General features: G+C 57.2%; 1 protein-coding gene across 1 annotated transcript; it reads left to right on the top strand.

The window, feature by feature from the left end:
* Window positions 1–39,284: 39,284 nt before the first annotated feature.
* Window positions 39,285–111,333, top strand: LOC126159424 (nascent polypeptide-associated complex subunit alpha, muscle-specific form-like). Its single transcript, XM_049916525.1, has 5 exons — window positions 39,285–40,048; window positions 40,748–41,157; window positions 77,718–77,893; window positions 92,829–93,300; window positions 111,260–111,333. The coding sequence occupies exons 1-5, from the start codon at window positions 39,285–39,287 to the stop codon at window positions 111,331–111,333; spliced, it is 1,896 nt and encodes a 631-aa protein (XP_049772482.1).
* The last annotated feature ends 32,846 nt before the right edge of the window (window positions 111,334–144,179 follow it).

Here is a 144,179-nt window from a genome sequence, read left to right as displayed (position 1 = left end):
GCGCCCTTCCACGTTGCCATCAAGCTACACACAAGACACAAGGGACCAACAACAGCAAGCCTGCCCGCCCGCCCGCCCCACTCTCACGCCGCAAAAAAGCACACCGAAACCGCCAAACGCACATTCCCATCGCACCGACACCGACCGGCTCGCTACCACCACACCTCTCGGCAGCCGTTTCGCAAACATGACACGGCGCGACATGACATCACGACCAACTCAACTCTCCTCTCCCGACGCCTTCGGCCGGAGCACAACGCCGCCAATTCGCCACACACACACAGTCACACAGTCGACAGGCGCCCGCCCGCCCTCCCTCCCTGCACGACGCCGCGCAGCAAAGGCGCCCGCAAACACATACCTCTCCTCTCTCTCGGCCGCCCGACGCGCCAACCGCCACACCGCCAGCCACTCGCAATTGTGCACTGCCGCCAGCCACACGTCCAACACGCCGCGCCGCCTCCGGCCACCCGCCAGGGGGCGCTCACGTCCGCGACAACAGCGCGGCCCGCCGGGCCAAACCGAACCGAGCCGCCCGCCGCTGCTCTGCACATCTTCCTGCGCGCATCAACAAAACGAGGCAAGCGAGCACACCCCGTCACAACGCCACATCACGCAAATGCCGTGCCGACCTCTTGTGTCTACCGCCTAAATTGCACTCACTCACCAGCCGCCCCTTCTTCTTCCTACCTATCTATCTATCTATCTATCTATCTATCTATCTATCTGTGCGTCTGTGTCGGTCCGCGCGTGACGCCTCTCAACATCCGCCGTCGCCGTCCCCGTCCCCGTTTCCGCCCCAATGCCATCGTCGCGCCGCCTCCTCCTCCGCCCCTGTCCGGCCCGCACCACACCATACACCGCTGCTTGTCCCGGCCGTTGCCACCAAAGGCGCCTACCGCAAACGCGCCACGCCGCAGCCCCCGTGCGTGCATCTCCGTGCCGACGCTGCCTCTCTGCCCTCCCGCACGCACTCGACCGACCGACCGACATGCACTGCGTCGACGGCCTCGACAACACAGTCTCTGGCTCCGCACTGCGTCTTCCGGTACGCGCGCTGAAACACGTATGTACTCATTACCAGCGATGGCGAGGCACGACACAATCTCTGACCAGAGCGTTTCTTATCGTCGCTAGTCTGCGCCACACGACACTAGTAGCACGTAGCGGGTCGGCAGGAACAGTTGTCATCTATATGTGGCGGGTCGGGAGAGGTAGTAGTCAGTCGACAGTATCAGCGAGTGGACGGTTGTACTGAGCGGGCGGCGGCGTGCTCTTCTCGCGACTCTGGTCTCCGTTCGGGACGATGCATATTGTTATTACAGGTAAGGTAATGAAGCTGCATTGCGCAAATCTAATACTGTATGTCAATTGTAACTATTTTCTTCACAACAAAATGCCCCAATAATACTTTGTTTCCAAACAAACTTTTTTAAAGTACAACCATTCATTTCCATTTAAAGAATATTTCCTACGCATTTCCTCCAACAATCAAAATTAAATGTGAGCCGGCATTCATTGCACGACGCTGTGTACAGGTATCGACAGTTAAGAGCACATATAGATGCAGTTTGTTTTTTTTCTCTTTTGTCTCTTTTTTGTTTTTGTTTTGTTTTTTTTTTTTGACGTAACGATCTTTTGCTCTTCTTATTCTAATTTGTACGTACGCTGTTTGTTTAGATTTTTATATTGGTCATGCCACGTAGCGCTCCGCGTGAAAATCACTGCCTGTGCTGTGTGCAGTCTGTGGCTAGTTTGCATTGTTGTCATGAACTGCTATAGCTGGATGTGAACAGCGCGTAGCGTTGCGCAGTTAGGGGTGAGCCGCCAGCACTGGTGCATGTGCGGACAGAGATGGCGGACTTTTCAAATTACATATATTATGACTGGTGATGATATTAAGGGTAAATACATTGTTTGTTGTTCTCTATTAAACATCTTTACTTTGCTAACTATCCCTATCGGTAGTTAGTGCCCTCCGTGGTTTGGAATCTCTTATTTTAGCTGGCAGCAGTGGTGCTCGCTGTATTGCAGTAGTTCGAGTAATGAAGATTTTTGTGAGGTAAGTGATTTCCGACAGGTGTACTTTAATGTTACTCAGGGCCATTCTTTTGCAGGGATCTTTGATAGTCAGATTGCGTTGCGCTCAAAATATTGTGTGTCAGTTTAAGCACAGTTTTGTATACATTGTTGTTCAAAGGGAGACGTTTCAGAATACACAGGGCCGAAGGTCAGCCAGCGCTGCCCTTACAACGTTTAGCGGGTTTTCAATTATGTCTGTTGAGATGTTCATGGTTCATTATTTCCATTCATCATATTATCGCGAGTTTCTCATCAATCTTCGTTCGTTCATTTTCTAGGGACGTTAACAACATTCTGGCACACTTTTATCATCATTCACTCACTCACTCACTCACTTACTTACGACTATTTGTGCGGGGAGGTTACACTTGGGTCCATTTCCATTTCCATTTCCATTTCCATTCAATGTTGATAGACCTTTCTTTTTTTTGTTTTTTTTTTTTTTTGTTGTTGTTGTTTTGTTGCTGGCAGGTTACAAAAGGCCTCACTTTATGTTGGTTGCAGCAGCGTTTTTCTCCTTCTTCTAGTGTTTTCCCCGCCCCTCCCGCATCCGTCGGTCTCACCACGTTCACTGACAGCCGCGTCTGCGGCTACACCACAACGGCCCCCTCCCGGCAACCCATTCGTTTTCTCTTCTTTTGCACAAAAACAACGCCGCACGCGCCAGCCGAGCGCAGCGCAAGCCACCCACACCGCGCCCCTCCCCGTCTTTATAGCCTCCGCGTCTTGTTTTCTTCGTTTGCCCCCTCCCATCTCCCGAATGCCATGCCATGCCAGCAGCGTTACGCGTGCCCCTCCCCTGTCCACACACTACCGCGAAACGAACAGCCTTTCCGGGCCACATGCAGGGCACGCCCACCGCCATTCCCGGACGCAATTCTCAAAACAACACACACACACACACACACACACACAATGGCTTTGCACACGAACATAGACGGCACGGGCACTGTCGTACATTCTTCCTCAGAACCATCTCAACGAACGTTACGTTACGTTACACACACATCCGGGAAAGCAAAGCAACGCAACGCACAATTCAGCCGTCAAAGGTAACGTTCACCACGGCAGACACTTGCCGCCGCGCCGTTACACGCATTTCAGTGCGGCTACAATACACCTCCGACACGGCAACGTTCCGTTGCTCTACACTGCGTTTCTCCGTTTTGTTTGGTTTTTTTTCCGTTTTCTCTCTCTCTCTCTCTCTCTCTCTATATTTTTGTTTTTTTTTTTTTTTCCCCTCTGTCCTTTCCTCCACCATTCTCTCCTCACGTTCTGCCCAGACATTCGACCGATCAGAGGTTCGTTCACCTTTCGGTAACCGTTCTCAGCGCGACGGTGTACCAACGGTATGACGGTATGACGGGTGTTCAAGACGTCCGGTGTACCGCGCCGATCGACAGTTTCCCAGAGGCGACGGATCGGACCACATCACCGACATACACACAAACACGTGTACGCACATTCGCCAAAGCGACCGTCGTCTTCTAGCGTCGCGCTTACTCTACTGTACTGCACTGGACACGCGAGCATGCATCTTCAATGACGACGTCGGTGTGCGTGCGTCGTACGCACACAAGCAGACACAGTCAGTCAGACACGACTATCGAAATCAGAGTCGGGGGAAAGGTACATATCATCGTGCGTGTCGCCCGTACAATGCAATACACAGTGGTGTCTCAATGCGCGTTCACATTCAAACGTCACTCACACGCCTCCACGCTCCATTTACAGACACATTTCACCCTCGCCATATATGGCGTGCAAACCGACCCGCAAACGGCCGTCGTTACACACTGACATTCCCAACAATCGCGTTTCGTTTCCACCCGTCACGTAACTAACCGGCACCTCCATCCAAAGGGCACATCACCGATCGCACTTCCCCACCCCCCTCGCAGACAACGAGTTGTGCGCACGTGCCTCCATTCCACGTCACACCGTGGCCGTACCCCGCAACACGCGACGCGCCCCCTAAACAATCAAATTATTCATCGCATCGGCCACCCCACCCCGTCGCGTCGCAACCAAAGCGGTAGCTATTGCCGCCGTCCACCCACTCACACACAAAACAAAACAAAAACAACAACAATTCCGCCCTTCCCGCAAAGGCCATTTGGTGGCCCTGAAAAGGGCCGTTTTGCCGCTCTCGCAACGGAGGATCTCCTTCCATTCCAGAGCCACCTCCTTACTTGGAGCTCGTGTACTTGGTCACCGCCTTCGTGCCCTCGCTCACGGCGTGCTTGGCCAGCTCGCCAGGCAGCAACAGCCGCACAGCGGTCTGGATCTCGCGGGACGTGATGGTCGAGCGCTTGTTGTAGTGCGCCAGGCGAGACGCCTCGGCCGCGATGCGCTCGAAAATGTCGTTCACGAAGCTGTTCATGATGCTCATCGCCTTCGACGAGATGCCCGTGTCAGGGTGCACCTGCTTCAGCACCTTGTAGATGTAGATGGCATAGCTCTCCTTCCTCTTGCGCTTCTTCTTCTTGTCGCCCTTCGAAATGTTCTTCTGCGCCTTGCCAGCCTTCTTGGCGGCCTTCCCGCTAGTCTTGGGCGGCATCGCAAACAAACAAGAACGTACGGCAGCAACACCAGCAGCAAGCGCTCCGCTCTAGTCAGCGTCTCCCCACACAGTGGCACCCAGCGCGCCCCGCCGCCGCACCTTTACCAGCTCGCCCCGTTGCGGCCGCCGACCAATGGGCCGCGAGCGCAACCGGCCGCCGCACCCGAGAGCATAAAGGACCCCCACCCCTGGCGGCGCCGCCCCCCGCCGAACACTCATCGGCAGCAAAGCAGGCGCCGTCATCGGCGATGACATCAGGAAACCCCACCCCCCGACATGGATAGACGACCTAACATACAAGGTCTAAAAATGTGCGTCTTCAACGCAAACGGTCTATTCCAGCAAGCCCTCGAATTCAGGGAATTTATAAAAGAGGAAGACATCGACATATGCTTAGTGGCCGAAACACACCTGAAGCCAGGTGTAAGAGCATCTGTAGCTAACTACAACTGCTACAGACGCGATCGGCCTACCGCTGGAGGCGGGGTTGCAGTATATGTCAAACGAGGTATTAGACACCATCAAGTGTACCCACCTGCAACTCGCCAAATTGAAACAGTCGCAATAGAAATTGCCACTGTAACAGGGCCCCTCACAGTCGTTGCAGCCTACCGCCCCCCTTCCCAAACGTTAGAAGAAGAGGACATAGCTGCACTAGGGAGAATAAGAGGCAAGCTCCTAATAGGAGGAGACCTCAATGCCAAGCACGCAGACTGGCACTCACGAGCAAGCAACAGAGCTGGTCGACAACTGCAACGACTTGCGCGCACCCACCAGTTTCAGGTATGGGGCCCCGAGGAGCCCACCCACTTCCCAAACAACGGAAACAGGGCGGACGTCCTCGACATCGCACTCACGAAACACGTCACGGGTTTTGTGTCTGCCAGTTCGATAAACAGGATGTCTTCAGACCACAATCCAGTTATCCTAGAGGTCGACATGGGAGAATGGCTCTCGCTCCCACAGCGCACCACAAATTACAAACGAACAAACTGGGAACAATTCAGCAACGGAATAGCTGCTGAACTTGCCCAAGCCCCGCCTCCAACAGCAGAGACTGCTGAACAAGCGCTGGACGACTTCACTAAAGCGATCCTGCAAGCAGCTGAGGAAGCAACGCCTGCGCCAGCGGGAGCCCCCCGCTCCAGGCAACTCCCCCAGCACCTGCTTGCCCAAATAAGACACAAAAATAGGATCGCCAAAGAATGGAAACTTACTAGGAACAAAAACACAAGGAGGCTGCTCAACAGACTACAAAGAGAGTTGAAAGTTGCACTCACTGAGTATCGCAACCAGCAATGGTCAGAACGACTATCAACTCTCAAACTAGATGACCACAGCCTGTGGCAAGCCACAAAGCAGTTCACGAGAAGACGCGCAAAAATGCCTCCTCTGCATGGTGAACGTGGACTGCAATTCAGCACCGAAGACAAAGCAAATGCGCTAGCAGACGTGTTCGAAAAACAATTTACGCCAGCAGAGGTACAAGACAGAGAACACGTCGCAATCGTCCGCAGACAACTGGCCACCTTTTTAGAGGCAGACGACGACGAGGAATACACGCCGATCTTCAGTTCCGAAGACGTGGCGAGTGTCATCAAATCGCTGCCAACAAAAAAGGCACCAGGCCACGACCAGCTCACCAACGAACTATTAAAACATATCCCGCCCATGGCAATAACACACTTAACAGATATACTTAACGAAATTACGCGATCGCTAAAATTCCCGACACAGTGGAAACACGCTGAAGTAGTCTCGATCGCAAAACCTGGAAAAGACCCGGTGTTCCCGCAACACTACAGACCAATTAGTCTACTGCCTACCCTCAGTAAACTATATGAGCGCCTCCTCTTAGTACCGATACAGGATCACATCACAAGAGAGCAAATCCTGCCCAAATTCCAGTTTGGGTTTCGCCCACATCATTCGGCCCCACAACAAATAATGAGGGTGGTTGAGGCAGCCACAGAAAGCTTCAACCGCAAAGGCTACTGCGGGATAGTCTTACTAGACGTGGCAAAAGCCTTTGATTCTGTTTGGCACACCGGGCTACTCCACAAAATGTACACCCAGGGCTTCCCCGGAAAGATTGTGAAACTTATAAAAAGCTATCTCTCCGGTAGGACATTCTCCGTAAAAGTAGAAACATCACTGTCAAGCAGGAGAAGAATACAGGCAGGGGTACCACAGGGTTCGGTTCTTGGACCAACCCTGTACAGTCTCTACACCGCAGACATACCCACCACACAACACGTACAAACAGCACAGTATGCTGATGACACCGCATTCTTCTCCTGCTCAACAAACAGGAACCTGGTCACGAGACGTCTTCAAACCGCCCTAAATAAGACAGACGAATGGGCCAAACAATGGCGAATCTCACTGAACTCCGAGAAGACCCAAGCCATGCTAATGACAAGACGTTATGGCAAACGCCGCCCCCCCAGAAGACCCTACCAAATGCTGCACCTGCAGGGCCAAAACCTCCCCTGGAGAAATTCTGCGAGATACCTCGGTGTGACACTAGACAAGCGTCTGACTTGGAAGTGCCACATCGAGGAAGTTCGCAAAAAGGCCCTAGGTAGGATGCAGATCCTCTACCCAATACTAAACAGTACAAGTTCCCTTGACCCGAGCACAGGAGTAGCCGTCTATCGAAGTCTAATTAGACCGATACTGGAGTATGCGTGCCCAGTATGGGGTTACGCTGCTAGATCGACGGTAGAACGGCTACAAAAAATTCAAAACAGAGCGCTCAGAAGAGCCCTACACACACCGCCGCGCTTCCCGACGGAAGACCTCCACATAGCGGCAGACATTGTAAAACTAAACACGCGATTCCGTACCCTGGCGGAGCAGTTTTACGCCAACGCGGAAAGGTCGCCAAATGAGCTAATAAACTCACTTGGTCGGTACAACAACGTACCAGACCGATACAAAAGACCAAAAGCATTACTCTTCGCTTAAAATAAAATTAAAAAAAAAAAAAAAAAAACCGTCACTACCACAGTGACAGAAAAGAAACACACGATACTCTAAAGAACAGAATTAACAAAAGACAGGCACATCCAAAAAACTCACCAAAAATTGAAGGAAATGTCCGAATAGGACAAAAACCTTCGCAGAAAACCACCTCTATCTAAAGACAGAGGAAGAAATTAGAGTGTGCTGGCTGGCGGCGCCGCCACTCCGCTGCTCGACTCGCTGCGGCTCGCACCGTCGTTCGTCTCGTCTCGTTTTTACACCACAGCGCATCGCCATGTCCGGACGCGGAAAGGGAGGCAAAGTCAAGGGCAAGTCAAAGTCCCGCTCAAGCAGGGCCGGGCTCCAGTTCCCGGTCGGCAGAATCCACCGCCTCCTGCGCAAGGGAAACTACGCCGAGCGCGTCGGCGCCGGGGCGCCCGTCTACCTCGCCGCCGTCATGGAGTACCTCGCGGCTGAGGTGCTCGAGCTGGCCGGAAACGCGGCCCGCGACAACAAGAAGACGCGCATCATCCCGCGCCACCTGCAGCTTGCCATCCGCAACGACGAGGAGCTCAACAAGCTCCTGTCGGGCGTCACCATCGCACAGGGTGGTGTCCTGCCCAACATCCAGGCCGTCCTGCTGCCAAAGAAGACCGAGAAGAAGGCCTAAACAGAGAGGCCAGGCACTCGGCACGCCGCGCTTTGCCGGCTCGCCTCGGCTCACAACAATCGGCCCTTTTCAGGGCCACCACACAAACCTACGTCCAAAGCAAAATTTCAGTCGTCCTCGCCGCGCTTTACTTTACTTTAACTTCACTTCCACAGCCGCCGCCGGCAAGAAGACCGTACCAACTGCTACGATTGCAGGGGGAGATATTCTGCGAGGTACCTCGGTGTCACGCCTGACATCCAAGTGTCACATAGGGGAACTTGGCACAAACGCTCACGCCAGGATGCAGATCCTGTACCCCTGTTCCCTCGACCCCGCAACAGGGGTAGCGATACTGGAAATATGCGCGCCCTGTATGGGGCTATGCAGCCAGATCGACGATGCATCGCCTACAGAAGGGTCCAAAGCAGAGCGCTCTACGACGGGCCTTACACGTCCCCGCGGCAGACCTGCCTAGAACCACCCACAACACGATTCCGCGCCCTGGCAGAAGCGTTCTACGCCACCGCGCGGAATTCAGAAAATGACTATTACGTCTTGACCCTTGGGCAATATGAACAGATGTGCAAGACCCGACCCGAGTCGCTACTCCAGCAGTAGCACAAACAGAACACATAATCACTCTCAACAAACAGCAACGTCCGAAAAAGCACACTACCAAAGATAAGAACAACACACAGAAAAGAGGAGCAAATGTCCACAGGCGACAATAACCTCCACCAACTCCCCCTCTAACGGTAGAGGACTAAAACAGAGAAGAACAAGAAGAGCCGCCGCCATCTTGTCGTCCACAGCCCGTGTGGCCCAACAAACAAACACACATACACACACACACACACACACACACACACATTTCTCTTGTTTTGTTTCGTTTGCCTCAAGCACCTCCACGCACGCACAGTCGCCTTCCAAACGACAACGACAGCAATAATCACCACTGTTAAACGAGCGTGTCGACACACCGCCCTCCACTCCCGCGCGCCCCATACAAACGAAACAGCTGATGCGGCCGCCTATGGGCACGCCTTGCCTCGGCAACTCCAACGCCGCCGCAAACACACAGCCAAAACCACGCAAATATTCACCGCCTCTCGCACAACAACAACAACACACAGCCCGGCGTCTCCATCGATCGATAAACAAAACAAACACACAACGCCCTCTCTCGCGCGCACACACACACACAGCCACAAGACCCGCTTCCTTTCCTTTCTCCCAGTCACGTCACGTCAGTCAAACGCAAACGAAATGAAATGAAGAATGAAAGAAAGAAGGCAGGCAGGCAGGCAGGCAGGCAGGCAACACACGCAGCAACAACACAGACTCTTTCGCACTTTTCAATTTCCGAACAGTGTGGTGGCCCTGAAAAGGGCCGTTTTCGTCTCTCCCACGGCCGCGGGAAGGCCATCGCGGCACAGCACACCGGCTGCGACGCGCCTAACCGCCGAAACCGTACAGGGTGCGCCCCTGCCTCTTCAGGGCGTACACCACGTCCATCGCCGTCACAGTCTTGCGCTTGGCGTGCTCAGTGTACGTCACCGCGTCGCGGATCACGTTCTCCAGGAACACCTTCAGCACTCCGCGGGTCTCCTCGTAGATCAGACCAGAGATGCGCTTCACGCCGCCCCTGCGAGCCAGGCGGCGGATCGCGGGCTTCGTGATGCCCTGGATGTTGTCGCGCAACACCTTGCGGTGCCGCTTGGCGCCACCCTTGCCGAGCCCCTTTCCTCCCTTGCCGCGGCCAGTCATCTCTTCTAAATCCTCAAAAAAGCTCAAGGCAAGCAAAACGTCTGCTGCAGCGGCTGGCTCCTCACCCGGCGCTAGCGAGTCGGCTACGGTCTGCGCCCGGCGCACGCGCCAGCCCCCCTATATAGACTCTGGCCCGCCCTCCCCCCCACCACGCGCAACCGAGGGCATATAAGCGCACCACGGTGGCTGGCGCGCGCCCGTGTCGTCAAGGCAGCACCCGACGCAGCACCTCGCCTCCACGCCGCTCCGCTACCGCTACCGCTATGGCCCGCACAAAGCAAACGGCCCGCAAGTCCACCGGCGGAAAGGCGCCGCGCAAACAGCTCGCCACCAAGGCGGCGAGGAAGAGCGCGCCCGCCACCGGCGGCGTCAAGAAGCCCCACCGCTACAGGCCGGGCACCGTCGCCCTGCGAGAAATCAGGCGCTACCAGAAGAGCACAGAGCTGCTCATCCGCAAGCTGCCATTCCAGCGCCTAGTGCGCGAGATCGCCCAGGACTTCAAGACCGACCTGCGCTTCCAGAGCTCCGCGGTCATGGCCCTGCAGGAGGCCAGCGAGGCCTACCTCGTCGGCCTCTTCGAAGACACCAACCTGTGCGCAATCCACGCCAAGCGCGTCACCATCATGCCCAAGGACATCCAGCTCGCGCGCCGCATCCGCGGCGAGCGCGCCTAAACACCGCGCCAGCCGCTGGGCACCGCCCACGCACGCAACAAACAAAACGGCCCTTTTCAGGGCCACTAACATCACTCCGTCGCGAGCAAACTTTGTCGGTCGCCTCTCGCCCCACAACCACAGAACGAAAGACAAAACACCACTTCCACTTCCCGTCCGTCCGCCACAGCCGCTCTCCTCTGCCAGCTTGCTGGCGCGCGCAACAATCAACATCATCCCTCCCCGGCGCGGCGCTCAAAGCGCACAATACCCATCGGCCGACGCCGTCAACCACACGGCCGGCCGACGCTTCGTTTCGAAAAGAAAAAAAAAAAAAAACAAAAACAAACAAAAAGCCAGGCACGTCCAACGCCACCGACCCTTTCCACATCTCAACGTCCCCCGCCCCCGTTGCAAGAACAAACACACACACACAAAAGACAAGACACATCCGAGAAGACGGCAGGCAGGCAAACCAAAGTATTCAAACAACATGACACAAAACCAACCGTCGGCCGGCCGCGACCAAAAAAAAAAACGGCGACAATCAACCGCAACGACAAAACCGCTACCGCCGCCCGCACCCGCCACCGACCCCCCCGCAATCCAACCACCACGGCACGCAAACAGTGTCCACACACGGGCATACAGGAAACGCCAGACGACACAACCACACCGCAACACAAACACGACAATCAAAACCTTCCCGACGTGCTTTGATGGCCCTGAGAAGGGCCGTTTTGGGCCGCGCGTCTGTTGCGCGCCACTAGACGACGGGGACGGGGGGTGCGGACGACGGAGTCAACCGCCAACCCTTCCTTTCCCATTCCTCTCTTCTTCTCCTCTACTTCTTCTTCTTGGGCGAAGCCTTCGCCTTAGACGGCGTCGTCGCCTTCTTCGGGCGCGGCGCCTTCGGCTTCTTCGTCGGAACCTTGGCGGCCTTCTTCGCCTTCGACGGCGACTTGGCCTTGGCCGGCTTGGCAGCAGCCGCCTTCTTCGCACCGGCGGGAGCGGCCGACGCCGCAGACGCCTTCTTGGCGGCGCCCGCCTTCCGACCAGTCGCCGCCTTCACGCCACCAGCCTTCTTTGCGCCGGCCGCACGGGCGCCCTTCTTCTCCTTGCTGGCCGGAGCGGCGCGCTTCTTCTTGGCACCGCCGGCCCGAGCCTTGCCGCCCTCAGCCGCCCCGCCGCCGGCGCCGGCAAGCTTGAAAGAGCCGGACGCGCCCTTCCCCTTCGTCTGCACCAGCTCGCCCGCCACCACGGCCGACTTGAGGTACTTCTTGATAAACGGCGCCAGCTTCTCCGCGTCCAGCTTGTAGTGCGCGGCAATGTACTTCTTGATCGCCTGCAGCGACGATCCGCCGCGCTCCTTCAGACTCTTGATGGCGGCCGTCACCATCTCAGAGGTGCGCGGGTGCGCAGGCTTGGCGCGCGGCTTCTTCGCAGACGACGCAGACTTTGCCTTCTTCGTAGTGCCGGTGGCGGCGGGTGCCGCAGCAGTCTCGTTCGTAGCCGCCTGATCTGCCATTTCGACGACGCGCGTTAACACACAACACAGCGAGCAGCGAGAGCGAGAGGAGACACGCAGCGAGCGGAGCGCACAGCAGAGGAATAGCCGCCTCGCGCCTTTTTTTTTTTTTTTTTTTTTTTTTTTTTTTTTTTTTTGTGTGTGTAACGTGGTGTTTTACAGTTCCTTCGGCTTTGCCGAATCTACGTGTATTTGTATGGTTTGGTTTGTTGTTCTCTGTGATTAAATTTTTATTTACAAAAACAAAATCGTAGGCTTTGGAGGGCATGGTCGGTAACAATAAGGCCTTGCGGCCCCCGACCATCCTCGATTTTTGAGGCGTGGGTTCTGTGCAGTGGGTGCAGCGGGTGCTGCTTCCCACTGCTTTCCTTTTGTGAGGTTGTGCCAGTCGGCCGCTCGGCGAGATGAGGTCGTCGTTCCGCGGCGGCCGCTGTGCCCGATGTTTCCGCCGCTTGCCCGCTTGGTACGGCGTCGTACATTTAAGGATCTGCAGCAGATCTGCGTCTTACTTTAACATTAATTTTTACAACATTTTGTCTAGTGGTTAACTCTAGTTTATTCTATGTAGCTAAGGGTGGTCGTACAGCCGACAGAGAGTGGGGGAGGGGCTTGGTGATTACATCTTACACTTAGTTCTGGTCCTACGCTAATAATCAGCAGAAAATTTAAACTAACAATCAATGCAAAAATAAATAGACCTATTCCTATTCCCTATTGGTTCCCACCAAGGGAGACAGATTTTTACGGACAATAACAGTGTATTAAGTTAAACTAGAACGACATCTTATTAACTATTGTGTTTTTACTATTTCTTACTAATTTCTTGCTAGTCTATAGGGGCTTGGATGATTCGGCGTGGCACTCTCTGCCTGTGCCACGTACGGGGTATCACAGTACCTGTGTCCCTGAGTTGTCTGCAGTTTTCTCTGGTTTGTTCAAGTTTGTCGAACAATGTTGTAACCAGTCGTTGCACTGTGTCTTGTATCCTCTCGATTTCCACTGTTTCGTGGAGTTCTTGTACGGGTGTCCACGGTGGGGCGTCCAGAATCCACCTTAGTACCTTGTTTTGCACCCTTTGCAATTTTTTGTGGTTAGTCTGGCACGTGATTCCCCACGCAGAACACCCGTACGTTAGTGCTGGGAGGACTGTTGTTTTGTACAGTGTTCGCTTTGTTTCCATCCACATCTCCCTGCTGAGGAAGAAGGGCAGGAGGGCTTTTGCGAGGTTTATACCTCTCTCACGCTTTTCCCCGATGTGAAGATGAAACAACATCTTTTTGTCTAATGTTACGCCCAGGTATTTCACGGAGTCTCTCCACGGTAATTCCTGGGCGTTTAGGGACAGCTGGTTTCTGAGTACCGGCCGCTTCCTTGTGAAATAGACAGCTGTGGTTTTGTCTGCGTTCAATGTCATTTTGTTTCCCCTACACCAGTCTTCTACCATGTCTAGCTGCCTTTGGAGGCGTGCTATGTTTGAGTGATGCTGCCTGCCACTCGTGTAGAAGGCTGTGTCATCCGCGAATTGGGCTATCCTGGCATGCGGTGACAGGGGGATGTCGTTTGCGTAAATGTTGAATAGTGTAGGTGATAGCACCGACCCCTGGGGTATGCCGGCCCTCAGGGTCTTTCTTGAGGAGCGTTTTCCGTCTACCTCAACAAGGAACGTCCGGTCTGTCAGAAAGCTGTCTATTAGTTTTGTGTACACATCGGGGATCGTCGTGTTGTGGTGTATCTTATATGTTAGGTTATCGTGCCAGACCTTGTCGTAAGCCTTTTCCCAATCGAGGAATACTGCTGCTGTTGAGTTTGTGTAGTTGAAATTGTGTGTGATATGTTCTGTAAGTCGAAGGACTTGTAGCTCTGCAGAGACCTTTTTCTGGAACCCAAATTGTTCCGGTCTGATGGTTTCGTCGTCTATGAGACATTTGTTGATCCTGTCCAATACTACCCTTTCAAGTGTTTTCCCCATTGTGGAGAGTAAACTGATTGGGCGGTGGTTCGCCGGTAGTTTTGGGTCTTTCCCTGCCTTTGGGATTGTAATGACTTTTGCTGCCTTCCAGGCCGCAGGGAATTTTTGTAGCAGCATGCAGCTATTTATTATGCGTGTTAGCAGGACTAGTGGTTTCCTAGAGAGGTTCTTTAGATGCAAATTTGAAATTTTGTCTAGTCCTGGTGCGGATCTGCCCTTTCTGCAGGCTATTATTTTCTTTATGTGTGTCGGTGTTGTGAGTTCTGGTGCTGTTTGTGTCGGTGTGTCTCGGAGATTTTGAACTGTTTGTGTGACATTCTCTTCCTCAAGTTGTTCTGCAGCTGTGAGGTCGATCTGTGGTGTTGTGTTTTGCTCCTCGTACGTGTCCGCAAACAGTTCGGCTTTCGACAAGGCATCAAACACGGTTCCCTGGGGTCCTAGCATAGCCCTTTTAGCTGGTCGCTGCTGTCGAATGTGTTTGACTAGTTGCCACTCGTCCTGGGTTTGGAGACAGAGTGTCTCCATCCTGTCTTCCCAGGTTTCAGCGCGCCATTCTTTCAGCCGCTTTTCCAGTTCACGAGACAGTCTGTTCATTTCTCTCCGCTCCCGCGGGTCCCTGCTTCTTTGCCACAGCTTTCTGTGTCTGTTTTTCTGGCATCGAAGTTCCCGCAGTAGCGGAGGGAGTTCTGTTTCGTGTCTGTCTGGTAGTGTTGTAGTTATCTTGGTCTGATTTATAGCTTTTTGTATCTTGGTTGTCAGGTATTCGACAGCGTCGTTCAGCTTTTCCTCTGACGACAGGTCCAGTGTTGGGTCTATTGTGTCTGTGAGGACCCTGCGATACTGTTCCCAGTTCATGTTTATAACTCTTCTCGGAATGTCCGGGATAGAGTTTAGCCTGCGGAGTTTCACTATTACCGGGTTGTGGTCCGACGTTAGGTCCTGGATCGTATCTAGCGTGACGTCGTCTCCGATGTTTTTCGTCAGCAGTACGTCCAGGACGTCCGGTCTTTGTCCGGCTATGAGTGGGACGTGTGTCGCGTCGTCTGGGCCGCGGACGATGTAGTGGTACGCGTCCTCCAGTTGCAGGAGTTTTGTTCCTTTCGGGTTCGTTGTGCGGGAATTCCACGCTGGATTTTTAGCGTTTAGGTCCCCGCCCAACGCCACCCTTTGGTGTCTGTCGAAGATCACTCTGAGGTCTTCTTCCAGTAGCTGGCGGTTTGGGGCTAGGTATGCTGCCCCCACCGTCAGTTTCCCTCTTTCTGTGTTTATTGTGACCAGAGTGACCTCGATGTCTTGCACTGGCGGCGCGTCCACCACATCGTGTGGGATTTTCCGTTTTAGGAACACGGCCGTACCGCCTCCTCGTTGGTTTTGTCTGTCTGTGCGGTATCCCGTCATGTTCCGTAGTTTGAAAGTATCGCAGGGCCGGAGGTGTGTTTCGGAGACTAGCAGGACGTCCACATTGTGTTCCGAAATGAACGTCTGTAGCTCCGTCTTTTTGTTTTTGATACCGTTTGCATTCCATATGCAGAGTGTTGTGTCCGTGTTTTGTCTGCCTCGTTGCGCCATCTTTACATGAACGCACTAAGCAGACCCTGTATTATTATTTGTGTCTTTTCCGTCCTGTCCGATGCTTGACGGAGCGCGTTAGCCGTGTTTAGTATTGTTGTGACAATGTTTGTGTCCTGCTCGAGGGAACGGATTGTGTTTATGATCACCCATAGGGCGTCCACGAGCAGTCCTTTCTCATTTGTGTGTGGTGTGTCAGTGGTTTCCTGTTTGTTTTGTGTTGTCTCTTTTTGTATTTGTGTTGGTTTTCTCGTGTTTGTTTGGGTGTGTTTTGGTGTAGTGTCAGTCGGTGGTGTTGTTAGTGCCTCTCTGAAGGAGCGGCGGCGAGGTGTTGGCGTGTTTTTGTCTGTGTTTGCCGCCTCCGCGTGTGCGGCTGCGGCAATGTCCGGATGGACCTGTCGTCGCGCAGGGAGAGGTGGAAACTGTGGTCTTGTTTGTTGTGTTTGTTGTGAGCGTGGGGGGCGTGGGGAGCGTGCGCCCTCTGCTGTGTGTGTGTCTGGTCTGTCTGCTCTGTGTGTCGCTTTTCCTGTTTCGTCATTTGTCTGTTGTGTTGTTTCCCCTGTAGTGGGGACTCTTTCTGGGAGGGTTTCCCTGTTTGTTTGGACGTCTTGTTTCGTCTGTGGTGTGTCTCTTAACACCTGTTTGGGGTCTGTCCTCGTTTGTCTTCCGCCCTGTCTTTTGTTTTGTCGGGGTTGTCTGTTTTTCGAGGGCGCACGCTGATTCTGCTGTCCCTCTGTCGGCTGTCTGGGGCGGTGTATGTACTTTTGGTGTTCCGGGCAGCCTTTCCAAGACGCTGGGTGGTCTCCAGAGCACAGTACACATTTTGGCGGCTCGCTCTCTGGCTTCCGGCAGTCTTTTGTGGCGTGAAGGCCCGCGCACTTAACGCACCTCGCCGGCATATTGCAATAATTTGCCGTGTGCGTTAGGCGTTGGCAGCGGTGGCACTGCGCGCGACCTTCCTTGGGACGGTAGGTTTCTACCGTCACCTTTGTGTGGAGGATGTACCGCACTTCGTATATCCTCTCACCGCCCGAGCCACTGGGAAGGGAGACTTTATACGTTGGCTCGCGGATGAGCCTTCGTGAGTTGCGTGCTCGTTTTTTAAATTGGTGCACGTAAGTAGGTCTGAAACCTATCTCTACAAGAGCCTCTCGTAGTTCCTCCTCCAGTACTTGGGCTGGCAGGCCGTGGACGACCACGTGCAAATCCCTTTTCTCGGGCGGTTGGTGATTGTAGTGCGGTACCTCCCTTTCTCTTAGAAAGGCTGCCGCGGCATAATAGTCACTTAGGGACTCGAAATTGTACTTTACTGAGTCACCCCGGAAAATGGCCTTTAGCAGGCCCAGCCAGTGTCGCGGGCGGGCGCGGACGGCCGAGAGAGCGGCCGCCACTCTGCGCGCCGCCGCGCCGCGCCTCCCGCGCTTGCTACCGCCCAACGTCCGACAGCCTGTGCGGAGCAGCCCCACACCTGCGCCACAACCACCCGCGCCTTTCAAACCACCGAGGATGGGGCTACACACAGCCACACCACAGCCGCCAACCAGTCGCCACGGCAGCGCCGCAAACCACGGCCAAACTGCAGCCACCGCGCGCTACAGCCTGGGTCGGCCCGCCGAGAATCGCCGCCCACGCCCAAATGCCGCCCCCACAGCCCCAGCCGGCGACCGGCCACAATGGCCAAACCTTCGGCAAAAGCCCCACACCGTCGCCGCGGCAGCCCGGCCAGCGCGGCCGGCGCCACAGCCACACAAGCGGAGGCGTGCGGCGATGACGGCCGTGCAAACGCACCTCCGCCGCCCCATCGCCCTCCCACCGTTTCCCGATCGGCCCGCAGCCGTCGGGCCACGTCCTCCTCCTCTCGCCCGCCAACATTCACAGCCCTTTCGTTCGTTTCCCAACAATTTCAATTGTGCCCGCCGCAAAAAACGGGCGCCGCCTGCAAAGCAACATGCTCCGCCGGAGCGCCCCTCGCCGCTTACGAGCCAACCCCTCGCCCGAGGCAAACCCGAAATCCGCAACTACAGACCAACCCAATCTGCCGTCAGCACACACGACAGCCAACATCACGCGTTACGAGTTAGACATTAGGTTCACACGTCTCGGTTAGGTTCGGTGGACGTGGGTTAGGTTAAGGGCACTTGGGTTAGGTTACGCATTCAAAACACACGTCAGGCGTCAGAGGTTACGTTAGGTTAGGTTAGGTTAAGGCCACTTGGGTTAGGTTAAGCGTCAAACTTAGGTTAAGCATTCAAACACACGTCGGGCGTCAGAGGTTAGGTTAGGTTAGGTTAGGTTAAGGCCACTTGGGTTAGGTTAAGCCTCAAAACTTAGGTTAAGCATTCAAACACACGTCGGGCGTCAGGTGGCCGCAGCAGCCGCACCTACCTACCCACCCACCTCACGGCCGGACAGCTTGGCTTACTTGGCGCTGAGGCTGACCTCACCGCACCTCACCTCACCTCGCGCTACGCAACGCTACAGGTTCGGTTCGGTTCGCTCAGCTTAGGCTTAGAGCTTAAGCGCCGAGGTCGGATTACGACGTTGGTTCACCTTCGGGCGCCACACTTTGGGTGTAAAGGTCGCGTCGGGTCGTCGGCACGCCGCAAAAACAAAAGCGAAGCCACAGACAACGCCGACAAACGGGCAGCACGGCCACGACCAGATACCGAGCGCGAACGAGACACACGGACCACCCACCGGCCAAAGGGCACCAAACAACAAACCAGAGAGCACCACGTGTCGACCAGAGCAACCCGCCGCTCACGCGACGTGGCTGGCTGGCACCGAAGGGCCGCCGCAACTGCGCTTTCCGCGCCGGGCCGGATGCACGTGCGGCAACACCACCACCGCACACAGCCGCTGTTCAACGTCAACCAACAACACGCCGCGGTCGCAGCCTCAACGCCAGCACACGTTTGCACCACCATTCACACGCACCGCACAAACAGCTGTCGCCGACAACACAAACACACCGCAACGACGCCGCCGCCTCTACTTGTGCCGGCCACCCACCCCACCGACGGCGCACCTGTCGCCGGCCGGCAGTCGACACGGGAAACGCACACCGCCACTTCGCTCGCGCGCACGCCACCAACCAGTCGTCGTCTCCAAAACAACAAACAAACATAGGGCAGGCAACAAATCGCCTCGCACGAACCGTCCACAAAACTATCAAAGCACAGCCTCTGGCTAACGGCCACGACGCAGCGGCACGCTGCTCCTTTCCCCGCCCCACTCGATTCACGAAGGCACGCGACACCGCCAACGACGGCCTCGCTTCCCGCAACCGACACCTTTCCGCCACTACGCACAGCCGCACCCGACGCCCGTGGCAACGACACAACTACTGCACTATCCACCGCCGCCTCCCCCTTCCCGTCGTACACACACACACACAGCCAGCCAGCCAGCCAAAACCACACCAACGACCCAAACATGCACGTGCAACGGCACACCCCAACCAGTCAACGTCGACAACCACACGCACGGCTCGAAACCGGCGCCCTTCCACGTTGCCATCAAGCTACACACAAGACACAAGGGACCAACAACAGCAAGCCTGCCCGCCCGCCCGCCCCACTCTCACGCCGCAAAAAAGCACACCGAAACCGCCAAACGCACATTCCCATCGCACCGACACCGACCGGCTCGCTACCACCACACCTCTCGGCAGCCGTTTCGCAAACATGACACGGCGCGACATGACATCACGACCAACTCAACTCTCCTCTCCCGACGCCTTCGGCCGGAGCACAACGCCGCCAATTCGCCACACACACACAGTCACACAGTCGACAGGCGCCCGCCCGCCCTCCCTCCCTGCACGACGCCGCGCAGCAAAGGCGCCCGCAAACACATACCTCTCCTCTCTCTCGGCCGCCCGACGCGCCAACCGCCACACCGCCAGCCACTCGCAATTGTGCACTGCCGCCAGCCACACGTCCAACACGCCGCGCCGCCTCCGGCCACCCGCCAGGGGGCGCTCACGTCCGCGACAACAGCGCGGCCCGCCGGGCCAAACCGAACCGAGCCGCCCGCCGCTGCTCTGCACATCTTCCTGCGCGCATCAACAAAACGAGGCAAGCGAGCACACCCCGTCACAACGCCACATCACGCAAATGCCGTGCCGACCTCTTGTGTCTACCGCCTAAATTGCACTCACTCACCAGCCGCCCCTTCTTCTTCCTACCTATCTATCTATCTATCTATCTATCTATCTATCTATCTGTGCGTCTGTGTCGGTCCGCGCGTGACGCCTCTCAACATCCGCCGTCGCCGTCCCCGTCCCCGTTTCCGCCCCAATGCCATCGTCGCGCCGCCTCCTCCTCCGCCCCTGTCCGGCCCGCACCACACCATACACCGCTGCTTGTCCCGGCCGTTGCCACCAAAGGCGCCTACCGCAAACGCGCCACGCCGCAGCCCCCGTGCGTGCATCTCCGTGCCGACGCTGCCTCTCTGCCCTCCCGCACGCACTCGACCGACCGACCGACATGCACTGCGTCGACGGCCTCGACAACACAGTCTCTGGCTCCGCACTGCGTCTTCCGGTACGCGCGCTGAAACACGTATGTACTCATTACCAGCGATGGCGAGGCACGACACAATCTCTGACCAGAGCGTTTCTTATCGTCGCTAGTCTGCGCCACACGACACTAGTAGCACGTAGCGGGTCGGCAGGAACAGTTGTCATCTATATGTGGCGGGTCGGGAGAGGTAGTAGTCAGTCGACAGTATCAGCGAGTGGACGGTTGTACTGAGCGGGCGGCGGCGTGCTCTTCTCGCGACTCTGGTCTCCGTTCGGGACGATGCATATTGTTATTACAGGTAAGGTAATGAAGCTGCATTGCGCAAATCTAATACTGTATGTCAATTGTAACTATTTTCTTCACAACAAAATGCCCCAATAATACTTTGTTTCCAAACAAACTTTTTTAAAGTACAACCATTCATTTCCATTTAAAGAATATTTCCTACGCATTTCCTCCAACAATCAAAATTAAATGTGAGCCGGCATTCATTGCACGACGCTGTGTACAGGTATCGACAGTTAAGAGCACATATAGATGCAGTTTGTTTTTTTTCTCTTTTGTCTCTTTTTTGTTTTTGTTTTGTTTTTTTTTTTGACGTAACGATCTTTTGCTCTTCTTATTCTAATTTGTACGTACGCTGTTTGTTTAGATTTTTATATTGGTCATGCCACGTAGCGCTCCGCGTGAAAATCACTGCCTGTGCTGTGTGCAGTCTGTGGCTAGTTTGCATTGTTGTCATGAACTGCTATAGCTGGATGTGAACAGCGCGTAGCGTTGCGCAGTTAGGGGTGAGCCGCCAGCACTGGTGCATGTGCGGACAGAGATGGCGGACTTTTCAAATTACATATATTATGACTGGTGATGATATTAAGGGTAAATACATTGTTTGTTGTTCTCTATTAAACATCTTTACTTTGCTAACTATCCCTATCGGTAGTTAGTGCCCTCCGTGGTTTGGAATCTCTTATTTTAGCTGGCAGCAGTGGTGCTCGCTGTATTGCAGTAGTTCGAGTAATGAAGATTTTTGTGAGGTAAGTGATTTCCGACAGGTGTACTTTAATGTTACTCAGGGCCATTCTTTTGCAGGGATCTTTGATAGTCAGATTGCGTTGCGCTCAAAATATTGTGTGTCAGTTTAAGCACAGTTTTGTATACATTGTTGTTCAAAGGGAGACGTTTCAGAATACACAGGGCCGAAGGTCAGCCAGCGCTGCCCTTACAACGTTTAGCGGGTTTTCAATTATGTCTGTTGAGATGTTCATGGTTCATTATTTCCATTCATCATATTATCGCGAGTTTCTCATCAATCTTCGTTCGTTCATTTTCTAGGGACGTTAACAACATTCTGGCACACTTTTATCATCATTCACTCACTCACTCACTCACTTACTTACGACTATTTGTGCGGGGAGGTTACACTTGGGTCCATTTCCATTTCCATTTCCATTTCCATTCAATGTTGATAGACCTTTCTTTTTTTTGTTTTTTTTTTTTTTTGTTGTTGTTGTTTTGTTGCTGGCAGGTTACAAAAGGCCTCACTTTATGTTGGTTGCAGCAGCGTTTTTCTCCTTCTTCTAGTGTTTTCCCCGCCCCTCCCGCATCCGTCGGTCTCACCACGTTCACTGACAGCCGCGTCTGCGGCTACACCACAACGGCCCCCTCCCGGCAACCCATTCGTTTTCTCTTCTTTTGCACAAAAACAACGCCGCACGCGCCAGCCGAGCGCAGCGCAAGCCACCCACACCGCGCCCCTCCCCGTCTTTATAGCCTCCGCGTCTTGTTTTCTTCGTTTGCCCCCTCCCATCTCCCGAATGCCATGCCATGCCAGCAGCGTTACGCGTGCCCCTCCCCTGTCCACACACTACCGCGAAACGAACAGCCTTTCCGGGCCACATGCAGGGCACGCCCACCGCCATTCCCGGACGCAATTCTCAAAACAACACACACACACACACACACACACACAATGGCTTTGCACACGAACATAGACGGCACGGGCACTGTCGTACATTCTTCCTCAGAACCATCTCAACGAACGTTACGTTACGTTACACACACATCCGGGAAAGCAAAGCAACGCAACGCACAATTCAGCCGTCAAAGGTAACGTTCACCACGGCAGACACTTGCCGCCGCGCCGTTACACGCATTTCAGTGCGGCTACAATACACCTCCGACACGGCAACGTTCCGTTGCTCTACACTGCGTTTCTCCGTTTTGTTTGGTTTTTTTTCCGTTTTCTCTCTCTCTCTCTCTCTCTCTCTCTCTCTCTCTCTATATTTTTGTTTTTTTTTTTTTTTCCCCTCTGTCCTTTCCTCCACCATTCTCTCCTCACGTTCTGCCCAGACATTCGACCGATCAGAGGTTCGTTCACCTTTCGGTAACCGTTCTCAGCGCGACGGTGTACCAACGGTATGACGGTATGACGGGTGTTCAAGACGTCCGGTGTACCGCGCCGATCGACAGTTTCCCAGAGGCGACGGATCGGACCACATCACCGACATACACACAAACACGTGTACGCACATTCGCCAAAGCGACCGTCGTCTTCTAGCGTCGCGCTTACTCTACTGTACTGCACTGGACACGCGAACATGCATCTTCAATGACGACGTCGGTGTGCGTGCGTCGTACGCACACAAGCAGACACAGTCAGTCAGACACGACTATCGAAATCAGAGTCGGGGGAAAGGTACATATCATCGTGCGTGTCGCCCGTACAATGCAATACACAGTGGTGTCTCAATGCGCGTTCACATTCAAACGTCACTCACACGCCTCCACGCTCCATTTACAGACACATTTCACCCTCGCCATATATGGCGTGCAAACCGACCCGCAAACGGCCGTCGTTACACACTGACATTCCCAACAATCGCGTTTCGTTTCCACCCGTCACGTAACTAACCGGCACCTCCATCCAAAGGGCACATCACCGATCGCACTTCCCCACCCCCCTCGCAGACAACGAGTTGTGCGCACGTGCCTCCATTCCACGTCACACCGTGGCCGTACCCCGCAACACGCGACGCGCCCCCTAAACAATCAAATTATTCATCGCATCGGCCACCCCACCCCGTCGCGTCGCAACCAAAGCGGTAGCTATTGCCGCCGTCCACCCACTCACACACAAAACAAAACAAAAACAACAACAATTCCGCCCTTCCCGCAAAGGCCATTTGGTGGCCCTGAAAAGGGCCGTTTTGCCGCTCTCGCAACGGAGGATCTCCTTCCATTCCAGAGCCACCTCCTTACTTGGAGCTCGTGTACTTGGTCACCGCCTTCGTGCCCTCGCTCACGGCGTGCTTGGCCAGCTCGCCAGGCAGCAACAGCCGCACAGCGGTCTGGATCTCGCGGGACGTGATGGTCGAGCGCTTGTTGTAGTGCGCCAGGCGAGACGCCTCGGCCGCGATGCGCTCGAAAATGTCGTTCACGAAGCTGTTCATGATGCTCATCGCCTTCGACGAGATGCCCGTGTCAGGGTGCACCTGCTTCAGCACCTTGTAGATGTAGATGGCATAGCTCTCCTTCCTCTTGCGCTTCTTCTTCTTGTCGCCCTTCGAAATTTTCTTCTGCGCCTTGCCAGCCTTCTTGGCGGCCTTCCCGCTAGTCTTGGGCGGCATCGCAAACAAACAAGAACACCAGCAGCAAGCGCTCCGCTCTAGTCAGCGTCTCCCCACACAGTGGCACCCAGCGCGCCCCGCCGCCGCACCTTTACCAGCTCGCCCCGTTGCGGCCGCCGACCAATGGGCCGCGAGCGCAACCGGCCGCCGCACCCGAGAGCATAAAGGACCCCCACCCCTGGCGGCGCCGCCACTCCGCTGCTCGACTCGCTGCGGCTCGCACCGTCGTTCGTCTCGTCTCGTTTTTACACCACAGCGCATCGCCATGTCCGGACGCGGAAAGGGAGGCAAAGTCAAGGGCAAGTCAAAGTCCCGCTCAAGCAGGGCCGGGCTCCAGTTCCCGGTCGGCAGAATCCACCGCCTCCTGCGCAAGGGAAACTACGCCGAGCGCGTCGGCGCCGGGGCGCCCGTCTACCTCGCCGCCGTCATGGAGTACCTCGCGGCTGAGGTGCTCGAGCTGGCCGGAAACGCGGCCCGCGACAACAAGAAGACGCGCATCATCCCGCGCCACCTGCAGCTTGCCATCCGCAACGACGAGGAGCTCAACAAGCTCCTGTCGGGCGTCACCATCGCACAGGGTGGTGTCCTGCCCAACATCCAGGCCGTCCTGCTGCCAAAGAAGACCGAGAAGAAGGCCTAAACAGAGAGGCCAGGCACTCGGCACGCCGCGCTTTGCCGGCTCGCCTCGGCTCACAACAATCGGCCCTTTTCAGGGCCACCACACAAACCTACGTCCAAAGCAAAATTTCAGTCGTCCTCGCCGCGCTTTACTTTACTTTAACTTCACTTCCACAGCCGCCGCCGGCAAGAAGACCGTACCAACTGCTACGATTGCAGGGGGAGATATTCTGCGAGGTACCTCGGTGTCACGCCTGACATCCAAGTGTCACATAGGGGAACTTGGCACAAACGCTCACGCCAGGATGCAGATCCTGTACCCCTGTTCCCTCGACCCCGCAACAGGGGTAGCGATACTGGAAATATGCGCGCCCTGTATGGGGCTATGCAGCCAGATCGACGATGCATCGCCTACAGAAGGGTCCAAAGCAGAGCGCTCTACGACGGGCCTTACACGTCCCCGCGGCAGACCTGCCTAGAACCACCCACAACACGATTCCGCGCCCTGGCAGAAGCGTTCTACGCCACCGCGCGGAATTCAGAAAATGACTATTACGTCTTGACCCTTGGGCAATATGAACAGATGTGCAAGACCCGACCCGAGTCGCTACTCCAGCAGTAGCACAAACAGAACACATAATCACTCTCAACAAACAGCAACGTCCGAAAAAGCACACTACCAAAGATAAGAACAACACACAGAAAAGAGGAGCAAATGTCCACAGGCGACAATAACCTCCACCAACTCCCCCTCTAACGGTAGAGGACTAAAACAGAGAAGAACAAGAAGAGCCGCCGCCATCTTGTCGTCCACAGCCCGTGTGGCCCAACAAACAAACACACACACACACACACACACACACACACACACATTTCTCTTGTTTTGTTTCGTTTGCCTCAAGCACCTCCACGCACGCACAGTCGCCTTCCAAACGACAACGACAGCAATAATCACCACTGTTAAACGAGCGTGTCGACACACCGCCCTCCACTCCCGCGCGCCCCATACAAACGAAACAGCTGATGCGGCCGCCTATGGGCACGCCTTGCCTCGGCAACTCCAACGCCGCCGCAAACACACAGCCAAAACCACGCAAATATTCACCGCCTCTCGCACAACAACAACAACACACAGCCCGGCGTCTCCATCGATCGATAAACAAAACAAACACACAACGCCCTCTCTCGCGCGCACACACACACACAGCCACAAGACCCGCTTCCTTTCCTTTCTCCCAGTCACGTCACGTCAGTCAAACGCAAACGAAATGAAATGAAGAATGAAAGAAAGAAGGCAGGCAGGCAGGCAGGCAGGCAGGCAGGCAGGCAACACACGCAGCAACAACACAGACTCTTTCGCACTTTTCAATTTCCGAACAGTGTGGTGGCCCTGAAAAGGGCCGTTTTCGTCTCTCCCACGGCCGCGGGAAGGCCAACGCGGCACAGCACACCGGCTGCGACGCGCCTAACCGCCGAAACCGTACAGGGTGCGCCCCTGCCTCTTCAGGGCGTACACCACGTCCATGGCCGTCACAGTCTTGCGCTTGGCGTGCTCAGTGTACGTCACCGCGTCGCGGATCACGTTCTCCAGGAACACCTTCAGCACTCCGCGGGTCTCCTCGTAGATCAGACCAGAGATGCGCTTCACGCCGCCCCTGCGAGCCAGGCGGCGGATCGCGGGCTTCGTGATGCCCTGGATGTTGTCGCGCAACACCTTGCGGTGCCGCTTGGCGCCACCCTTGCCGAGCCCCTTTCCTCCCTTGCCGCGGCCAGTCATCTCTTCTAAATCCTCAAAAAAGCTCAAGGCAAGCAAAACGTCTGCTGCAGCGGCTGGCTCCTCACCCGGCGCTAGCGAGTCGGCTACGGTCTGCGCCCGGCGCACGCGCCAGCCCCCCTATATAGACTCTGGCCCGCCCTCCCCCCACCACGCGCAACCGAGGGCATATAAGCGCACCACGGTGGCCTGCATCAACACAAAATACACATCCTTGGCGTGGCCGAAACATGGCTACGCCCACAACAACACTGCAAACTAAATAGATACGCCTGCCATTCCAAAAACAGACCCGACGGCAGGGGGGGCGTAGCAATATACACTGATAACAACATCCCAGTTAAAGAGATGCCCCTCCCGCAACAATTACAGGACACGGAAGCCGTCGTGGTGCAAATCAGGACGCAACAAAGACGCAAGCTGACTGTCGCATGTTTATACAACCCACCCGGAAACCCCATCCCACAAGACTTCTTGCAGTACCTGATGACGACCTACAACAAATTCATCCTGCTGACCGACCTGAACGCACGACACACACAACTAGGCTGCACAGCAACGAACGACAATGGACGAGCACTCTTTGACATACTAACAACCGACCCGATATCCAGACTAGCACTCGACCAACCAACATTCATCGGCCACCGCGGCTCCTCCACCCCAGACCATATCCTCCATAGCCCGATCCTAACCAACAACCTATCCAATCCCTTCATAGGTGACCCCATAACCAGCGACCATCTCCCTATCATATTCGCAACAACTGCTATAAACCCACCACCGCCCCACCCCACACAACGCAACATCCGCCTATACGCAAAAGCCGACTGGAGGAAATTCAAAACCATCATACAAGACGAACTAGCACTACCGACTACCCTGACAGACAACGCCGACCTGGAATACCTACACGAACGACTAGAAACCACCTTCACAACAGCAATCGACGAGGCAATCCCACAAAAGACAATAGAGAACTGGAGACCCACCATTCCGGCGGAGGCGCTAGCGATCCTAAGGCGGAAAAGGCAACTACAGCGCGAAATCAGACGTACAAATAACCCAGACTTAAGACGACAGTGGAACCGATTAAACGCACAAGCAAAACGCATAATCTCCCAACACAAACAAAAAGAGTGGGACGACACCTGCCGCCAACTCAACTATAAAGAAGGCAGAAAATTTTGGAACAAATTTAAGACGCTGACTGGACAAAAGAATCCCCCCAACCAGACACTAATAGTAGACGACGAACCAATAACAGACCCTAAAACACAAGCAGACACATTCCAGAACGCCCTCCGAATCATCCACTCCTTCCCAACAGACGCCAAGTTCGACAACGACTTCTACCGACACGTAGAGAACCAACTCCCAGACCTACTAACAAGTCCAACAGTAGAAACAGAAGACACCTCCGAACTGACCAAACCTATAACAGACGCTGAAATCACCAACGCAATACGGACCGGACGAAACTCAGCCCCAGGACAAAACAACATCAAACGTATCCACCTGCAGAACGCCCCCCTCCCTGCCTTAATCCCAATCCTCTCACTGATATTCAACTACTGCCTAACGACAGAAACAATACCGACTGCGTGGAAGACAAGTAAGACCATAATGATCCCCAAACCTGACAAACCGCGAACGGACCCTCTCTCCTACCGACCTATCTCACTACTGGACGTTATAGGAAAAACTTATGAACGTATACTGACCGACAGACTACGAAAATATGTGGACAACAAACAATTACTCCCCCTACTCCAAGCCGGCTTCCGCCCCAACCACTCCACCACAGACCCACTTCTGAAACTGACATGTGACATCACCCAGGGCTTCAACAGATCGCACTGTACGCTAGCCATATTCCTTGACATCGAGCGCGCCTTCGACCGTCTATGGCACAATGGGCTCCTATTCAAACTGCTCAAACTTGGCATCCCACCGAAATTCATACGCCTAATAAAAACTCAAATCACCGGACGACACAGCAGAGTACATGTGCAAGACGCCACCTCGGAACCATTCACCCCAGAGGCAGGAGTCCCGCAAGGTGCAATATCATCCCCACTACTGTACGCGCTATACACACACGACATTCCGACCCCAACAGACCAAGAAGAAAAAATCGCTCTATATGCAGATGACACTGCATACTGGTGCACAGGACTCAGAACGGACGTAATACAAAGAAAAGCAGCAAAATACCTGACCAAACTAGAGACATGGATGACTAAATGGAGAATCCGACCCAACCCGACAAAAACGCAACTTGTTCTATTCCAACACCGAAATTTGACAAAAAAACGACAGCAAAAACAAGAAGACATAACACTCCGACTATGGAACGAACCCCTACAACTAACTGACAAGGCGAGATACCTCGGTGTCTACCTAGACAAACACCTCAACTACCAAGCCCACTTGCAATACCTGCTCAACAAAACGAGAAAAAGACAACAGCTAATCCGACAAGTACAAGGACGACTGTATGGCTGCTCCACCAGGACAGCCATACACACATATAAGACATACATACGACCAATATACGAATACGCCGCTGCACCACTAGGCGGAATACCAAAGACAGTAGCAAACAGACTGTACTCGACAGAACGCCGACTACTACGCAGCATAGCAAAACTGCCATGGCGCACCCCTACCGACGAAGTATACGAAGCGACAGAAATAACCCCTCTGCAAACAAGACTGACAAAACTCAGGGCAAGATACGGCTCACACATCCTACACAAGCGACCAGACATGGAAGACATTCTGACGACCAAACCACGCACAACAAGACGCCCAAAAAAGAAATACATTTACCCGGCGCGTACAGTAGCACAAAATACAACAACCGAATTCCCCGACTTAGCTCCCACAATGACGCAACTGACAGCAGGCGAAACCACCCCACCCCACCTAGACAAAAGACAATAGCACAGCAACAAATGACCTAGTGCACCACGACAGCCCCTCACACTCAACACACCCCATAGAACAATACACAATAACATTAAAGAAATCATAGAGAGGATAAGAACTATTGTAAACAAAAACAACTCCAAGTACCACCAAAGGGAAAGGAGAATATGTAAAACTAGAATAAGGCAAAAAAAAAAAAACATTGTAGCAACCAGCTCCAAGTACTACACAGCAGGAAAGGAGAACCTGTAAACATTAGTGTTAAGATTAGTCTAAGCTAGAATATACCATTCAAAACAACATACCCCATCACAAAAAAACCCCATTAGAATAATGTGTCACTTCCAGATACAAACTAATCTCCATTAAGTATAAAATTAGTTTTTAAATTACTTATACTATTAAACATGTTCAACTAATACATAGCAATATCAATCAATACTCTCCCACATCATATACATCAAAAAATTAACGTAAAATTAAAGATACCCAACATAAGTTAATAGCATGTAATCAGAAATATAAGAAAAATGTAAATAAATAAAATAAAATGTACCCTATGGCTGATAAAGGGCAAACAGACAAGCCCTAAAACAGCCCGCCTTCTCCCCTTAGGAGAAGGAATGAAAAGTGCTAAAAAAAAAAAAAAAAATAAATAAAAAAAAAAAAATAAAAAAAAAAAAAAAAAAATAAAAAAATAAAAAAAAAAAAAAAAAAAAAAAAAAAGCTGGCGCGCGCCCGTGTCGTCAAGGCAGCACCCGACGCAGCACCTCGCCTCCACGCCGCTCCGCTACCGCTACCGCTATGGCCCGCACAAAGCAAACGGCCCGCAAGTCCACCGGCGGAAAGGCGCCGCGCAAACAGCTCGCCACCAAGGCGGCGAGGAAGAGCGCGCCCGCCACCGGCGGCGTCAAGAAGCCCCACCGCTACAGGCCGGGCACCGTCGCCCTGCGAGAAATCAGGCGCTACCAGAAGAGCACAGAGCTGCTCATCCGCAAGCTGCCATTCCAGCGCCTAGTGCGCGAGATCGCCCAGGACTTCAAGACCGACCTGCGCTTCCAGAGCTCCGCGGTCATGGCCCTGCAGGAGGCCAGCGAGGCCTACCTCGTCGGCCTCTTCGAAGACACCAACCTGTGCGCAATCCACGCCAAGCGCGTCACCATCATGCCCAAGGACATCCAGCTCGCGCGCCGCATCCGCGGCGAGCGCGCCTAAACACCGCGCCAGCCGCTGGGCACCGCCCACGCACGCAACAAACAAAACGGCCCTTTTCAGGGCCACTAACATCACTCCGTCGCGAGCAAACTTTGTCGGTCGCCTCTCGCCCCACAACCACAGAACGAAAGACAAAACACCACTTCCACTTCCCGTCCGTCCGCCACAGCCGCTCTCCTCTGCCAGCTTGCTGGCGCGCGCAACAATCAACATCATCCCTCCCCGGCGCGGCGCTCAAAGCGCACAATACCCATCGGCCGACGCCGTCAACCACACGGCCGGCCGACGCTTCGTTTCGAAAAGAAAAAAAAAAAAAAAACAAAAACAAACAAAAAGCCAGGCACGTCCAACGCCACCGACCCTTTCCACATCTCAACGTCCCCCGCCCCCGTTGCAAGAACAAACACACACACACAAAAGACAAGACACATCCGAGAAGACGGCAGGCAGGCAAACCAAAGTATTCAAACAACATGACACAAAACCAACCGTCGGCCGGCCGCGACCAAAAAAAAAAACGGCGACAATCAACCGCAACGACAAAACCGCTACCGCCGCCCGCACCCGCCACCGACCCCCCCGCAATCCAACCACCACGGCACGCAAACAGTGTCCACACACGGGCATACAGGAAACGCCAGACGACACAACCACACCGCAACACAAACACGACAATCAAAACCTTCCCGACGTGCTTTGATGGCCCTGAGAAGGGCCGTTTTGGGCCGCGCGTCTGTTGCGCGCCACTAGACGACGGGGACGGGGGGTGCGGACGACGGAGTCAACCGCCAACCCTTCCTTTCCCATTCCTCTCTTCTTCTCCTCTACTTCTTCTTCTTGGGCGAAGCCTTCGCCTTAGACGGCGTCGTCGCCTTCTTCGGGCGCGGCGCCTTCGGCTTCTTCGTCGGAACCTTGGCGGCCTTCTTCGCCTTCGACGGCGACTTGGCCTTGGCCGGCTTGGCAGCAGCCGCCTTCTTCGCACCGGCGGGAGCGGCCGACGCCGCAGACGCCTTCTTGGCGGCGCCCGCCTTCCGACCAGTCGCCGCCTTCACGCCACCAGCCTTCTTTGCGCCGGCCGCACGGGCGCCCTTCTTCTCCTTGCTGGCCGGAGCGGCGCGCTTCTTCTTGGCACCGCCGGCCCGAGCCTTGCCGCCCTCAGCCGCCCCGCCGCCGGCGCCGGCAAGCTTGAAAGAGCCGGACGCGCCCTTCCCCTTCGTCTGCACCAGCTCGCCCGCCACCACGGCCGACTTGAGGTACTTCTTGATAAACGGCGCCAGCTTCTCCGCGTCCAGCTTGTAGTGCGCGGCAATGTACTTCTTGATCGCCTGCAGCGACGATCCGCCGCGCTCCTTCAGACTCTTGATGGCGGCCGTCACCATCTCAGAGGTGCGCGGGTGCGCAGGCTTGGCGCGCGGCTTCTTCGCAGACGACGCAGACTTTGCCTTCTTCGTAGTGCCGGTGGCGGCGGGTGCCGCAGCAGTCTCGTTCGTAGCCGCCTGATCTGCCATTTCGACGACGCGCGTTAACACACAACACAGCGAGCAGCGAGAGCGAGAGGAGACACGCAGCGAGCGGAGCGCACAGCAGAGGAATAGCCGCCTCGCGCCACAGGCCCAGCCAGTGTCGCGGGCGGGCGCGGACGGCCGAGAGAGCGGCCGCCACTCTGCGCGCCGCCGCGCCGCGCCTCCCGCGCTTGCTACCGCCCAACGTCCGACAGCCTGTGCGGAGCAGCCCCACACCTGCGCCACAACCACCCGCGCCTTTCAAACCACCGAGGATGGGGCTACACACAGCCACACCACAGCCGCCAACCAGTCGCCACGGCAGCGCCGCAAACCACGGCCAAACTGCAGCCACCGCGCGCTACAGCCTGGGTCGGCCCGCCGAGAATCGCCGCCCACGCCCAAATGCCGCCCCCACAGCCCCAGCCGGCGACCGGCCACAATGGCCAAACCTTCGGCAAAAGCCCCACACCGTCGCCGCGGCAGCCCGGCCAGCGCGGCCGGCGCCACAGCCACACAAGCGGAGGCGTGCGGCGATGACGGCCGTGCAAACGCACCTCCGCCGCCCCATCGCCCTCCCACCGTTTCCCGATCGGCCCGCAGCCGTCGGGCCACGTCCTCCTCCTCTCGCCCGCCAACATTCACAGCCCTTTCGTTCGTTTCCCAACAATTTCAATTGTGCCCGCCGCAAAAAACGGGCGCCGCCTGCAAAGCAACATGCTCCGCCGGAGCGCCCCTCGCCGCTTACGAGCCAACCCCTCGCCCGAGGCAAACCCGAAATCCGCAACTACAGACCAACCCAATCTGCCGTCAGCACACACGACAGCCAACATCACGCGTTACGAGTTAGACATTAGGTTCACACGTCTCGGTTAGGTTCGGTGGACGTGGGTTAGGTTAAGGGCACTTGGGTTAGGTTACGCATTCAAAACACACGTCAGGCGTCAGAGGTTACGTTAGGTTAGGTTAGGTTAAGGCCACTTGGGTTAGGTTAAGCGTCAAACTTAGGTTAAGCATTCAAACACACGTCGGGCGTCAGAGGTTAGGTTAGGTTAGGTTAAGGCCACTTGGGTTAGGTTAAGCCTCAAAACTTAGGTTAAGCATTCAAACACACGTCGGGCGTCAGGTGGCCGCAGCAGCCGCACCTACCTACCCACCCACCTCACGGCCGGACAGCTTGGCTTACTTGGCGCTGAGGCTGACCTCACCGCACCTCACCTCACCTCGCGCTACGCAACGCTACAGGTTCGGTTCGGTTCGCTCAGCTTAGGCTTAGAGCTTAAGCGCCGAGGTCGGATTACGACGTTGGTTCACCTTCGGGCGCCACACTTTGGGTGTAAAGGTCGCGTCGGGTCGTCGGCACGCCGCAAAAACAAAAGCGAAGCCACAGACAACGCCGACAAACGGGCAGCACGGCCACGACCAGATACCGAGCGCGAACGAGACACACGGACCACCCACCGGCCAAAGGGCACCAAACAACAAACCAGAGAGCACCACGTGTCGACCAGAGCAACCCGCCGCTCACGCGACGTGGCTGGCTGGCACCGAAGGGCCGCCGCAACTGCGCTTTCCGCGCCGGGCCGGATGCACGTGCGGCAACACCACCACCGCACACAGCCGCTGTTCAACGTCAACCAACAACACGCCGCGGTCGCAGCCTCAACGCCAGCACACGTTTGCACCACCATTCACACGCACCGCACAAACAGCTGTCGCCGACAACACAAACACACCGCAACGACGCCGCCGCCTCTACTTGTGCCGGCCACCCACCCCACCGACGGCGCACCTGTCGCCGGCCGGCAGTCGACACGGGAAACGCACACCGCCACTTCGCTCGCGCGCACGCCACCAACCAGTCGTCGTCTCCAAAACAACAAACAAACATAGGGCAGGCAACAAATCGCCTCGCACGAACCGTCCACAAAACTATCAAAGCACAGCCTCTGGCTAACGGCCACGACGCAGCGGCACGCTGCTCCTTTCCCCGCCCCACTCGATTCACGAAGGCACGCGACACCGCCAACGACGGCCTCGCTTCCCGCAACCGACACCTTTCCGCCACTACGCACAGCCGCACCCGACGCCCGTGGCAACGACACAACTACTGCACTATCCACCGCCGCCTCCCCCTTCCCGTCGTACACACACACACAGCCAGCCAGCCAGCCAAAACCACACCAACGACCCAAACATGCACGTGCAACGGCACACCCCAACCAGTCAACGTCGACAACCACACGCACGGCTCGAAACCGGCGCCCTTCCACGTTGCCATCAAGCTACACACAAGACACAAGGGACCAACAACAGCAAGCCTGCCCGCCCGCCCGCCCCACTCTCACGCCGCAAAAAAGCACACCGAAACCGCCAAACGCACATTCCCATCGCACCGACACCGACCGGCTCGCTACCACCACACCTCTCGGCAGCCGTTTCGCAAACATGACACGGCGCGACATGACATCACGACCAACTCAACTCTCCTCTCCCGACGCCTTCGGCCGGAGCACAACGCCGCCAATTCGCCACACACACACAGTCACACAGTCGACAGGCGCCCGCCCGCCCTCCCTCCCTGCACGACGCCGCGCAGCAAAGGCGCCCGCAAACACATACCTCTCCTCTCTCTCGGCCGCCCGACGCGCCAACCGCCACACCGCCAGCCACTCGCAATTGTGCACTGCCGCCAGCCACACGTCCAACACGCCGCGCCGCCTCCGGCCACCCGCCAGGGGGCGCTCACGTCCGCGACAACAGCGCGGCCCGCCGGGCCAAACCGAACCGAGCCGCCCGCCGCTGCTCTGCACATCTTCCTGCGCGCATCAACAAAACGAGGCAAGCGAGCACACCCCGTCACAACGCCACATCACGCAAATGCCGTGCCGACCTCTTGTGTCTACCGCCTAAATTGCACTCACTCACCAGCCGCCCCTTCTTCTTCCTACCTATCTATCTATCTATCTATCTATCTATCTATCTATCTGTGCGTCTGTGTCGGTCCGCGCGTGACGCCTCTCAACATCCGCCGTCGCCGTCCCCGTCCCCGTTTCCGCCCCAATGCCATCGTCGCGCCGCCTCCTCCTCCGCCCCTGTCCGGCCCGCACCACACCATACACCGCTGCTTGTCCCGGCCGTTGCCACCAAAGGCGCCTACCGCAAACGCGCCACGCCGCAGCCCCCGTGCGTGCATCTCCGTGCCGACGCTGCCTCTCTGCCCTCCCGCACGCACTCGACCGACCGACCGACATGCACTGCGTCGACGGCCTCGACAACACAGTCTCTGGCTCCGCACTGCGTCTTCCGGTACGCGCGCTGAAACACGTATGTACTCATTACCAGCGATGGCGAGGCACGACACAATCTCTGACCAGAGCGTTTCTTATCGTCGCTAGTCTGCGCCACACGACACTAGTAGCACGTAGCGGGTCGGCAGGAACAGTTGTCATCTATATGTGGCGGGTCGGGAGAGGTAGTAGTCAGTCGACAGTATCAGCGAGTGGACGGTTGTACTGAGCGGGCGGCGGCGTGCTCTTCTCGCGACTCTGGTCTCCGTTCGGGACGATGCATATTGTTATTACAGGTAAGGTAATGAAGCTGCATTGCGCAAATCTAATACTGTATGTCAATTGTAACTATTTTCTTCACAACAAAATGCCCCAATAATACTTTGTTTCCAAACAAACTTTTTTAAAGTACAACCATTCATTTCCATTTAAAGAATATTTCCTACGCATTTCCTCCAACAATCAAAATTAAATGTGAGCCGGCATTCATTGCACGACGCTGTGTACAGGTATCGACAGTTAAGAGCACATATAGATGCAGTTTGTTTTTTTTCTCTTTTGTCTCTTTTTTGTTTTTGTTTTGTTTTTTTTTTTGACGTAACGATCTTTTGCTCTTCTTATTCTAATTTGTACGTACGCTGTTTGTTTAGATTTTTATATTGGTCATGCCACGTAGCGCTCCGCGTGAAAATCACTGCCTGTGCTGTGTGCAGTCTGTGGCTAGTTTGCATTGTTGTCATGAACTGCTATAGCTGGATGTGAACAGCGCGTAGCGTTGCGCAGTTAGGGGTGAGCCGCCAGCACTGGTGCATGTGCGGACAGAGATGGCGGACTTTTCAAATTACATATATTATGACTGGTGATGATATTAAGGGTAAATACATTGTTTGTTGTTCTCTATTAAACATCTTTACTTTGCTAACTATCCCTATCGGTAGTTAGTGCCCTCCGTGGTTTGGAATCTCTTATTTTAGCTGGCAGCAGTGGTGCTCGCTGTATTGCAGTAGTTCGAGTAATGAAGATTTTTGTGAGGTAAGTGATTTCCGACAGGTGTACTTTAATGTTACTCAGGGCCATTCTTTTGCAGGGATCTTTGATAGTCAGATTGCGTTGCGCTCAAAATATTGTGTGTCAGTTTAAGCACAGTTTTGTATACATTGTTGTTCAAAGGGAGACGTTTCAGAATACACAGGGCCGAAGGTCAGCCAGCGCTGCCCTTACAACGTTTAGCGGGTTTTCAATTATGTCTGTTGAGATGTTCATGGTTCATTATTTCCATTCATCATATTATCGCGAGTTTCTCATCAATCTTCGTTCGTTCATTTTCTAGGGACGTTAACAACATTCTGGCACACTTTTATCATCATTCACTCACTCACTCACTCACTTACTTACGACTATTTGTGCGGGGAGGTTACACTTGGGTCCATTTCCATTTCCATTTCCATTTCCATTCAATGTTGATAGACCTTTCTTTTTTTTGTTTTTTTTTTTTTTTGTTGTTGTTGTTTTGTTGCTGGCAGGTTACAAAAGGCCTCACTTTATGTTGGTTGCAGCAGCGTTTTTCTCCTTCTTCTAGTGTTTTCCCCGCCCCTCCCGCATCCGTCGGTCTCACCACGTTCACTGACAGCCGCGTCTGCGGCTACACCACAACGGCCCCCTCCCGGCAACCCATTCGTTTTCTCTTCTTTTGCACAAAAACAACGCCGCACGCGCCAGCCGAGCGCAGCGCAAGCCACCCACACCGCGCCCCTCCCCGTCTTTATAGCCTCCGCGTCTTGTTTTCTTCGTTTGCCCCCTCCCATCTCCCGAATGCCATGCCATGCCAGCAGCGTTACGCGTGCCCCTCCCCTGTCCACACACTACCGCGAAACGAACAGCCTTTCCGGGCCACATGCAGGGCACGCCCACCGCCATTCCCGGACGCAATTCTCAAAACAACACACACACACACACACACACACACAATGGCTTTGCACACGAACATAGACGGCACGGGCACTGTCGTACATTCTTCCTCAGAACCATCTCAACGAACGTTACGTTACGTTACACACACATCCGGGAAAGCAAAGCAACGCAACGCACAATTCAGCCGTCAAAGGTAACGTTCACCACGGCAGACACTTGCCGCCGCGCCGTTACACGCATTTCAGTGCGGCTACAATACACCTCCGACACGGCAACGTTCCGTTGCTCTACACTGCGTTTCTCCGTTTTGTTTGGTTTTTTTTCCGTTTTCTCTCTCTCTCTCTCTCTCTCTCTCTCTCTCTCTATATTTTTGTTTTTTTTTTTTTTTCCCCTCTGTCCTTTCCTCCACCATTCTCTCCTCACGTTCTGCCCAGACATTCGACCGATCAGAGGTTCGTTCACCTTTCGGTAACCGTTCTCAGCGCGACGGTGTACCAACGGTATGACGGTATGACGGGTGTTCAAGACGTCCGGTGTACCGCGCCGATCGACAGTTTCCCAGAGGCGACGGATCGGACCACATCACCGACATACACACAAACACGTGTACGCACATTCGCCAAAGCGACCGTCGTCTTCTAGCGTCGCGCTTACTCTACTGTACTGCACTGGACACGCGAGCATGCATCTTCAATGACGACGTCGGTGTGCGTGCGTCGTACGCACACAAGCAGACACAGTCAGTCAGACACGACTATCGAAATCAGAGTCGGGGGAAAGGTACATATCATCGTGCGTGTCGCCCGTACAATGCAATACACAGTGGTGTCTCAATGCGCGTTCACATTCAAACGTCACTCACACGCCTCCACGCTCCATTTACAGACACATTTCACCCTCGCCATATATGGCGTGCAAACCGACCCGCAAACGGCCGTCGTTACACACTGACATTCCCAACAATCGCGTTTCGTTTCCACCCGTCACGTAACTAACCGGCACCTCCATCCAAAGGGCACATCACCGATCGCACTTCCCCACCCCCCTCGCAGACAACGAGTTGTGCGCACGTGCCTCCATTCCACGTCACACCGTGGCCGTACCCCGCAACACGCGACGCGCCCCCTAAACAATCAAATTATTCATCGCATCGGCCACCCCACCCCGTCGCGTCGCAACCAAAGCGGTAGCTATTGCCGCCGTCCACCCACTCACACACAAAACAAAACAAAAACAACAACAATTCCGCCCTTCCCGCAAAGGCCATTTGGTGGCCCTGAAAAGGGCCGTTTTGCCGCTCTCGCAACGGAGGATCTCCTTCCATTCCAGAGCCACCTCCTTACTTGGAGCTCGTGTACTTGGTCACCGCCTTCGTGCCCTCGCTCACGGCGTGCTTGGCCAGCTCGCCAGGCAGCAACAGCCGCACAGCGGTCTGGATCTCGCGGGACGTGATGGTCGAGCGCTTGTTGTAGTGCGCCAGGCGAGACGCCTCGGCCGCGATGCGCTCGAAAATGTCGTTCACGAAGCTGTTCATGATGCTCATCGCCTTCGACGAGATGCCCGTGTCAGGGTGCACCTGCTTCAGCACCTTGTAGATGTAGATGGCATAGCTCTCCTTCCTCTTGCGCTTCTTCTTCTTGTCGCCCTTCGAAATGTTCTTCTGCGCCTTGCCAGCCTTCTTGGCGGCCTTCCCGCTAGTCTTGGGCGGCATCGCAAACAAACAAGAACGTACGGCAGCAACACCAGCAGCAAGCGCTCCGCTCTAGTCAGCGTCTCCCCACACAGTGGCACCCAGCGCGCCCCGCCGCCGCACCTTTACCAGCTCGCCCCGTTGCGGCCGCCGACCAATGGGCCGCGAGCGCAACCGGCCGCCGCACCCGAGAGCATAAAGGACCCCCACCCCTGGCGGCGCCGCCACACTCCGAGTTGCGATGTCGAGGCGAGAGGACGTGTTTGACGATCGAGCGAAGGGTGTGGCGGATCGCCGCTCGTCGGGGTCAGCTCAGGCGACTGAGTTGCTCCCGGCGGCGGCCCCATCCGGCCCCCCACTTATGACGAACCGGCTTTCGACACCTGACTACGACAGGACTGACTCTTCGGATCATGCCGCGCGCACTCGTGAACGAGTGTTCATCCTTATGAATAAACTCGCCCATGGGGGCCCCTACCCTGGTCGAGAGGCCGACGAGGCGGCTATATTCGCCCTCTGTAAAATACAGACGGCAGCCGCTCTACCGCACACGAGGCAGCAGGTGTTGGGTGTGCCACCGAGAGCCCCGCCGGTTACATCGCATTTGCTTGCGGTTCCGGCGGCGGCGGCCTCGGCGGGAGTTGCGCCGCTGGTCTCGACCACTCAAGAGGTCGATGTGCCCCCGGTTGCCCCCCTGGCCCCCGAAACACAAGAAGAGCCCGTGGCTGCGCTAGCCGTGGCCACCGAGATGGAGGACGTCGATCTGCCCGACGCCAATCTGGCTGAGGCAATTGCCGAGTCAGAGCGTCGTGACACTGACCCTGACGCTGCCCGCGCGCCCAGAAAGCGCCGGGCTATGACAAATGACGATTCTGACACTCCCTCACAGACATCTGACGCAGCGAGGCCGCGGAAGAAGGCCCCTAGGGCCTCCCGCACCTCCACCACAGAGTCTGGGACGACTATCGCGGGCTCCTCCCGGAGCACCGCCAAGCAGAAACCGACGAAGACAACGCGGCGGTCCACTCGTCCACCTGCCGCCTCCCGGCAGCCGGACGAGGACGGTTTTGTTGCCCCACCCCGGCGGCACACTGCCAGGGCTGCTGCGCTGCAGCAACCGACCCCGCTGCCGACCGCCAACGCGTTTGCGAGCGCCAGCGTAGATGCATTGGACGATGGCGCCGCGCCCCCGGCGCCTGTCCAAAAGAAGCCGCCGCCTATCGTCATCCAATGGGCTGGCGAGTACAAGGAGTTCCAGCACAAACTGGACAGGGTGGCCCCGTCCGCCGCTGTCAAGAACGCTGGCCGTGACCTCTACAAGGTCACGGTGTCGTCTAACGACGAGTACCGCGCGGTGATGGACGCCATCTGTAAAGATGGCCTCCCGTGCTACACACACCCCTCCGAGCCGCTCAAACTTCTGAAGGTGGTTTTCCGCCACCTTCCACTCAAGTTTGGTGCGGACTACCTTCGCGAGGAGCTCGAGGACATGGGCTTCGGTGTCCGGTCTACCGGACTGATGAAGTCCCCGCGCACGCACCGTGACATGCCACTATACCAGGTTGTCCTCGTTGACAACCTGGAAAATCGGAAGATTTTTCAGGTGCAGCGGGTCGGCCGGGTCAAGGTAGCGGTGGAACCTCTCCGGGCCAAAGGCAAGAGGGCCCAGTGCTTTTCCTGCCAGCGGCTCGACCATGTCTCCCGCTACTGCTCCATGCAGCCCCGCTGCGTGAAGTGCGCGGGCCAGCACGAGAGCAAGTCCTGTGGGCTTGCCAGGGAAGACAAGCCGACGTGCTGCAACTGCGGCGGCACGCACGTCGCTAGCTACAGAGGCTGTTCGGCCTTTAAAAGGGGCCGAAATCAACCGAGAGGAGGGGCTGCGCCCTCTCGTAAGGTGCACCCGTCCACCAGCTTTGCTGCCGCCACCAAGGGCGGCCCGTCAGCCTCCACCGCCCGACCTTCGGCGCAGGCGGAGGGCGAGACGCAGCAACCGACCGCGCCGTCCACGGCTTCGCCCGTGGGGGTGGCAACCCCTGCGCCCTCGCAGAGCGCGCGAGTTGCCGCCCCGCGCAGGCGTCGTCGGCGCGCGGGCCGGGCCACACCTGCCGTTGCGCAACGGACTGCCGCCAACACTCTGCCGCAGCAGAGGACGGCACCTCGTGCTGTGCCGCAACCGCGATCGACTGCTGATGCTCCACAGCAGCCGTCTACTTCGGATCGGCCGCAACAGGCCGCCCCAGTGGTGGAGGCCGCCCCAGAGGCCCCCACCCCCCCCTTGGCCGCCGACGCAGCCGAGCTCCGATCGCTCTTGCGGTCGTTGAGTCAGCTGCTCGAGCAACTCCCGGTGCTAGTCACCGCGGTCACGTCGGCCCTTCAGGCCGGCGTTGCAACTCCACCGCGCCATGGATAATCGCCATATCCATGGCCTCACCGTTTGCACATTTAATGCAAACAGTTTGGTCCCCCAACAAGGAGAATTCAGGGAGTTCTTGCGCGACGAGGCGATTGACATCTGCCTCGTGTGCGAGACCTTCCTGAAGCCGGGACTCCACGTGAATGTGGCCAACTATCGGTGCTACCGCACCGACAGGTTGACCCACGGTGGCGGGACGGCAATCTACATCAAGGCGTCCCTGAAGCATCATGATGTTCAGCTTCCGCCCCTCGCTGCAATGGAGGCCACTGGGGTGGCTGTCACCACAACGGCGGGGGTTATCACCTTCGTTGCGGCCTATAGGCCGCCGAGGGGAGTACTTCAGGAGGCTGACGTCGACGCCCTGCTGGCACTGCCCGGGAGAGTCTTCATTGCGGGTGACTTGAATGCCAAGCATCAGCAGTGGAACTCTCGCCTCACCAACGCCAGCGGCCGCCGCCTCCTTCGCGCCACACAACGGCATGGCGCTATTGTACTGGGGCCTTATGAGCACACAGTCTTCCCCCATCGCGGCCAGTCAGATGTGCTCGACATCGCCGTGCTCAAAGGTGTTGGGCACTTCACGTCTGCCACCGTTAGATGCGCCCTGTCGTCCGATCACCTCCCGGTGGTCTTCGACATGGACGTCATCGGTGCAACCATGCAGTCCGACCGCCACAACTTCCGAGGCATAGACGAGGCACGCTTTCGTGTCGAGGTCTCTGACCGCCTTGAGGGCGCGCCCGATCCCGATGTGCAAGGGGCTGATGCAGCATTGGCCTTCTTCACGCGGCACACACTGGCTGCTGCGGAGGCGGCCACCCCCAGGCGGCCGGGAAGACCGCGTGAGATGTCGCGCCAACTCCCGCCGCACATCCTCGAGGCGATCACTAACAAGAATCGCCTCTTCCGGGAGTGGCAGCTTACGCGGCTGCCCGAGACGAAGCGCCGCCTCAACAGGGCGAGGCGTGAGATTCGGGCTGCCATCGATGACCATCGCCATAGGGACTGGGCGGGCCTTGTGGCCACCCTAACTACGACGGACGGTAGTGCTTGGAGCACCGCCAAGCGCTTCCTTCGTCGTCGCCAGCGAGTCCCGCCTCTCGATACGGGTGCGAACGTCGTCTGCGAGCCAGATGCGAAAGCCAGCATCCTTGCGGATACGTTCGCGGCAAACTTTCAGCCTGCTGAAGACGCGGTCGATCCCGACCACGTCCGCCTGGTGGAGGACCGCCTGCCGGTCTTCCTCGCTGCACGGGAGGACGACGACTCAATTGAGGAAATCACAGCAGAGGAAGTGGACTTGCAGCTCCGTCGACTCAACCCGAAGAAGGCGGGCGGCACGGATGGTGTCACTAACCGCCTGTTGAGGATGCTTCCGCCGGAGGTGCACCAATCTCTGGCGGACATCTTTAACAGCATCCTCCGCTCTGGGACCTTCCCTTCCGCGTGGAAACACGCGGAAGTGGTTGCCATCCCCAAGAGCGGCAAGGATCCACGCCAGGCCGCGAACTACCGGCCGATCAGTCTGCTCCCGTCACTCTCAAAAGTGTTTGAGAGGTTGTACGCGGAGCGACTGCTACGCCATGTGACGGAACAGCGGCTCATACCCGAGGAGCAGTTTGGTTTCCGGTGCGGCCACTCTACCACGCAGCAGCTGTTGCGCCTCGTGGAGCAGGCGATGCGAGCGCTGGAGACGCGGGAGTACCTAGGGGCGGTGCTTCTCGACGTCTCCAAGGCCTTCGACTGCGTGTGGCACGACGGCCTCGTGTACAAACTTTTTGCACACGGGGTACCGACGTCGCACGTAGTCCTGCTGCGCTCGTATCTCTCGGGGCGCACTTTTCACGTCCGAGCGGATGGAGGCATTTCCACCGATCGGCCGATTCGAGCGGGAGTACCGCAGGGGTCGGTCCTCGGCCCCCTGTTGTACTCCCTGTACACCGCCGACGCTCCGCGGGTGGCACGCGTGGAGTTGGCACTTTACGCCGACGACACGGCGTTGTTCACCCGCAGCATGAACGCGGCCGAGATGCGCCGTCGCCTCCAGCTCGGATGTGACGCCCTGGGCTCATGGTCCACGAAATGGCGCTTGAAGTTCAACGCTGCCAAGAGCCAGGCTGTAATCTTCAGCAGGAAGAGGCTGCCACCGGACCTACCGCCGGTCACGATCATGGGGGGCCCCATCCCGTGGTCGCGGACCGGCAAATACCTCGGGGTGACGTTAGACAGGCACCTGACGTGGCTGCCACACGTCCGAGACGTCAGAGGGCGGGCAGTGGGGCGCCTTCGTGCGCTCTACCCACTGCTCAACCCTTCATCGCCACTTCCTCCACGCCACGGCCTCACCATGTATCTGTCCCTAGTCCGGCCGGTACTGGAATACGCGGCTGTGGTGTGGGGCAACGCGGCAGCGTCGCACATTGCGACGCTCCAACGAGTGCAAAATAGGGCGCTGCGACTGGCGCTCCACAAGCCGCCTCGCTATCCGGCGAGACTCCTCCATGAGGAAGCTGGAATCCCCCTCCTGCGGGATCGCTTCCGGCAAACCGCCAGGGTGTTCTACAGGAATGCAGAACACTCTGGCAACCGCCTAATCCGTGGTCTGGGCCGCCAGGTCCACCACAGGCCGACGACTCGTTGGCCAGATATACTGCGAGAATAATATCTCGCAGCCTGCTGTCGCAACGAAGGGCGTCCCAATACACGACGCCCAGTGAGGACAGCTCACCCTCTTAGGACACACTGCAACAAATAGATGTCGCCGCAGGAACAGCAGCTCAGCTGCTTAAACTGCCCCTACACCTGGCATAGGAAGCCAGAGTTTTTGTGCGTGCGTGCGTGCGGCGCCGCCACTCCGCTGCTCGACTCGCTGCGGCTCGCACCGTCGTTCGTCTCGTCTCGTTTTTACACCACAGCGCATCGCCATGTCCGGACGCGGAAAGGGAGGCAAAGTCAAGGGCAAGTCAAAGTCCCGCTCAAGCAGGGCCGGGCTCCAGTTCCCGGTCGGCAGAATCCACCGCCTCCTGCGCAAGGGAAACTACGCCGAGCGCGTCGGCGCCGGGGCGCCCGTCTACCTCGCCGCCGTCATGGAGTATCTCGCGGCTGAGGTGCTCGAGCTGGCCGGAAACGCGGCCCGCGACAACAAGAAGACGCGCATCATCCCGCGCCACCTGCAGCTTGCCATCCGCAACGACGAGGAGCTCAACAAGCTCCTGTCGGGCGTCACCATCGCACAGGGTGGTGTCCTGCCCAACATCCAGGCCGTCCTGCTGCCAAAGAAGACCGAGAAGAAGGCCTAAACAGAGAGGCCAGGCACTCGGCACGCCGCGCTTTGCCGGCTCGCCTCGGCTCACAACAATCGGCCCTTTTCAGGGCCACCACACAAACCTACGTCCAAAGCAAAATTTCAGTCGTCCTCGCCGCGCTTTACTTTACTTTAACTTCACTTCCACAGCCGCCGCCGGCAAGAAGACCGTACCAACTGCTACGATTGCAGGGGGAGATATTCTGCGAGGTACCTCGGTGTCACGCCTGACATCCAAGTGTCACATAGGGGAACTTGGCACAAACGCTCACGCCAGGATGCAGATCCTGTACCCCTGTTCCCTCGACCCCGCAACAGGGGTAGCGATACTGGAAATATGCGCGCCCTGTATGGGGCTATGCAGCCAGATCGACGATGCATCGCCTACAGAAGGGTCCAAAGCAGAGCGCTCTACGACGGGCCTTACACGTCCCCGCGGCAGACCTGCCTAGAACCACCCACAACACGATTCCGCGCCCTGGCAGAAGCGTTCTACGCCACCGCGCGGAATTCAGAAAATGACTATTACGTCTTGACCCTTGGGCAATATGAACAGATGTGCAAGACCCGACCCGAGTCGCTACTCCAGCAGTAGCACAAACAGAACACATAATCACTCTCAACAAACAGCAACGTCCGAAAAAGCACACTACCAAAGATAAGAACAACACACAGAAAAGAGGAGCAAATGTCCACAGGCGACAATAACCTCCACCAACTCCCCCTCTAACGGTAGAGGACTAAAACAGAGAAGAACAAGAAGAGCCGCCGCCATCTTGTCGTCCACAGCCCGTGTGGCCCAACAAACAAACACACACACACACACACACACACACACACACACACACACACACACACACATTTCTCTTGTTTTGTTTCGTTTGCCTCAAGCACCTCCACGCACGCACAGTCGCCTTCCAAACGACAACGACAGCAATAATCACCACTGTTAAACGAGCGTGTCGACACACCGCCCTCCACTCCCGCGCGCCCCATACAAACGAAACAGCTGATGCGGCCGCCTATGGGCACGCCTTGCCTCGGCAACTCCAACGCCGCCGCAAACACACAGCCAAAACCACGCAAATATTCACCGCCTCTCGCACAACAACAACAACACACAGCCCGGCGTCTCCATCGATCGATAAACAAAACAAACACACAACGCCCTCTCTCGCGCGCACACACACACACAGCCACAAGACCCGCTTCCTTTCCTTTCTCCCAGTCACGTCACGTCAGTCAAACGCAAACGAAATGAAATGAAGAATGAAAGAAAGAAGGCAGGCAGGCAGGCAGGCAGGCAGGCAGGCAGGCAACACACGCAGCAACAACACAGACTCTTTCGCACTTTTCAATTTCCGAACAGTGTGGTGGCCCTGAAAAGGGCCGTTTTCGTCTCTCCCACGGCCGCGGGAAGGCCAACGCGGCACAGCACACCGGCTGCGACGCGCCTAACCGCCGAAACCGTACAGGGTGCGCCCCTGCCTCTTCAGGGCGTACACCACGTCCATGGCCGTCACAGTCTTGCGCTTGGCGTGCTCAGTGTACGTCACCGCGTCGCGGATCACGTTCTCCAGGAACACCTTCAGCACTCCGCGGGTCTCCTCGTAGATCAGACCAGAGATGCGCTTCACGCCGCCCCTGCGAGCCAGGCGGCGGATCGCGGGCTTCGTGATGCCCTGGATGTTGTCGCGCAACACCTTGCGGTGCCGCTTGGCGCCACCCTTGCCGAGCCCCTTTCCTCCCTTGCCGCGGCCAGTCATCTCTTCTAAATCCTCAAAAAAGCTCAAGGCAAGCAAAACGTCTGCTGCAGCGGCTGGCTCCTCACCCGGCGCTAGCGAGTCGGCTACGGTCTGCGCCCGGCGCACGCGCCAGCCCCCCTATATAGACTCTGGCCCGCCCTCCCCCCACCACGCGCAACCGAGGGCATATAAGCGCACCACGGTGGCTGGCGCGCGCCCGTGTCGTCAAGGCAGCACCCGACGCAGCACCTCGCCTCCACGCCGCTCCGCTACCGCTACCGCTATGGCCCGCACAAAGCAAACGGCCCGCAAGTCCACCGGCGGAAAGGCGCCGCGCAAACAGCTCGCCACCAAGGCGGCGAGGAAGAGCGCGCCCGCCACCGGCGGCGTCAAGAAGCCCCACCGCTACAGGCCGGGCACCGTCGCCCTGCGAGAAATCAGGCGCTACCAGAAGAGCACAGAGCTGCTCATCCGCAAGCTGCCATTCCAGCGCCTAGTGCGCGAGATCGCCCAGGACTTCAAGACCGACCTGCGCTTCCAGAGCTCCGCGGTCATGGCCCTGCAGGAGGCCAGCGAGGCCTACCTCGTCGGCCTCTTCGAAGACACCAACCTGTGCGCAATCCACGCCAAGCGCGTCACCATCATGCCCAAGGACATCCAGCTCGCGCGCCGCATCCGCGGCGAGCGCGCCTAAACACCGCGCCAGCCGCTGGGCACCGCCCACGCACGCAACAAACAAAACGGCCCTTTTCAGGGCCACTAACATCACTCCGTCGCGAGCAAACTTTGTCGGTCGCCTCTCGCCCCACAACCACAGAACGAAAGACAAAACACCACTTCCACTTCCCGTCCGTCCGCCACAGCCGCTCTCCTCTGCCAGCTTGCTGGCGCGCGCAACAATCAACATCATCCCTCCCCGGCGCGGCGCTCAAAGCGCACAATACCCATCGGCCGACGCCGTCAACCACACGGCCGGCCGACGCTTCGTTTCGAAAAGAAAAAAAAAAAAAACAAAAACAAACAAAAAGCCAGGCACGTCCAACGCCACCGACCCTTTCCACATCTCAACGTCCCCCGCCCCCGTTGCAAGAACAAACACACACACACAAAAGACAAGACACATCCGAGAAGACGGCAGGCAGGCAAACCAAAGTATTCAAACAACATGACACAAAACCAACCGTCGGCCGGCCGCGACCAAAAAAAAAAACGGCGACAATCAACCGCAACGACAAAACCGCTACCGCCGCCCGCACCCGCCACCGACCCCCCCGCAATCCAACCACCACGGCACGCAAACAGTGTCCACACACGGGCATACAGGAAACGCCAGACGACACAACCACACCGCAACACAAACACGACAATCAAAACCTTCCCGACGTGCTTTGATGGCCCTGAGAAGGGCCGTTTTGGGCCGCGCGTCTGTTGCGCGCCACTAGACGACGGGGACGGGGGGTGCGGACGACGGAGTCAACCGCCAACCCTTCCTTTCCCATTCCTCTCTTCTTCTCCTCTACTTCTTCTTCTTGGGCGAAGCCTTCGCCTTAGACGGCGTCGTCGCCTTCTTCGGGCGCGGCGCCTTCGGCTTCTTCGTCGGAACCTTGGCGGCCTTCTTCGCCTTCGACGGCGACTTGGCCTTGGCCGGCTTGGCAGCAGCCGCCTTCTTCGCACCGGCGGGAGCGGCCGACGCCGCAGACGCCTTCTTGGCGGCGCCCGCCTTCCGACCAGTCGCCGCCTTCACGCCACCAGCCTTCTTTGCGCCGGCCGCACGGGCGCCCTTCTTCTCCTTGCTGGCCGGAGCGGCGCGCTTCTTCTTGGCACCGCCGGCCCGAGCCTTGCCGCCCTCAGCCGCCCCGCCGCCGGCGCCGGCAAGCTTGAAAGAGCCGGACGCGCCCTTCCCCTTCGTCTGCACCAGCTCGCCCGCCACCACGGCCGACTTGAGGTACTTCTTGATAAACGGCGCCAGCTTCTCCGCGTCCAGCTTGTAGTGCGCGGCAATGTACTTCTTGATCGCCTGCAGCGACGATCCGCCGCGCTCCTTCAGACTCTTGATGGCGGCCGTCACCATCTCAGAGGTGCGCGGGTGCGCAGGCTTGGCGCGCGGCTTCTTCGCAGACGACGCAGACTTTGCCTTCTTCGTAGTGCCGGTGGCGGCGGGTGCCGCAGCAGTCTCGTTCGTAGCCGCCTGATCTGCCATTTCGACGACGCGCGTTAACACACAACACAGCGAGCAGCGAGAGCGAGAGGAGACACGCAGCGAGCGGAGCGCACAGCAGAGGAATAGCCGCCTCGCGCCACAGGCCCAGCCAGTGTCGCGGGCGGGCGCGGACGGCCGAGAGAGCGGCCGCCACTCTGCGCGCCGCCGCGCCGCGCCTCCCGCGCTTGCTACCGCCCAACGTCCGACAGCCTGTGCGGAGCAGCCCCACACCTGCGCCACAACCACCCGCGCCTTTCAAACCACCGAGGATGGGGCTACACACAGCCACACCACAGCCGCCAACCAGTCGCCACGGCAGCGCCGCAAACCACGGCCAAACTGCAGCCACCGCGCGCTACAGCCTGGGTCGGCCCGCCGAGAATCGCCGCCCACGCCCAAATGCCGCCCCCACAGCCCCAGCCGGCGACCGGCCACAATGGCCAAACCTTCGGCAAAAGCCCCACACCGTCGCCGCGGCAGCCCGGCCAGCGCGGCCGGCGCCACAGCCACACAAGCGGAGGCGTGCGGCGATGACGGCCGTGCAAACGCACCTCCGCCGCCCCATCGCCCTCCCACCGTTTCCCGATCGGCCCGCAGCCGTCGGGCCACGTCCTCCTCCTCTCGCCCGCCAACATTCACAGCCCTTTCGTTCGTTTCCCAACAATTTCAATTGTGCCCGCCGCAAAAAACGGGCGCCGCCTGCAAAGCAACATGCTCCGCCGGAGCGCCCCTCGCCGCTTACGAGCCAACCCCTCGCCCGAGGCAAACCCGAAATCCGCAACTACAGACCAACCCAATCTGCCGTCAGCACACACGACAGCCAACATCACGCGTTACGAGTTAGACATTAGGTTCACACGTCTCGGTTAGGTTCGGTGGACGTGGGTTAGGTTAAGGGCACTTGGGTTAGGTTACGCATTCAAAACACACGTCAGGCGTCAGAGGTTACGTTAGGTTAGGTTAGGTTAAGGCCACTTGGGTTAGGTTAAGCGTCAAACTTAGGTTAAGCATTCAAACACACGTCGGGCGTCAGAGGTTAGGTTAGGTTAGGTTAAGGCCACTTGGGTTAGGTTAAGCCTCAAAACTTAGGTTAAGCATTCAAACACACGTCGGGCGTCAGGTGGCCGCAGCAGCCGCACCTACCTACCCACCCACCTCACGGCCGGACAGCTTGGCTTACTTGGCGCTGAGGCTGACCTCACCGCACCTCACCTCACCTCGCGCTACGCAACGCTACAGGTTCGGTTCGGTTCGCTCAGCTTAGGCTTAGAGCTTAAGCGCCGAGGTCGGATTACGACGTTGGTTCACCTTCGGGCGCCACACTTTGGGTGTAAAGGTCGCGTCGGGTCGTCGGCACGCCGCAAAAACAAAAGCGAAGCCACAGACAACGCCGACAAACGGGCAGCACGGCCACGACCAGATACCGAGCGCGAACGAGACACACGGACCACCCACCGGCCAAAGGGCACCAAACAACAAACCAGAGAGCACCACGTGTCGACCAGAGCAACCCGCCGCTCACGCGACGTGGCTGGCTGGCACCGAAGGGCCGCCGCAACTGCGCTTTCCGCGCCGGGCCGGATGCACGTGCGGCAACACCACCACCGCACACAGCCGCTGTTCAACGTCAACCAACAACACGCCGCGGTCGCAGCCTCAACGCCAGCACACGTTTGCACCACCATTCACACGCACCGCACAAACAGCTGTCGCCGACAACACAAACACACCGCAACGACGCCGCCGCCTCTACTTGTGCCGGCCACCCACCCCACCGACGGCGCACCTGTCGCCGGCCGGCAGTCGACACGGGAAACGCACACCGCCACTTCGCTCGCGCGCACGCCACCAACCAGTCGTCGTCTCCAAAACAACAAACAAACATAGGGCAGGCAACAAATCGCCTCGCACGAACCGTCCACAAAACTATCAAAGCACAGCCTCTGGCTAACGGCCACGACGCAGCGGCACGCTGCTCCTTTCCCCGCCCCACTCGATTCACGAAGGCACGCGACACCGCCAACGACGGCCTCGACCCCCGCAACCGACACCTTTCCGCCACTACGCACAGCCGCACCCGACGCCCGTGGCAACGACACAACTACTGCACTATCCACCGCCGCCTCCCCCTTCCCGTCGTACACACACACACAGCCAGCCAGCCAGCCAAAACCACACCAACGACCCAAACATGCACGTGCAACGGCACACCCCAACCAGTCAACGTCGACAACCACACGCACGGCTCGAAACCGGCGCCCTTCCACGTTGCCATCAAGCTACACACAAGACACAAGGGACCAACAACAGCAAGCCTGCCCGCCCGCCCGCCCCACTCTCACGCCGCAAAAAAGCACACCGAAACCGCCAAACGCACATTCCCATCGCACCGACACCGACCGGCTCGCTACCACCACACCTCTCGGCAGCCGTTTCGCAAACATGACACGGCGCGACATGACATCACGACCAACTCAACTCTCCTCTCCCGACGCCTTCGGCCGGAGCACAACGCCGCCAATTCGCCACACACACACAGTCACACAGTCGACAGGCGCCCGCCCGCCCTCCCTCCCTGCACGACGCCGCGCAGCAAAGGCGCCCGCAAACACATACCTCTCCTCTCTCTCGGCCGCCCGACGCGCCAACCGCCACACCGCCAGCCACTCGCAATTGTGCACTGCCGCCAGCCACACGTCCAACACGCCGCGCCGCCTCCGGCCACCCGCCAGGGGGCGCTCACGTCCGCGACAACAGCGCGGCCCGCCGGGCCAAACCGAACCGAGCCGCCCGCCGCTGCTCTGCACATCTTCCTGCGCGCATCAACAAAACGAGGCAAGCGAGCACACCCCGTCACAACGCCACATCACGCAAATGCCGTGCCGACCTCTTGTGTCTACCGCCTAAATTGCACTCACTCACCAGCCGCCCCTTCTTCTTCCTACCTATCTATCTATCTATCTATCTATCTATCTATCTATCTGTGCGTCTGTGTCGGTCCGCGCGTGACGCCTCTCAACATCCGCCGTCGCCGTCCCCGTCCCCGTTTCCGCCCCAATGCCATCGTCGCGCCGCCTCCTCCTCCGCCCCTGTCCGGCCCGCACCACACCATACACCGCTGCTTGTCCCGGCCGTTGCCACCAAAGGCGCCTACCGCAAACGCGCCACGCCGCAGCCCCCGTGCGTGCATCTCCGTGCCGACGCTGCCTCTCTGCCCTCCCGCACGCACTCGACCGACCGACCGACATGCACTGCGTCGACGGCCTCGACAACACAGTCTCTGGCTCCGCACTGCGTCTTCCGGTACGCGCGCTGAAACACGTATGTACTCATTACCAGCGATGGCGAGGCACGACACAATCTCTGACCAGAGCGTTTCTTATCGTCGCTAGTCTGCGCCACACGACACTAGTAGCACGTAGCGGGTCGGCAGGAACAGTTGTCATCTATATGTGGCGGGTCGGGAGAGGTAGTAGTCAGTCGACAGTATCAGCGAGTGGACGGTTGTACTGAGCGGGCGGCGGCGTGCTCTTCTCGCGACTCTGGTCTCCGTTCGGGACGATGCATATTGTTATTACAGGTAAGGTAATGAAGCTGCATTGCGCAAATCTAATACTGTATGTCAATTGTAACTATTTTCTTCACAACAAAATGCCCCAATAATACTTTGTTTCCAAACAAACTTTTTTAAAGTACAACCATTCATTTCCATTTAAAGAATATTTCCTACGCATTTCCTCCAACAATCAAAATTAAATGTGAGCCGGCATTCATTGCACGACGCTGTGTACAGGTATCGACAGTTAAGAGCACATATAGATGCAGTTTGTTTTTTTTCTCTTTTGTCTCTTTTTTGTTTTTGTTTTTTTTTTTTTTTTTGACGTAACGATCTTTTGCTCTTCTTATTCTAATTTGTACGTACGCTGTTTGTTTAGATTTTTATATTGGTCATGCCACGTAGCGCTCCGCGTGAAAATCACTGCCTGTGCTGTGTGCAGTCTGTGGCTAGTTTGCATTGTTGTCATGAACTGCTATAGCTGGATGTGAACAGCGCGTAGCGTTGCGCAGTTAGGGGTGAGCCGCCAGCACTGGTGCATGTGCGGACAGAGATGGCGGACTTTTCAAATTACATATATTATGACTGGTGATGATATTAAGGGTAAATACATTGTTTGTTGTTCTCTATTAAACATCTTTACTTTGCTAACTATCCCTATCGGTAGTTAGTGCCCTCCGTGGTTTGGAATCTCTTATTTTAGCTGGCAGCAGTGGTGCTCGCTGTATTGCAGTAGTTCGAGTAATGAAGATTTTTGTGAGGTAAGTGATTTCCGACAGGTGTACTTTAATGTTACTCAGGGCCATTCTTTTGCAGGGATCTTTGATAGTCAGATTGCGTTGCGCTCAAAATATTGTGTGTCAGTTTAAGCACAGTTTTGTATACATTGTTGTTCAAAGGGAGACGTTTCAGAATACACAGGGCCGAAGGTCAGCCAGCGCTGCCCTTACAACGTTTAGCGGGTTTTCAATTATGTCTGTTGAGATGTTCATGGTTCATTATTTCCATTCATCATATTATCGCGAGTTTCTCATCAATCTTCGTTCGTTCATTTTCTAGGGACGTTAACAACATTCTGGCACACTTTTATCATCATTCACTCACTCACTCACTTACTTACGACTATTTGTGCGGGGAGGTTACACTTGGGTCCATTTCCATTTCCATTTCCATTTCCATTCAATGTTGATAGACCTTTCTTTTTTTTGTTTTTTTTTTTTTTGTTGTTGTTGTTTTGTTGCTGGCAGGTTACAAAAGGCCTCACTTTATGTTGGTTGCAGCAGCGTTTTTCTCCTTCTTCTAGTGTTTTCCCCGCCCCTCCCGCATCCGTCGGTCTCACCACGTTCACTGACAGCCGCGTCTGCGGCTACACCACAACGGCCCCCTCCCGGCAACCCATTCGTTTTCTCTTCTTTTGCACAAAAACAACGCCGCACGCGCCAGCCGAGCGCAGCGCAAGCCACCCACACCGCGCCCCTCCCCGTCTTTATAGCCTCCGCGTCTTGTTTTCTTCGTTTGCCCCCTCCCATCTCCCGAATGCCATGCCATGCCAGCAGCGTTACGCGTGCCCCTCCCCTGTCCACACACTACCGCGAAACGAACAGCCTTTCCGGGCCACATGCAGGGCACGCCCACCGCCATTCCCGGACGCAATTCTCAAAACAACACACACACACACACACACACACACAATGGCTTTGCACACGAACATAGACGGCACGGGCACTGTCGTACATTCTTCCTCAGAACCATCTCAACGAACGTTACGTTACGTTACACACACATCCGGGAAAGCAAAGCAACGCAACGCACAATTCAGCCGTCAAAGGTAACGTTCACCACGGCAGACACTTGCCGCCGCGCCGTTACACGCATTTCAGTGCGGCTACAATACACCTCCGACACGGCAACGTTCCGTTGCTCTACACTGCGTTTCTCCGTTTTGTTTGGTTTTTTTTCCGTTTTCTCTCTCTCTCTCTCTCTCTCTCTCTCTCTCTCTCTATATTTTTGTTTTTTTTTTTTTTCCCCTCTGTCCTTTCCTCCACCATTCTCTCCTCACGTTCTGCCCAGACATTCGACCGATCAGAGGTTCGTTCACCTTTCGGTAACCGTTCTCAGCGCGACGGTGTACCAACGGTATGACGGTATGACGGGTGTTCAAGACGTCCGGTGTACCGCGCCGATCGACAGTTTCCCAGAGGCGACGGATCGGACCACATCACCGACATACACACAAACACGTGTACGCACATTCGCCAAAGCGACCGTCGTCTTCTAGCGTCGCGCTTACTCTACTGTACTGCACTGGACACGCGAGCATGCATCTTCAATGACGACGTCGGTGTGCGTGCGTCGTACGCACACAAGCAGACACAGTCAGTCAGACACGACTATCGAAATCAGAGTCGGGGGAAAGGTACATATCATCGTGCGTGTCGCCCGTACAATGCAATACACAGTGGTGTCTCAATGCGCGTTCACATTCAAACGTCACTCACACGCCTCCACGCTCCATTTACAGACACATTTCACCCTCGCCATATATGGCGTGCAAACCGACCCGCAAACGGCCGTCGTTACACACTGACATTCCCAACAATCGCGTTTCGTTTCCACCCGTCACGTAACTAACCGGCACCTCCATCCAAAGGGCACATCACCGATCGCACTTCCCCACCCCCCTCGCAGACAACGAGTTGTGCGCACGTGCCTCCATTCCACGTCACACCGTGGCCGTACCCCGCAACACGCGACGCGCCCCCTAAACAATCAAATTATTCATCGCATCGGCCACCCCACCCCGTCGCGTCGCAACCAAAGCGGTAGCTATTGCCGCCGTCCACCCACTCACACACAAAACAAAACAAAAACAACAACAATTCCGCCCTTCCCGCAAAGGCCATTTGGTGGCCCTGAAAAGGGCCGTTTTGCCGCTCTCGCAACGGAGGATCTCCTTCCATTCCAGAGCCACCTCCTTACTTGGAGCTCGTGTACTTGGTCACCGCCTTCGTGCCCTCGCTCACGGCGTGCTTGGCCAGCTCGCCAGGCAGCAACAGCCGCACAGCGGTCTGGATCTCGCGGGACGTGATGGTCGAGCGCTTGTTGTAGTGCGCCAGGCGAGACGCCTCGGCCGCGATGCGCTCGAAAATGTCGTTCACGAAGCTGTTCATGATGCTCATCGCCTTCGACGAGATGCCCGTGTCAGGGTGCACCTGCTTCAGCACCTTGTAGATGTAGATGGCATAGCTCTCCTTCCTCTTGCGCTTCTTCTTCTTGTCGCCCTTCGAAATTTTCTTCTGCGCCTTGCCAGCCTTCTTGGCGGCCTTCCCGCTAGTCTTGGGCGGCATCGCAAACAAACAAGAACGTACGGCAGCAACACCAGCAGCAAGCGCTCCGCTCTAGTCAGCGTCTCCCCACACAGTGGCACCCAGCGCGCCCCGCCGCCGCACCTTTACCAGCTCGCCCCGTTGCGGCCGCCGACCAATGGGCCGCGAGCGCAACCGGCCGCCGCACCCGAGAGCATAAAGGACCCCCACCCCTGGCGGCGCCCAAATTGTCGTGTGCGGGTTCAAGCTGCGGTGACGATACGGGGCCCCAGCAGCTTGCTGCTGGCGGCGCCGATGTCGTCTCTTCGATGTCGCGGGCCGCTTTTCCGGGCGGTTCGAGTTCCTCTGCTGCCGCAGAGCCAAGCTCTGCTCCTCCTAGCGATAGGGAATCTGCATGTCAGGGCCTGGTCGTTGGCCAGTTACCCGCGCATGCTAGTTTGTTAGGGCCAGAGTCGTCTGCCGGAAACCTAACGGTGTCGGCAACCAAGGCAGCGACTGGCACTCCCAAGGCAGCCTTTGACTTTGCCTCCCCATCCAGCGCAGATAATACGGCGCCTAACGCCATATTACAGAAATCAGGCACAACGACTTACGTCGTCAGTAAGTGTAGTACCATCTCCACCCCCTCCCCATTCATAGATCAACTCCTTCTAGCAAACGCTCAGGATGCGCTTATCCCGTTTCTTAAGCGCAAACGCGGAGACAATCACATCCCAGTAAAAATTCTTCCCAAACCATCATCAATAGCGCAACCCAAGCCCACCAGTAAACTCTCCAGCAAAGTGAAATTCACCCGCACCCCTTCCCCTCGTGTCAAGCTGTCGAGGACCCAAAAGAAAAACAGGTGCAGGCGTAGAAATCATAGAGCCAAGATCCTCGAAAGAGCCAAGGCCGCTGAAGACGAGTCACCAAATGGCGACTCTGACTCAGAGGGCGCTCTCGTGATCGATGAGACAGGGCCCCAGAACGGAAATGACGTGGCGGAACAAGAGCGCGGTCCCGACGAAAACGGCTTTGAACTAGCAAGAAACACGGTCCGCCAGCCCACTCCCCTACCAGCCAGGGAGATAGCCCCCACGACTAACCGTTTCGCTAGCATAGCAGACGAGCCCACAGATGGTGATGCGCCCCAAAACCAACAGGGGGAAACGCGCAAGCAGAAACGCGTCCAACTGCCCCCAATAGTTGCCGAGTTCGACAGGGATTACAAAGAATTGTATGACCTGATGAAATCGACACTAGGGGACAGACCATTTAAGGCGAAACCCGCGGGAGGCGACAAGATAAAGCTAATCCTCCACAACCTCGACGATTACAAAGAGGTAAAGCAGGTGCTAGTGGAGAAACGAATTCCCCACTACACCTTCCCAACAGACAGAACACGCAACCTCAACATTGTGATCCGAGACCTGCCTCGCAAACTCTCCCCCAAGGCCATCAAAATCGACCTGATGCGCCAAGGTTATGATGTCAAATCGGTAACCCAGATGAAGCAACCCGGTTCCGATTATAAATGGCCACTATACGTAGCAGTAATACCGGACACCCCCCAGAATAGGAGACAAATCACGGAAGTTCTTTCCGTCCCAGTAACCACTGAACTGCTGCGAAAGAAAAACAAATCTGTTCAGTGCTTTAAGTGCCAGGGACTCGGGCACATCGCCACACACTGTGATATGCCCCCCCGATGCAGGAAATGCGCGGGGGAACACGACTCTAGAACATGCACAATAAAAAAGGACGACCCAAGCATCAAGTGTGCGCTTTGCGGCGAAGGCCACGTCTCCAGCTACCTGGGCTGCAAAGTGCACAAAAACTACGTCCAACGCGCCAGAGGCATGAAGGCGGCTCAAAAACCGCCGGACAAACCCCGAGCCAAGCCCGCTAACCGTCCTGAAAACCAAACAAGACCGGACAGGCCGGCCTATCGGGCAAGACCCAGGGACGTTACCGATGGCGCGACCTACGCGGGCGTCGCCGTCGGCACGGGCCAGCTACCCAGTGGGCCCCTGCCGGCTGCGGCGGGCGCTGAGGAGGACAACCTGACACCCACAGACGCAACTCAGGACACCACAGAACCCGACCAGATCCCGCCTAACGAGGGAAGTTCTGGGGAAGCTTTGCACCCCATACCAAAGACCAGTCTGCGAAAAGCGGCAGCAGCAGACCGTCAATCAGACGACGGTCAGCACACCGCTCCAGTAGAGAGCGAAGCTACCACTACGCCTTCCTCCGCAGACCCAGTGCTAGGACTCATGACACAGACTCTCAGTCTCCTCACGCAAATGATGCGTGAGATACAACAACAAAACGTGCAAATCCTCGCCGCTCTCCAAGTGGCAGCCAAGCAATCGCAGTCCTCAGCGATTTCCCCAGCAGCACCAACGGCCAAACATGGATAGACGCCCACACATTCAAGGCCTGTCAATAAGTATCTTCAACGCCGACGGAATCGTCGGGCAAGTCATGGAATTCCGCGAATTCATGAAAGAAGTCAATATCGACGTCTGCATGGTGGCCGAAACCCATCTAAAACCGGGAGTAAAAGCGACGGTCCCCAATTACAATTGTTATAGAAAAGACAGGCTAACCGCCGGAGGCGGGGTAGCCATATTTATCAAAAGAGGGATCCCCCACCACCAGGTCTACATTCCAGCTACCCAACAGTTAGAAACTGTGGCAGTGGAAATTGCCACAGCCACAGGTCCCCTAACAGTCGTTGCAGTATATCGCCCCCCTACCCCATTAATAGTAGAGGAAGATATAACCGCATTAGGGCAGATTAGAGGCAAGCTCCTAATAGGAGGAGACCTCAACGCCAAGCACGCAGACTGGCACTCGCGATACACAAACAGAGCAGGTCGTCAACTGCAACGACTCGCGCGCAACCTACAATTCGACATATGGGGCCCAGAGGAGCCGACTCACTTCCCAAAGAACGGAGGTAGGCCGGACGTCCTCGACATAGCTCTCACAAGAAGGATAACAGGCTTTGTGACAGCGAGGACAGTCAACAGAATGTCCTCCGATCACAACCCTGTTATACTAGAGGTCGACGTGGGAGAGTGGGTAGCTCTTCCACAACACCAGGCGACATACAAACGCACAAACTGGGAGCAATTTCAAGATAACGTCGCATCAGAAATTGCTCGCGCCCCGCCTCCAACTGCAAATACAGCAGAACAGGCGCTTCAAGACCTCACCAACACGATCCTGCAGGCTGCTGAGGAGGCCACACCCCGACAGCGGGAAGGCCCGCCTCCTCAAATACGACTCCCGGAGCACCTGCTTGCGCAAATTCGGCACAAAAACAGGATCGCAAAGGAGTGGAAAATAACAAGAAACCCAAACACTAGGAGGCTGCTCAACAGACTACAGAGAGAGCTGAAAGCCGCACTCACTGAGCACCGCAACCAGCAATGGTCTGCACGCCTCTCAGCCCTCAAAGTAGACGACAACAGCCTATGGCAAGCGACGAAACAATTTACGAAAAGACGCGCTAGAATGCCGCCGCTGCACGGCGAGCGTGGCATGGTCTACAGCGCAGCTGACAAGGCCAACGCGCTCGCCGACGCATTTGAACAGCAGTTCAAACCAGCGGAAGCACAGGATAGAGACCATGAATACACAGTCCGTCGACAGCTTGCAGTCTTCCTTGCAGCTGAAGATGACGAAAACGAAGACCCACCACTTTTCGCCCCAGAAGACGTGGCAAAAGTAATCAAGTCTCTCCCCAACAAAAAGGCCCCAGGCCACGACCGGCTCACGAACCAACTAATAAAACATCTCCCGCCACTGGCAATTACACACATCGCGGACGTCTTCAACGAGATATCTCGTACCCGCGAGTTTCCAGCGTGCTGGAAACACGCGGAAGTGGTCGCGATAGCCAAACCAGGTAAAGACCCAGTATTCCCACAGCACCACAGGCCGATAAGCCTCCTACCCACTCTCAGTAAGATTTACGAGCGCCTCCTGCTCATACCCATCGAGCAACATATATCAAGAGAGCAAATTCTACCAAATTTCCAGTTCGGTTTCAGGCAGAAACATTCAGCCCCGCAACAAATCATGAGAGTGGTTGAAGCAGCAACCGAAGCTTTCAATCGAAGAGGCTACTGTGGGATAGTGCTACTAGACGTAGCCAAAGCCTTCGACACCGTATGGCACACTGGGTTACTATACAAACTGTACACACAGGGCTTCCCCGGGACGATAGTGAAACTACTGAAAAGCTATCTCTCGAACAGAACTTTCTCCGTTAGGGTTGACTCTTCACTCTCGACGAGAAGACGCGTGCGCGCTGGAGTGCCCCAGGGTTCGGTGCTAGGGCCTGTCCTGTATAGTCTATACACTGCAGACACGCCCACCGCGCCCCTGGTCCACACAGCGCAGTACGCGGACGATACAGCGTTCTTCACACGCAACGCCAACAGGGATCTGGTCACCAGACGACTACAGACAGTCCTAAACGACACAGAACAATGGGCAAAGAAATGGCGCATCACCATCAATAGTGAGAAAACACAGGCGATGCTCATAACCCGCCGATTAGGCAAGCGCGGGCCTCAAAGGAGACCACCACTACACCTTAGGCTAAATGGCCAGGAGCTACCATGGAGGCAAACGGCAAAATATCTAGGAGTGACACTTGACAAACGCCTCACATGGAAACCACACATTGAGGACCTAAGACTCAAAGCGAGCGCCAGAATGAGCCTCTTGTACCCTGTTCTCAACACAGGAAGCTCGCTGGCAGCAAATATAGGTGTGAGAGTGTACTGCTCACTTATCCGCCCCATCATGGAGTATGCATGCCCCATCTGGGGCTATGCAGCTAAAACACACATTGAAAAACTCCAGCGTGTACAAAACAGGGCGCTAAGACGAGCGCTACATGTCCCCTCACGGTTCCCAACGGCCGACCTACACGAGGCGGCAGAAGTCATGCCACTAATAGAAAGATTCCAAGAACTCGCGGAAACCTTCTATGAGACAGCATCCAGGTCCACAAACAACCTGATCAACAGGCTGGGACAGTACGACCCAACTAGAGATAGGCATAAAAGACCGAAATCGATCCTTTATGACCAATAAGACACACCAACCATTAAATCATCCAACACCCACATCATATCACCATCATCCAACCCAGCCCCCAACCAGGGCAGTCAAGTAATTACATATAAATGCACACCTAATATAAGACCAACCACAAAGACAAGTAAAAAATAATAATAAAAAAAAAAAAAAAAAAAATTCCACCCAAACCTAATTGGAGTAAATGTCTCTAGGACAATAAACTCCACGCGCAGCCACCCTCAAGCAGAGGAAGCATTATAGTGCAGTAGAGTGGCGGCGCCGCCACTCCGCTGCTCGACTCGCTGCGGCTCGCACCGTCGTTCGTCTCGTCTCGTTTTTACACCACAGCGCATCGCCATGTCCGGACGCGGAAAGGGAGGCAAAGTCAAGGGCAAGTCAAAGTCCCGCTCAAGCAGGGCCGGGCTCCAGTTCCCGGTCGGCAGAATCCACCGCCTCCTGCGCAAGGGAAACTACGCCGAGCGCGTCGGCGCCGGGGCGCCCGTCTACCTCGCCGCCGTCATGGAGTACCTCGCGGCTGAGGTGCTCGAGCTGGCCGGAAACGCGGCCCGCGACAACAAGAAGACGCGCATCATCCCGCGCCACCTGCAGCTTGCCATCCGCAACGACGAGGAGCTCAACAAGCTCCTGTCGGGCGTCACCATCGCACAGGGTGGTGTCCTGCCCAACATCCAGGCCGTCCTGCTGCCAAAGAAGACCGAGAAGAAGGCCTAAACAGAGAGGCCAGGCACTCGGCACGCCGCGCTTTGCCGGCTCGCCTCGGCTCACAACAATCGGCCCTTTTCAGGGCCACCACACAAACCTACGTCCAAAGCAAAATTTCAGTCGTCCTCGCCGCGCTTTACTTTACTTTAACTTCACTTCCACAGCCGCCGCCGGCAAGAAGACCGTACCAACTGCTACGATTGCAGGGGGAGATATTCTGCGAGGTACCTCGGTGTCACGCCTGACATCCAAGTGTCACATAGGGGAACTTGGCACAAACGCTCACGCCAGGATGCAGATCCTGTACCCCTGTTCCCTCGACCCCGCAACAGGGGTAGCGATACTGGAAATATGCGCGCCCTGTATGGGGCTATGCAGCCAGATCGACGATGCATCGCCTACAGAAGGGTCCAAAGCAGAGCGCTCTACGACGGGCCTTACACGTCCCCGCGGCAGACCTGCCTAGAACCACCCACAACACGATTCCGCGCCCTGGCAGAAGCGTTCTACGCCACCGCGCGGAATTCAGAAAATGACTATTACGTCTTGACCCTTGGGCAATATGAACAGATGTGCAAGACCCGACCCGAGTCGCTACTCCAGCAGTAGCACAAACAGAACACATAATCACTCTCAACAAACAGCAACGTCCGAAAAAGCACACTACCAAAGATAAGAACAACACACAGAAAAGAGGAGCAAATGTCCACAGGCGACAATAACCTCCACCAACTCCCCCTCTAACGGTAGAGGACTAAAACAGAGAAGAACAAGAAGAGCCGCCGCCATCTTGTCGTCCACAGCCCGTGTGGCCCAACAAACAAACACACACACACACACACACACACACACACACACACACACACACACACATTTCTCTTGTTTTGTTTCGTTTGCCTCAAGCACCTCCACGCACGCACAGTCGCCTTCCAAACGACAACGACAGCAATAATCACCACTGTTAAACGAGCGTGTCGACACACCGCCCTCCACTCCCGCGCGCCCCATACAAACGAAACAGCTGATGCGGCCGCCTATGGGCACGCCTTGCCTCGGCAACTCCAACGCCGCCGCAAACACACAGCCAAAACCACGCAAATATTCACCGCCTCTCGCACAACAACAACAACACACAGCCCGGCGTCTCCATCGATCGATAAACAAAACAAACACACAACGCCCTCTCTCGCGCGCACACACACACACAGCCACAAGACCCGCTTCCTTTCCTTTCTCCCAGTCACGTCACGTCAGTCAAACGCAAACGAAATGAAATGAAGAATGAAAGAAAGAAGGCAGGCAGGCAGGCAGGCAGGCAGGCAGGCAGGCAACACACGCAGCAACAACACAGACTCTTTCGCACTTTTCAATTTCCGAACAGTGTGGTGGCCCTGAAAAGGGCCGTTTTCGTCTCTCCCACGGCCGCGGGAAGGCCAACGCGGCACAGCACACCGGCTGCGACGCGCCTAACCGCCGAAACCGTACAGGGTGCGCCCCTGCCTCTTCAGGGCGTACACCACGTCCATGGCCGTCACAGTCTTGCGCTTGGCGTGCTCAGTGTACGTCACCGCGTCGCGGATCACGTTCTCCAGGAACACCTTCAGCACTCCGCGGGTCTCCTCGTAGATCAGACCAGAGATGCGCTTCACGCCGCCCCTGCGAGCCAGGCGGCGGATCGCGGGCTTCGTGATGCCCTGGATGTTGTCGCGCAACACCTTGCGGTGCCGCTTGGCGCCACCCTTGCCGAGCCCCTTTCCTCCCTTGCCGCGGCCAGTCATCTCTTCTAAATCCTCAAAAAAGCTCAAGGCAAGCAAAACGTCTGCTGCAGCGGCTGGCTCCTCACCCGGCGCTAGCGAGTCGGCTACGGTCTGCGCCCGGCGCACGCGCCAGCCCCCCTATATAGACTCTGGCCCGCCCTCCCCCCACCACGCGCAACCGAGGGCATATAAGCGCACCACGGTGGCTGGCGCGCGCCCGTGTCGTCAAGGCAGCACCCGACGCAGCACCTCGCCTCCACGCCGCTCCGCTACCGCTACCGCTATGGCCCGCACAAAGCAAACGGCCCGCAAGTCCACCGGCGGAAAGGCGCCGCGCAAACAGCTCGCCACCAAGGCGGCGAGGAAGAGCGCGCCCGCCACCGGCGGCGTCAAGAAGCCCCACCGCTACAGGCCGGGCACCGTCGCCCTGCGAGAAATCAGGCGCTACCAGAAGAGCACAGAGCTGCTCATCCGCAAGCTGCCATTCCAGCGCCTAGTGCGCGAGATCGCCCAGGACTTCAAGACCGACCTGCGCTTCCAGAGCTCCGCGGTCATGGCCCTGCAGGAGGCCAGCGAGGCCTACCTCGTCGGCCTCTTCGAAGACACCAACCTGTGCGCAATCCACGCCAAGCGCGTCACCATCATGCCCAAGGACATCCAGCTCGCGCGCCGCATCCGCGGCGAGCGCGCCTAAACACCGCGCCAGCCGCTGGGCACCGCCCACGCACGCAACAAACAAAACGGCCCTTTTCAGGGCCACTAACATCACTCCGTCGCGAGCAAACTTTGTCGGTCGCCTCTCGCCCCACAACCACAGAACGAAAGACAAAACACCACTTCCACTTCCCGTCCGTCCGCCACAGCCGCTCTCCTCTGCCAGCTTGCTGGCGCGCGCAACAATCAACATCATCCCCCCCCGGCGCGGCGCTCAAAGCGCACAATACCCATCGGCCGACGCCGTCAACCACACGGCCGGCCGACGCTTCGTTTCGAAAAGAAAAAAAAAAAAAAACAAAAACAAACAAAAAGCCAGGCACGTCCAACGCCACCGACCCTTTCCACATCTCAACGTCCCCCGCCCCCGTTGCAAGAACAAACACACACACACAAAAGACAAGACACATCCGAGAAGACGGCAGGCAGGCAAACCAAAGTATTCAAACAACATGACACAAAACCAACCGTCGGCCGGCCGCGACCAAAAAAAAAAACGGCGACAATCAACCGCAACGACAAAACCGCTACCGCCGCCCGCACCCGCCACCGACCCCCCCGCAATCCAACCACCACGGCACGCAAACAGTGTCCACACACGGGCATACAGGAAACGCCAGACGACACAACCACACCGCAACACAAACACGACAATCAAAACCTTCCCGACGTGCTTTGATGGCCCTGAGAAGGGCCGTTTTGGGCCGCGCGTCTGTTGCGCGCCACTAGACGACGGGGACGGGGGGTGCGGACGACGGAGTCAACCGCCAACCCTTCCTTTCCCATTCCTCTCTTCTTCTCCTCTACTTCTTCTTCTTGGGCGAAGCCTTCGCCTTAGACGGCGTCGTCGCCTTCTTCGGGCGCGGCGCCTTCGGCTTCTTCGTCGGAACCTTGGCGGCCTTCTTCGCCTTCGACGGCGACTTGGCCTTGGCCGGCTTGGCAGCAGCCGCCTTCTTCGCACCGGCGGGAGCGGCCGACGCCGCAGACGCCTTCTTGGCGGCGCCCGCCTTCCGACCAGTCGCCGCCTTCACGCCACCAGCCTTCTTTGCGCCGGCCGCACGGGCGCCCTTCTTCTCCTTGCTGGCCGGAGCGGCGCGCTTCTTCTTGGCACCGCCGGCCCGAGCCTTGCCGCCCTCAGCCGCCCCGCCGCCGGCGCCGGCAAGCTTGAAAGAGCCGGACGCGCCCTTCCCCTTCGTCTGCACCAGCTCGCCCGCCACCACGGCCGACTTGAGGTACTTCTTGATAAACGGCGCCAGCTTCTCCGCGTCCAGCTTGTAGTGCGCGGCAATGTACTTCTTGATCGCCTGCAGCGACGATCCGCCGCGCTCCTTCAGACTCTTGATGGCGGCCGTCACCATCTCAGAGGTGCGCGGGTGCGCAGGCTTGGCGCGCGGCTTCTTCGCAGACGACGCAGACTTTGCCTTCTTCGTAGTGCCGGTGGCGGCGGGTGCCGCAGCAGTCTCGTTCGTAGCCGCCTGATCTGCCATTTCGACGACGCGCGTTAACACACAACACAGCGAGCAGCGAGAGCGAGAGGAGACACGCAGCGAGCGGAGCGCACAGCAGAGGAATAGCCGCCTCGCGCCACAGGCCCAGCCAGTGTCGCGGGCGGGCGCGGACGGCCGAGAGAGCGGCCGCCACTCTGCGCGCCGCCGCGCCGCGCCTCCCGCGCTTGCTACCGCCCAACGTCCGACAGCCTGTGCGGAGCAGCCCCACACCTGCGCCACAACCACCCGCGCCTTTCAAACCACCGAGGATGGGGCTACACACAGCCACACCACAGCCGCCAACCAGTCGCCACGGCAGCGCCGCAAACCACGGCCAAACTGCAGCCACCGCGCGCTACAGCCTGGGTCGGCCCGCCGAGAATCGCCGCCCACGCCCAAATGCCGCCCCCACAGCCCCAGCCGGCGACCGGCCACAATGGCCAAACCTTCGGCAAAAGCCCCACACCGTCGCCGCGGCAGCCCGGCCAGCGCGGCCGGCGCCACAGCCACACAAGCGGAGGCGTGCGGCGATGACGGCCGTGCAAACGCACCTCCGCCGCCCCATCGCCCTCCCACCGTTTCCCGATCGGCCCGCAGCCGTCGGGCCACGTCCTCCTCCTCTCGCCCGCCAACATTCACAGCCCTTTCGTTCGTTTCCCAACAATTTCAATTGTGCCCGCCGCAAAAAACGGGCGCCGCCTGCAAAGCAACATGCTCCGCCGGAGCGCCCCTCGCCGCTTACGAGCCAACCCCTCGCCCGAGGCAAACCCGAAATCCGCAACTACAGACCAACCCAATCTGCCGTCAGCACACACGACAGCCAACATCACGCGTTACGAGTTAGACATTAGGTTCACACGTCTCGGTTAGGTTCGGTGGACGTGGGTTAGGTTAAGGGCACTTGGGTTAGGTTACGCATTCAAAACACACGTCAGGCGTCAGAGGTTACGTTAGGTTAGGTTAGGTTAAGGCCACTTGGGTTAGGTTAAGCGTCAAACTTAGGTTAAGCATTCAAACACACGTCGGGCGTCAGAGGTTAGGTTAGGTTAGGTTAAGGCCACTTGGGTTAGGTTAAGCCTCAAAACTTAGGTTAAGCATTCAAACACACGTCGGGCGTCAGGTGGCCGCAGCAGCCGCACCTACCTACCCACCCACCTCACGGCCGGACAGCTTGGCTTACTTGGCGCTGAGGCTGACCTCACCGCACCTCACCTCACCTCGCGCTACGCAACGCTACAGGTTCGGTTCGGTTCGCTCAGCTTAGGCTTAGAGCTTAAGCGCCGAGGTCGGATTACGACGTTGGTTCACCTTCGGGCGCCACACTTTGGGTGTAAAGGTCGCGTCGGGTCGTCGGCACGCCGCAAAAACAAAAGCGAAGCCACAGACAACGCCGACAAACGGGCAGCACGGCCACGACCAGATACCGAGCGCGAACGAGACACACGGACCACCCACCGGCCAAAGGGCACCAAACAACAAACCAGAGAGCACCACGTGTCGACCAGAGCAACCCGCCGCTCACGCGACGTGGCTGGCTGGCACCGAAGGGCCGCCGCAACTGCGCTTTCCGCGCCGGGCCGGATGCACGTGCGGCAACACCACCACCGCACACAGCCGCTGTTCAACGTCAACCAACAACACGCCGCGGTCGCAGCCTCAACGCCAGCACACGTTTGCACCACCATTCACACGCACCGCACAAACAGCTGTCGCCGACAACACAAACACACCGCAACGACGCCGCCGCCTCTACTTGTGCCGGCCACCCACCCCACCGACGGCGCACCTGTCGCCGGCCGGCAGTCGACACGGGAAACGCACACCGCCACTTCGCTCGCGCGCACGCCACCAACCAGTCGTCGTCTCCAAAACAACAAACAAACATAGGGCAGGCAACAAATCGCCTCGCACGAACCGTCCACAAAACTATCAAAGCACAGCCTCTGGCTAACGGCCACGACGCAGCGGCACGCTGCTCCTTTCCCCGCCCCACTCGATTCACGAAGGCACGCGACACCGCCAACGACGGCCTCGCTTCCCGCAACCGACACCTTTCCGCCACTACGCACAGCCGCACCCGACGCCCGTGGCAACGACACAACTACTGCACTATCCACCGCCGCCTCCCCCTTCCCGTCGTACACACACACACAGCCAGCCAGCCAGCCAAAACCACACCAACGACCCAAACATGCACGTGCAACGGCACACCCCAACCAGTCAACGTCGACAACCACACGCACGGCTCGAAACCGGCGCCCTTCCACGTTGCCATCAAGCTACACACAAGACACAAGGGACCAACAACAGCAAGCCTGCCCGCCCGCCCGCCCCACTCTCACGCCGCAAAAAAGCACACCGAAACCGCCAAACGCACATTCCCATCGCACCGACACCGACCGGCTCGCTACCACCACACCTCTCGGCAGCCGTTTCGCAAACATGACACGGCGCGACATGACATCACGACCAACTCAACTCTCCTCTCCCGACGCCTTCGGCCGGAGCACAACGCCGCCAATTCGCCACACACACACAGTCACACAGTCGACAGGCGCCCGCCCGCCCTCCCTCCCTGCACGACGCCGCGCAGCAAAGGCGCCCGCAAACACATACCTCTCCTCTCTCTCGGCCGCCCGACGCGCCAACCGCCACACCGCCAGCCACTCGCAATTGTGCACTGCCGCCAGCCACACGTCCAACACGCCGCGCCGCCTCCGGCCACCCGCCAGGGGGCGCTCACGTCCGCGACAACAGCGCGGCCCGCCGGGCCAAACCGAACCGAGCCGCCCGCCGCTGCTCTGCACATCTTCCTGCGCGCATCAACAAAACGAGGCAAGCGAGCACACCCCGTCACAACGCCACATCACGCAAATGCCGTGCCGACCTCTTGTGTCTACCGCCTAAATTGCACTCACTCACCAGCCGCCCCTTCTTCTTCCTACCTATCTATCTATCTATCTATCTATCTATCTATCTATCTGTGCGTCTGTGTCGGTCCGCGCGTGACGCCTCTCAACATCCGCCGTCGCCGTCCCCGTCCCCGTTTCCGCCCCAATGCCATCGTCGCGCCGCCTCCTCCTCCGCCCCTGTCCGGCCCGCACCACACCATACACCGCTGCTTGTCCCGGCCGTTGCCACCAAAGGCGCCTACCGCAAACGCGCCACGCCGCAGCCCCCGTGCGTGCATCTCCGTGCCGACGCTGCCTCTCTGCCCTCCCGCACGCACTCGACCGACCGACCGACATGCACTGCGTCGACGGCCTCGACAACACAGTCTCTGGCTCCGCACTGCGTCTTCCGGTACGCGCGCTGAAACACGTATGTACTCATTACCAGCGATGGCGAGGCACGACACAATCTCTGACCAGAGCGTTTCTTATCGTCGCTAGTCTGCGCCACACGACACTAGTAGCACGTAGCGGGTCGGCAGGAACAGTTGTCATCTATATGTGGCGGGTCGGGAGAGGTAGTAGTCAGTCGACAGTATCAGCGAGTGGACGGTTGTACTGAGCGGGCGGCGGCGTGCTCTTCTCGCGACTCTGGTCTCCGTTCGGGACGATGCATATTGTTATTACAGGTAAGGTAATGAAGCTGCATTGCGCAAATCTAATACTGTATGTCAATTGTAACTATTTTCTTCACAACAAAATGCCCCAATAATACTTTGTTTCCAAACAAACTTTTTTAAAGTACAACCATTCATTTCCATTTAAAGAATATTTCCTACGCATTTCCTCCAACAATCAAAATTAAATGTGAGCCGGCATTCATTGCACGACGCTGTGTACAGGTATCGACAGTTAAGAGCACATATAGATGCAGTTTGTTTTTTTTCTCTTTTGTCTCTTTTTTGTTTTTGTTTTGTTTTTTTTTTTGACGTAACGATCTTTTGCTCTTCTTATTCTAATTTGTACGTACGCTGTTTGTTTAGATTTTTATATTGGTCATGCCACGTAGCGCTCCGCGTGAAAATCACTGCCTGTGCTGTGTGCAGTCTGTGGCTAGTTTGCATTGTTGTCATGAACTGCTATAGCTGGATGTGAACAGCGCGTAGCGTTGCGCAGTTAGGGGTGAGCCGCCAGCACTGGTGCATGTGCGGACAGAGATGGCGGACTTTTCAAATTACATATATTATGACTGGTGATGATATTAAGGGTAAATACATTGTTTGTTGTTCTCTATTAAACATCTTTACTTTGCTAACTATCCCTATCGGTAGTTAGTGCCCTCCGTGGTTTGGAATCTCTTATTTTAGCTGGCAGCAGTGGTGCTCGCTGTATTGCAGTAGTTCGAGTAATGAAGATTTTTGTGAGGTAAGTGATTTCCGACAGGTGTACTTTAATGTTACTCAGGGCCATTCTTTTGCAGGGATCTTTGATAGTCAGATTGCGTTGCGCTCAAAATATTGTGTGTCAGTTTAAGCACAGTTTTGTATACATTGTTGTTCAAAGGGAGACGTTTCAGAATACACAGGGCCGAAGGTCAGCCAGCGCTGCCCTTACAACGTTTAGCGGGTTTTCAATTATGTCTGTTGAGATGTTCATGGTTCATTATTTCCATTCATCATATTATCGCGAGTTTCTCATCAATCTTCGTTCGTTCATTTTCTAGGGACGTTAACAACATTCTGGCACACTTTTATCATCATTCACTCACTCACTCACTTACTTACGACTATTTGTGCGGGGAGGTTACACTTGGGTCCATTTCCATTTCCATTTCCATTTCCATTCAATGTTGATAGACCTTTCTTTTTTTTGTTTTTTTTTTTTGTTGTTGTTGTTTTGTTGCTGGCAGGTTACAAAAGGCCTCACTTTATGTTGGTTGCAGCAGCGTTTTTCTCCTTCTTCTAGTGTTTTCCCCGCCCCTCCCGCATCCGTCGGTCTCACCACGTTCACTGACAGCCGCGTCTGCGGCTACACCACAACGGCCCCCTCCCGGCAACCCATTCGTTTTCTCTTCTTTTGCACAAAAACAACGCCGCACGCGCCAGCCGAGCGCAGCGCAAGCCACCCACACCGCGCCCCTCCCCGTCTTTATAGCCTCCGCGTCTTGTTTTCTTCGTTTGCCCCCTCCCATCTCCCGAATGCCATGCCATGCCAGCAGCGTTACGCGTGCCCCTCCCCTGTCCACACACTACCGCGAAACGAACAGCCTTTCCGGGCCACATGCAGGGCACGCCCACCGCCATTCCCGGACGCAATTCTCAAAACAACACACACACACACACACACACACACAATGGCTTTGCACACGAACATAGACGGCACGGGCACTGTCGTACATTCTTCCTCAGAACCATCTCAACGAACGTTACGTTACGTTACACACACATCCGGGAAAGCAAAGCAACGCAACGCACAATTCAGCCGTCAAAGGTAACGTTCACCACGGCAGACACTTGCCGCCGCGCCGTTACACGCATTTCAGTGCGGCTACAATACACCTCCGACACGGCAACGTTCCGTTGCTCTACACTGCGTTTCTCCGTTTTGTTTGGTTTTTTTTCCGTTTTCTCTCTCTCTCTCTCTCTCTCTCTCTCTATATATTTTTGTTTTTTTTTTTTTTTTCCCCTCTGTCCTTTCCTCCACCATTCTCTCCTCACGTTCTGCCCAGACATTCGACCGATCAGAGGTTCGTTCACCTTTCGGTAACCGTTCTCAGCGCGACGGTGTACCAACGGTATGACGGTATGACGGGTGTTCAAGACGTCCGGTGTACCGCGCCGATCGACAGTTTCCCAGAGGCGACGGATCGGACCACATCACCGACATACACACAAACACGTGTACGCACATTCGCCAAAGCGACCGTCGTCTTCTAGCGTCGCGCTTACTCTACTGTACTGCACTGGACACGCGAGCATGCATCTTCAATGACGACGTCGGTGTGCGTGCGTCGTACGCACACAAGCAGACACAGTCAGTCAGACACGACTATCGAAATCAGAGTCGGGGGAAAGGTACATATCATCGTGCGTGTCGCCCGTACAATGCAATACACAGTGGTGTCTCAATGCGCGTTCACATTCAAACGTCACTCACACGCCTCCACGCTCCATTTACAGACACATTTCACCCTCGCCATATATGGCGTGCAAACCGACCCGCAAACGGCCGTCGTTACACACTGACATTCCCAACAATCGCGTTTCGTTTCCACCCGTCACGTAACTAACCGGCACCTCCATCCAAAGGGCACATCACCGATCGCACTTCCCCACCCCCCTCGCAGACAACGAGTTGTGCGCACGTGCCTCCATTCCACGTCACACCGTGGCCGTACCCCGCAACACGCGACGCGCCCCCTAAACAATCAAATTATTCATCGCATCGGCCACCCCACCCCGTCGCGTCGCAACCAAAGCGGTAGCTATTGCCGCCGTCCACCCACTCACACACAAAACAAAACAAAAACAACAACAATTCCGCCCTTCCCGCAAAGGCCATTTGGTGGCCCTGAAAAGGGCCGTTTTGCCGCTCTCGCAACGGAGGATCTCCTTCCATTCCAGAGCCACCTCCTTACTTGGAGCTCGTGTACTTGGTCACCGCCTTCGTGCCCTCGCTCACGGCGTGCTTGGCCAGCTCGCCAGGCAGCAACAGCCGCACAGCGGTCTGGATCTCGCGGGACGTGATGGTCGAGCGCTTGTTGTAGTGCGCCAGGCGAGACGCCTCGGCCGCGATGCGCTCGAAAATGTCGTTCACGAAGCTGTTCATGATGCTCATCGCCTTCGACGAGATGCCCGTGTCAGGGTGCACCTGCTTCAGCACCTTGTAGATGTAGATGGCATAGCTCTCCTTCCTCTTGCGCTTCTTCTTCTTGTCGCCCTTCGAAATGTTCTTCTGCGCCTTGCCAGCCTTCTTGGCGGCCTTCCCGCTAGTCTTGGGCGGCATCGCAAACAAACAAGAACGTACGGCAGCAACACCAGCAGCAAGCGCTCCGCTCTAGTCAGCGTCTCCCCACACAGTGGCACCCAGCGCGCCCCGCCGCCGCACCTTTACCAGCTCGCCCCGTTGCGGCCGCCGACCAATGGGCCGCGAGCGCAACCGGCCGCCGCACCCGAGAGCATAAAGGACCCCCACCCCTGGCGGCGCCGCCACTCCGCTGCTCGACTCGCTGCGGCTCGCACCGTCGTTCGTCTCGTCTCGTTTTTACACCACAGCGCATCGCCATGTCCGGACGCGGAAAGGGAGGCAAAGTCAAGGGCAAGTCAAAGTCCCGCTCAAGCAGGGCCGGGCTCCAGTTCCCGGTCGGCAGAATCCACCGCCTCCTGCGCAAGGGAAACTACGCCGAGCGCGTCGGCGCCGGGGCGCCCGTCTACCTCGCCGCCGTCATGGAGTACCTCGCGGCTGAGGTGCTCGAGCTGGCCGGAAACGCGGCCCGCGACAACAAGAAGACGCGCATCATCCCGCGCCACCTGCAGCTTGCCATCCGCAACGACGAGGAGCTCAACAAGCTCCTGTCGGGCGTCACCATCGCACAGGGTGGTGTCCTGCCCAACATCCAGGCCGTCCTGCTGCCAAAGAAGACCGAGAAGAAGGCCTAAACAGAGAGGCCAGGCACTCGGCACGCCGCGCTTTGCCGGCTCGCCTCGGCTCACAACAATCGGCCCTTTTCAGGGCCACCACACAAACCTACGTCCAAAGCAAAATTTCAGTCGTCCTCGCCGCGCTTTACTTTACTTTAACTTCACTTCCACAGCCGCCGCCGGCAAGAAGACCGTACCAACTGCTACGATTGCAGGGGGAGATATTCTGCGAGGTACCTCGGTGTCACGCCTGACATCCAAGTGTCACATAGGGGAACTTGGCACAAACGCTCACGCCAGGATGCAGATCCTGTACCCCTGTTCCCTCGACCCCGCAACAGGGGTAGCGATACTGGAAATATGCGCGCCCTGTATGGGGCTATGCAGCCAGATCGACGATGCATCGCCTACAGAAGGGTCCAAAGCAGAGCGCTCTACGACGGGCCTTACACGTCCCCGCGGCAGACCTGCCTAGAACCACCCACAACACGATTCCGCGCCCTGGCAGAAGCGTTCTACGCCACCGCGCGGAATTCAGAAAATGACTATTACGTCTTGACCCTTGGGCAATATGAACAGATGTGCAAGACCCGACCCGAGTCGCTACTCCAGCAGTAGCACAAACAGAACACATAATCACTCTCAACAAACAGCAACGTCCGAAAAAGCACACTACCAAAGATAAGAACAACACACAGAAAAGAGGAGCAAATGTCCACAGGCGACAATAACCTCCACCAACTCCCCCTCTAACGGTAGAGGACTAAAACAGAGAAGAACAAGAAGAGCCGCCGCCATCTTGTCGTCCACAGCCCGTGTGGCCCAACAAACAAACACACACACACACACACACACACACACACACACACACACACACATTTCTCTTGTTTTGTTTCGTTTGCCTCAAGCACCTCCACGCACGCACAGTCGCCTTCCAAACGACAACGACAGCAATAATCACCACTGTTAAACGAGCGTGTCGACACACCGCCCTCCACTCCCGCGCGCCCCATACAAACGAAACAGCTGATGCGGCCGCCTATGGGCACACCTTGCCTCGGCAACTCCAACGCCGCCGCAAACACACAGCCAAAACCACGCAAATATTCACCGCCTCTCGCACAACAACAACAACACACAGCCCGGCGTCTCCATCGATCGATAAACAAAACAAACACACAACGCCCTCTCTCGCGCGCACACACACACACAGCCACAAGACCCGCTTCCTTTCCTTTCTCCCAGTCACGTCACGTCAGTCAAACGCAAACGAAATGAAATGAAGAATGAAAGAAAGAAGGCAGGCAGGCAGGCAGGCAGGCAGGCAGGCAGGCAACACACGCAGCAACAACACAGACTCTTTCGCACTTTTCAATTTCCGAACAGTGTGGTGGCCCTGAAAAGGGCCGTTTTCGTCTCTCCCACGGCCGCGGGAAGGCCAACGCGGCACAGCACACCGGCTGCGACGCGCCTAACCGCCGAAACCGTACAGGGTGCGCCCCTGCCTCTTCAGGGCGTACACCACGTCCATGGCCGTCACAGTCTTGCGCTTGGCGTGCTCAGTGTACGTCACCGCGTCGCGGATCACGTTCTCCAGGAACACCTTCAGCACTCCGCGGGTCTCCTCGTAGATCAGACCAGAGATGCGCTTCACGCCGCCCCTGCGAGCCAGGCGGCGGATCGCGGGCTTCGTGATGCCCTGGATGTTGTCGCGCAACACCTTGCGGTGCCGCTTGGCGCCACCCTTGCCGAGCCCCTTTCCTCCCTTGCCGCGGCCAGTCATCTCTTCTAAATCCTCAAAAAAGCTCAAGGCAAGCAAAACGTCTGCTGCAGCGGCTGGCTCCTCACCCGGCGCTAGCGAGTCGGCTACGGTCTGCGCCCGGCGCACGCACGCACGCACAAAAACTCTGGCTTCCTATGCCAGGTGTAGGGGCAGTTTAAGCAGCTGAGCTGCTGTTCCTGCGGCGACATCTATTTGTTGCAGTGTGTCCTAAGAGGGTGAGCTGTCCTCACTGGGCGTCGTGTATTGGGACGCCCTTCGTTGCGACAGCAGGCTGCGAGATATTATTCTCGCAGTATATCTGGCCAACGAGTCGTCGGCCTGTGGTGGACCTGGCGGCCCAGACCACGGATTAGGCGGTTGCCAGAGTGTTCTGCATTCCTGTAGAACACCCTGGCGGTTTGCCGGAAGCGATCCCGCAGGAGGGGGATTCCAGCTTCCTCATGGAGGAGTCTCGCCGGATAGCGAGGCGGCTTGTGGAGCGCCAGTCGCAGCGCCCTATTTTGCACTCGTTGGAGCGTCGCAATGTGCGACGCTGCCGCGTTGCCCCACACCACAGCCGCGTATTCCAGTACCGGCCGGACTAGGGACAGATACATGGTGAGGCCGTGGCGTGGAGGAAGTGGCGATGAAGGGTTGAGCAGTGGGTAGAGCGCACGAAGGCGCCCCACTGCCCGCCCTCTGACGTCTCGGACGTGTGGCAGCCACGTCAGGTGCCTGTCTAACGTCACCCCGAGGTATTTGCCGGTCCGCGACCACGGGATGGGGCCCCCCATGATCGTGACCGGCGGTAGGTCCGGTGGCAGCCTCTTCCTGCTGAAGATTACAGCCTGGCTCTTGGCAGCGTTGAACTTCAAGCGCCATTTCGTGGACCATGAGCCCAGGGCGTCACATCCGAGCTGGAGGCGACGGCGCATCTCGGCCGCGTTCATGCTGCGGGTGAACAACGCCGTGTCGTCGGCGTAAAGTGCCAACTCCACGCGTGCCACCCGCGGAGCGTCGGCGGTGTACAGGGAGTACAACAGGGGGCCGAGGACCGACCCCTGCGGTACTCCCGCTCGAATCGGCCGATCGGTGGAAATGCCTCCATCCGCTCGGACGTGAAAAGTGCGCCCCGAGAGATACGAGCGCAGCAGGACTACGTGCGACGTCGGTACCCCGTGTGCAAAAAGTTTGTACACGAGGCCGTCGTGCCACACGCAGTCGAAGGCCTTGGAGACGTCGAGAAGCACCGCCCCTAGGTACTCCCGCGTCTCCAGCGCTCGCATCGCCTGCTCCACGAGGCGCAACAGCTGCTGCGTGGTAGAGTGGCCGCACCGGAAACCAAACTGCTCCTCGGGTATGAGCCGCTGTTCCGTCACATGGCGTAGCAGTCGCTCCGCGTACAACCTCTCAAACACTTTTGAGAGTGACGGGAGCAGACTGATCGGCCGGTAGTTCGCGGCCTGGCGTGGATCCTTGCCGCTCTTGGGGATGGCAACCACTTCCGCGTGTTTCCACGCGGAAGGGAAGGTCCCAGAGCGGAGGATGCTGTTAAAGATGTCCGCCAGAGATTGGTGCACCTCCGGCGGAAGCATCCTCAACAGGCGGTTAGTGACACCATCCGTGCCGCCCGCCTTCTTCGGGTTGAGTCGACGGAGCTGCAAGTCCACTTCCTCTGCTGTGATTTCCTCAATTGAGTCGTCGTCCTCCCGTGCAGCGAGGAAGACCGGCAGGCGGTCCTCCACCAGGCGGACGTGGTCGGGATCGACCGCGTCTTCAGCAGGCTGAAAGTTTGCCGCGAACGTATCCGCAAGGATGCTGGCTTTCGCATCTGGCTCGCAGACGACGTTCGCACCCGTATCGAGAGGCGGGACTCGCTGGCGACGACGAAGGAAGCGCTTGGCGGTGCTCCAAGCACTACCGTCCGTCGTAGTTAGGGTGGCCACAAGGCCCGCCCAGTCCCTATGGCGATGGTCATCGATGGCAGCCCGAATCTCACGCCTCGCCCTGTTGAGGCGGCGCTTCGTCTCGGGCAGCCGCGTAAGCTGCCACTCCCGGAAGAGGCGATTCTTGTTAGTGATCGCCTCGAGGATGTGCGGCGGGAGTTGGCGCGACATCTCACGCGGTCTTCCCGGCCGCCTGGGGGTGGCCGCCTCCGCAGCAGCCAGTGTGTGCCGCGTGAAGAAGGCCAATGCTGCATCAGCCCCTTGCACATCGGGATCGGGCGCGCCCTCAAGGCGGTCAGAGACCTCGACACGAAAGCGTGCCTCGTCTATGCCTCGGAAGTTGTGGCGGTCGGACTGCATGGTTGCACCGATGACGTCCATGTCGAAGACCACCGGGAGGTGATCGGACGACAGGGCGCATCTAACGGTGGCAGACGTGAAGTGCCCAACACCTTTGAGCACGGCGATGTCGAGCACATCTGACTGGCCGCGATGGGGGAAGACTGTGTGCTCATAAGGCCCCAGTACAATAGCGCCATGCCGTTGTGTGGCGCGAAGGAGGCGGCGGCCGCTGGCGTTGGTGAGGCGAGAGTTCCACTGCTGATGCTTGGCATTCAAGTCACCCGCAATGAAGACTCTCCCGGGCAGTGCCAGCAGGGCGTCGACGTCAGCCTCCTGAAGTACTCCCCTCGGCGGCCTATAGGCCGCAACGAAGGTGATAACCCCCGCCGTTGTGGTGACAGCCACCCCAGTGGCCTCCATTGCAGCGAGGGGCGGAAGCTGAACATCATGATGCTTCAGGGACGCCTTGATGTAGATTGCCGTCCCGCCACCGTGGGTCAACCTGTCGGTGCGGTAGCACCGATAGTTGGCCACATTCACGTGGAGTCCCGGCTTCAGGAAGGTCTCGCACACGAGGCAGATGTCAATCGCCTCGTCGCGCAAGAACTCCCTGAATTCTCCTTGTTGGGGGACCAAACTGTTTGCATTAAATGTGCAAACGGTGAGGCCATGGATATGGCGATTATCCATGGCGCGGTGGAGTTGCAACGCCGGCCTGAAGGGCCGACGTGACCGCGGTGACTAGCACCGGGAGTTGCTCGAGCAGCTGACTCAACGACCGCAAGAGCGATCGGAGCTCGGCTGCGTCGGCGGCCAAGGGGGGGGTGGGGGCCTCTGGGGCGGCCTCCACCACTGGGGCGGCCTGTTGCGGCCGATCCGAAGTAGACGGCTGCTGTGGAGCATCAGCAGTCGATCGCGGTTGCGGCACAGCACGAGGTGCCGTCCTCTGCTGCGGCAGAGTGTTGGCGGCAGTCCGTTGCGCAACGGCAGGTGTGGCCCGGCCCGCGCGCCGACGACGCCTGCGCGGGGCGGCAACTCGCGCGCTCTGCGAGGGCGCAGGGGTTGCCACCCCCACGGGCGAAGCCGTGGACGGCGCGGTCGGTTGCTGCGTCTCGCCCTCCGCCTGCGCCGAAGGTCGGGCGGTGGAGGCTGACGGGCCGCCCTTGGTGGCGGCAGCAAAGCTGGTGGACGGGTGCACCTTACGAGAGGGCGCAGCCCCTCCTCTCGGTTGATTTCGGCCCCTTTTAAAGGCCGAACAGCCTCTGTAGCTAGCGACGTGCGTGCCGCCGCAGTTGCAGCACGTCGGCTTGTCTTCCCTGGCAAGCCCACAGGACTTGCTCTCGTGCTGGCCCGCGCACTTCACGCAGCGGGGCTGCATGGAGCAGTAGCGGGAGACATGGTCGAGCCGCTGGCAGGAAAAGCACTGGGCCCTCTTGCCTTTGGCCCGGAGAGGTTCCACCGCTACCTTGACCCGGCCGACCCGCTGCACCTGAAAAATCTTCCGATTTTCCAGGTTGTCAACGAGGACAACCTGGTATAGTGGCATGTCACGGTGCGTGCGCGGGGACTTCATCAGTCCGGTAGACCGGACACCGAAGCCCATGTCCTCGAGCTCCTCGCGAAGGTAGTCCGCACCAAACTTGAGTGGAAGGTGGCGGAAAACCACCTTCAGAAGTTTGAGCGGCTGCGCCCGGCGCACGCGCCAGCCCCCCTATATAGACTCTGGCCCGCCCTCCCCCCACCACGCGCAACCGAGGGCATATAAGCGCACCACGGTGGCTGGCGCGCGCCCGTGTCGTCAAGGCAGCACCCGACGCAGCACCTCGCCTCCACGCCGCTCCGCTACCGCTACCGCTATGGCCCGCACAAAGCAAACGGCCCGCAAGTCCACCGGCGGAAAGGCGCCGCGCAAACAGCTCGCCACCAAGGCGGCGAGGAAGAGCGCGCCCGCCACCGGCGGCGTCAAGAAGCCCCACCGCTACAGGCCGGGCACCGTCGCCCTGCGAGAAATCAGGCGCTACCAGAAGAGCACAGAGCTGCTCATCCGCAAGCTGCCATTCCAGCGCCTAGTGCGCGAGATCGCCCAGGACTTCAAGACCGACCTGCGCTTCCAGAGCTCCGCGGTCATGGCCCTGCAGGAGGCCAGCGAGGCCTACCTCGTCGGCCTCTTCGAAGACACCAACCTGTGCGCAATCCACGCCAAGCGCGTCACCATCATGCCCAAGGACATCCAGCTCGCGCGCCGCATCCGCGGCGAGCGCGCCTAAACACCGCGCCAGCCGCTGGGCACCGCCCACGCACGCAACAAACAAAACGGCCCTTTTCAGGGCCACTAACATCACTCCGTCGCGAGCAAACTTTGTCGGTCGCCTCTCGCCCCACAACCACAGAACGAAAGACAAAACACCACTTCCACTTCCCGTCCGTCCGCCACAGCCGCTCTCCTCTGCCAGCTTGCTGGCGCGCGCAACAATCAACATCATCCCTCCCCGGCGCGGCGCTCAAAGCGCACAATACCCATCGGCCGACGCCGTCAACCACACGGCCGGCCGACGCTTCGTTTCGAAAAGAAAAAAAAAAAAAAAACAAAAACAAACAAAAAGCCAGGCACGTCCAACGCCACCGACCCTTTCCACATCTCAACGTCCCCCGCCCCCGTTGCAAGAACAAACACACACACACAAAAGACAAGACACATCCGAGAAGACGGCAGGCAGGCAAACCAAAGTATTCAAACAACATGACACAAAACCAACCGTCGGCCGGCCGCGACCAAAAAAAAAAACGGCGACAATCAACCGCAACGACAAAACCGCTACCGCCGCCCGCACCCGCCACCGACCCCCCCGCAATCCAACCACCACGGCACGCAAACAGTGTCCACACACGGGCATACAGGAAACGCCAGACGACACAACCACACCGCAACACAAACACGACAATCAAAACCTTCCCGACGTGCTTTGATGGCCCTGAGAAGGGCCGTTTTGGGCCGCGCGTCTGTTGCGCGCCACTAGACGACGGGGACGGGGGGTGCGGACGACGGAGTCAACCGCCAACCCTTCCTTTCCCATTCCTCTCTTCTTCTCCTCTACTTCTTCTTCTTGGGCGAAGCCTTCGCCTTAGACGGCGTCGTCGCCTTCTTCGGGCGCGGCGCCTTCGGCTTCTTCGTCGGAACCTTGGCGGCCTTCTTCGCCTTCGACGGCGACTTGGCCTTGGCCGGCTTGGCAGCAGCCGCCTTCTTCGCACCGGCGGGAGCGGCCGACGCCGCAGACGCCTTCTTGGCGGCGCCCGCCTTCCGACCAGTCGCCGCCTTCACGCCACCAGCCTTCTTTGCGCCGGCCGCACGGGCGCCCTTCTTCTCCTTGCTGGCCGGAGCGGCGCGCTTCTTCTTGGCACCGCCGGCCCGAGCCTTGCCGCCCTCAGCCGCCCCGCCGCCGGCGCCGGCAAGCTTGAAAGAGCCGGACGCGCCCTTCCCCTTCGTCTGCACCAGCTCGCCCGCCACCACGGCCGACTTGAGGTACTTCTTGATAAACGGCGCCAGCTTCTCCGCGTCCAGCTTGTAGTGCGCGGCAATGTACTTCTTGATCGCCTGCAGCGACGATCCGCCGCGCTCCTTCAGACTCTTGATGGCGGCCGTCACCATCTCAGAGGTGCGCGGGTGCGCAGGCTTGGCGCGCGGCTTCTTCGCAGACGACGCAGACTTTGCCTTCTTCGTAGTGCCGGTGGCGGCGGGTGCCGCAGCAGTCTCGTTCGTAGCCGCCTGATCTGCCATTTCGACGACGCGCGTTAACACACAACACAGCGAGCAGCGAGAGCGAGAGGAGACACGCAGCGAGCGGAGCGCACAGCAGAGGAATAGCCGCCTCGCGCCACAGGCCCAGCCAGTGTCGCGGGCGGGCGCGGACGGCCGAGAGAGCGGCCGCCACTCTGCGCGCCGCCGCGCCGCGCCTCCCGCGCTTGCTACCAGTTCGAGTTAGTCTTCCGTAGTGTGCAGACGTGCTACGCGTGCGCTGCCATGAGTTCGGCATCTAGCTCAGCGGAGGGTGTGGCGGATCGCCGTCCGGCGGAGCTCGCTTCGTCGGCGGCCCCATCCGGCCCCCCAACCATGACGACCCGGCAAAGGCGTAAGGGCAATGATCTATTGACGACCACAGCGAGGACTCTGGACATGGCAATGGATTATTCTACTGACGCGTCGTTGGACGACGACGCTACTCGCCCGTCGACGTCCCAGTTTCGACGGAAGCGCAGCGATCCTGGACCTGGACTGCCCCATGTGGCGCCCACTGAAGACGGCTTTCTTCGTCCGCCGAAAAAGAAGCAGGCGAAGACCAAGGCCCCGGCGGCCGCGCCTGTCGTGCCTGTAAGCAACAGGTTTGACGTCATCGACGATGGAGGTGTGGCGCCGCCGGCTAATGCGGCACCACAGCAGTCACAACACCACCACCAACAACAGCAGCAGCAGCAACCACGACAGCAGCAGCATAAAATTCCACCGATCGTCCTGCAATATCCGGACACTTATCTGAAGTTGTACGATTGGCTGACGCAACATCTGAAGCAGCCTTTCACAGCGAAGCAGGCTGGAGGCGATAAGTTAAAACTCACTGTCACGGCCACTGAAGACTACGTCACGGTTATGGACATGGTGGGCGCCGAGGGAATCCCGTGCTACACGTTTCCCACTGTTCGACCGCCCACTCTGAAGCTGATATTTCGAGGTATCGTCGATTCTCTTCCGAACGACAGACTCAAGGACGAATTGTCTGCATTGGGATTTGCGGCAACGGTCGTCGACTACCATCGGATGCCTGGCACGCAGCAGAAGTCAGGCCTCCGTGTGGTGGTTCTCCCGGACACACCAGAAAATCGTGATGTGTTTAAAGTCACCAGAATTTGTGCACTCTCCGTTTCTGTCGAGAAGCTGCGTAAGTCACGAGGAGTGACTCAGTGCTTCCGCTGTCAGGGCTTTAACCACGTGGCGCGGCTCTGCACAATGCCGTTTCTATGTGTGAAGTGTGGCGGCCCTCATGACAGCCGCCAGTGTCCCGTCCCCAAAGAAGAACCTGCAAAATGCGGACTGTGTGGCGGCAAGCACCCAGCCAGCTATCGTTCCTGCCAGAAACACAAAGATGCTAGTCGCCGACAGAGGGGTTTACCGCCTCTCAATGCCAAGACTAGACGTGCTGGGACCCATGTCGTCAGAAGCACACCTGCCAGCAGCAGATACACCGATGCACCGCGGCAGGAGCGCGTTCCACTGATGCAACGACGCGCCGCTTACGTCCTCCAGTCTCCGACGGCGGCGGATGTCTTGCGGGGCGACGCCTCTCCGGCGGCACCCCCACCAGCGGCATTTGAGATTGCCTCGGCGTCCTTTCCACCTCTTCGCGGCCGGCGCACCGACGACTTTGGACGTCCCCAACCGACCACTGCGGCAGCTGACGTCAACCAACTTCTGGCGCTCATGCAGACCATGATGACGGCCGTCACCGAGATGAGCCGAGCAATTCAAGCGCTCCCGGCAGTTCTTGCCACGACAGTTGAAGCGGCCATTCGTAGTTCGCTTCGAGCCACCAGCGACGTCGCACCTACTCACCATGCCTAGGCCCCGTCGCTATGAAGACCTCTGTATAGCCACCTATAATGCGGATGGCATTTACCACGACCTACTGGAGGTTCGCCAATTCTTAGAAGATGAGCATGTCGACATCTGCATGGTCAGCGAAACGCATCTGAAGCCGGGCCTGAGGGCTAATCTCGCGAATTATCTCTGCTATCGGAACGATCGCCCCACTCAAGGCGGCGGTACAGCCATCTACATCAAGAGGACGATCTCGCACTATGTTGTCCCGACGCCTCCTTTGCGGAAGATGGAAGCGACAGCTGTGGCCGTCGAGACTTCGGTCGGCACCGTCACCTTTGTGGCCGTCTACCGCCCACCTAAGCCGCATATTGACGTCGACGATGCGAAGGCTTTGTTGCGCCTTCCTGGGAAGCTGTTCCTCGCCGGTGACTTTAACGCAAAGCATGCAGCGTGGAACTCACTCACCACCACTTATGACGGTCGACGTCTCCTCCACGTCCTTGAGCAAGCTGATGCGCATGCTTGTGGGCCCGATGAACCGACATGCTACCCCTCCAGGGGCACTCCGGACGTCCTGGATATCGCAATCACCAAGGGCCTGAATCAGTTCATGACGGCAGAAGTGAGACATGCTCTCAATTCTAACCATCTGCCTGTCATTTTCCAGCTGAATGTCCATCTTCCTCCGCAGACGCCGCGGTGGAATCTGCGACGTACACGTTGGGATGGCTACCGGGAACGGCTCCCCCATCTGCTGGCATTCACTCCACCGGATGCGCCCGTCGATGTTGCCGCGGCGGAGTTCACCACTGCTGTTACCACGGCCCTCCGGCAGTCCACGCCACAGGCCGGTCAGCGGCAGCCACTTCGTCCAGGGTTACCTCATGAGATCCTGGACCTTATCCGTCTTCGCAATCGTCTCTGCAAAGACTGGCGTCTCACCAGGGATCCGGACCTTAAGAGACGTATCAACCAACTTCGGCGCGACGTCAAGGCCGCCCTCATCGCCCACAGGAACCAGCAGTGGGCCTCGAAACTCGAGGCCTTTACGCCGGATGCCAATCATTGGGACACGGTTCGATTCTTCACTAAACGTCGGACGACTGTTCCTCCATTGGACGCCCCAGCTGGACTCGTCTACACCCCTGAGGACAAGGCCAACGCACTCGCCGATGTATTTGAAGCTAACTTCGTCCCTGTGAATGACCCGATAGACGTCCATCACGTTCAGCGCGTGGAAGCGGAAGTCCGGCACTACCTGGACCAACCTGCTGCTGTCGGTGAGGACCAAATTCCGCCCGTTACGACGGACGAAGTTCGGACGTGCATCGCTGGCCTGAACACCACCAAGGCGCCGGGGGCAGATGACATACCCAACCGAGCCCTGAAGGAACTTCCTCCAGCAGCCTATGTCTGGCTGGCTGCGGTTTTTAACAACATATTCCGGGCGCTGACGTATCCCGAGGCATGGAAACGGGCTACAGTTATCCCCGTTCCAAAACCGGGGAAGAACAGGAAGGAACCGGCCAGTTATCGACCTATCAGCCTCCTCCCTCATATCAGTAAGGTCTTCGAACGGCTGCTGCTACGACGAATCCGCACCATAATGGACCAACGGAGGCTCCTCCCGCCGGAGCAGTTTGGGTTTCGACGCGGCCACTCCACCGAACAACAGGTGATCCGCGTCGTCGAAGACATCACCCTCGCCTTTAATAACCGGGAATACTGTGGGGCCGTATTCCTCGACATCTCCAAGGCATTCGACAGCGTCTGGCATCAGGGGCTTCTCTGGAAATTGATGCAGCACGGCTTTCCCCGATCGATGGTACAGCTGCTCGCCTCCTACCTCCGAGGGCGAACCTTTTCTGTTCGCGTTGCCAACTCCTGTTCGACTCTCCGGAACATCGACGCTGGCGTCCCTCAGGGATCCGTCCTTGGGCCGATCCTTTACTGCCTCTTTACGTCGGACATCCCCACCTCCCCCAGGGTGGAAAAAGCTATATACGCTGACGACACCGCCATCTACACCCGCAGCCGCTGGCCTCAGGCCATGCACCGTCGGCTTCAGGAAGCCTGTTCCGACCTTGAAGGATGGTCCCGCAAATGGCGGATCCGCTTCAACGCACAGAAGAGCCAGGCCGTCATCTTTACCAGGAGAAGACCGCCGCAAGTGCCGGAACTTCGGTTATTCGGCGAAGTCATCGCGTGGCTGCCCTCAGTGACGTATCTCGGTGTCGTGCTGGATCGTCAGCTCATCTGGCAACAGCATGTCACGGCCACCCGCCGGAAAGTGGACCAGCGCCTGGGAGCCCTTTACCCGCTGCTTAATGAAGGCTCCTCACTGTCGGTTGCGAATGGCCTCCTCATCTACAGGCTGTTCGTACGGCCGATTATGGACTATGCCTGCGTCGCCTGGGGCAATGCTGCCACCCGCCACATTCAACGACTTCAAGCGCTGGAGAATAAGGCGTTCCGAAGAATCCTCCACGTGCACCCGCAGTTCCCGTCTCGTTACGTACACGACGCTCTGCAGGAACCTGAGGTCCTTCGCAGATTTCAACAAAAAGCCAGACGCCTGTATCACAAAGCCGTGGTCTCGGAGAACCCACTCATACGGAACATCGGAGTCCCGTCAGATGTTCGGGACACATACCAACGACCAGTCGCACTGCTTAACAGGTAACGCACCTGGCAGTGTCCAACCCACAGAAGTCCAATTCCATTTGATTCTCTAATCCGCCAATAAAGAAGACATTTTCCTCCACCTGAAGTTCCTTCTCCCATACCCAGACTTAGTAGTCAATGCCTTCGGGTAAATACTACATTCCCTCAACCCTGCCGGTAGTTTAGATGATGCGGACCGGTGCGCTTGCTACCGCCCAACGTCCGACAGCCTGTGCGGAGCAGCCCCACACCTGCGCCACAACCACCCGCGCCTTTCAAACCACCGAGGATGGGGCTACACACAGCCACACCACAGCCGCCAACCAGTCGCCACGGCAGCGCCGCAAACCACGGCCAAACTGCAGCCACCGCGCGCTACAGCCTGGGTCGGCCCGCCGAGAATCGCCGCCCACGCCCAAATGCCGCCCCCACAGCCCCAGCCGGCGACCGGCCACAATGGCCAAACCTTCGGCAAAAGCCCCACACCGTCGCCGCGGCAGCCCGGCCAGCGCGGCCGGCGCCACAGCCACACAAGCGGAGGCGTGCGGCGATGACGGCCGTGCAAACGCACCTCCGCCGCCCCATCGCCCTCCCACCGTTTCCCGATCGGCCCGCAGCCGTCGGGCCACGTCCTCCTCCTCTCGCCCGCCAACATTCACAGCCCTTTCGTTCGTTTCCCAACAATTTCAATTGTGCCCGCCGCAAAAAACGGGCGCCGCCTGCAAAGCAACATGCTCCGCCGGAGCGCCCCTCGCCGCTTACGAGCCAACCCCTCGCCCGAGGCAAACCCGAAATCCGCAACTACAGACCAACCCAATCTGCCGTCAGCACACACGACAGCCAACATCACGCGTTACGAGTTAGACATTAGGTTCACACGTCTCGGTTAGGTTCGGTGGACGTGGGTTAGGTTAAGGGCACTTGGGTTAGGTTACGCATTCAAAACACACGTCAGGCGTCAGAGGTTACGTTAGGTTAGGTTAGGTTAAGGCCACTTGGGTTAGGTTAAGCGTCAAACTTAGGTTAAGCATTCAAACACACGTCGGGCGTCAGAGGTTAGGTTAGGTTAGGTTAAGGCCACTTGGGTTAGGTTAAGCCTCAAAACTTAGGTTAAGCATTCAAACACACGTCGGGCGTCAGGTGGCCGCAGCAGCCGCACCTACCTACCCACCCACCTCACGGCCGGACAGCTTGGCTTACTTGGCGCTGAGGCTGACCTCACCGCACCTCACCTCACCTCGCGCTACGCAACGCTACAGGTTCGGTTCGGTTCGCTCAGCTTAGGCTTAGAGCTTAAGCGCCGAGGTCGGATTACGACGTTGGTTCACCTTCGGGCGCCACACTTTGGGTGTAAAGGTCGCGTCGGGTCGTCGGCACGCCGCAAAAACAAAAGCGAAGCCACAGACAACGCCGACAAACGGGCAGCACGGCCACGACCAGATACCGAGCGCGAACGAGACACACGGACCACCCACCGGCCAAAGGGCACCAAACAACAAACCAGAGAGCACCACGTGTCGACCAGAGCAACCCGCCGCTCACGCGACGTGGCTGGCTGGCACCGAAGGGCCGCCGCAACTGCGCTTTCCGCGCCGGGCCGGATGCACGTGCGGCAACACCACCACCGCACACAGCCGCTGTTCAACGTCAACCAACAACACGCCGCGGTCGCAGCCTCAACGCCAGCACACGTTTGCACCACCATTCACACGCACCGCACAAACAGCTGTCGCCGACAACACAAACACACCGCAACGACGCCGCCGCCTCTACTTGTGCCGGCCACCCACCCCACCGACGGCGCACCTGTCGCCGGCCGGCAGTCGACACGGGAAACGCACACCGCCACTTCGCTCGCGCGCACGCCACCAACCAGTCGTCGTCTCCAAAACAACAAACAAACATAGGGCAGGCAACAAATCGCCTCGCACGAACCGTCCACAAAACTATCAAAGCACAGCCTCTGGCTAACGGCCACGACGCAGCGGCACGCTGCTCCTTTCCCCGCCCCACTCGATTCACGAAGGCACGCGACACCGCCAACGACGGCCTCGCTTCCCGCAACCGACACCTTTCCGCCACTACGCACAGCCGCACCCGACGCCCGTGGCAACGACACAACTACTGCACTATCCACCGCCGCCTCCCCCTTCCCGTCGTACACACACACACAGCCAGCCAGCCAGCCAAAACCACACCAACGACCCAAACATGCACGTGCAACGGCACACCCCAACCAGTCAACGTCGACAACCACACGCACGGCTCGAAACCGGCGCCCTTCCACGTTGCCATCAAGCTACACACAAGACACAAGGGACCAACAACAGCAAGCCTGCCCGCCCGCCCGCCCCACTCTCACGCCGCAAAAAAGCACACCGAAACCGCCAAACGCACATTCCCATCGCACCGACACCGACCGGCTCGCTACCACCACACCTCTCGGCAGCCGTTTCGCAAACATGACACGGCGCGACATGACATCACGACCAACTCAACTCTCCTCTCCCGACGCCTTCGGCCGGAGCACAACGCCGCCAATTCGCCACACACACACAGTCACACAGTCGACAGGCGCCCGCCCGCCCTCCCTCCCTGCACGACGCCGCGCAGCAAAGGCGCCCGCAAACACATACCTCTCCTCTCTCTCGGCCGCCCGACGCGCCAACCGCCACACCGCCAGCCACTCGCAATTGTGCACTGCCGCCAGCCACACGTCCAACACGCCGCGCCGCCTCCGGCCACCCGCCAGGGGGCGCTCACGTCCGCGACAACAGCGCGGCCCGCCGGGCCAAACCGAACCGAGCCGCCCGCCGCTGCTCTGCACATCTTCCTGCGCGCATCAACAAAACGAGGCAAGCGAGCACACCCCGTCACAACGCCACATCACGCAAATGCCGTGCCGACCTCTTGTGTCTACCGCCTAAATTGCACTCACTCACCAGCCGCCCCTTCTTCTTCCTACCTATCTATCTATCTATCTATCTATCTATCTGTGCGTCTGTGTCGGTCCGCGCGTGACGCCTCTCAACATCCGCCGTCGCCGTCCCCGTCCCCGTTTCCGCCCCAATGCCATCGTCGCGCCGCCTCCTCCTCCGCCCCTGTCCGGCCCGCACCACACCATACACCGCTGCTTGTCCCGGCCGTTGCCACCAAAGGCGCCTACCGCAAACGCGCCACGCCGCAGCCCCCGTGCGTGCATCTCCGTGCCGACGCTGCCTCTCTGCCCTCCCGCACGCACTCGACCGACCGACCGACATGCACTGCGTCGACGGCCTCGACAACACAGTCTCTGGCTCCGCACTGCGTCTTCCGGTACGCGCGCTGAAACACGTATGTACTCATTACCAGCGATGGCGAGGCACGACACAATCTCTGACCAGAGCGTTTCTTATCGTCGCTAGTCTGCGCCACACGACACTAGTAGCACGTAGCGGGTCGGCAGGAACAGTTGTCATCTATATGTGGCGGGTCGGGAGAGGTAGTAGTCAGTCGACAGTATCAGCGAGTGGACGGTTGTACTGAGCGGGCGGCGGCGTGCTCTTCTCGCGACTCTGGTCTCCGTTCGGGACGATGCATATTGTTATTACAGGTAAGGTAATGAAGCTGCATTGCGCAAATCTAATACTGTATGTCAATTGTAACTATTTTCTTCACAACAAAATGCCCCAATAATACTTTGTTTCCAAACAAACTTTTTTAAAGTACAACCATTCATTTCCATTTAAAGAATATTTCCTACGCATTTCCTCCAACAATCAAAATTAAATGTGAGCCGGCATTCATTGCACGACGCTGTGTACAGGTATCGACAGTTAAGAGCACATATAGATGCAGTTTGTTTTTTTTCTCTTTTGTCTCTTTTTTGTTTTTGTTTTGTTTTTTTTTTTGACGTAACGATCTTTTGCTCTTCTTATTCTAATTTGTACGTACGCTGTTTGTTTAGATTTTTATATTGGTCATGCCACGTAGCGCTCCGCGTGAAAATCACTGCCTGTGCTGTGTGCAGTCTGTGGCTAGTTTGCATTGTTGTCATGAACTGCTATAGCTGGATGTGAACAGCGCGTAGCGTTGCGCAGTTAGGGGTGAGCCGCCAGCACTGGTGCATGTGCGGACAGAGATGGCGGACTTTTCAAATTACATATATTATGACTGGTGATGATATTAAGGGTAAATACATTGTTTGTTGTTCTCTATTAAACATCTTTACTTTGCTAACTATCCCTATCGGTAGTTAGTGCCCTCCGTGGTTTGGAATCTCTTATTTTAGCTGGCAGCAGTGGTGCTCGCTGTATTGCAGTAGTTCGAGTAATGAAGATTTTTGTGAGGTAAGTGATTTCCGACAGGTGTACTTTAATGTTACTCAGGGCCATTCTTTTGCAGGGATCTTTGATAGTCAGATTGCGTTGCGCTCAAAATATTGTGTGTCAGTTTAAGCACAGTTTTGTATACATTGTTGTTCAAAGGGAGACGTTTCAGAATACACAGGGCCGAAGGTCAGCCAGCGCTGCCCTTACAACGTTTAGCGGGTTTTCAATTATGTCTGTTGAGATGTTCATGGTTCATTATTTCCATTCATCATATTATCGCGAGTTTCTCATCAATCTTCGTTCGTTCATTTTCTAGGGACGTTAACAACATTCTGGCACACTTTTATCATCATTCACTCACTCACTCACTCACTTACTTACGACTATTTGTGCGGGGAGGTTACACTTGGGTCCATTTCCATTTCCATTTCCATTTCCATTCAATGTTGATAGACCTTTCTTTTTTTTGTTTTTTTTTTTTTGTTGTTGTTGTTTTGTTGCTGGCAGGTTACAAAAGGCCTCACTTTATGTTGGTTGCAGCAGCGTTTTTCTCCTTCTTCTAGTGTTTTCCCCGCCCCTCCCGCATCCGTCGGTCTCACCACGTTCACTGACAGCCGCGTCTGCGGCTACACCACAACGGCCCCCTCCCGGCAACCCATTCGTTTTCTCTTCTTTTGCACAAAAACAACGCCGCACGCGCCAGCCGAGCGCAGCGCAAGCCACCCACACCGCGCCCCTCCCCGTCTTTATAGCCTCCGCGTCTTGTTTTCTTCGTTTGCCCCCTCCCATCTCCCGAATGCCATGCCATGCCAGCAGCGTTACGCGTGCCCCTCCCCTGTCCACACACTACCGCGAAACGAACAGCCTTTCCGGGCCACATGCAGGGCACGCCCACCGCCATTCCCGGACGCAATTCTCAAAACAACACACACACACACACACACACACACAATGGCTTTGCACACGAACATAGACGGCACGGGCACTGTCGTACATTCTTCCTCAGAACCATCTCAACGAACGTTACGTTACGTTACACACACATCCGGGAAAGCAAAGCAACGCAACGCACAATTCAGCCGTCAAAGGTAACGTTCACCACGGCAGACACTTGCCGCCGCGCCGTTACACGCATTTCAGTGCGGCTACAATACACCTCCGACACGGCAACGTTCCGTTGCTCTACACTGCGTTTCTCCGTTTTGTTTGGTTTTTTTTCCGTTTTCTCTCTCTCTCTCTCTCTCTCTCTATATTTTTGTTTTTTTTTTTTTTTCCCCTCTGTCCTTTCCTCCACCATTCTCTCCTCACGTTCTGCCCAGACATTCGACCGATCAGAGGTTCGTTCACCTTTCGGTAACCGTTCTCAGCGCGACGGTGTACCAACGGTATGACGGTATGACGGGTGTTCAAGACGTCCGGTGTACCGCGCCGATCGACAGTTTCCCAGAGGCGACGGATCGGACCACATCACCGACATACACACAAACACGTGTACGCACATTCGCCAAAGCGACCGTCGTCTTCTAGCGTCGCGCTTACTCTACTGTACTGCACTGGACACGCGAGCATGCATCTTCAATGACGACGTCGGTGTGCGTGCGTCGTACGCACACAAGCAGACACAGTCAGTCAGACACGACTATCGAAATCAGAGTCGGGGGAAAGGTACATATCATCGTGCGTGTCGCCCGTACAATGCAATACACAGTGGTGTCTCAATGCGCGTTCACATTCAAACGTCACTCACACGCCTCCACGCTCCATTTACAGACACATTTCACCCTCGCCATATATGGCGTGCAAACCGACCCGCAAACGGCCGTCGTTACACACTGACATTCCCAACAATCGCGTTTCGTTTCCACCCGTCACGTAACTAACCGGCACCTCCATCCAAAGGGCACATCACCGATCGCACTTCCCCACCCCCCTCGCAGACAACGAGTTGTGCGCACGTGCCTCCATTCCACGTCACACCGTGGCCGTACCCCGCAACACGCGACGCGCCCCCTAAACAATCAAATTATTCATCGCATCGGCCACCCCACCCCGTCGCGTCGCAACCAAAGCGGTAGCTATTGCCGCCGTCCACCCACTCACACACAAAACAAAACAAAAACAACAACAATTCCGCCCTTCCCGCAAAGGCCATTTGGTGGCCCTGAAAAGGGCCGTTTTGCCGCTCTCGCAACGGAGGATCTCCTTCCATTCCAGAGCCACCTCCTTACTTGGAGCTCGTGTACTTGGTCACCGCCTTCGTGCCCTCGCTCACGGCGTGCTTGGCCAGCTCGCCAGGCAGCAACAGCCGCACAGCGGTCTGGATCTCGCGGGACGTGATGGTCGAGCGCTTGTTGTAGTGCGCCAGGCGAGACGCCTCGGCCGCGATGCGCTCGAAAATGTCGTTCACGAAGCTGTTCATGATGCTCATCGCCTTCGACGAGATGCCCGTGTCAGGGTGCACCTGCTTCAGCACCTTGTAGATGTAGATGGCATAGCTCTCCTTCCTCTTGCGCTTCTTCTTCTTGTCGCCCTTCGAAATGTTCTTCTGCGCCTTGCCAGCCTTCTTGGCGGCCTTCCCGCTAGTCTTGGGCGGCATCGCAAACAAACAAGAACGTACGGCAGCAACACCAGCAGCAAGCGCTCCGCTCTAGTCAGCGTCTCCCCACACAGTGGCACCCAGCGCGCCCCGCCGCCGCACCTTTACCAGCTCGCCCCGTTGCGGCCGCCGACCAATGGGCCGCGAGCGCAACCGGCCGCCGCACCCGAGAGCATAAAGGACCCCCACCCCTTTTCCCTCTTCGTTGCTACTCAGCCATAGGAACCTGCTTGCGGGATTAGTCGCTGATTGTCCTAGCGCTTTAGCTGGACGGTTCGGCACTAAGGCTTCCGAGCTCCTGATTTTTTCAAATCTGGAGCGGAGTTGCAAGAAGATTACGGCGCAGGCGGCTGATTTGACAGCTGCTTGTGAGCATAATTGTCGTTGCGGGTTGCGAGCTGTGGGTTGGCGCGCTCTGGTGCGCGTCCTCTTGCTGCCGCTGGCCGCTTTTCCGACTACGTCGAGCACCTCAGCCGTCACAAGAACTCTTGCTGCCGCAGAGGCTAGCTCTGCCCCTCCTAGCTTAGGGAAATCTGCACGCCAGGGCCTGGTCACTGGCCAGTTACCCGCGCGTGATAGGCCGATTAGGGTCGGACTCGCCTGCTCGAGACCTAACGGTGCCAACCAAGGCAGCGACCGACATCCCCTTGGCAGCCTCTCTCACCGTTTCGGACATGGCACAACCACCGGTCCTACTAACCATCACGAGGCAAGAAAACTCTCCTGGCAGTTACGAGGTCCACAGGACTGACCAAACGAACAGCCAAGGTGAAATAAGCCCGAAATCCCGACTTCTACTCGCGAACGCGATAGCGGGTTTAACCGGGAAAGACAGGAAAAAATACGAGCGACGTCTGGAGAGGGCTCTCAAACCGCGCCCAGCGATCGAGACGACGCCACCATGTGCACGCCCACTAAAAGCGAGCTTAAAATCCAATAAGAAAAAGTCCCCCATTAAAAAGCGAAAGTCGCCGCTGAGAAAAACATCGGCCAAGACGAGGAAAACTCAGCGCGCGGAAAGACCGGCTAGCCCGTGCGAGGCACAGCCGACCGAGTCAGCGCAGGACGCGCCCGAGCGGACAAAGGCCGCCACGTGCTCAGGTAACGGAGCGGGCGGCCCCGCGCAGGTACAATGCGCCGAGGCACGAGGCGAGCACAATGGCCCGGCCGCGCCACCCGGCCCGTCGCGGGAACAAAGCCGCGACGCAGGTACCACGCCAGCACCGGCGGCCGCCGTGCAGCGCGCTGCTGTGGGCACGCCGCGGCATGAGAATGCAGCGGCGGGCGAGCAGCGGTGCGCGGTCGTGGCGGACGCCGAACCTGCCACTCCACACGACGATGACGGTTTCCAGAGGCCCAAAAGAACCGCCGGCCGCTCCCCTGTGCTGCACACAGCCTCCCCGGTATCAACAAGTAATAGGTTCTCCCCTATAGAAGACCCCCCTCACCAACAGGACGAAACCATACAGCCAACCGAAACAGACGGAGACACGGAGGAGAGACGATATCGGATCCCTCCGCTCATAATCCACTACGAGAAATCGTACTCCGAATTGTACGACAACATAAATGCAACCCTCGGAGAAAACAAATTCACGGCGAAAACAACCGGGGAGGACCAACTAAAGATCACAGTAAAGACTGTCGACGATTACAAAGCGGTAAAGGCCATGCTAAAAGAAAAGCAAACTCACTTTTATACCTTCCCCATAGCGGCCAAAAAGCCAATTAAAATAGTATTCAGGGGCATGCCGCACAATACGGACACAGAGGACATAAAACGTTACTTGGAAAGGGAAGGTTTCGAAGTGAGCTCGGTCGTCAAGACAAACCCGAGACGACCGTGGCCACTACACACAGTGACCCTACCAGACTCCGCCCAGAATCGAAAGATATGGGAAGTGACAATGATCATGAGGGTGACAGTCACGCCGGAGAAGTTGAGAAAAAGATCGGGCCCAGGGCGATGTTTTAATTGCCAAAAAGTGGGGCACATGGCTAGGGACTGCGACATGCCTATGAGGTGTGTCAGGTGCGGTGAGAAACACAAGTACGAGGAATGCCCGGTACCGCAGGGGGAGGGCAAGGAGAAGTGCTGCAATTGTGCAGGCGCGCATCCTGCCAGCTACCTGGGGTGCCCGGAATTCCGTAAAGCTAGGGACCGCTTAAGGGGAAAGCACCAACAGACAGCAGGGGCAAAGCATCGCACCGCACCTCCTCCACCACCTCCACCACCACCACCAAGCCGATATCCAAGATCCACGGCGACAAGGGTATTTCAATCCAGGACGTACTCATCAACCGTCGTTGCCCCAACTCGCCCTCCTCCACGCAACCAGGTTCCTGTCAACGGTGAATCGCCTAGGGAAGCCCCCCCCTACTCACTAGAGCCCAGTCTGCGTGACACGACACAGAACGTCTCGGTAGAACACTTAGCAGCGACCATAAAGGCCCTTCAGGCTCAGGTGAACCAACTGGCAAACATCTTGGCCACCATGACTCAACCCCCGCCGAACACTCATCGGCAGCAAAGCAGGCGCCGTCATCGGCGATGACATCAGGAAACCCCACCCCCCGACATGGATAGACGACCTAACATACAAGGTCTAAAAATGTGCGTCTTCAACGCAAACGGTCTATTCCAGCAAGCCCTCGAATTCAGGGAATTTATAAAAGAGGAAGACATCGACATATGCTTAGTGGCCGAAACACACCTGAAGCCAGGTGTAAGAGCATCTGTAGCTAACTACAACTGCTACAGACGCGATCGGCCTACCGCTGGAGGCGGGGTTGCAGTATATGTCAAACGAGGTATTAGACACCATCAAGTGTACCCACCTGCAACTCGCCAAATTGAAACAGTCGCTATAGAAATTGCCACTGTAACAGGGCCCCTCACAGTCGTTGCAGCCTACCGCCCCCCTTCCCAAACGTTAGAAGAAGAGGACATAGCTGCACTAGGGAGAATAAGAGGCAAGCTCCTAATAGGAGGAGACCTCAATGCCAAGCACGCAGACTGGCACTCACGAGCAAGCAACAGAGCTGGTCGACAACTGCAACGACTTGCGCGCACCCACCAGTTTCAAGTATGGGGCCCCGAGGAGCCCACCCACTTCCCAAACAACGGAAACAGGGCGGACGTCCTCGACATCGCACTCACGAAACACGTCACGGGTTTTGTGTCTGCCAGTTCGATAAACAGGATGTCGTCAGACCACAATCCAGTTATCCTAGAGGTCGACATGGGAGAATGGCTCTCGCTCCCACAGCGCACCACAAATTACAAACGAACAAACTGGGAACAGTTCAGCAACGGAATAGCTGCTGAACTTGCCCAAGCCCCGCCTCCAACAGCAGAGACTGCTGAACAAGCGCTGGACGACTTCACTAAAGCGATCCTGCAAGCAGCTGAGGAAGCAACGCCTGCGCCAGCGGGAGCCCCCCGCTCCAGGCAGCTCCCCCAGCACCTGCTTGCACAAATAAGACACAAAAATAGGATCGCCAAAGAATGGAAACTTACTAGGAACAAAAACACAAGGAGGCTGCTCAACAGACTACAAAGAGAGTTGAAAGTTGCACTCACTGAGTATCGCAACCAGCAATGGTCAGAACGACTCTCAACTCTCAAACTAGATGACCACAGCTTGTGGCAAGCCACAAAGCAGTTCACGAGAAGACGCGCAAAAATGCCTCCTCTGCATGGTGAACGTGGACTGCAATTCAGCACTGAAGACAAAGCAAATGCGCTAGCAGACGTGTTCGAAAAACAATTTACGCCAGCAGAGGTACAAGACAGAGAACACGTCGCAATCGTCCGCAGACAACTGGCCACCTTTTTAGAGGCAGACGACGACGAGGAATACACGCCGATCTTCAGTTCCGAAGACGTGGCGAGTGTCATCAAATCGCTGCCAACAAAAAAGGCACCAGGCCACGACCAGCTCACCAACGAACTATTAAAACATATCCCGCCCATGGCAATAACACACTTAACAGATATACTTAACGAAATTACGCGATCGCTAAAATTCCCGACACAGTGGAAACACGCTGAAGTAGTCTCGATCGCAAAACCTGGAAAAGACCCGGTGTTCCCGCAACACTACAGACCAATTAGTCTACTGCCTACCCTCAGTAAACTATATGAGCGCCTCCTCTTAGTACCGATACAGGATCACATCACAAGAGAGCAAATCCTGCCCAAATTCCAGTTTGGGTTTCGCCCACATCATTCGGCCCCACAACAAATAATGAGGGTGGTTGAGGCAGCCACAGAAAGCTTCAACCGCAAAGGCTACTGCGGGATAGTCTTACTAGACGTGGCAAAAGCCTTTGATTCTGTTTGGCACACCGGGCTACTCCACAAAATGTACACCCAGGGCTTCCCCGGAAAGATTGTGAAACTTATAAAAAGCTATCTCTCCGGTAGGACATTCTCCGTAAAAGTAGAAACATCACTGTCAAGCAGGAGAAGAATACAGGCAGGGGTACCACAGGGTTCGGTTCTTGGACCAACCCTGTACAGTCTCTACACCGCAGACATACCCACCACACAACACGTACAAACAGCACAGTATGCTGATGACACCGCATTCTTCTCCTGCTCAACAAACAGGAACCTGGTCACGAGACGTCTTCAAACCGCCCTAAATAAGACGGACGAATGGGCCAAACAATGGCGAATCTCACTGAACTCCGAGAAGACCCAAGCCATGCTAATGACAAGACGTTATGGCAAACGCCGCCCCCCCAGAAGACCCTACCAAATGCTGCACCTGCAGGGCCAAAACCTCCCCTGGAGAAATTCTGCGAGATACCTCGGTGTGACACTAGACAAGCGTCTGACTTGGAAGTGCCACATCGAGGAAGTTCGCAAAAAGGCCCTAGGTAGGATGCAGATCCTCTACCCAATACTAAACAGTACAAGTTCCCTTGACCCGAGCACAGGAGTAGCCGTCTATCGAAGTCTAATTAGACCGATACTGGAGTATGCGTGCCCAGTATGGGGTTACGCTGCTAGATCGACGGTAGAACGGCTACAAAAAATTCAAAACAGAGCGCTCAGAAGAGCCCTACACACACCGCCGCGCTTCCCGACGGAAGACCTCCACATAGCGGCAGACATTGTAAAACTAAACACGCGATTCCGTACCCTGGCGGAGCAGTTTTACGCCAACGCGGAAAGGTCGCCAAACGAGCTAATAAACTCACTTGGTCGGTACAACAACGTACCAGACCGATACAAAAGACCAAAAGCATTACTCGTCGCTTAAAATAAAATTAAAAAAAAAAAAAAAAAAAAACCGTCACTACCACAGTGACAGAAAAGAAACACACGATACTCTAAAGAACAGAATTAACAAAAGACAGGCACATCCAAAAAACTCACCAAAAATTGAAGGAAATGTCCGAATAGGACAAAAACCTTCGCAGAAAACAACCTCTATCTAAAGACAGAGGAAGAAATTAGAGTGTGCAGGCAGGCGGCGCCGCCACTCCGCTGCTCGACTCGCTGCGGCTCGCACCGTCGTTCGTCTCGTCTCGTTTTTACACCACAGCGCATCGCCATGTCCGGACGCGGAAAGGGAGGCAAAGTCAAGGGCAAGTCAAAGTCCCGCTCAAGCAGGGCCGGGCTCCAGTTCCCGGTCGGCAGAATCCACCGCCTCCTGCGCAAGGGAAACTACGCCGAGCGCGTCGGCGCCGGGGCGCCCGTCTACCTCGCCGCCGTCATGGAGTACCTCGCGGCTGAGGTGCTCGAGCTGGCCGGAAACGCGGCCCGCGACAACAAGAAGACGCGCATCATCCCGCGCCACCTGCAGCTTGCCATCCGCAACGACGAGGAGCTCAACAAGCTCCTGTCGGGCGTCACCATCGCACAGGGTGGTGTCCTGCCCAACATCCAGGCCGTCCTGCTGCCAAAGAAGACCGAGAAGAAGGCCTAAACAGAGAGGCCAGGCACTCGGCACGCCGCGCTTTGCCGGCTCGCCTCGGCTCACAACAATCGGCCCTTTTCAGGGCCACCACACAAACCTACGTCCAAAGCAAAATTTCAGTCGTCCTCGCCGCGCTTTACTTTACTTTAACTTCACTTCCACAGCCGCCGCCGGCAAGAAGACCGTACCAACTGCTACGATTGCAGGGGGAGATATTCTGCGAGGTACCTCGGTGTCACGCCTGACATCCAAGTGTCACATAGGGGAACTTGGCACAAACGCTCACGCCAGGATGCAGATCCTGTACCCCTGTTCCCTCGACCCCGCAACAGGGGTAGCGATACTGGAAATATGCGCGCCCTGTATGGGGCTATGCAGCCAGATCGACGATGCATCGCCTACAGAAGGGTCCAAAGCAGAGCGCTCTACGACGGGCCTTACACGTCCCCGCGGCAGACCTGCCTAGAACCACCCACAACACGATTCCGCGCCCTGGCAGAAGCGTTCTACGCCACCGCGCGGAATTCAGAAAATGACTATTACGTCTTGACCCTTGGGCAATATGAACAGATGTGCAAGACCCGACCCGAGTCGCTACTCCAGCAGTAGCACAAACAGAACACATAATCACTCTCAACAAACAGCAACGTCCGAAAAAGCACACTACCAAAGATAAGAACAACACACAGAAAAGAGGAGCAAATGTCCACAGGCGACAATAACCTCCACCAACTCCCCCTCTAACGGTAGAGGACTAAAACAGAGAAGAACAAGAAGAGCCGCCGCCATCTTGTCGTCCACAGCCCGTGTGGCCCAACAAACAAACACACACACACACACACACACACACACACACACACACACACACACACACATTTCTCTTGTTTTGTTTCGTTTGCCTCAAGCACCTCCACGCACGCACAGTCGCCTTCCAAACGACAACGACAGCAATAATCACCACTGTTAAACGAGCGTGTCGACACACCGCCCTCCACTCCCGCGCGCCCCATACAAACGAAACAGCTGATGCGGCCGCCTATGGGCACGCCTTGCCTCGGCAACTCCAACGCCGCCGCAAACACACAGCCAAAACCACGCAAATATTCACCGCCTCTCGCACAACAACAACAACACACAGCCCGGCGTCTCCATCGATCGATAAACAAAACAAACACACAACGCCCTCTCTCGCGCGCACACACACACACAGCCACAAGACCCGCTTCCTTTCCTTTCTCCCAGTCACGTCACGTCAGTCAAACGCAAACGAAATGAAATGAAGAATGAAAGAAAGAAGGCAGGCAGGCAGGCAGGCAGGCAGGCAGGCAGGCAACACACGCAGCAACAACACAGACTCTTTCGCACTTTTCAATTTCCGAACAGTGTGGTGGCCCTGAAAAGGGCCGTTTTCGTCTCTCCCACGGCCGCGGGAAGGCCAACGCGGCACAGCACACCGGCTGCGACGCGCCTAACCGCCGAAACCGTACAGGGTGCGCCCCTGCCTCTTCAGGGCGTACACCACGTCCATGGCCGTCACAGTCTTGCGCTTGGCGTGCTCAGTGTACGTCACCGCGTCGCGGATCACGTTCTCCAGGAACACCTTCAGCACTCCGCGGGTCTCCTCGTAGATCAGACCAGAGATGCGCTTCACGCCGCCCCTGCGAGCCAGGCGGCGGATCGCGGGCTTCGTGATGCCCTGGATGTTGTCGCGCAACACCTTGCGGTGCCGCTTGGCGCCACCCTTGCCGAGCCCCTTTCCTCCCTTGCCGCGGCCAGTCATCTCTTCTAAATCCTCAAAAAAGCTCAAGGCAAGCAAAACGTCTGCTGCAGCGGCTGGCTCCTCACCCGGCGCTAGCGAGTCGGCTACGGTCTGCGCCCGGCGCACGCGCCAGCCCCCCTATATAGACTCTGGCCCGCCCTCCCCCCACCACGCGCAACCGAGGGCATATAAGCGCACCACGGTGGCTGGCGCGCGCCCGTGTCGTCAAGGCAGCACCCGACGCAGCACCTCGCCTCCACGCCGCTCCGCTACCGCTACCGCTATGGCCCGCACAAAGCAAACGGCCCGCAAGTCCACCGGCGGAAAGGCGCCGCGCAAACAGCTCGCCACCAAGGCGGCGAGGAAGAGCGCGCCCGCCACCGGCGGCGTCAAGAAGCCCCACCGCTACAGGCCGGGCACCGTCGCCCTGCGAGAAATCAGGCGCTACCAGAAGAGCACAGAGCTGCTCATCCGCAAGCTGCCATTCCAGCGCCTAGTGCGCGAGATCGCCCAGGACTTCAAGACCGACCTGCGCTTCCAGAGCTCCGCGGTCATGGCCCTGCAGGAGGCCAGCGAGGCCTACCTCGTCGGCCTCTTCGAAGACACCAACCTGTGCGCAATCCACGCCAAGCGCGTCACCATCATGCCCAAGGACATCCAGCTCGCGCGCCGCATCCGCGGCGAGCGCGCCTAAACACCGCGCCAGCCGCTGGGCACCGCCCACGCACGCAACAAACAAAACGGCCCTTTTCAGGGCCACTAACATCACTCCGTCGCGAGCAAACTTTGTCGGTCGCCTCTCGCCCCACAACCACAGAACGAAAGACAAAACACCACTTCCACTTCCCGTCCGTCCGCCACAGCCGCTCTCCTCTGCCAGCTTGCTGGCGCGCGCAACAATCAACATCATCCCTCCCCGGCGCGGCGCTCAAAGCGCACAATACCCATCGGCCGACGCCGTCAACCACACGGCCGGCCGACGCTTCGTTTCGAAAAGAAAAAAAAAAAAAAAACAAAAACAAACAAAAAGCCAGGCACGTCCAACGCCACCGACCCTTTCCACATCTCAACGTCCCCCGCCCCCGTTGCAAGAACAAACACACACACACAAAAGACAAGACACATCCGAGAAGACGGCAGGCAGGCAAACCAAAGTATTCAAACAACATGACACAAAACCAACCGTCGGCCGGCCGCGACCAAAAAAAAAAAACGGCGACAATCAACCGCAACGACAAAACCGCTACCGCCGCCCGCACCCGCCACCGACCCCCCCCGCAATCCAACCACCACGGCACGCAAACAGTGTCCACACACGGGCATACAGGAAACGCCAGACGACACAACCACACCGCAACACAAACACGACAATCAAAACCTTCCCGACGTGCTTTGATGGCCCTGAGAAGGGCCGTTTTGGGCCGCGCGTCTGTTGCGCGCCACTAGACGACGGGGACGGGGGGTGCGGACGACGGAGTCAACCGCCAACCCTTCCTTTCCCATTCCTCTCTTCTTCTCCTCTACTTCTTCTTCTTGGGCGAAGCCTTCGCCTTAGACGGCGTCGTCGCCTTCTTCGGGCGCGGCGCCTTCGGCTTCTTCGTCGGAACCTTGGCGGCCTTCTTCGCCTTCGACGGCGACTTGGCCTTGGCCGGCTTGGCAGCAGCCGCCTTCTTCGCACCGGCGGGAGCGGCCGACGCCGCAGACGCCTTCTTGGCGGCGCCCGCCTTCCGACCAGTCGCCGCCTTCACGCCACCAGCCTTCTTTGCGCCGGCCGCACGGGCGCCCTTCTTCTCCTTGCTGGCCGGAGCGGCGCGCTTCTTCTTGGCACCGCCGGCCCGAGCCTTGCCGCCCTCAGCCGCCCCGCCGCCGGCGCCGGCAAGCTTGAAAGAGCCGGACGCGCCCTTCCCCTTCGTCTGCACCAGCTCGCCCGCCACCACGGCCGACTTGAGGTACTTCTTGATAAACGGCGCCAGCTTCTCCGCGTCCAGCTTGTAGTGCGCGGCAATGTACTTCTTGATCGCCTGCAGCGACGATCCGCCGCGCTCCTTCAGACTCTTGATGGCGGCCGTCACCATCTCAGAGGTGCGCGGGTGCGCAGGCTTGGCGCGCGGCTTCTTCGCAGACGACGCAGACTTTGCCTTCTTCGTAGTGCCGGTGGCGGCGGGTGCCGCAGCAGTCTCGTTCGTAGCCGCCTGATCTGCCATTTCGACGACGCGCGTTAACACACAACACAGCGAGCAGCGAGAGCGAGAGGAGACACGCAGCGAGCGGAGCGCACAGCAGAGGAATAGCCGCCTCGCGCACTGCACTGCACTTGTCCATACGGGTCCACCCTGACCCGTGTTGGGAGCAGTCTAAGCATACACTGCTGTTCGGCCGCCTCGCGCCACAGGCCCAGCCAGTGTCGCGGGCGGGCGCGGACGGCCGAGAGAGCGGCCGCCACTCTGCGCGCCGCCGCGCCGTGCCTCCCGCGCTTGCTACCGCCCAACGTCCGACAGCCTGTGCGGAGCAGCCCCACACCTGCGCCACAACCACCCGCGCCTTTCAAACCACCGAGGATGGGGCTACACACAGCCACACCACAGCCGCCAACCAGTCGCCACGGCAGCGCCGCAAACCACGGCCAAACTGCAGCCACCGCGCGCTACAGCCTGGGTCGGCCCGCCGAGAATCGCCGCCCACGCCCAAATGCCGCCCCCACAGCCCCAGCCGGCGACCGGCCACAATGGCCAAACCTTCGGCAAAAGCCCCACACCGTCGCCGCGGCAGCCCGGCCAGCGCGGCCGGCGCCACAGCCACACAAGCGGAGGCGTGCGGCGATGACGGCCGTGCAAACGCACCTCCGCCGCCCCATCGCCCTCCCACCGTTTCCCGATCGGCCCGCAGCCGTCGGGCCACGTCCTCCTCCTCTCGCCCGCCAACATTCACAGCCCTTTCGTTCGTTTCCCAACAATTTCAGTTGTGCCCGCCGCAAAAAACGGGCGCCGCCTGCAAAGCAACATGCTCCGCCGGAGCGCCCCTCGCCGCTTACGAGCCAACCCCTCGCCTGAGGCAAACCCGAAATCCGCAACTACAGACCAACCCAATCTGCCGTCAGCACACACGACAGCCAACATCACGCGTTACGAGTTAGACATTAGGTTCACACGTCTCGGTTAGGTTCGGTGGACGTGGGTTAGGTTAAGGGCACTTGGGTTAGGTTACGCATTCAAAACACACGTCAGGCGTCAGAGGTTACGTTAGGTTAGGTTAGGTTAAGGCCACTTGGGTTAGGTTAAGCGTCAAACTTAGGTTAAGCATTCAAACACACGTCGGGCGTCAGAGGTTAGGTTAGGTTAGGTTAAGGCCACTTGGGTTAGGTTAAGCCTCAAAACTTAGGTTAAGCATTCAAACACACGTCGGGCGTCAGGTGGCCGCAGCAGCCGCACCTACCTACCCACCCACCTCACGGCCGGACAGCTTGGCTTACTTGGCGCTGAGGCTGACCTCACCGCACCTCACCTCACCTCGCGCTACGCAACGCTACAGGTTCGGTTCGGTTCGCTCAGCTTAGGCTTAGAGCTTAAGCGCCGAGGTCGGATTACGACGTTGGTTCACCTTCGGGCGCCACACTTTGGGTGTAAAGGTCGCGTCGGGTCGTCGGCACGCCGCAAAAACAAAAGCGAAGCCACAGACAACGCCGACAAACGGGCAGCACGGCCACGACCAGATACCGAGCGCGAACGAGACACACGGACCACCCACCGGCCAAAGGGCACCAAACAACAAACCAGAGAGCACCACGTGTCGACCAGAGCAACCCGCCGCTCACGCGACGTGGCTGGCTGGCACCGAAGGGCCGCCGCAACTGCGCTTTCCGCGCCGGGCCGGATGCACGTGCGGCAACACCACCACCGCACACAGCCGCTGTTCAACGTCAACCAACAACACGCCGCGGTCGCAGCCTCAACGCCAGCACACGTTTGCACCACCATTCACACGCACCGCACAAACAGCTGTCGCCGACAACACAAACACACCGCAACGACGCCGCCGCCTCTACTTGTGCCGGCCACCCACCCCACCGACGGCGCACCTGTCGCCGGCCGGCAGTCGACACGGGAAACGCACACCGCCACTTCGCTCGCGCGCACGCCACCAACCAGTCGTCGTCTCCAAAACAACAAACAAACATAGGGCAGGCAACAAATCGCCTCGCACGAACCGTCCACAAAACTATCAAAGCACAGCCTCTGGCTAACGGCCACGACGCAGCGGCACGCTGCTCCTTTCCCCGCCCCACTCGATTCACGAAGGCACGCGACACCGCCAACGACGGCCTCGCTTCCCGCAACCGACACCTTTCCGCCACTACGCACAGCCGCACCCGACGCCCGTGGCAACGACACAACTACTGCACTATCCACCGCCGCCTCCCCCTTCCCGTCGTACACACACACACAGCCAGCCAGCCAGCCAAAACCACACCAACGACCCAAACATGCACGTGCAACGGCACACCCCAACCAGTCAACGTCGACAACCACACGCACGGCTCGAAACCGGCGCCCTTCCACGTTGCCATCAAGCTACACACAAGACACAAGGGACCAACAACAGCAAGCCTGCCCGCCCGCCCGCCCCACTCTCACGCCGCAAAAAAGCACACCGAAACCGCCAAACGCACATTCCCATCGCACCGACACCGACCGGCTCGCTACCACCACACCTCTCGGCAGCCGTTTCGCAAACATGACACGGCGCGACATGACATCACGACCAACTCAACTCTCCTCTCCCGACGCCTTCGGCCGGAGCACAACGCCGCCAATTCGCCACACACACACAGTCACACAGTCGACAGGCGCCCGCCCGCCCTCCCTCCCTGCACGACGCCGCGCAGCAAAGGCGCCCGCAAACACATACCTCTCCTCTCTCTCGGCCGCCCGACGCGCCAACCGCCACACCGCCAGCCACTCGCAATTGTGCACTGCCGCCAGCCACACGTCCAACACGCCGCGCCGCCTCCGGCCACCCGCCAGGGGGCGCTCACGTCCGCGACAACAGCGCGGCCCGCCGGGCCAAACCGAACCGAGCCGCCCGCCGCTGCTCTGCACATCTTCCTGCGCGCATCAACAAAACGAGGCAAGCGAGCACACCCCGTCACAACGCCACATCACGCAAATGCCGTGCCGACCTCTTGTGTCTACCGCCTAAATTGCACTCACTCACCAGCCGCCCCTTCTTCTTCCTACCTATCTATCTATCTATCTATCTATCTATCTATCTATCTGTGCGTCTGTGTCGGTCCGCGCGTGACGCCTCTCAACATCCGCCGTCGCCGTCCCCGTCCCCGTTTCCGCCCCAATGCCATCGTCGCGCCGCCTCCTCCTCCGCCCCTGTCCGGCCCGCACCACACCATACACCGCTGCTTGTCCCGGCCGTTGCCACCAAAGGCGCCTACCGCAAACGCGCCACGCCGCAGCCCCCGTGCGTGCATCTCCGTGCCGACGCTGCCTCTCTGCCCTCCCGCACGCACTCGACCGACCGACCGACATGCACTGCGTCGACGGCCTCGACAACACAGTCTCTGGCTCCGCACTGCGTCTTCCGGTACGCGCGCTGAAACACGTATGTACTCATTACCAGCGATGGCGAGGCACGACACAATCTCTGACCAGAGCGTTTCTTATCGTCGCTAGTCTGCGCCACACGACACTAGTAGCACGTAGCGGGTCGGCAGGAACAGTTGTCATCTATATGTGGCGGGTCGGGAGAGGTAGTAGTCAGTCGACAGTATCAGCGAGTGGACGGTTGTACTGAGCGGGCGGCGGCGTGCTCTTCTCGCGACTCTGGTCTCCGTTCGGGACGATGCATATTGTTATTACAGGTAAGGTAATGAAGCTGCATTGCGCAAATCTAATACTGTATGTCAATTGTAACTATTTTCTTCACAACAAAATGCCCCAATAATACTTTGTTTCCAAACAAACTTTTTTAAAGTACAACCATTCATTTCCATTTAAAGAATATTTCCTACGCATTTCCTCCAACAATCAAAATTAAATGTGAGCCGGCATTCATTGCACGACGCTGTGTACAGGTATCGACAGTTAAGAGCACATATAGATGCAGTTTGTTTTTTTTCTCTTTTGTCTCTTTTTTGTTTTTGTTTTGTTTTTTTTTTTGACGTAACGATCTTTTGCTCTTCTTATTCTAATTTGTACGTACGCTGTTTGTTTAGATTTTTATATTGGTCATGCCACGTAGCGCTCCGCGTGAAAATCACTGCCTGTGCTGTGTGCAGTCTGTGGCTAGTTTGCATTGTTGTCATGAACTGCTATAGCTGGATGTGAACAGCGCGTAGCGTTGCGCAGTTAGGGGTGAGCCGCCAGCACTGGTGCATGTGCGGACAGAGATGGCGGACTTTTCAAATTACATATATTATGACTGGTGATGATATTAAGGGTAAATACATTGTTTGTTGTTCTCTATTAAACATCTTTACTTTGCTAACTATCCCTATCGGTAGTTAGTGCCCTCCGTGGTTTGGAATCTCTTATTTTAGCTGGCAGCAGTGGTGCTCGCTGTATTGCAGTAGTTCGAGTAATGAAGATTTTTGTGAGGTAAGTGATTTCCGACAGGTGTACTTTAATGTTACTCAGGGCCATTCTTTTGCAGGGATCTTTGATAGTCAGATTGCGTTGCGCTCAAAATATTGTGTGTCAGTTTAAGCACAGTTTTGTATACATTGTTGTTCAAAGGGAGACGTTTCAGAATACACAGGGCCGAAGGTCAGCCAGCGCTGCCCTTACAACGTTTAGCGGGTTTTCAATTATGTCTGTTGAGATGTTCATGGTTCATTATTTCCATTCATCATATTATCGCGAGTTTCTCATCAATCTTCGTTCGTTCATTTTCTAGGGACGTTAACAACATTCTGGCACACTTTTATCATCATTCACTCACTCACTCACTCACTTACTTACGACTATTTGTGCGGGGAGGTTACACTTGGGTCCATTTCCATTTCCATTTCCATTTCCATTCAATGTTGATAGACCTTTCTTTTTTTTGTTTTTTTTTTTTTTGTTGTTGTTGTTTTGTTGCTGGCAGGTTACAAAAGGCCTCACTTTATGTTGGTTGCAGCAGCGTTTTTCTCCTTCTTCTAGTGTTTTCCCCGCCCCTCCCGCATCCGTCGGTCTCACCACGTTCACTGACAGCCGCGTCTGCGGCTACACCACAACGGCCCCCTCCCGGCAACCCATTCGTTTTCTCTTCTTTTGCACAAAAACAACGCCGCACGCGCCAGCCGAGCGCAGCGCAAGCCACCCACACCGCGCCCCTCCCCGTCTTTATAGCCTCCGCGTCTTGTTTTCTTCGTTTGCCCCCTCCCATCTCCCGAATGCCATGCCATGCCAGCAGCGTTACGCGTGCCCCTCCCCTGTCCACACACTACCGCGAAACGAACAGCCTTTCCGGGCCACATGCAGGGCACGCCCACCGCCATTCCCGGACGCAATTCTCAAAACAACACACACACACACACACACACACACAATGGCTTTGCACACGAACATAGACGGCACGGGCACTGTCGTACATTCTTCCTCAGAACCATCTCAACGAACGTTACGTTACGTTACACACACATCCGGGAAAGCAAAGCAACGCAACGCACAATTCAGCCGTCAAAGGTAACGTTCACCACGGCAGACACTTGCCGCCGCGCCGTTACACGCATTTCAGTGCGGCTACAATACACCTCCGACACGGCAACGTTCCGTTGCTCTACACTGCGTTTCTCCGTTTTGTTTGGTTTTTTTTTCCGTTTTCTCTCTCTCTCTCTCTCTCTCTCTCTCTCTCTCTATATTTTTGTTTTTTTTTTTTTTTTCCCCTCTGTCCTTTCCTCCACCATTCTCTCCTCACGTTCTGCCCAGACATTCGACCGATCAGAGGTTCGTTCACCTTTCGGTAACCGTTCTCAGCGCGACGGTGTACCAACGGTATGACGGTATGACGGGTGTTCAAGACGTCCGGTGTACCGCGCCGATCGACAGTTTCCCAGAGGCGACGGATCGGACCACATCACCGACATACACACAAACACGTGTACGCACATTCGCCAAAGCGACCGTCGTCTTCTAGCGTCGCGCTTACTCTACTGTACTGCACTGGACACGCGAGCATGCATCTTCAATGACGACGTCGGTGTGCGTGCGTCGTACGCACACAAGCAGACACAGTCAGTCAGACACGACTATCGAAATCAGAGTCGGGGGAAAGGTACATATCATCGTGCGTGTCGCCCGTACAATGCAATACACAGTGGTGTCTCAATGCGCGTTCACATTCAAACGTCACTCACACGCCTCCACGCTCCATTTACAGACACATTTCACCCTCGCCATATATGGCGTGCAAACCGACCCGCAAACGGCCGTCGTTACACACTGACATTCCCAACAATCGCGTTTCGTTTCCACCCGTCACGTAACTAACCGGCACCTCCATCCAAAGGGCACATCACCGATCGCACTTCCCCACCCCCCTCGCAGACAACGAGTTGTGCGCACGTGCCTCCATTCCACGTCACACCGTGGCCGTACCCCGCAACACGCGACGCGCCCCCTAAACAATCAAATTATTCATCGCATCGGCCACCCCACCCCGTCGCGTCGCAACCAAAGCGGTAGCTATTGCCGCCGTCCACCCACTCACACACAAAACAAAACAAAAACAACAACAATTCCGCCCTTCCCGCAAAGGCCATTTGGTGGCCCTGAAAAGGGCCGTTTTGCCGCTCTCGCAACGGAGGATCTCCTTCCATTCCAGAGCCACCTCCTTACTTGGAGCTCGTGTACTTGGTCACCGCCTTCGTGCCCTCGCTCACGGCGTGCTTGGCCAGCTCGCCAGGCAGCAACAGCCGCACAGCGGTCTGGATCTCGCGGGACGTGATGGTCGAGCGCTTGTTGTAGTGCGCCAGGCGAGACGCCTCGGCCGCGATGCGCTCGAAAATGTCGTTCACGAAGCTGTTCATGATGCTCATCGCCTTCGACGAGATGCCCGTGTCAGGGTGCACCTGCTTCAGCACCTTGTAGATGTAGATGGCATAGCTCTCCTTCCTCTTGCGCTTCTTCTTCTTGTCGCCCTTCGAAATGTTCTTCTGCGCCTTGCCAGCCTTCTTGGCGGCCTTCCCGCTAGTCTTGGGCGGCATCGCAAACAAACAAGAACGTACGGCAGCAACACCAGCAGCAAGCGCTCCGCTCTAGTCAGCGTCTCCCCACACAGTGGCACCCAGCGGAGTCGCTCATGTCTGGGCATTTGCCCATGTAGTTTCGAAGGTCCTGTGGCTTTTGCCTTAATGCCTTCTGTCTCAACTTGGGTTTCCTGATGCATGTCTTTGTTATAATTTTAACATGTTTTGTAGAGTATTATTGTTTTCTTTGTTTAGTGTTTTGGTGTGTCTTAATACCTGAAGTGTCTGGTTAGTGTATTCTTTGGGTGTTTGTAGGTAACATGTAGTGGGTCAGCGCCCAAGGAAGTGATGGTGTCGTATGGTGAGTGTTCTGCTTTTGTGTAGAAAGATTGTGTTCTTTGTTGGATGACTGTGGTGATTGTGGGTGTGTTCGTGTCTATGTGTATGAGTGTGTTTGGTACAAACCAGGGAGCGTCTGTAATTATCCTAAGGGCCTTATTTTGTACAATTTGAACTTTTCTCAGGTGAGTGTCTGCGGCCATGCCCCAGACCTCACAGCCATATAGAATTGTAGGAAGGACCACCATCTTCCAAATTTTTAGCTTGACTTTGGTGGTCAGTCCATTGCCCTTGAGCAATGGGTATAGCTGGTACAGCCTAGCCGAACCCCGATTACATGCGTCGGTTATGTGTGCGTTCCATAACAGCTTGTTGTCGATTTTTAAACCAAGGTACTTAACTGTGTCACGCCAGGGGAGGTCCCTTCCGTCGATGGAGAGTTGACGGTTGGGTGGCCTTCTCCTGGTTGTGAACATAATTGAATTGCACTTGCTTGGATTTAATTTTATTTTCCAAAAGTTGCACCATTGGGTGATCTGGTCAAGGTGCCTTTGTATGTTCATGACGATGTAATTGGGGTTCGGGTGGCTGGCATATATGGCTGTGTCGTCTGCAAAGAGGGCTAGATGGGTGCTGTCCCGCTTCGGTATGTCATTGGTGTATATGCTGTACAGGATAGGTCCCAGAACAGACCCTTGGGGCACTCCTGCTTCAATGGTCTTAATGCTACTCTTAGATCTATCTATATTAACAAAGAATTTCCTGTTGCTTAAAAACGAATGGAGGATCTTCAGCAGATGCTGGGGACAGTCATACTGGTGGAGCTTGTAGATTAGGCCGTCGTGCCAGACGCGGTCAAAGGCCTTTTCAATGTCTAAGAAGACAGCCCCCGTGCTGTGCCTGTTTGCCCTAGCCTTGCAGATCTGCTCGACCACGCGGGTGGCTTGGGATATGGTGCTGTGTCCGGCACGAAAACCAAACTGTTCAGGGATGGTGATGTTCCTTTCGGTGAGGAAGTTTTGGAGAGGTTTTAGGATGAGTTGTTCAAGGACTTTGCCTAGTATGCATAGGAGGGATATGGGTCTGTAGTTCTGGGGAAAGAGAGGATTTTTGTCAGGTTTAGGAAGTGTGATCACTTTGGCTATCTTCCATGCCGATGGGAAGTGGTTGTGTTTCAGGCAGGCGTTGAGGATGTTGGTTAGGAAAAGGAAAGCTGAGTTGGGGAGGTGTTTAAGCTGTAGTGGCTTTATGCCGTCGGGGCCTGGGGATTTGGAGTTGCCGATCCCGTTTATGGTCGAGCAGACTGTTTGGTAGGACACAGGCTCAAATACGGTGTCAGGGCGTCTTCTCAGGATACCTGGGACTGTACGAATAACTGTCTCCTCGTGCTCGTCAGCGTCTTCGTCATCGATTATGTTCTCGCGAAACTGAAGCTCTAGCGAGTTGGCCATAGCTTCAGCTTTTTCGGGAGGATCGTAGACGAGTCCATTTTCGCCGTGGAGCGGTTTAATGGATTTAGACGTCTCCTTACGCGACTTTACAATTCGCCAAAATTTCTGTGGGTTGTCTTGTGTTTCCTGAAGTGTCTGCTCCCAGCGTGCACTTCTGTACTCTTGCAGGTGGACCCTCACTTCCTGAGCTAGGCTGCTCGCTATGCGCCTGTCGATGGGGTCTCTGTAGGCCTGCCATCGTTTCCTGAAGCGGCGTTTAGTGCGTAGCAGCTCTTGTATTTCCTCTGGCAGGTCTTGGCGCCTGTTCAGGTGTCTAGTCCTAGTGGTTGTTTGCCTGCTACAGACTTTTAAAATGTCGGTAAAGTGCTCCACGGCATTTTCTATGTCCCTTCGGTTGTTGAGCGTAGGAGTATCTGTGGTGTGAAGGTCAACGAGAGTCCTGTATTCGTTCCAGTCAGTTTCGTACGTGTAGTAGGCCTTGTCTGCTCCTTTGTGTCTGGCACCGGCTAGCTCTAAGCCTACGGGGTTGTGGTCAGAGTCGAGGTCGTTGAACACTACTGGGTTGAGTGCCCATTGGAAGTTTTTAGTCACAAATATATCCAAAATGTCCGGACGGACAGTTTCGTTTGTGTGGAAGTGGGTCGGTTCGTCGGGGGCGACGATACTGACCTCATTATGGTTTAGGATATAGTTGTGCAGTGCCCTACCGCAGGCGTTGCTGACCCTACAACCCCAGGCACGGTTTTTGGCATTCAAGTCTCCACCGAGTATGACTTTGGGGCCTAAGTTTAATAGTAAATCTATGTCGTTAGTGGGGATGTTCCTACCAGGCGGGTGATAGACTGCAACTAATATTACAAGGCCTTGTTCTGTTTTGATTTCAACTGCACTTGCCTCGACTCTCTCGAGTTGGGGCAAGTCTACTAACCTATGGGCTAACCTATTTTTAACTAATACTAGTGTGCCTCCTCCAGGGCGGTTTACTCTATCATTCCTATACATACTGAAATTTCTTATAGCTAAGGTCTGTTCTGGGCGCAGGTGCGTCTCTGATATGAGCGCTATATCGACACCATTGTCATCGAGAAAGTGCTCCAGCGTATGCTTCTGATTCGAAATGCCATTGGCATTCCAGTTTATTATGAAGAGTGATCTTCTTTGATTACGGTCCATCAAAGAAAGACAAGATAGATGATGCTATTATTAACAGCTTTGACAGCTTGTCTGGGACTGCTTGAACTTGCTCCACCGTTGATTTGATGGTGCTGATTACTTTGGGTATGTTGAAGGAACCTAGCACGCTGGCTAGCCCGTGCAGTTGGGTCAGTGTGTCGTCAGCTGCTGCTGAGTTGCCTGGCGGGAGGTTCCAGGCCGACTGCGCGCGGCCGGCGGCCGGCAGTGTGTGCCTCGCCGCAGCGGCGAGGGAGTGGGGGGCGGCGGCTGAGGTGGAGGGGGTAGCAGCAGGCTGCCTCGCGGCAGTCGCTGCCTGACCTTGTTGCTGAGCGCGTCCGCGCGAGTTTAATGTGGGGAAATTCCTGGGATTGTTAGCAGGGGCTGGATTTGGTTTTCCAGCTTCCGCTTTTGGTTTGTTCTGCATGGATTGCGTGACAGCTATCCACGTGGGGCATTTTTTGTAACTAGCAGGGTGTTTACCCTCGCAGTGAACACATGTTGGGTCTGCTTCCCTAGGCTTTTTGCACAGGGAGGTGAGGTGTGGGCCTGCGCACTTTACACAGCGCGGGTCCAACCTGCAGTTTCGGCTGCCATGGTGAAACCTCTGGCACCGGTAGCACTGTTGTGGCCCTTCCTTCCTCCTGTAAGACTCTATAGTACAAGTGGTGTAGAGAAGCCTATTTACTTTATAGATTTCGCCTGCATTTTGCCCTTTGACAATGGTGGCGATATAGTTAGGCTTTTTAACCAGTGTTGGCACACCGTTTACGTCCTTCCATTCTTTCATCTGGATAACGCTCTGGACGTTGAAGTTGAGGTCCTTGAGCGCATCATGAATTTCAACCGGCTCAATAAAGCTGGGTAGTTTCTTTATTACGACTTTCTGGAGCTTTGACGGCTCCAGGTCGTAGGTGTGGTACTGAATACCACGAATGGCTAAGTTGGTTAAGATGTGCTGGTAGTCCTCGGCATTGTCAAGTTGATACTTCACTGTGTCGCCCCTATAGGCGCACTGGATTTTGCTTTTGAGCCCGGGCTCTACTTCCTTCACGAAGTCTATGTAATCCTTCGTGCGGTAGCTTATAATAGGGGGGATACGTAACTTTTTAACCTGTGGTTTAGACGTCCCTGGACGGGGAGCGTCAGAAGCATCTTGTGGGAGTGCTTCGAACCTGTTTGCTGTGGGGACAGTCACCACATCCATTTCCTCAGCGTCATCGGGTGGAAGGGGAGCAGCAAGTGCTGCAGCCTCGTCCTGCATGGCCTGTCTTTTGTTACTGCATGCAGACGTGGACCCTGGTTCGCCTGCTTCCTCGTGTTGTTTGTGTTTTCGTGTCTGTCTGTGTTGAGGCATGATTAGGCTGCGGTAGCCCTTATAAGGGCCGCCACAGCGGTCTGGTGTACTTAACTGCCCAGGGGCAGCAAGTTGAGACTTCTGGCACAAGGAAAAACCACCAGGCACCACGCAATGACTGCCAGTTGCACCTTCGTTAACACCGCAGGGTGTCCAGTGCAGTGCTGACCCTATGATACACGACCGCGGGTTACCGGGCAGCGCCACGGGCCCTGGATCGGAAAAATCCCTATTCTCGGAGGATGCGGGGAGGATGCCCCGCCGCGTGATGTCGTGGCAGTGGGAATAACACGACAATTTTGCTGGCTACATACTCGGTGAGCAGTGGCAGCCTCGAAGAATTACCCACGTCGAATCTCGGCGTATCGCACAAAGACAGCGGCAAGCACACGAGCGTCCAAGCGAGTCGGCGTCTCAGCACGGAATGGCCGGCACGGCACCCAGCGCGCCCCGCCGCCGCACCTTTACCAGCTCGCCCCGTTGCGGCCGCCGACCAATGGGCCGCGAGCGCAACCGGCCGCCGCACCCGAGAGCATAAAGGACCCCCACCCCTGGCGGCGCCGCCACTCCGCTGCTCGACTCGCTGCGGCTCGCACCGTCGTTCGTCTCGTCTCGTTTTTACACCACAGCGCATCGCCATGTCCGGACGCGGAAAGGGAGGCAAAGTCAAGGGCAAGTCAAAGTCCCGCTCAAGCAGGGCCGGGCTCCAGTTCCCGGTCGGCAGAATCCACCGCCTCCTGCGCAAGGGAAACTACGCCGAGCGCGTCGGCGCCGGGGCGCCCGTCTACCTCGCCGCCGTCATGGAGTACCTCGCGGCTGAGGTGCTCGAGCTGGCCGGAAACGCGGCCCGCGACAACAAGAAGACGCGCATCATCCCGCGCCACCTGCAGCTTGCCATCCGCAACGACGAGGAGCTCAACAAGCTCCTGTCGGGCGTCACCATCGCACAGGGTGGTGTCCTGCCCAACATCCAGGCCGTCCTGCTGCCAAAGAAGACCGAGAAGAAGGCCTAAACAGAGAGGCCAGGCACTCGGCACGCCGCGCTTTGCCGGCTCGCCTCGGCTCACAACAATCGGCCCTTTTCAGGGCCACCACACAAACCTACGTCCAAAGCAAAATTTCAGTCGTCCTCGCCGCGCTTTACTTTACTTTAACTTCACTTCCACGCCGCCGGCAAGAAGACCGTACCAACTGCTACGATTGCAGGGGGAGATATTCTGCGAGGTACCTCGGTGTCACGCCTGACATCCAAGTGTCACATAGGGGAACTTGGCACAAACGCTCACGCCAGGATGCAGATCCTGTACCCCTGTTCCCTCGACCCCGCAACAGGGGTAGCGATACTGGAAATATGCGCGCCCTGTATGGGGCTATGCAGCCAGATCGACGATGCATCGCCTACAGAAGGGTCCAAAGCAGAGCGCTCTACGACGGGCCTTACACGTCCCCGCGGCAGACCTGCCTAGAACCACCCACAACACGATTCCGCGCCCTGGCAGAAGCGTTCTACGCCACCGCGCGGAATTCAGAAAATGACTATTACGTCTTGACCCTTGGGCAATATGAACAGATGTGCAAGACCCGACCCGAGTCGCTACTCCAGCAGTAGCACAAACAGAACACATAATCACTCTCAACAAACAGCAACGTCCGAAAAAGCACACTACCAAAGATAAGAACAACACACAGAAAAGAGGAGCAAATGTCCACAGGCGACAATAACCTCCACCAACTCCCCCTCTAACGGTAGAGGACTAAAACAGAGAAGAACAAGAAGAGCCGCCGCCATCTTGTCGTCCACAGCCCGTGTGGCCCAACAAACAAACACACACACACACACACACACACACACACACACACACACACACACATTTCTCTTGTTTTGTTTCGTTTGCCTCAAGCACCTCCACGCACGCACAGTCGCCTTCCAAACGACAACGACAGCAATAATCACCACTGTTAAACGAGCGTGTCGACACACCGCCCTCCACTCCCGCGCGCCCCATACAAACGAAACAGCTGATGCGGCCGCCTATGGGCACGCCTTGCCTCGGCAACTCCAACGCCGCCGCAAACACACAGCCAAAACCACGCAAATATTCACCGCCTCTCGCACAACAACAACAACACACAGCCCGGCGTCTCCATCGATCGATAAACAAAACAAACACACAACGCCCTCTCTCGCGCGCACACACACACACAGCCACAAGACCCGCTTCCTTTCCTTTCTCCCAGTCACGTCACGTCAGTCAAACGCAAACGAAATGAAATGAAGAATGAAAGAAAGAAGGCAGGCAGGCAGGCAGGCAGGCAGGCAGGCAGGCAACACACGCAGCAACAACACAGACTCTTTCGCACTTTTCAATTTCCGAACAGTGTGGTGGCCCTGAAAAGGGCCGTTTTCGTCTCTCCCACGGCCGCGGGAAGGCCAACGCGGCACAGCACACCGGCTGCGACGCGCCTAACCGCCGAAACCGTACAGGGTGCGCCCCTGCCTCTTCAGGGCGTACACCACGTCCATGGCCGTCACAGTCTTGCGCTTGGCGTGCTCAGTGTACGTCACCGCGTCGCGGATCACGTTCTCCAGGAACACCTTCAGCACTCCGCGGGTCTCCTCGTAGATCAGACCAGAGATGCGCTTCACGCCGCCCCTGCGAGCCAGGCGGCGGATCGCGGGCTTCGTGATGCCCTGGATGTTGTCGCGCAACACCTTGCGGTGCCGCTTGGCGCCACCCTTGCCGAGCCCCTTTCCTCCCTTGCCGCGGCCAGTCATCTCTTCTAAATCCTCAAAAAAGCTCAAGGCAAGCAAAACGTCTGCTGCAGCGGCTGGCTCCTCACCCGGCGCTAGCGAGTCGGCTACGGTCTGCGCCCGGCGCAACTCCGCAACTCCGCAACTCCTTTACTGTCGTGCCTACCTGTGGCACGTGTGTGTGTGCAGGGTAAGCACTTGTGTGCTGTTCCTGCAGAACCTGAAATAAAAGTTTTTGATAAGACTACCTAACCGTTGTTGGGGTCCTCTCGGTGTTTATCTCGTGGGTCCTGGTGTTGTTGGGGAGGGGTTATTCCCGCAACAGGTCCGGCCAACGGGTAGTTGGTCGGTGATGTAGCTGCTGGCCCAAGCCCTGAATGAGCCGATTGCGGGATTGACCCGCTTTTTGGTAAAACTGACGTGCTAGGACACGGAATCTGTCCTGCAACATCAGGATACCCGTATCTTCGTGGAGGAAGGTGGTGGGGTAGAACCTGGGAAGGCCCAGCGCAAGCTTCAGCGCCTTGTTTTGCACGCGTTGTAGCGATCGTATGGAGGAGTCGGCGGCATTGCCCCACACCACGGCCGCGTACTCTAACACTGGGCGTACCAGTGTCAGATACAGCGTGATGCCGTGACGTGAGGGCAATGTGGACTCCGGGTTTAACAGGGGATAGAGTGCACGAAGCCGCCCTATCGCCTTGTTTCTGATCCACTGTATGTGTGGGGCCCAGGTGAGCCGCTGGTCTAGTCTCACTCCGAGGTAGGTAGCTGTTTTTGACCACGGGATGGGGCCTCCCGCGATGTGTAGGGCTTCTAGGTTAGGCGGCACTCTGCGCTTCGTGAACGCCACCGCCTGGCTCTTGGAAGCGTTAAATTTAAGGCGCCACATGGTGGCCCAAGCGCCAAGCGCTTCACATCCTTGCTGGAGGCGACGTCCCATGGTATGCGCGTTCATGCTCCGGGTGAACAGAGCAGTGTCGTCCGCGTAGAGGGCCAACTCTACTCCGTTCACTCGCGGTGCGTCGGCGGTGAAGAGCGAGTAAAGTATGGGGCCGAGTACCGACCCCTGCGGTACGCCGGCACGTATGGGTCTGTTTGTGGACCTTCCCTGTTCTGCCCGGACGTGAAATGTCCTGCCTGATAAGTAGGACCTGAGAAGTGCTCCGTGCGACGTCGGTACCCCGAGTACAAACAGCTTGTAGACGAGGCCGTCATGCCACACGGAGTCGAAGGCGCGTGAGACGTCCAGAAATACCGCCCCAAGGTATTCCCTCGTCTCCAGCGCCCTCATGGCTGGTTCCACGAGGCGGAGCAGCTGGTGGGTCGTGGAGTGACCTCCACGAAAACCAAACTGCTCATCTGGCAATATGTGTTCCTGTTCCACGTGTTGTAGAAGTCGCCGTGCGTAAAGTCTCTCGAAAACCTTCGAGAGACATGGGAGGAGGCTGATGGGCCTGTAGCTGGATGGCGACCGGGGGTCCTTGTCCTGCTTCGGGATGGCCACCACCTCAGCATGTTTCCACACCGAGGGGTAAACACCCGAGGCAAGGATCTCGTTGAAGACTGTGGCTAGGTATTGCTCGTATTCCTCAGGGAGATTCCTAAGGAGTGAGTTCGGGATGCCGTCGATGCCGCCTGCCCTCCGGGCATTGAGCGATCGGAGTTGCAGTGCAACTTCTTCGGCGGTGATGGGGTCTATGCTGTCACCCTCCTCTCGTGCGTTGAGGAAGACTGGGAGGCGTTCTTCCACTAGCTGGACATGGGCCACGTCAATGTCTTCTACCACTGGCCGGAAGTTTGCCTCAAAGGTGTCCGCTAGGACACTTGCCTTGGCGTCCGGCTCGCAGACGTGGTCCTGACCGAGTTTCAGGGGAGGAATGCGCTGCCTGCGGCGCAGAAAACCTCTCACGACGCGCCATGCACTGCCGTCGTCCGGGTCGAGGGACTCGACAAGGTCGGCCCATGCTTGGTTGCGGTGTTCGCGGACGGCCGCAGTGATGGCACGACGCATGCGGTTTACGCGGCGTTTTGTTTCTGGCTGTCGCGTTATTTGCCACTCGCGGAAGAGATGGTTTTTCGCCACTATAAGCTCCCGTATTTCTTGCGGGAGGCGACGCGACCTATCTTGTGGCTGACGAGAACGACCAGGAGTGGCACTCTCTGCAGCTCGCAGGAGCGCCTGGTTTAGGGAGGTGATGGCGGCTTCCACCCCCACCTCCCTCGGATCAGGGGCATCTGTGAGGTATTCCCGTACCTCGGTCTGGAAGTGCTCGACGTTGAGTTTCCTGAAGGATGGACGACCGGCCCGCACCGCCGCGCCGACGACGTCTATGTCGAAGATCACTGGCAAGTGATCTGATGACAAAGCCGTCCTCGTCTCGGCTGTCGTAAACCGATCGACCCCCCTCAGTATAGCAACGTCGAGAACGTCAGGTTGTCCACGCACTGGGATGTGGGTTGGGTCGTAGGGCCCTAGAATGATGGCGCCGTGTCTGAGGGCGGCGCGTTCAAGTCGGCGCCCGCTGACATTTGTGAGGCGGGAGTTCCAGTAGGCGGACTTTGCGTTAAAGTCCCCCCCGATGAACAGCCTCCCCTCCATGTCCAGTAGGGTGTCGAAATCGGCCTCTTGCAGAACACCCCGCGGCGGCCGGTATGCCGCCACGAAAGTGATCTTGCCGACAGACGTGTTAACGGTCACGCCGGTGGCTTCCATGTGCTCGAGTTGTGGCAGTTGCACCGGGTAGTGCCTCAGGGACGACCTGACATACGCCGCCGTACCGCCGCCGTGGGTCAGCCGGTCGTTGCGGTAACAGCTGTAGTTTGCGACCCTGACGTGCACACCGGCCCCCCCTATATAGACTCTGGCCCGCCCTCCCCCCACCACGCGCAACCGAGGGCATATAAGCGCACCACGGTGGCTGGCGCGCGCCCGTGTCGTCAAGGCAGCACCCGACGCAGCACCTCGCCTCCACGCCGCTCCGCTACCGCTACCGCTATGGCCCGCACAAAGCAAACGGCCCGCAAGTCCACCGGCGGAAAGGCGCCGCGCAAACAGCTCGCCACCAAGGCGGCGAGGAAGAGCGCGCCCGCCACCGGCGGCGTCAAGAAGCCCCACCGCTACAGGCCGGGCACCGTCGCCCTGCGAGAAATCAGGCGCTACCAGAAGAGCACAGAGCTGCTCATCCGCAAGCTGCCATTCCAGCGCCTAGTGCGCGAGATCGCCCAGGACTTCAAGACCGACCTGCGCTTCCAGAGCTCCGCGGTCATGGCCCTGCAGGAGGCCAGCGAGGCCTACCTCGTCGGCCTCTTCGAAGACACCAACCTGTGCGCAATCCACGCCAAGCGCGTCACCATCATGCCCAAGGACATCCAGCTCGCGCGCCGCATCCGCGGCGAGCGCGCCTAAACACCGCGCCAGCCGCTGGGCACCGCCCACGCACGCAACAAACAAAACGGCCCTTTTCAGGGCCACTAACATCACTCCGTCGCGAGCAAACTTTGTCGGTCGCCTCTCGCCCCACAACCACAGAACGAAAGACAAAACACCACTTCCACTTCCCGTCCGTCCGCCACAGCCGCTCTCCTCTGCCAGCTTGCTGGCGCGCGCAACAATCAACATCATCCCTCCCCGGCGCGGCGCTCAAAGCGCACAATACCCATCGGCCGACGCCGTCAACCACACGGCCGGCCGACGCTTCGTTTCGAAAAGAAAAAAAAAAAAAACAAAAACAAACAAAAAGCCAGGCACGTCCAACGCCACCGACCCTTTCCACATCTCAACGTCCCCCGCCCCCGTTGCAAGAACAAACACACACACACAAAAGACAAGACACATCCGAGAAGACGGCAGGCAGGCAAACCAAAGTATTCAAACAACATGACACAAAACCAACCGTCGGCCGGCCGCGACCAAAAAAAAAAACGGCGACAATCAACCGCAACGACAAAACCGCTACCGCCGCCCGCACCCGCCACCGACCCCCCCGCAATCCAACCACCACGGCACGCAAACAGTGTCCACACACGGGCATACAGGAAACGCCAGACGACACAACCACACCGCAACACAAACACGACAATCAAAACCTTCCCGACGTGCTTTGATGGCCCTGAGAAGGGCCGTTTTGGGCCGCGCGTCTGTTGCGCGCCACTAGACGACGGGGACGGGGGGTGCGGACGACGGAGTCAACCGCCAACCCTTCCTTTCCCATTCCTCTCTTCTTCTCCTCTACTTCTTCTTCTTGGGCGAAGCCTTCGCCTTAGACGGCGTCGTCGCCTTCTTCGGGCGCGGCGCCTTCGGCTTCTTCGTCGGAACCTTGGCGGCCTTCTTCGCCTTCGACGGCGACTTGGCCTTGGCCGGCTTGGCAGCAGCCGCCTTCTTCGCACCGGCGGGAGCGGCCGACGCCGCAGACGCCTTCTTGGCGGCGCCCGCCTTCCGACCAGTCGCCGCCTTCACGCCACCAGCCTTCTTTGCGCCGGCCGCACGGGCGCCCTTCTTCTCCTTGCTGGCCGGAGCGGCGCGCTTCTTCTTGGCACCGCCGGCCCGAGCCTTGCCGCCCTCAGCCGCCCCGCCGCCGGCGCCGGCAAGCTTGAAAGAGCCGGACGCGCCCTTCCCCTTCGTCTGCACCAGCTCGCCCGCCACCACGGCCGACTTGAGGTACTTCTTGATAAACGGCGCCAGCTTCTCCGCGTCCAGCTTGTAGTGCGCGGCAATGTACTTCTTGATCGCCTGCAGCGACGATCCGCCGCGCTCCTTCAGACTCTTGATGGCGGCCGTCACCATCTCAGAGGTGCGCGGGTGCGCAGGCTTGGCGCGCGGCTTCTTCGCAGACGACGCAGACTTTGCCTTCTTCGTAGTGCCGGTGGCGGCGGGTGCCGCAGCAGTCTCGTTCGTAGCCGCCTGATCTGCCATTTCGACGACGCGCGTTAACACACAACACAGCGAGCAGCGAGAGCGAGAGGAGACACGCAGCGAGCGGAGCGCACAGCAGAGGAATAGCCGCCTCGCGCCACAGGCCCAGCCAGTGTCGCGGGCGGGCGCGGACGGCCGAGAGAGCGGCCGCCACTCTGCGCGCCGCCGCGCCGCGCCTCCCGCGCTTGCTACCGCCCAACGTCCGACAGCCTGTGCGGAGCAGCCCCACACCTGCGCCACAACCACCCGCGCCTTTCAAACCACCGAGGATGGGGCTACACACAGCCACACCACAGCCGCCAACCAGTCGCCACGGCAGCGCCGCAAACCACGGCCAAACTGCAGCCACCGCGCGCTACAGCCTGGGTCGGCCCGCCGAGAATCGCCGCCCACGCCCAAATGCCGCCCCCACAGCCCCAGCCGGCGACCGGCCACAATGGCCAAACCTTCGGCAAAAGCCCCACACCGTCGCCGCGGCAGCCCGGCCAGCGCGGCCGGCGCCACAGCCACACAAGCGGAGGCGTGCGGCGATGACGGCCGTGCAAACGCACCTCCGCCGCCCCATCGCCCTCCCACCGTTTCCCGATCGGCCCGCAGCCGTCGGGCCACGTCCTCCTCCTCTCGCCCGCCAACATTCACAGCCCTTTCGTTCGTTTCCCAACAATTTCAATTGTGCCCGCCGCAAAAAACGGGCGCCGCCTGCAAAGCAACATGCTCCGCCGGAGCGCCCCTCGCCGCTTACGAGCCAACCCCTCGCCCGAGGCAAACCCGAAATCCGCAACTACAGACCAACCCAATCTGCCGTCAGCACACACGACAGCCAACATCACGCGTTACGAGTTAGACATTAGGTTCACACGTCTCGGTTAGGTTCGGTGGACGTGGGTTAGGTTAAGGGCACTTGGGTTAGGTTACGCATTCAAAACACACGTCAGGCGTCAGAGGTTACGTTAGGTTAGGTTAGGTTAAGGCCACTTGGGTTAGGTTAAGCGTCAAACTTAGGTTAAGCATTCAAACACACGTCGGGCGTCAGAGGTTAGGTTAGGTTAGGTTAAGGCCACTTGGGTTAGGTTAAGCCTCAAAACTTAGGTTAAGCATTCAAACACACGTCGGGCGTCAGGTGGCTGCAGCAGCCGCACCTACCTACCCACCCACCTCACGGCCGGACAGCTTGGCTTACTTGGCGCTGAGGCTGACCTCACCGCACCTCACCTCACCTCGCGCTACGCAACGCTACAGGTTCGGTTCGGTTCGCTCAGCTTAGGCTTAGAGCTTAAGCGCCGAGGTCGGATTACGACGTTGGTTCACCTTCGGGCGCCACACTTTGGGTGTAAAGGTCGCGTCGGGTCGTCGGCACGCCGCAAAAACAAAAGCGAAGCCACAGACAACGCCGACAAACGGGCAGCACGGCCACGACCAGATACCGAGCGCGAACGAGACACACGGACCACCCACCGGCCAAAGGGCACCAAACAACAAACCAGAGAGCACCACGTGTCGACCAGAGCAACCCGCCGCTCACGCGACGTGGCTGGCTGGCACCGAAGGGCCGCCGCAACTGCGCTTTCCGCGCCGGGCCGGATGCACGTGCGGCAACACCACCACCGCACACAGCCGCTGTTCAACGTCAACCAACAACACGCCGCGGTCGCAGCCTCAACGCCAGCACACGTTTGCACCACCATTCACACGCACCGCACAAACAGCTGTCGCCGACAACACAAACACACCGCAACGACGCCGCCGCCTCTACTTGTGCCGGCCACCCACCCCACCGACGGCGCACCTGTCGCCGGCCGGCAGTCGACACGGGAAACGCACACCGCCACTTCGCTCGCGCGCACGCCACCAACCAGTCGTCGTCTCCAAAACAACAAACAAACATAGGGCAGGCAACAAATCGCCTCGCACGAACCGTCCACAAAACTATCAAAGCACAGCCTCTGGCTAACGGCCACGACGCAGCGGCACGCTGCTCCTTTCCCCGCCCCACTCGATTCACGAAGGCACGCGACACCGCCAACGACGGCCTCGCTTCCCGCAACCGACACCTTTCCGCCACTACGCACAGCCGCACCCGACGCCCGTGGCAACGACACAACTACTGCACTATCCACCGCCGCCTCCCCCTTCCCGTCGTACACACACACACAGCCAGCCAGCCAGCCAAAACCACACCAACGACCCAAACATGCACGTGCAACGGCACACCCCAACCAGTCAACGTCGACAACCACACGCACGGCTCGAAACCGGCGCCCTTCCACGTTGCCATCAAGCTACACACAAGACACAAGGGACCAACAACAGCAAGCCTGCCCGCCCGCCCGCCCCACTCTCACGCCGCAAAAAAGCACACCGAAACCGCCAAACGCACATTCCCATCGCACCGACACCGACCGGCTCGCTACCACCACACCTCTCGGCAGCCGTTTCGCAAACATGACACGGCGCGACATGACATCACGACCAACTCAACTCTCCTCTCCCGACGCCTTCGGCCGGAGCACAACGCCGCCAATTCGCCACACACACACAGTCACACAGTCGACAGGCGCCCGCCCGCCCTCCCTCCCTGCACGACGCCGCGCAGCAAAGGCGCCCGCAAACACATACCTCTCCTCTCTCTCGGCCGCCCGACGCGCCAACCGCCACACCGCCAGCCACTCGCAATTGTGCACTGCCGCCAGCCACACGTCCAACACGCCGCGCCGCCTCCGGCCACCCGCCAGGGGGCGCTCACGTCCGCGACAACAGCGCGGCCCGCCGGGCCAAACCGAACCGAGCCGCCCGCCGCTGCTCTGCACATCTTCCTGCGCGCATCAACAAAACGAGGCAAGCGAGCACACCCCGTCACAACGCCACATCACGCAAATGCCGTGCCGACCTCTTGTGTCTACCGCCTAAATTGCACTCACTCACCAGCCGCCCCTTCTTCTTCCTACCTATCTATCTATCTATCTATCTATCTATCTATCTATCTGTGCGTCTGTGTCGGTCCGCGCGTGACGCCTCTCAACATCCGCCGTCGCCGTCCCCGTCCCCGTTTCCGCCCCAATGCCATCGTCGCGCCGCCTCCTCCTCCGCCCCTGTCCGGCCCGCACCACACCATACACCGCTGCTTGTCCCGGCCGTTGCCACCAAAGGCGCCTACCGCAAACGCGCCACGCCGCAGCCCCCGTGCGTGCATCTCCGTGCCGACGCTGCCTCTCTGCCCTCCCGCACGCACTCGACCGACCGACCGACATGCACTGCGTCGACGGCCTCGACAACACAGTCTCTGGCTCCGCACTGCGTCTTCCGGTACGCGCGCTGAAACACGTATGTACTCATTACCAGCGATGGCGAGGCACGACACAATCTCTGACCAGAGCGTTTCTTATCGTCGCTAGTCTGCGCCACACGACACTAGTAGCACGTAGCGGGTCGGCAGGAACAGTTGTCATCTATATGTGGCGGGTCGGGAGAGGTAGTAGTCAGTCGACAGTATCAGCGAGTGGACGGTTGTACTGAGCGGGCGGCGGCGTGCTCTTCTCGCGACTCTGGTCTCCGTTCGGGACGATGCATATTGTTATTACAGGTAAGGTAATGAAGCTGCATTGCGCAAATCTAATACTGTATGTCAATTGTAACTATTTTCTTCACAACAAAATGCCCCAATAATACTTTGTTTCCAAACAAACTTTTTTAAAGTACAACCATTCATTTCCATTTAAAGAATATTTCCTACGCATTTCCTCCAACAATCAAAATTAAATGTGAGCCGGCATTCATTGCACGACGCTGTGTACAGGTATCGACAGTTAAGAGCACATATAGATGCAGTTTGTTTTTTTTCTCTTTTGTCTCTTTTTTGTTTTTGTTTTGTTTTTTTTTTTGACGTAACGATCTTTTGCTCTTCTTATTCTAATTTGTACGTACGCTGTTTGTTTAGATTTTTATATTGGTCATGCCACGTAGCGCTCCGCGTGAAAATCACTGCCTGTGCTGTGTGCAGTCTGTGGCTAGTTTGCATTGTTGTCATGAACTGCTATAGCTGGATGTGAACAGCGCGTAGCGTTGCGCAGTTAGGGGTGAGCCGCCAGCACTGGTGCATGTGCGGACAGAGATGGCGGACTTTTCAAATTACATATATTATGACTGGTGATGATATTAAGGGTAAATACATTGTTTGTTGTTCTCTATTAAACATCTTTACTTTGCTAACTATCCCTATCGGTAGTTAGTGCCCTCCGTGGTTTGGAATCTCTTATTTTAGCTGGCAGCAGTGGTGCTCGCTGTATTGCAGTAGTTCGAGTAATGAAGATTTTTGTGAGGTAAGTGATTTCCGACAGGTGTACTTTAATGTTACTCAGGGCCATTCTTTTGCAGGGATCTTTGATAGTCAGATTGCGTTGCGCTCAAAATATTGTGTGTCAGTTTAAGCACAGTTTTGTATACATTGTTGTTCAAAGGGAGACGTTTCAGAATACACAGGGCCGAAGGTCAGCCAGCGCTGCCCTTACAACGTTTAGCGGGTTTTCAATTATGTCTGTTGAGATGTTCATGGTTCATTATTTCCATTCATCATATTATCGCGAGTTTCTCATCAATCTTCGTTCGTTCATTTTCTAGGGACGTTAACAACATTCTGGCACACTTTTATCATCATTCACTCACTCACTCACTTACTTACGACTATTTGTGCGGGGAGGTTACACTTGGGTCCATTTCCATTTCCATTTCCATTTCCATTCAATGTTGATAGACCTTTCTTTTTTTTGTTTTTTTTTTTTTTTGTTGTTGTTGTTTTGTTGCTGGCAGGTTACAAAAGGCCTCACTTTATGTTGGTTGCAGCAGCGTTTTTCTCCTTCTTCTAGTGTTTTCCCCGCCCCTCCCGCATCCGTCGGTCTCACCACGTTCACTGACAGCCGCGTCTGCGGCTACACCACAACGGCCCCCTCCCGGCAACCCATTCGTTTTCTCTTCTTTTGCACAAAAACAACGCCGCACGCGCCAGCCGAGCGCAGCGCAAGCCACCCACACCGCGCCCCTCCCCGTCTTTATAGCCTCCGCGTCTTGTTTTCTTCGTTTGCCCCCTCCCATCTCCCGAATGCCATGCCATGCCAGCAGCGTTACGCGTGCCCCTCCCCTGTCCACACACTACCGCGAAACGAACAGCCTTTCCGGGCCACATGCAGGGCACGCCCACCGCCATTCCCGGACGCAATTCTCAAAACAACACACACACACACACACACACACACAATGGCTTTGCACACGAACATAGACGGCACGGGCACTGTCGTACATTCTTCCTCAGAACCATCTCAACGAACGTTACGTTACGTTACACACACATCCGGGAAAGCAAAGCAACGCAACGCACAATTCAGCCGTCAAAGGTAACGTTCACCACGGCAGACACTTGCCGCCGCGCCGTTACACGCATTTCAGTGCGGCTACAATACACCTCCGACACGGCAACGTTCCGTTGCTCTACACTGCGTTTCTCCGTTTTGTTTGGTTTTTTTTCCGTTTTCTCTCTCTCTCTCTCTCTCTCTCTCTCTCTCTCTATATTTTTGTTTTTTTTTTTTTTTTTCCCCTCTGTCCTTTCCTCCACCATTCTCTCCTCACGTTCTGCCCAGACATTCGACCGATCAGAGGTTCGTTCACCTTTCGGTAACCGTTCTCAGCGCGACGGTGTACCAACGGTATGACGGTATGACGGGTGTTCAAGACGTCCGGTGTACCGCGCCGATCGACAGTTTCCCAGAGGCGACGGATCGGACCACATCACCGACATACACACAAACACGTGTACGCACATTCGCCAAAGCGACCGTCGTCTTCTAGCGTCGCGCTTACTCTACTGTACTGCACTGGACACGCGAGCATGCATCTTCAATGACGACGTCGGTGTGCGTGCGTCGTACGCACACAAGCAGACACAGTCAGTCAGACACGACTATCGAAATCAGAGTCGGGGGAAAGGTACATATCATCGTGCGTGTCGCCCGTACAATGCAATACACAGTGGTGTCTCAATGCGCGTTCACATTCAAACGTCACTCACACGCCTCCACGCTCCATTTACAGACACATTTCACCCTCGCCATATATGGCGTGCAAACCGACCCGCAAACGGCCGTCGTTACACACTGACATTCCCAACAATCGCGTTTCGTTTCCACCCGTCACGTAACTAACCGGCACCTCCATCCAAAGGGCACATCACCGATCGCACTTCCCCACCCCCCTCGCAGACAACGAGTTGTGCGCACGTGCCTCCATTCCACGTCACACCGTGGCCGTACCCCGCAACACGCGACGCGCCCCCTAAACAATCAAATTATTCATCGCATCGGCCACCCCACCCCGTCGCGTCGCAACCAAAGCGGTAGCTATTGCCGCCGTCCACCCACTCACACACAAAACAAAACAAAAACAACAACAATTCCGCCCTTCCCGCAAAGGCCATTTGGTGGCCCTGAAAAGGGCCGTTTTGCCGCTCTCGCAACGGAGGATCTCCTTCCATTCCAGAGCCACCTCCTTACTTGGAGCTCGTGTACTTGGTCACCGCCTTCGTGCCCTCGCTCACGGCGTGCTTGGCCAGCTCGCCAGGCAGCAACAGCCGCACAGCGGTCTGGATCTCGCGGGACGTGATGGTCGAGCGCTTGTTGTAGTGCGCCAGGCGAGACGCCTCGGCCGCGATGCGCTCGAAAATGTCGTTCACGAAGCTGTTCATGATGCTCATCGCCTTCGACGAGATGCCCGTGTCAGGGTGCACCTGCTTCAGCACCTTGTAGATGTAGATGGCATAGCTCTCCTTCCTCTTGCGCTTCTTCTTCTTGTCGCCCTTCGAAATGTTCTTCTGCGCCTTGCCAGCCTTCTTGGCGGCCTTCCCGCTAGTCTTGGGCGGCATCGCAAACAAACAAGAACGTACGGCAGCAACACCAGCAGCAAGCGCTCCGCTCTAGTCAGCGTCTCCCCACACAGTGGCACCCAGCGCGCCCCGCCGCCGCACCTTTACCAGCTCGCCCCGTTGCGGCCGCCGACCAATGGGCCGCGAGCGCAACCGGCCGCCGCACCCGAGAGCATAAAGGACCCCCACCCCTGGCGGCGCCGCCACTCCGCTGCTCGACTCGCTGCGGCTCGCACCGTCGTTCGTCTCGTCTCGTTTTTACACCACAGCGCATCGCCATGTCCGGACGCGGAAAGGGAGGCAAAGTCAAGGGCAAGTCAAAGTCCCGCTCAAGCAGGGCCGGGCTCCAGTTCCCGGTCGGCAGAATCCACCGCCTCCTGCGCAAGGGAAACTACGCCGAGCGCGTCGGCGCCGGGGCGCCCGTCTACCTCGCCGCCGTCATGGAGTACCTCGCGGCTGAGGTGCTCGAGCTGGCCGGAAACGCGGCCCGCGACAACAAGAAGACGCGCATCATCCCGCGCCACCTGCAGCTTGCCATCCGCAACGACGAGGAGCTCAACAAGCTCCTGTCGGGCGTCACCATCGCACAGGGTGGTGTCCTGCCCAACATCCAGGCCGTCCTGCTGCCAAAGAAGACCGAGAAGAAGGCCTAAACAGAGAGGCCAGGCACTCGGCACGCCGCGCTTTGCCGGCTCGCCTCGGCTCACAACAATCGGCCCTTTTCAGGGCCACCACACAAACCTACGTCCAAAGCAAAATTTCAGTCGTCCTCGCCGCGCTTTACTTTACTTTAACTTCACTTCCACAGCCGCCGCCGGCAAGAAGACCGTACCAACTGCTACGATTGCAGGGGGAGATATTCTGCGAGGTACCTCGGTGTCACGCCTGACATCCAAGTGTCACATAGGGGAACTTGGCACAAACGCTCACGCCAGGATGCAGATCCTGTACCCCTGTTCCCTCGACCCCGCAACAGGGGTAGCGATACTGGAAATATGCGCGCCCTGTATGGGGCTATGCAGCCAGATCGACGATGCATCGCCTACAGAAGGGTCCAAAGCAGAGCGCTCTACGACGGGCCTTACACGTCCCCGCGGCAGACCTGCCTAGAACCACCCACAACACGATTCCGCGCCCTGGCAGAAGCGTTCTACGCCACCGCGCGGAATTCAGAAAATGACTATTACGTCTTGACCCTTGGGCAATATGAACAGATGTGCAAGACCCGACCCGAGTCGCTACTCCAGCAGTAGCACAAACAGAACACATAATCACTCTCAACAAACAGCAACGTCCGAAAAAGCACACTACCAAAGATAAGAACAACACACAGAAAAGAGGAGCAAATGTCCACAGGCGACAATAACCTCCACCAACTCCCCCTCTAACGGTAGAGGACTAAAACAGAGAAGAACAAGAAGAGCCGCCGCCATCTTGTCGTCCACAGCCCGTGTGGCCCAACAAACAAACACACACACACACACACACACACACACACACACACACACACACACATTTCTCTTGTTTTGTTTCGTTTGCCTCAAGCACCTCCACGCACGCACAGTCGCCTTCCAAACGACAACGACAGCAATAATCACCACTGTTAAACGAGCGTGTCGACACACCGCCCTCCACTCCCGCGCGCCCCATACAAACGAAACAGCTGATGCGGCCGCCTATGGGCACGCCTTGCCTCGGCAACTCCAACGCCGCCGCAAACACACAGCCAAAACCACGCAAATATTCACCGCCTCTCGCACAACAACAACAACACACAGCCCGGCGTCTCCATCGATCGATAAACAAAACAAACACACAACGCCCTCTCTCGCGCGCACACACACACACAGCCACAAGACCCGCTTCCTTTCCTTTCTCCCAGTCACGTCACGTCAGTCAAACGCAAACGAAATGAAATGAAGAATGAAAGAAAGAAGGCAGGCAGGCAGGCAGGCAGGCAGGCAACACACGCAGCAACAACACAGACTCTTTCGCACTTTTCAATTTCCGAACAGTGTGGTGGCCCTGAAAAGGGCCGTTTTCGTCTCTCCCACGGCCGCGGGAAGGCCAACGCGGCACAGCACACCGGCTGCGACGCGCCTAACCGCCGAAACCGTACAGGGTGCGCCCCTGCCTCTTCAGGGCGTACACCACGTCCATGGCCGTCACAGTCTTGCGCTTGGCGTGCTCAGTGTACGTCACCGCGTCGCGGATCACGTTCTCCAGGAACACCTTCAGCACTCCGCGGGTCTCCTCGTAGATCAGACCAGAGATGCGCTTCACGCCGCCCCTGCGAGCCAGGCGGCGGATCGCGGGCTTCGTGATGCCCTGGATGTTGTCGCGCAACACCTTGCGGTGCCGCTTGGCGCCACCCTTGCCGAGCCCCTTTCCTCCCTTGCCGCGGCCAGTCATCTCTTCTAAATCCTCAAAAAAGCTCAAGGCAAGCAAAACGTCTGCTGCAGCGGCTGGCTCCTCACCCGGCGCTAGCGAGTCGGCTACGGTCTGCGCCCGGCGCACGCGCCAGCCCCCCTATATAGACTCTGGCCCGCCCTCCCCCCACCACGCGCAACCGAGGGCATATAAGCGCACCACGGTGGCCGCTACTCTACTCCCTCTTCACAGCTGATCTGCCCTCTGCGCCGAGGGTACATTTAGCTCTCTATGCAGATGACACTGCACTCTTCTCTCGTTCTCGGAGTGCGGCAGTTCTTCAACAGCGGCTCCAGGGGGCTACAGACTCCCTAACCGACTGGGCTAGGACCTGGCGTTTGGCATTTAATCCCTCCAAAACCCAAGCCCTTATCATCTGCCGACGCCGTATTCCCATTCGGCTCCCTCAGGTGGCGGTCCTTGGTACCCCAGTCCCCTGGACTCGTACTGCCAAGTACTTGGGTGTTACCCTGGACCAACGCCTAACCTGGCGCCCCCACATCGACGAGGTGCGTCGTAAAGCAATGGGGCGGCTATGCCTGCTCTACCCTCTCATCAACCCAACCTCCTCCCTCCCCACGCACCTTGCTGTTAGACTGTACACCTCCCTTGTTCGCCCCATCCTTGAATACGCGGTGGTGGTGTGGGGCAATGCTGCCCCCACCCACCTCCGCCGCCTCCAAACCGTACAGAACCGGGCTCTCCGGCGTGCCCTCCGCCTCCCCTTCGACTTCCCCACCCACGAGCTCCACCTCCTGGCTGACGTGCCCCTCCTTCGTACCCGCATCCTCTCCGCCGCCCACTCCTTTTACCACAAAACCCGTCACTCTCCTAATCCCTTAATCCTTTCCCTGGGCACCCGTGTTCACCGACTCGCCACCACTCGCTGGCCCGACCTTTTATATCGCCCCCCATGACTTCGCCTGCACCGGGCACCTCCTCTCAAGCCGACTACCTCCCTCCCGCCATAGATTCTTCCCCCCAACATGCCATGTCTTTCGCTCCCCAAACATGATCCCCCTTCCCCCCCACACTACCCCCACTGTTGGGCTCGTCATGTTCAGCCCTTCCTTTTTCCACTTCTTCAACTGTCACCCTCTGACTTCTTTCTCTTTCCCCCCCCCCACTTCGCCATTTCGAAACTGACTGCCGCCACCATCCCGTCGCCGCTACGAAGCAGAAGAGGCCAGGATAATGGCCGTTCGCTTTCACTCTCTCTCACTGTTCCTCCTTCTGTCCTTTCTTCTGTCACTACTCGTAATTTCCGGCCAGTCAATTGGGCCGTTCGTTTTCCTTTTCTCTCACTATCCCTCTCACTATCCTTTTCTCTTTCTTAAAAAAAAAAAAAAAAAAAAAAAAAAAAAAAAAAAAAAAAAAAAAATAACCAGCACAACTGTCAAGTACCAGCCACCACTGCCACGTCATCACTCATCCTCACCACACCATGCAAGAAGGCGAAGCGCAGCACGCGCTAGAACTTCGTCCCCGGCAGAGGGTTCAACCCTCAGTCACGTGCGACTGCGGCTGGCGCGCGCCCGTGTCGTCAAGGCAGCACCCGACGCAGCACCTCGCCTCCACGCCGCTCCGCTACCGCTACCGCTACCGCTATGGCCCGCACAAAGCAAACGGCCCGCAAGTCCACCGGCGGAAAGGCGCCGCGCAAACAGCTCGCCACCAAGGCGGCGAGGAAGAGCGCGCCCGCCACCGGCGGCGTCAAGAAGCCCCACCGCTACAGGCCGGGCACCGTCGCCCTGCGAGAAATCAGGCGCTACCAGAAGAGCACAGAGCTGCTCATCCGCAAGCTGCCATTCCAGCGCCTAGTGCGCGAGATCGCCCAGGACTTCAAGACCGACCTGCGCTTCCAGAGCTCCGCGGTCATGGCCCTGCAGGAGGCCAGCGAGGCCTACCTCGTCGGCCTCTTCGAAGACACCAACCTGTGCGCAATCCACGCCAAGCGCGTCACCATCATGCCCAAGGACATCCAGCTCGCGCGCCGCATCCGCGGCGAGCGCGCCTAAACACCGCGCCAGCCGCTGGGCACCGCCCACGCACGCAACAAACAAAACGGCCCTTTTCAGGGCCACTAACATCACTCCGTCGCGAGCAAACTTTGTCGGTCGCCTCTCGCCCCACAACCACAGAACGAAAGACAAAACACCACTTCCACTTCCCGTCCGTCCGCCACAGCCGCTCTCCTCTGCCAGCTTGCTGGCGCGCGCAACAATCAACATCATCCCTCCCCGGCGCGGCGCTCAAAGCGCACAATACCCATCGGCCGACGCCGTCAACCACACGGCCGGCCGACGCTTCGTTTCGAAAAGAAAAAAAAAAAAAAACAAAAACAAACAAAAAGCCAGGCACGTCCAACGCCACCGACCCTTTCCACATCTCAACGTCCCCCGCCCCCGTTGCAAGAACAAACACACACACACAAAAGACAAGACACATCCGAGAAGACGGCAGGCAGGCAAACCAAAGTATTCAAACAACATGACACAAAACCAACCGTCGGCCGGCCGCGACCAAAAAAAAAAACGGCGACAATCAACCGCAACGACAAAACCGCTACCGCCGCCCGCACCCGCCACCGACCCCCCCGCAATCCAACCACCACGGCACGCAAACAGTGTCCACACACGGGCATACAGGAAACGCCAGACGACACAACCACACCGCAACACAAACACGACAATCAAAACCTTCCCGACGTGCTTTGATGGCCCTGAGAAGGGCCGTTTTGGGCCGCGCGTCTGTTGCGCGCCACTAGACGACGGGGACGGGGGGTGCGGACGACGGAGTCAACCGCCAACCCTTCCTTTCCCATTCCTCTCTTCTTCTCCTCTACTTCTTCTTCTTGGGCGAAGCCTTCGCCTTAGACGGCGTCGTCGCCTTCTTCGGGCGCGGCGCCTTCGGCTTCTTCGTCGGAACCTTGGCGGCCTTCTTCGCCTTCGACGGCGACTTGGCCTTGGCCGGCTTGGCAGCAGCCGCCTTCTTCGCACCGGCGGGAGCGGCCGACGCCGCAGACGCCTTCTTGGCGGCGCCCGCCTTCCGACCAGTCGCCGCCTTCACGCCACCAGCCTTCTTTGCGCCGGCCGCACGGGCGCCCTTCTTCTCCTTGCTGGCCGGAGCGGCGCGCTTCTTCTTGGCACCGCCGGCCCGAGCCTTGCCGCCCTCAGCCGCCCCGCCGCCGGCGCCGGCAAGCTTGAAAGAGCCGGACGCGCCCTTCCCCTTCGTCTGCACCAGCTCGCCCGCCACCACGGCCGACTTGAGGTACTTCTTGATAAACGGCGCCAGCTTCTCCGCGTCCAGCTTGTAGTGCGCGGCAATGTACTTCTTGATCGCCTGCAGCGACGATCCGCCGCGCTCCTTCAGACTCTTGATGGCGGCCGTCACCATCTCAGAGGTGCGCGGGTGCGCAGGCTTGGCGCGCGGCTTCTTCGCAGACGACGCAGACTTTGCCTTCTTCGTAGTGCCGGTGGCGGCGGGTGCCGCAGCAGTCTCGTTCGTAGCCGCCTGATCTGCCATTTCGACGACGCGCGTTAACACACAACACAGCGAGCAGCGAGAGCGAGAGGAGACACGCAGCGAGCGGAGCGCACAGCAGAGGAATAGCCGCCTCGCGACGAGTCTCTCAGGTTGTTCTAGTGTATCGAAGTGCCACTGGGCTGTGCCCGTCTGACTTCAAGTGGTGCGCTTGGGGATTTATGAAAATGAGATATTGTGCTGTGTGCGTGTTTTTGTGTAAATGTTTGTTCTGTGTGTGTGTCCTTGTTCTCTAAATGTCCCTAAATTGACGGGTGAGTGTTAGTTTTGGGCGCTTATGTTGAAAATGGGGGTGATCGTGACCTAAATTTTGTATGAGTTGATGGGGCGATGTTTGAGTTTTCTCATAAAGTCTGGTGGATTTCTCCTTTATGAGGGAGTATATGGTTGGGTGGCCTAAAAATTCTCTTATTTGTGTGTTTCGGACGTATCTGTCAGCGCCTGTGATGATTCGGAAGGTTTTATTCTGCAGTCGCTGTAATCGCTCCAGCGTGGTGTCTGACGCCATCGACCATACTTCCGATCCATACAAGATGGCCGGTAGCATGAGCTGACGCCAGAGTAGCATTTTGCAGTTTAGGGTGAGGCCGTCACCCTTTAGGAGGGGGTATAGCTGCGACAGGAGGGCACAGCCTTTGTTCGCAGCTTTGTGGACGTGTTTTTGCCACGTAAGACGACTGTCTATTTCGAGGCCTAGGTATGTGATACGGTTACGCCAGGCTAGGTCCCGACCGCCAATGGTGAGTTGTTGGTCTGGGAGTTTTAGCCTGGTCGTGAAGTATATTGCTTGGGACTTTTCAGGGTTTACTTTTATCTTCCAAATGTTGCACCACTGTGTGATTTTGTCGAGGTGCTCTTGTAGCTTGCGCCGTATGAATGCAAGGTTACTACAGCTCCTGAAGATTGCTGTATCGTCGGCGTAGAGAGCAATCCCTCCGCCGACCTGCTTGGGTATGTCGTTAGTGTAGATTGAGTAGAGAACGGGACCCAGAACCGAACCTTGCGGTACTCCGGCCGCAATCGGTCGTGTCTGACTCGATCTCGATCCACTTCTTACGAAGAATTGACGTTCCGCAAGAAATGAGTCGATGATCTGTATTAGATGTCCTGGGCACCCTATTTGGTCTAGTTTGTATATTAGGCCATCGTGCCAGACGCGGTCAAATGCCTTCTCTATATCCAGGAACACTGCTCCTGTAGATTCTCTCTTTGCCCTGGCCAGACAAATGTGCTCTACCAAGCGCAGGCATTGTTGGGTTGTGGAGTGTTCAGAGCGGAAACCAAACTGCTCGGGCATCAGGATGTTGTGTGCAGTAAGGAAGTGTTGAAGGGGTGAGAGGATGAGCAGCTCGAGTATTTTACTCATGCCGTTTAGTAGTGAGATAGGTCTATAGCTTTCTGGAAGGAGCAGGTTTTTATTAGGTTTGGGTAGGGTGATGACTTTTGCAGTTTTCCACACTGAGGGGAAGTAGGTGAGTTTTAGGCAAGCGTTGAAGACGCTTGCCAGAAACGTTATGGCAGGAGGTGGAAGGTGCTTTAGGAGTGGAGTGCGGATGCAGTCAGGGCCAGGAGCTTTGTGGTTTCCCTGACGCTTGATAAGTGCGCTTATTGTCGGCTCGTTAACGGGCACGAATTCTGTATTTGGGCGCGTATTTCTAATCTGAGTCACTCGTCCGACGACTAATCTTTCCTGCCTGTCACTCTCGTCATCGTCGATGACGTGAGTTCGGAATTGTGACTCTAGTGATTGTGCCATTACTTCCGCCTTGTCGTGATCTTCGTACACTAGACCGTTCACGCCGTGGAGTGGCCTGTTCTCTCTGGTGGGGGCTTTCCGCTGCCGGGCTATTTGCCAGATCTTGCGTTTACTGTTATCTGTTTCGGCGGTTTGTAACATCTCCTCCCAGCAGCGGCTCCTGTGTTCCTGCAGTCGGAGTTTTACCTGGTCCTCCAGCCGCCGCAGCCGGCGGCGGTCAGCTGGGTCGCGGTGACGCTGCCACAGCTTACGCAACCTGCGTTTGGCGACTATGAGGTCCCAGATGTCAGGGGGCAGGTCCCTGGCGCCAGGCTCTGTAGTGAGCCTGACGCTTGTAGCGCGAGCACAGGCGTGGAGGACGTCTGTAAAGTTGGTGATTGCTTCGTCAATCTCTTCTTTTGTTTCCATCTGTGGGATTTCCTCCACGTGCTCACCCACCAGGTATTTGTATCGGTCCCAGTTTGTTATTACTTCTGTTTTTGCCATCCTCCCGGCTTCGTCTTCGACACTGGCTATGTCCAGAACGACCGGGTTGTGGTCAGAGTTCAGCTCGTGGTGCACCGTGACCGCCGCGTCGAGAGCAAAGTTTTTTACGACGAAAATATCCAGGATATCCGGATTTTTTGTCGGGTCCACTGGGATATGCGTAGGCTCGTCGGGTGCGATGATGCTGAGGGCAGCACGCCTCCCGACGAGTCTATGCAATCTCTCGCCACTTGCGTTCTCGGCGCGACAGCCAAAGGCCCTATGTTTCGAGTTTAGGTCCCCTCCCACAATCACACGAGCGCCAGTACCCAGCAGTGCCTGAAGGTCCTGTGTCAGTATGGTGGTGCTCGGGGGGTGGTAGGCGGAGATGATGGTGTATAGTGTGTTATGAATTTTGATCTCTATACCGGCTGCCTCGATGCTGGGTGTCTGCGGTAGGTCCACTGTGCGGAAACACCTTCTGCCTTTTACGAGGACCGCTACTCCGCCGCGCTGGCGGCCTACGCGGTCAACTCTATGAATGGAGTAGTTTCTCACAGAAAAGCGGTCCTCGGGCTTAAGGTGGGTTTCCGTCAGACACACAACGTCGATCGCATACCGGTCTAGAAACTCCTCTAGGATGTTTTTCTGTGTTTTTACGCCATTGGCGTTAAAGGTTAAAATGCTGAACTTTCTGGATCTAGGGGGATCCATGAAGTCCGTCGAATATTGAGATTGCTCCCTCTGCGAGGGCCATGAATTTACTTAGGCCATCAGGCGCCGCCCGCACGCGTGCCATGGTGTCCCTAATTGTGTAGATGATGTTTGTCAGGCTGAAGCCCGCAAACAGTTGGCGCAGCCCGTCAAAGACGCCGAGCGGCGTCCCTGGCTGCTGGCCAGCAGCCGACTGAGGCGGCGCGGCAGCTGCGGGCGCCTCAGTGCGCTGGTGGCGTGGAGGGGGAGGCCAGGCGGCAGCAGCTGTCGGGGCGCGTGGTGGGGGAAGCGAGGGAAAGGCTTCTCGCCCCGGTGCAGTCGCTCCGCGGCTGCTGGCGGAGGCAGAGCCAGCTGCCTGCGCGTTTGCCGCGGATGTGGGCTGCGGGGCCGTAGAGGCGGAAGCGCCTCGTAGCAGGGCAGCACCGTTTACCGACCGAGGGGGGCGGGTGGACATGAGTTGTATTCGTGTGGGGCACCGGCTGTAGTTCGCCGGGTGATCGCCCCCACATAGTGCGCATTTTGCCGGGGTTGCACGGCTCTTTTTGCATGTGTGTGTCAAGTGTGGGCCGGCACACTTGACGCACTTTGGAGGATGGTGGCACTGTTCCGCAGAGTGAAAAAGCTGTTGGCACTTGTGGCATTGTACAGGGCCTTCAGGTTGTCGATACTTCTCGATCGTAACCTTGCAATTCATAAACAGCTCTATTTTCGAGAGCTCTCTATTTTTTTCATCGGGGTGGAGTATGATTTTGAATGAAGCTCTCTTCTTACGCCCTTCTCCAGGGTTGCTCGGGTCAGATGCCTTGGTCTCCTGTTTGACCTCGATGACCCGGAAGTGGCGCTCGATGAGAAGCTCCTTGATTTCTGCGGGATCTGTGTCACTGGGGAGACCTTTGATCACCGCCTTGTACGCGTGTTTCTCTGTGACCGGATAAGTGTGATAGGGTATCTTTTTCTGTGTGAAATAGGCTAAGAGAAATCTGTAGTCGGGCAGGGTTGACGGTTGAAATTTCACCGAGGACCCCCTGCATGAGGTATTTAGGCCTCCCTTTAGTTGTGGGGCGACCTCCTTTATGATCTTCATCGTTCCGTTAAGTATTGTGGCAAGGATTGGGGGCACCTTTTCTCGTTTCGGCCTCGATTGCGCTTGCGCGCCTGAGGTCGAGGGACGGGTAGGCGTTTCTTTGTCCGTTTCCGCTCCGTCGGTGTCGATCGGAGCGAAGCTGTTTGATGTCGGGATGTTCGCGACAATTGTTTCCCCCCCTACTTCCATGTCATCACTCACAGGTTGTACTGTGTCATCACTCACAGGTTGTACTGTTTCCTCAGCGAGCCGGCTTGGGGCCGGACGCTTAGGCGCTGGCATAACGTCCGATTCGTGTACACGTGTTTTAGCTTTGGTAATGGCTGAAGATGGTTGGCCGCGGGTACCCAGTGACTGGGTGCCGCAGCGGACTGGGGCTTTGGGCTTACCCAAGATGATTGTCTCAGCGGTACTTGAAGTCAGACATTTACTGCCCAGGGGCACTGGATGTTCGTTCGTTGGCACCGTTAGGTTTCCCCGAACAGCGCCAGCCCTATCATTGACTGCACGCGGGTTACCGGGTAGTACCACGGGCCCTGGCGCAGGAATTTCCCTACTCTTGGAGGAGCAGGGAGGATGCCCTGCGGCAGTATCTGAGTGATTCACGTCTGAGGCAGATCAGACGACCGGTGAACTCGCGCCACAGGCCCAGCCAGTGTCGCGGGCGGGCGCGGACGGCCGAGAGAGCGGCCGCCACTCTGCGCGCCGCCGCGCCGCGCCTCCCGCGCTTGCTACCGCCCAACGTCCGACAGCCTGTGCGGAGCAGCCCCACACCTGCGCCACAACCACCCGCGCCTTTCAAACCACCGAGGATGGGGCTACACACAGCCACACCACAGCCGCCAACCAGTCGCCACGGCAGCGCCGCAAACCACGGCCAAACTGCAGCCACCGCGCGCTACAGCCTGGGTCGGCCCGCCGAGAATCGCCGCCCACGCCCAAATGCCGCCCCCACAGCCCCAGCCGGCGACCGGCCACAATGGCCAAACCTTCGGCAAAAGCCCCACACCGTCGCCGCGGCAGCCCGGCCAGCGCGGCCGGCGCCACAGCCACACAAGCGGAGGCGTGCGGCGATGACGGCCGTGCAAACGCACCTCCGCCGCCCCATCGCCCTCCCACCGTTTCCCGATCGGCCCGCAGCCGTCGGGCCACGTCCTCCTCCTCTCGCCCGCCAACATTCACAGCCCTTTCGTTCGTTTCCCAACAATTTCAATTGTGCCCGCCGCAAAAAACGGGCGCCGCCTGCAAAGCAACATGCTCCGCCGGAGCGCCCCTCGCCGCTTACGAGCCAACCCCTCGCCCGAGGCAAACCCGAAATCCGCAACTACAGACCAACCCAATCTGCCGTCAGCACACACGACAGCCAACATCACGCGTTACGAGTTAGACATTAGGTTCACACGTCTCGGTTAGGTTCGGTGGACGTGGGTTAGGTTAAGGGCACTTGGGTTAGGTTACGCATTCAAAACACACGTCAGGCGTCAGAGGTTACGTTAGGTTAGGTTAGGTTAAGGCCACTTGGGTTAGGTTAAGCGTCAAACTTAGGTTAAGCATTCAAACACACGTCGGGCGTCAGAGGTTAGGTTAGGTTAGGTTAAGGCCACTTGGGTTAGGTTAAGCCTCAAAACTTAGGTTAAGCATTCAAACACACGTCGGGCGTCAGGTGGCCGCAGCAGCCGCACCTACCTACCCACCCACCTCACGGCCGGACAGCTTGGCTTACTTGGCGCTGAGGCTGACCTCACCGCACCTCACCTCACCTCGCGCTACGCAACGCTACAGGTTCGGTTCGGTTCGCTCAGCTTAGGCTTAGAGCTTAAGCGCCGAGGTCGGATTACGACGTTGGTTCACCTTCGGGCGCCACACTTTGGGTGTAAAGGTCGCGTCGGGTCGTCGGCACGCCGCAAAAACAAAAGCGAAGCCACAGACAACGCCGACAAACGGGCAGCACGGCCACGACCAGATACCGAGCGCGAACGAGACACACGGACCACCCACCGGCCAAAGGGCACCAAACAACAAACCAGAGAGCACCACGTGTCGACCAGAGCAACCCGCCGCTCACGCGACGTGGCTGGCTGGCACCGAAGGGCCGCCGCAACTGCGCTTTCCGCGCCGGGCCGGATGCACGTGCGGCAACACCACCACCGCACACAGCCGCTGTTCAACGTCAACCAACAACACGCCGCGGTCGCAGCCTCAACGCCAGCACACGTTTGCACCACCATTCACACGCACCGCACAAACAGCTGTCGCCGACAACACAAACACACCGCAACGACGCCGCCGCCTCTACTTGTGCCGGCCACCCACCCCACCGACGGCGCACCTGTCGCCGGCCGGCAGTCGACACGGGAAACGCACACCGCCACTTCGCTCGCGCGCACGCCACCAACCAGTCGTCGTCTCCAAAACAACAAACAAACATAGGGCAGGCAACAAATCGCCTCGCACGAACCGTCCACAAAACTATCAAAGCACAGCCTCTGGCTAACGGCCACGACGCAGCGGCACGCTGCTCCTTTCCCCGCCCCACTCGATTCACGAAGGCACGCGACACCGCCAACGACGGCCTCGCTTCCCGCAACCGACACCTTTCCGCCACTACGCACAGCCGCACCCGACGCCCGTGGCAACGACACAACTACTGCACTATCCACCGCCGCCTCCCCCTTCCCGTCGTACACACACACACAGCCAGCCAGCCAGCCAAAACCACACCAACGACCCAAACATGCACGTGCAACGGCACACCCCAACCAGTCAACGTCGACAACCACACGCACGGCTCGAAACCGGCGCCCTTCCACGTTGCCATCAAGCTACACACAAGACACAAGGGACCAACAACAGCAAGCCTGCCCGCCCGCCCGCCCCACTCTCACGCCGCAAAAAAGCACACCGAAACCGCCAAACGCACATTCCCATCGCACCGACACCGACCGGCTCGCTACCACCACACCTCTCGGCAGCCGTTTCGCAAACATGACACGGCGCGACATGACATCACGACCAACTCAACTCTCCTCTCCCGACGCCTTCGGCCGGAGCACAACGCCGCCAATTCGCCACACACACACAGTCACACAGTCGACAGGCGCCCGCCCGCCCTCCCTCCCTGCACGACGCCGCGCAGCAAAGGCGCCCGCAAACACATACCTCTCCTCTCTCTCGGCCGCCCGACGCGCCAACCGCCACACCGCCAGCCACTCGCAATTGTGCACTGCCGCCAGCCACACGTCCAACACGCCGCGCCGCCTCCGGCCACCCGCCAGGGGGCGCTCACGTCCGCGACAACAGCGCGGCCCGCCGGGCCAAACCGAACCGAGCCGCCCGCCGCTGCTCTGCACATCTTCCTGCGCGCATCAACAAAACGAGGCAAGCAAGCACACCCCGTCACAACGCCACATCACGCAAATGCCGTGCCGACCTCTTGTGTCTACCGCCTAAATTGCACTCACTCACCAGCCGCCCCTTCTTCTTCCTACCTATCTATCTATCTATCTATCTATCTATCTATCTATCTGTGCGTCTGTGTCGGTCCGCGCGTGACGCCTCTCAACATCCGCCGTCGCCGTCCCCGTCCCCGTTTCCGCCCCAATGCCATCGTCGCGCCGCCTCCTCCTCCGCCCCTGTCCGGCCCGCACCACACCATACACCGCTGCTTGTCCCGGCCGTTGCCACCAAAGGCGCCTACCGCAAACGCGCCACGCCGCAGCCCCCGTGCGTGCATCTCCGTGCCGACGCTGCCTCTCTGCCCTCCCGCACGCACTCGACCGACCGACCGACATGCACTGCGTCGACGGCCTCGACAACACAGTCTCTGGCTCCGCACTGCGTCTTCCGGTACGCGCGCTGAAACACGTATGTACTCATTACCAGCGATGGCGAGGCACGACACAATCTCTGACCAGAGCGTTTCTTATCGTCGCTAGTCTGCGCCACACGACACTAGTAGCACGTAGCGGGTCGGCAGGAACAGTTGTCATCTATATGTGGCGGGTCGGGAGAGGTAGTAGTCAGTCGACAGTATCAGCGAGTGGACGGTTGTACTGAGCGGGCGGCGGCGTGCTCTTCTCGCGACTCTGGTCTCCGTTCGGGACGATGCATATTGTTATTACAGGTAAGGTAATGAAGCTGCATTGCGCAAATCTAATACTGTATGTCAATTGTAACTATTTTCTTCACAACAAAATGCCCCAATAATACTTTGTTTCCAAACAAACTTTTTTAAAGTACAACCATTCATTTCCATTTAAAGAATATTTCCTACGCATTTCCTCCAACAATCAAAATTAAATGTGAGCCGGCATTCATTGCACGACGCTGTGTACAGGTATCGACAGTTAAGAGCACATATAGATGCAGTTTGTTTTTTTTCTCTTTTGTCTCTTTTTTGTTTTTGTTTTGTTTTTTTTTTTGACGTAACGATCTTTTGCTCTTCTTATTCTAATTTGTACGTACGCTGTTTGTTTAGATTTTTATATTGGTCATGCCACGTAGCGCTCCGCGTGAAAATCACTGCCTGTGCTGTGTGCAGTCTGTGGCTAGTTTGCATTGTTGTCATGAACTGCTATAGCTGGATGTGAACAGCGCGTAGCGTTGCGCAGTTAGGGGTGAGCCGCCAGCACTGGTGCATGTGCGGACAGAGATGGCGGACTTTTCAAATTACATATATTATGACTGGTGATGATATTAAGGGTAAATACATTGTTTGTTGTTCTCTATTAAACATCTTTACTTTGCTAACTATCCCTATCGGTAGTTAGTGCCCTCCGTGGTTTGGAATCTCTTATTTTAGCTGGCAGCAGTGGTGCTCGCTGTATTGCAGTAGTTCGAGTAATGAAGATTTTTGTGAGGTAAGTGATTTCCGACAGGTGTACTTTAATGTTACTCAGGGCCATTCTTTTGCAGGGATCTTTGATAGTCAGATTGCGTTGCGCTCAAAATATTGTGTGTCAGTTTAAGCACAGTTTTGTATACATTGTTGTTCAAAGGGAGACGTTTCAGAATACACAGGGCCGAAGGTCAGCCAGCGCTGCCCTTACAACGTTTAGCGGGTTTTCAATTATGTCTGTTGAGATGTTCATGGTTCATTATTTCCATTCATCATATTATCGCGAGTTTCTCATCAATCTTCGTTCGTTCATTTTCTAGGGACGTTAACAACATTCTGGCACACTTTTATCATCATTCACTCACTCACTCACTTACTTACGACTATTTGTGCGGGGAGGTTACACTTGGGTCCATTTCCATTTCCATTTCCATTTCCATTCAATGTTGATAGACCTTTCTTTTTTTTGTTTTTTTTTTTTTGTTGTTGTTGTTTTGTTGCTGGCAGGTTACAAAAGGCCTCACTTTATGTTGGTTGCAGCAGCGTTTTTCTCCTTCTTCTAGTGTTTTCCCCGCCCCTCCCGCATCCGTCGGTCTCACCACGTTCACTGACAGCCGCGTCTGCGGCTACACCACAACGGCCCCCTCCCGGCAACCCATTCGTTTTCTCTTCTTTTGCACAAAAACAACGCCGCACGCGCCAGCCGAGCGCAGCGCAAGCCACCCACACCGCGCCCCTCCCCGTCTTTATAGCCTCCGCGTCTTGTTTTCTTCGTTTGCCCCCTCCCATCTCCCGAATGCCATGCCATGCCAGCAGCGTTACGCGTGCCCCTCCCCTGTCCACACACTACCGCGAAACGAACAGCCTTTCCGGGCCACATGCAGGGCACGCCCACCGCCATTCCCGGACGCAATTCTCAAAACAACACACACACACACACACACACACACAATGGCTTTGCACACGAACATAGACGGCACGGGCACTGTCGTACATTCTTCCTCAGAACCATCTCAACGAACGTTACGTTACGTTACACACACATCCGGGAAAGCAAAGCAACGCAACGCACAATTCAGCCGTCAAAGGTAACGTTCACCACGGCAGACACTTGCCGCCGCGCCGTTACACGCATTTCAGTGCGGCTACAATACACCTCCGACACGGCAACGTTCCGTTGCTCTACACTGCGTTTCTCCGTTTTGTTTGGTTTTTTTTCCGTTTTCTCTCTCTCTCTCTCTCTCTCTCTCTCTCTCTCTCTCTCTATATTTTTGTTTTTTTTTTTTTTTTTCCCCTCTGTCCTTTCCTCCACCATTCTCTCCTCACGTTCTGCCCAGACATTCGACCGATCAGAGGTTCGTTCACCTTTCGGTAACCGTTCTCAGCGCGACGGTGTACCAACGGTATGACGGTATGACGGGTGTTCAAGACGTCCGGTGTACCGCGCCGATCGACAGTTTCCCAGAGGCGACGGATCGGACCACATCACCGACATACACACAAACACGTGTACGCACATTCGCCAAAGCGACCGTCGTCTTCTAGCGTCGCGCTTACTCTACTGTACTGCACTGGACACGCGAGCATGCATCTTCAATGACGACGTCGGTGTGCGTGCGTCGTACGCACACAAGCAGACACAGTCAGTCAGACACGACTATCGAAATCAGAGTCGGGGGAAAGGTACATATCATCGTGCGTGTCG

This window comes from Schistocerca cancellata, unplaced genomic scaffold (genome assembly GCF_023864275.1).
Source record: "Schistocerca cancellata isolate TAMUIC-IGC-003103 unplaced genomic scaffold, iqSchCanc2.1 HiC_scaffold_1141, whole genome shotgun sequence".
NCBI classification, from domain to species: Eukaryota; Metazoa; Arthropoda; class Insecta; order Orthoptera; family Acrididae; genus Schistocerca; species Schistocerca cancellata.
The sequence above is the reverse complement of the archived record's forward strand: the minus strand, read 5'-3'. Positions and strand labels throughout refer to the sequence as shown.

Coding starts and splice junctions, on each gene's coding strand:
- LOC126159424 (XM_049916525.1), top strand. CDS start 39,285: ATGAATAAACTCGCCCATGGGGGCCCCTACCCTGGTCGAGAGGCCGAC. Junction 40,049..40,747: donor GCGCCTGTCCAAAAGAAGCC/GCCGCCTATCGT, acceptor CCCGTCCACCAG/CTTTGCTGCCGCCACCAAGG. Junction 41,158..77,717: donor ATCGCTCTTGCGGTCGTTGA/GTCAGCTGCTCG, acceptor GCGCAACGGCAG/GTGTGGCCCGGCCCGCGCGC.